Genomic DNA, 114087 nt, shown 5'->3' with positions numbered 1-114087 from the left:
ATTAGATCTTGTAAGCCATGTGTTTCTCTGATTTTTATATCCTTCATGTTTGTCATAAAAACTCAGAGAATATTATACCTACCTCTGAGGACAGGTTTTCTTTATCTCTTAAATGTCTACATTCATATTTCTCTTACAGCACTTTTGAAAAACATTGCCTTCAGCTATCTGAGAGCTGAAACCTTCTTTGCAGCTACAGCAGAGGAGCAGCTGCAATAGCAGTAATGGAAGTTTGCATTCCAATCCTCCTCATCAGAAAAACCATACACCAAAGCCCCCCACCCTATTCCTTAATTTTTACGTGTCTTCCAAAGATGTTAATGATACTGTTATTTCTGAAACGGTGGTTTTAGACTATGAACACTGTTAATTTGTTTTTACAAACTGTTTTTATCTAATAACAAATTAACTAGTTGCCGAACTGCACTAAATTTGCACTGAGTTCTGATGACAACCGCAAAGCATCTAAGGTGATGCTCACATGACTCTAAGTCTCTGTCCTTAAAAGAAAAAGGTAATGTTGTCTAAGTTCTGGCTTAAGCATGTGTGTTGGTGGCAGATGTTCTTGGCAATTGTTAAATGAGCTCCAGATGGCAGCTTAGAAGTTTGACCTTAAACATTTTCTAACCTTCAGCTGTAATTTTTAAATGAAGAAATGTGTAGACGCATAACTTGTTCAGTTTTTCTCCTGGATTCACAGAGAAGATAAGATGATGAGGTTCATCAAGAAGATGGATGATGATATTATCTTGTCCTGAATTCATCACAAGTGAAGTTTGAAGGAATCATCTGTTCACCATTACTTAAAAAAAAAGAAAAAAGTTTTTATGGGGAAAGAAACAGTCCAGTAATTTTGTTCTTTTTAGTTCCCATAAAAAATAAAGCAAAACAACCTTCTGTTTGAATCTTTTTCTTACTGTCTGATGAAATATTATCTACTTATGCAGATTGCTTTCTTTCACGCTGTCCAGAGTAAACCCTAACTCAGTGTGTTTATCCTAAAAGGTAACAAACCATTCAGCTTTCAGGTTTCAGTAACTCTTTTAATTTGCTTTCTCCTTCAAGAGATGATGTACATATCTTTAGATCATTTACTACTCTTGGTAGAGAGCAGTAAATTTACTACTCTATCAGACAGTTTGCCAGAGACCATAAGTAAGTTCATCTTCATGGAAAGCTTTATAATTTAGAAAATAACATACAGAATCATCTTTCTTGCCTACTGGAATTTTCTCTACAAATGCAGAGAAAAAGAAGGATAACTCATTATTCACTTCCCAATTGGAAAAGAAAATGACCTGTTGTTGCAGTAAAACTTAGGCATGCCACTTCCAGAATGGATATTTGTGCTAAGTGGATGATTTTGAATGCACAGTAGAAATGTGCAGTGAAATCATGGTTCATTTTTTTCTCCATTTCTTTCTTTTTGTTCATGTACACCCACCACTGTACCATTTACTCTGAAAATTATACTGTGAAGGTGCATTCCTTTCACCAGAGAGCAGGTACAAGCTTGCCTCGAAGGCCCAGCAGTACAGGGCAGGAGCCAGGCACCTTTGCAGCATGGGGTGAGGACACAGGACATTGCAGCTAGTCTCCGCACATCCTGCTTCCCTCTCATGGCAGAGAAGGTGGGAGAGGACAGGACCATGCCCATGTCTCACCCTGACACCAGCCTGAAACTACTGTGTCCAGAAATTTAGATATAGTCACAACAATAAAAGCAACACATGATCTGCACCTCTAGAAACCTTGTCACTTCAACCAAATTTAGCACCAGAACTGCTGCACCCAAAGCAATGAACTTTAGATGAAAGACAATGAAACCTAAAGAAGGTCTGCAAGTAGAGCTTGAGCTTTCAGTTGTAAAAGCTTCTTTTGAATGAAAAGATCTCAAAAAATATTATTACGGGAATATTTGAAGGTTGTCATTGATCATATACTTGATCTATTGATAATTCAAGAAAATAAGATCTAATAACATATCTTATTAAAGCTGATGAATGTAATCAACAGCTTTCAGCCTGACTGGATATTGAATGCTCCTTTATATAGCAATAACTCAAAGGAGTAGGAAGCCATTTCTCAGGGGAAATGCAAATAAAATGGAGATTCCTTAGAGCTAATTGTAAACCAGTTGGGCCACGATATTGATTTATGCAGATGCCTATATCTGTATGAGGCAGAAAGAATGACAAATAGAGCAACCCTGAGAACAGGCAGGAAGGCTTGGTGACAGTCAAGACGTTGTCTCACTGGGCAGCACTGCTATATGGAGCATCACTGAATGTGAGGGGGATTCTGCTCCATTTTGCTGGTTGGTATAAGCAGTACTAATCTGACTTCGCATGTATTACATATATTTTGGAGAGGGCAGATGCAAGATTTTCTTGACTTTGGTGTAGAATCACAGAAGTGATTGAATTTCTGCTTGAAAATACTAACTTCTGTAATTTGAACAATGCTTGCAGGCACAGGGTTTGGTTAGATGGTCCTGTGTGGAGCCAGGAGTTGGACTCGATGATCCCTTTGGGTCTCTTCCAACTTGGGATATCCTATGATTCTATGATTCTAATGGATTTAATCACAGTTTGCTGCAGATATATTCACAACTGAGTTTAAACAAACTAAACCAACTGACCTTTTCTTCCTGTTCTCCAAGAACTATCATGAAGCAGAATCCATGGCCAGCTGCTTGCTGTGGGTGAGTGCAATAGGAGCTGAGGGCAAGCACTGCCTGTGCAGTAGGAAGAAAGAAGTTTCTTTCTATTTCAGTATGCTGTAGGATGGAAATTTTTGTATTGATAGTCATGATGAATTCATTAAGTGTAATTTGAAACCAGCCTGGTACAAAATTGTCCATAAGTCTGTTAAAATCGATGTAATTATGAAGTGAGTAATTAGAATTCAATCAGCGGGGAAAGCTGCTGATTCCTAAGGCAGAGAAATCAATATATAGGTTGGTAGAAATCATAAATTGTGATGGTTACATTCTGTAAAATTAGAAGGCAACTTGTTTTATACTTTCAAGATTACCAATTAATTACATCTTTCACTTACATTCCCTCTTTGCGTCTACCCAGTAACACAGATCTCCATAGCTATAATCGTTTTGAGGTTTTTTATATGTTGACCATGGAAATTTGGATCACGTAAGCAATTTTTATGCTTTGATCAATTTGGGAAAAATGTCAATTTAAAACAAAGAGGTAGAGATGGAGGCAAATTTCTTCATGCAAACTGAAAATTCAGGCACTAGTGGTGTGGAGGCAGTATCTAAAATAATTACCACCCCATGGTAGGAAATAGAGTGAAAGAAAGGCATTCAAAATTAAGTACAAAGTATGCAACTTGCAAATGGCCATCTGAGGTTTCAGAGAGACTGTGTTGAGAAACATATAACAGAGTAAAGTTTTGGCACAACATTTCTTTTTTTTTTTTTTTTAATAATATTTTTTTAAATAATATTTAAATAATAACTCTACTTAAAAGCAAAGAAAAAATATGAAATTATAAGCAAATATATCGTACTGCCTGCCTTGAGCCACCTCATCAAAAATGAGCATTAACAACTATAATGAAAGTATTAAAGAAAACATGAAGTAATGTGCAGACAATTTGTGCTACCTATCTTAAGCCATTTCATCAAAGAAGAGTGTTAATAATTTGAGAAGACATTCTGAATAAGGCCTACCAATTTTAGCTTCTGAAATTCAGCTCTTGAGCATTACAGAAAACAAGCAAGCAAACAACTTTCTGGAAAAAATAAGCAGAAAAGAGATGGGAAAAGAGAGAGACAAGCTGCATGTTGACCTAAAAAAAAAAAAAAACAACACTAAATAATAGATTTTATTTCTGTGATCCAAAGGCGATCCTCAGTTCATCTGCACACAGTCTTGGTGATAGAGCAAAATATCCATTTCTCAATTCTGCAAGCTGAGTTTAGTGGCTTCTCCATCTATTGAGCTATAGAAGCAGGCAGAGGCCATGCATGCTCTGCTACTGAGCATTACTCCCATCCCAAGTAGAGTGCAAAGTTGCAATTGCAAGCAGTAATTCATTTTCAGCTGCCTGCCTGGAGATTTGTAGCAGGGACCCCCAGAGCAAGGCAATATTTTGTAGCTGGGCACTGCCATCACTGCACACAAGAAACAGGGGAAGAAAGCAATGGGTGACAAGTGGGTTCTATGTTTCTGTCTTGGGCAGGCCCAAGTCTTGCTTTTCTTTACGCTAGAGTATTGAGCATCACTTTGCAGTTCATCAGTCTCCTGTTCAGGTCGACTGGGTGACTAGGTGCTGCTCTGGGGAATCAAGGGAAGTTATTGCTGATCCCAGGGTGCTCTGACTTGGCATTAAGAGTAAAGCATTTTAATAATCTAGTGTAAGTCTCAGTCTTACACATTTCTTCAACTCTGCAGAGAAGCTCTTAAACACTTTATGAGTCTCTGCCATTTAATATTATGCTAGATAGGCTCAGCTTGCAAAAGAGAAGGTACATTGGCACCAGACTTTCTTTTCTTTATCACTGCTAAATATCAGTCTGACAAGACTGATCATCTTCCCTGATTGCTTCCTTCATGTTTTATTAGAACATGTTCCTGCATTCATTCAGATATTTAATTTCACTATTGATGGTTGCTTCCTAACACATAAACAATTCTGTCTTGGGTTGAAAAAAGTTTATACGATGTCCAATAATTGCCTTAAGTGAAAGCAACCACAGTTACTAGCTCAATGCATTCCTCGAGGTTACTGGACTCAAGAGCATTTTCAACTACTAATTGTTTTTCTGCTTGTTCCTTTGTTTTTCCCTTGGTCTGATAATTAATTTCTTCAATCCTTCCTCAGGTTTTCATGTTCACACACTAATTTTCTTCCTCAAGCTCCTGAAATGCTTTTATGTACCTTGGCCTCAGGATAGAACCACTACCCTCCTGAGCATACATCAGCCTCTTAGGTGGGGCTCTACTAAATGACCCGACCCTGGAGCTGCCCTATCAGCTTCAGCAGAGTCCTGTCAGAGATATACAGATGTGGGGTTGGCTCTCTCACTATTTACAGATAAAATATCCTTTCCCCACACATTACTTGATCAAGGTCTGATACATGTAATGGAAACTCTAGACTCCTCACACCATCTTCCAGACAGCTTCTGCTCCTTCAGAAACAGCCTGAGGAACTGCTTTTTTTTTTTTTTTTTTTTTTTTTGCTTTTTTTTTTTTTTTTTTCTGTTTGAACAAGGGACTGACAACAGCCAAAGGGTATTTCTAAATAATCATAGCATCACCAGGACTTACACTCCTCCTGAGAAACAGTCCTGGAAGAAACAGATAAAGATCTAGATGTGCTCAAAGAAAATAGTGGCCTGTTGGATGCTCTGTGAAAACAATGTGACCCAGCTTCTATGAATATGGAGTAGGATGCTGGCTGGGGTGGTGAGTGTGAGCCACAGCCATCATTGCCTCCACGACTCTCAGTCCAAAGTTTTTGGCAGTATGACCATGAGAGTTACTCATGCTCATGCAGGAGAACATGGACATGCCAGAACAAAACCTACTACTGACGTATGATTACCCAGTCATCTCTCACTCTCCCAGTAAACTTCTACTACTGCTGTCATGTTCCCCACGTTTCACAACAGTTGTATGTAAATACTCGATTTACAGTGGAAATCACAATTGTGACATTTGTTGATCCACGTTAGTATAAGATTAATATCTCAAATTCAAGTGTGCATATTGGTTTTCCTGGAAAACAGGTTATTTCTTATCTCTTTTAGAGCAAATTTCATGTTCTGAAGCACCAGTCTTCATGGGCCTGTTGACAAGAAGAGAGCAATCCTGTGTGAATATTCAATTTGCCCATATACCCAGAGCTACTGTACATGAAATGGATGGAGAACTAATTTTGTCTATATACTTGGAGATAAATGCCTGTAGTTCATATTGCAGATTTCCTGTTAAATTACTCCATCTCCTGGTGATGGAAATGCTAGAGGTAATGGCGGCAGTTCTGGCTTACTAGGACTGGGTAAAAAAAAAAAAAAAAAAAAAAAAAGAGCTTCCTGAAGCAGAAAGTGTGATTGTAACAACGCAGAAGTGAAAAAAGGATGCTCAGGAACAAGTGTAATACCTGAAAGGTGTTGTAATTCACTCACTACAAATGACCAGGTTTCATACTACCAACATCTTCTTAAAGGATTGCATTTAGTCTTCTTTGACAGCTTAAGGTCTCTTTTTCTATATAATGTAATCTTTACAGGCAGCTGCCAGATAATGCAGGATAATGAAGGCAGGTGCTGAATACAAGATACATTTCTGCCATAAGGTGAATTCCATACATATTTTTGAAGTTGATTCAACCTTTGCAAAACATGATCTGATGTAGCTAAATGAGAAGCCCCATTTTGCTGGTAGGGTGGCGGAAAGGAAACTTAATCTATAGCCTGCAGCCGCAGCATTGTATTGGAGCATGTGCATACACTTGCTGGGGACATGGTGACCTGAGCAAATGCTGGTAAGTCTTTTGCTCCAGTCTTCAGTGGGGGACATATTACCATATATTCAAAACCATATGCTAGAATTATGTTTCCATGCAGTCAGAAAGAAAAGACGAACTGAAATCAAACTACCCTGATTCATTTGGTAACTCACTAATTTCTTTAAAAAAAAACTTCTGTTCCCTAAACAAACTCACACACACCACATAAATCGGCAGTTGGTGTGAGTAAGACTGGCGATTCAGTGGAAGCCTGAATTGTTCTCTCTTCTTAGTCCCTGCTGATGATTTTGGGAGAGTTCTCTGTAAAATCTGTTGTCTCACAGCTGGCACTTGGCTGGCTACTCCACTGGGACAAAAGGACGTAATAGTTATTTTTCTTGAAGTCCTATGGTGCAGAAGGAGCAATCACAGGTGCAAACTCCAGAGTGGCCCAGGCTGTGGATACAACAGGAGCCAAGTTTCATGTTGTGGAGCTCTGGGCTTTTAGGTTAATAAATCCAAACTGCAAACAGAGAATGTTTTTGGTTCTGAAACTTAAAATGAATGGACCCTCTGACAGCAAGGTACCAATGGGATTTGCCAATAAAGCTTTCCCTGTGAGCTACTTATCAAATGGGATTTTTTACAACTGATTATTTCCATTTGTTTTGTTTTGAACTCACAGCTTGGCAGTCAGTCTTATGACATTGACAGAAGCAGCAAGTGGATACCTAACATGAGTTTGAAGTTAGTGAAAGAGAGTAGGGAAAATAAAGAAAAATTCCTGATACTTTTAATTCACTCCTATAAGTTTAAATTGTTGATGTAATCTCAGTTCTCTTTGGTTGACCTTCAAATTCAAAACAGATTCACAGACAAACACAAATAAGTAGAAAGTGTATGCAACATCATGTATGCATGTAGAAAACATGTTGATCTTAATATGTATGATTAAAAATAGGTGTAAGGTAGGTGTACTTGGAAAACATGTACAGTGGTAATCTACAAATCTCAGAATGGCTTGGGCTGGAAGGGATCTTAAAGATCATCTGGTTCCAACTCCCAGATATTTGGTTAAAGATGCTACATGTGTGTGGGGCCCACATTTCTTGTGGTTTCTTCTCTTGTCTAACATTCAAATAAAAAATCTTCAACCTCTACTCAACAGAAACTTTGCAGTTTATAAACAATACAATAAATTATTGCATCTAGTTTAGTTCTACATGTACTATCAAATATTTGCCACTATGAATGTAAAGCTTTCTTAAACAGTGTGATTTGTACCTAAGCATTTAGCTTTAAAGGGATAATTATGAAGCAGAGCATTTGTTTATAAAACAAACAAAAGAAAACAGGCTGCTTTGTTTATTCTTTAGCTGTTTTCTCATAGTAATTATGATAATCCTGAAAATAACAAACTCACAAAAATACTTACGCTTTTCCGTTTCCAAAATCAATGAAATTTCCAAGCATGTTTTATAAAATAACTAAAATAAACAAAACCAATAATTGCTTTTCAGATCTGGTGTCTACTAGGAAAGTCAGTCAAGAACATGCTACAATTCCACTGATAGCTAGCAAATGTTTAATTGTGCACATGGGTATTTTTCCTTCATAAAGATGAATGCTAAAATTATTTTAGATTGTCTTGTGAATAGGATTATAAATCATGTTCTCCTTTCCAGATGTGGCACAACAGTCTGTAGCAATGGAAACACTGCATGAATGCTCCTGTGGAAGGTCATGATGTTTCAAGTTAATTATCACGTATTCTTAAATTTTTTTCCAAAGACATTAGAAATGAAATCTTATGATATTGTCTGGAAAAGGTAAGCTCAGTAGTCATAAGTCTGAAGAAAAGCTAGACTAGGAGAATGGGTCATTGAAAACATCCTTGGCAAAACCACATTTATTCAGTAGGTGACAATGGGACAAAATCAGAAAGACAGTAGCTTGCACTGAATTCATTAATAAGACAAATCCATTGCAGGATTCAAACATAGGCTAAAGGATGATTGCTTCCCCATTAGAGAAACAATCTGGTCTATGCAGTGGTTTCCTTGTTAAGAAGCAGTATTTCAACATGCAGTAGATTACCACAAAGAAGCTAATGTGCTTTCTGCACTCTTTGGAGACAGAATGAGAAGAAAAGGGCATGAAATCAGTATGGGAAAACTAAGTTAGTTGCAAAGAAAATTTTCCTTTTTAGGAAAAGCCTTTCTCAAGAACTTAATTAGTAGAGAGAGAGATAAGCTACAACCTGGAGAGCATTATTTATATACAGCTGATCTGAACTGAGCCAAGGGAAATTACCAGGAAACCTGTGAGATCTACTAAGATTTTATGATCCTTGAGCATCAGCGTGTTGTTCACTTGTGCTTTCTTTCACAGCATTCTGCAGCAGTGGAGCCCGGAGGCAGGAAATATGGCTGTGTATACATGTCAGGAGGGAAACTCTTGAGGTTAGAGAACTTTCTGCCATCATCCCAGCTTCCAGAATAGCTCCAATCCAGTTCCCAATCTGAGCTGAAACAGCTCATTCCAGATCTCCTCCACTTCTAAGAGCGCAATTAGAGGCATATTTAGTTCTCTCTGGCTTCTCTTCCTTAGAATGCACAAAGTTATGGAAGGCTTGATTAAACTACTGTGAAGCTACAGAGCTTAATTGCCCATGCATGCTGCTGACACTCTAATCCATCTAGTCTCCCACTCTTAACTAAAAGGTTTTAATATGTGAAAGTATTCACAGAACACGTAATTCCAAACAACGATTCAGCTAGGAGGAGAGATAAGAATACGAGACACACAGCTTTATTCAGCACCACATGGTGGTCAACTCCACCAAATACTGCCAACAGACCGAGCAACGTTAGCATAGTAATTAGTCCAAAAGATTATAGCTATAAGAAAATGGCCTACCAGAGCAATCACTTGTCTCAGAGTAATATCTCTGTCTAACAAAGCCAGCTGTGAGAATATTTTTGGCAGAATTCAGACAACAATAGGTCCCTCTAGGTTATACCCTCTCAAAACCATTTTTTCTGTTTGTTTGTTTAATACTTATCCCAATTTAGAGCTAAGAGGTAGCCTGTGATGAGTAATTACGTTGCTTCCAAATCTCAGGCTAGCATGTATCCTACTCTGGTACAGTATATTTGCTCTAGTTTTCCACAAGTAGCTCCTCTTTGAGAAGGTGCAAAAACATAGGACGATACTGACACTTGATCATATATGATTCAGTATATTATATACATATACACATATATATTTTTAATATACATACTATATATATATATAAAACCTATAGTTCTCTTTCTGTCCCTCTCCTACTATACAGTGTCTGGTTGTCAATCTACCTAGTCTTTGTTCTACTTTCCAACCTCATTTGCACCAGAATTTCTCAGTGACTTCTTTCCCTGACACATGAATAGTGCAATGTCATAGTTTGTGCAGTGCTTGAATCCAGGCTGTCAGAATGAGTTCAGAATCTGTCCACTGGTCCTAATAAGCAATGCAAACCTTCATCATATGATACAATGCCAACACTGGCTAAGCAAGTTATATAGTGTTTTATTTCATTCAATCTTCCTTTATCTAGGCTTCAGCTGCCAGACTGTCATGTCACTGCATTTCTGCTTATTATTCCAGGTATTCTAGGAGGTTTAGGATGAAAAAGGGACATGGGAATTACATGTCTGATGTCGTGGTGTCCTGTTTCAACAGACTGTGAATCACTTTGGAGACATATTTAGCTGCATGTATCAGTTTGCTTCTCTGTCGATTTATGTAGACAGCTTGTCAACAGATGTTGAATCAGTGCAGAACTTTCTAATACCAAAAGTGCTGTTGGGAGATAGAGAATTTTGTTTGTTTCACATTTAGGGCATGTCAAGTGACCAAAGCATAATATTTAGATTTTACTTCTCTGATGTTAGGTAATTACGGAGAAGATAATGAAATAGTCCTAAGAAGGTTTTTTAAAAATCTGCGTAATGCCTAAGAGCAGCCACTTGTAGCTGAGAAATACAGATTCCACAGTGAAGATGGTGAGTAACTGTTACTGTTCCATCAGCCAAAATTTAAAGAAAAGCATGAAGAATATATATTTTAAAATCTGTACAAAGGCACTTAAATCAAACATTTTAAAAATTCCCTATTAATTATGTGTGAACACCACAATACCAATAACTGAAACACCAGTGTTCAGTCACTGTCCAAAAGGCCTGGAAAAACAGCTGTCTCTTGGAATCTTCTCACAATGAGAAGCGATGCTTTTCAGAGGAGCTTCCTCCTTTTACAAACCTCATTTAAACAGAAAACCTTCTGATGCTTGATTAAGGACTTCATTCCTTCATTTGTGGTTCAATAGTAGGGAGAAGTAATTTTTACTGAAACCTGACCTCCTGATTTTCAGATGGGATATCCAACAATACCGCATAAAATAGCTCAAGTAGGATGGGATCACAGGAAGTTTGTAATTCAACCTCCAGCACAAGGCTGGGTCAGTTATGGGGTCAAGCCAGACTGCTCAGGGGTTTATCTAGTCTTGACTTGAAAACTTGCTAGGATACAGCCTGCAAAACTGAATATACTTTGATCTGTATTGTAAATGTATCATATAACACAAAAACATACATACACCCTGCTCACCAGTGCTAGCACGAGGGGAGTAAAAAAATGGGAGCTACTCTTAACCTTCCTAGACACGCCTGTAACTGGAAGCCTTCAATAGGTTTTTAAACACAGAACACATTTCCTTTTTATTAATAAATAAATAAATCAATCAATTTTCAGGACATCCCGAGGCATTTTTCAGTTGTGCAGCACTTGGCAGGATAGTAGCTGCCATTTGAAGAACATTTTAGAATTAGGGTAAGGTAATGGACTAACCTTCAATAAAAAGATTGCAACTACTGTTTTCTTTTGGTCTTTGAGGCAGGAGCCCATCAGACTTAAAGAGCTTCTCCAGTAACTCACTGAAGTGTTTACGTAGAGACGTTTTTGGTTTCCAGAGACTTCATAAAAATCAAACTTTTTTAATAGCTGAAAAACAGGCCAGTTGAATTGCCTAATATTTTTGAATGAGCACACAACTTGCTTTGAAAGGCTTTATTAATTGCCCCATATAGCAGTTATGAGCAAATTAATTTTATAACAAGCTGCTAGCAGGTTTTTGGGTTTTTTTTAAAGAAACAAGTAAATGCCCCATAGTAATGCTTTGCAGAGGCAAATTTTAGCCTCATAACCAAGAAATAGAGAATGTTGTAGGTGGTATATTTCTAGCTAATTAGTTGAAAATTAAAACAGCTCAAAGAATTAAAATAGAACTACTTGCTGGACGGCTTGTGCCCCAGAGCAAAAGACACCTTCATTATGATAAAATGCTTTTAATCTTCAAACGTTTCTCTAATCAGCTCAATGTTGATGTACAGCCCACACCACTGAAACAGACAGTGCTGACGTGGCCTATTCTGAAATTCACTGTGTTAAGTGATAGTGGTACTTGGAACGAATTTGCCTAATCTAGAAATCTCCAAAGGTCTAATCCTTCCCCTTAGGAAAATGATCAGGCCAAACAGGCACAATTTTTTTCACATCTGCTGCCTAAGTAATGGATTTTATATTAAAGTCTTCTTAAAAATAAGAATCAGTTACTTCTGACTCTTTGAAATTTGTATATCTAGGCAGGAGGCTGAATTAGCTTTGCTAAAAACTTTGAAAAATGTCAACCAGAAACCTGGGCTGCATGGAAGGCTGAGTTAGAGTGAGGGTTTGCTCAGTAGCACACAGCAGTGGCACACCTGGTTTCTGTTCCACATGGCAGTGGAATATGTCCCAAATACCCACAGGGGATTTGGGGGAGCTATTGAAGTGTGGGGAGGATGCATAACTGTAACCTGACCCCACACCAAGCTTTCTTCCATGGCTGTCACTGCTGACCTGAAAACATGGAAAATGTGCTTAAAGAGCCTAAATTGGTCTTACTGTAAAGATGCTTTTATTTCAGCAACATGACTTGTAATTTTCAGCAGGTTTCATTTTCAGTTCAGGACCTGTTATTTCTCTTCTGTAACCACGCTGACTACTCATGTTACTGTAAGTAAGCACCACCACCCCGCCATCTCACTGCTATCAAAAGATGACTTTGCTACTTTAACCACTGAGTTCCTGTCTGCAGGAAACGTGCCTAGAAGAAGCATGCAGAAGCCTGACAAGAGTAAGTTTTCTGATGCAGGTACTGGCTCTGTACCAGCTAAACTGACTCAGACAGACAGCCGCCACCCTTTCGTGATTCCTTTCTTTTTTGCTATGCGTCAGGCTTCAGAAGGTGCCGATTACATTTATGTAGTTAATGAGTTTCCTAATCCAGTGTCTAATTTCACCTGCATGTTGAATTTTTAATCTTGTAAAAATGCTTCAATCCACAGTTGGAATATGCTCTCTGTACTGGAAGAACCTGTAGTGGAACAAGTCATATATAAACTAAACATACTTTTTTTTTTTTTTTTACTGAGTTGTAAAATGAGATGTGGATTTATCCCAAGGCATTAATTTATTCCTTTAACTGAAAAAAAAAAAAACACAAAAACACCACCGAGACATCTGATATTTTCAGTGTTATATATAACTTTAATCAGTTGATGGGTACAGCCAATGAGTAGATCAACCTGAAGAAATATGCTTTCAGTGTGTATTTATTGAGTGAAATTAAATCTACAACACTCAGAAGACTAATCTGTATATCCTTATTAGAAGCTTCAGTGACCTTTATTGCAACCTTCGGAGCATATTACCTCAGGAAACTAAAATTCAGGAGGCATGTTGTTTTTCTCTAAAATCTTGCTGGCCACAAGGGACTAACAAGTGTAGAATTTTAATCCGAGGTTGTATTTTTTGTTAGGGCATGTGCTTGTCGTGTTGCATTCCTGCTAGGTTGTCTAAAAAGGGAAATGTGCTCTCTTTTTGGAATTAGCAAGAAATGAACTTTTTATGCCATTAAATTAATTTCCATTCCTTCTTCTCTGTTTATCTGTGCCAGGGAGAGAGGCAAGCTGCAGGTGCAGCAGTGTAAGGGACTGTCTTTACTCAACACAACTTTAATACTGGATCCATGGCTGCCTTTAAAGAATAAGAAGGAAACATCGTTGCTCTCTGGGTTTGCTCTCAGCTGCTAACCTCTATAATGAACCCAAACTGGGCAGATCCTTAAGTTAAATTAAAATGTACAGTATCTCAAGTGAGGCTATATGTAATCACACCATCTAGACCAAGCAAAAGCAGGCTGGTTTACTGTCTGGATTGGAAACCCGTAAGGAACAACTCACTACACAGGTCTTGGCTGCCTTTGGCTGCTTCAGATCCTGGAGCACTTTTCTATGAACATGTGTTATCCCCAGTGCCTGAGCTCTGGTTTTTGGTAATTACACTCTGCTTAGTTTAGTGCCTCCTGGAAACAAGAGTAGCACGCAGCTCTTTCTTTACTGCCTGTTCTGAACCACTGTCTTGAGCCGGTTGGCAAAGTTCAGCTTCACACCAAAGGTTGTGCTTGGCTGGTTAGAAAAGTGATTACAAGGTGGTTTGCTATCTGTTAGGATAAAAGGTGCTGTGTAAAAATGTGAAGTTATGTGACTGTTAAACCAAGAAAGGGCTTATGCCATAAGAAAATGGTGGGGCAGTAACTTAAGGAGCATTCCAGAGGCAAATGCTGGAGTAATTCTAGACAGCACTGCAGCAAAAAGCGTGGAAGAGAGAGAGATGGATAAAAGTGGTTCGAGAACCACTTTTTGGAAAGCCAGAGCTCCTCTGTGCTTACCCAATTGCTAGCAGGAACTAGAGAATGTCCTTAAAGAAACATAAGCAAAGCAGTGCGTCTGTTAAACACACAACATTATTGATCTACACGTCTGGACTACTGCAACAATAAGCTGATAATGTTTGCATAGCACAAAGTGTTAGTAAACTCAATTATTTTTCTCTGTCACCCTCTTTCCCATAGATGACAGTAAAGTTTGTATGTTGGAATCCTACCTGCTTCAGTAGCTAATTCCAGCTTGCCTCTGCCTGGCAGTGTATTTGCTGGCACTGGGAGAGCCTACCTCTGGATGTGTAACAGCAAACAAAACCTGTTAGCAAAGAGCTTAATCTCATAGGCGTTCTGAGGCAGGAAAGACGAGAAGCTCTCCGCGTAATGACACGGGCTTTGCAGATACTGGCAGCAGGGCAGGCGGACGAGCAAACGCTAAATTTACCTGCCCCCGCACGGATCAACCGCAAAGCGCTTTTGAGTTTCCCCTTTAGGCGAGGACCGCAGCCCACCCAGCCCCAAAGTTTGGCGGTGAAACTTCACGCCTCGCTGCGGTCACACCTCCAAGAACTCCCGTCCCGCGGCACCGCTGAGGTGGGCAGGTAAGGAGTTGCCGCGGGGGCGGGCGGGCCGGCCGGGGAGTGGCGGGGCGGGGCGGGCGGCGGCCTCCGCCCCGGGCGGCAGCGCGAGTGGACTTGTTGGGGGTTTTACTCCCACCCCAGCGAGCGGTGGCTGTTCCCTCGTGGCGCTTTCGCTGCCGCCCAGCCCTGGGGTGTTGGGCGTTTACCGACGGGTGCGGGAGGAGCGCAGCGGTCGGAGCTCGGTATGTTTTCACTCGGGGGGATTGCGGTGGCCTGGGGCAGACGGCTTGTTTCATCCGCTCCTGGTTTTTCGTGGTGCGCCGTCTTTCCGTAGCGAGGGCTTCTCGCTCGCGGGACCAGCCGCCGTGGGCTGTCTGCCGACGGGGAGAGGGAGGGTTGTGGATCGCTGGATCGCTGTAGGAGCCCGAAGCTCTGGAGTGTACCCAGAAGTTTAGCGGAAACCTATTACTCTGCAACGGAACGCTCTGCAGAAGAAGCAACTTTTCTGCTGACTCCTTTTCCTCCCCGCAGTGGTCACACAACAAAAAATAGGGAATTCGGGGCATATCTGTTACATTAAAAAAAAAAAAAAAAAAAGTCTGTTATGTTGTCTGTGCGTTTTCAAGGAGTGAATTGAGTGATTGGGACAGACAGGCTGCAAGTCTGTTTGGCACGCTGGTAACGCTTTGGTTCACTGCAGTCAGTCAATAAGATCTCATAATTTCATTACATGAGAATGGGGAGAAAAAATGAAAGAAAAAAGGGAAAAAAAAAAAAAAAGAAAGATTGTTGAAACAAGATCGCTTTTATCTTCCCCATCTTAAGAGGAGAGGGAAAATACCATCTTGAGCCCTTCTAGAATACCTGGAGTCATCAAGTTGTTGCCTTACGAACCCTGATTCTGTTTTACTTTCCAGGTGACTTTCATGGGTCTGTGCACTGACTTCAGGCTGTACAGGTAAGAGGTAAGTGTGCCAAACTTGTTTTTGTGTGCTCAGGAATAGTTGTGTCCTCCAGTCTTGACTGGGAGCTGTTAGAAAAAACAAGCTGTCATTTTTCTTTTTCTTTTTTTTTTTTTTTTTTTTTTTTTGCAATGAGAAAGTATCTGGTCTATAGAATGAAACCATTGACAGTGAATGTTTGGTGAACTGGTAAAATTCCAAACTCACTGTTATCAGCACTACTGGAGTATCTTCTCTGTTCTTCTTAAGCAAACAAAATGTTTCATGAAGCCAGTGGGTTAATCTACACGCTCACAGGTAGGACAGGTTATGCATTTATCTGTTATTAACACAAACAAAGCTTTTTGTTTGTTTCCTGTATAAAGAAAATTAATACAACTGCAGTAAAATAACCTGTAAAGGAGCTATCTGCATAGTTACTTTGTGGGTTAAATTGATATGGTCTGAAGTTCAAGAGGTCTTATGGTTGATGAGTAGGACCAGTAAGTAACTGTATTGCTATATGATCTCAGAAGTAGTGTGAGTATAATAGACTGCTTTCAGTCACCTGATGTTATTACTGTGGAGCAATTTAATGGCTTCAGAAACCAATATATGCTCTGGTAGTTAAAATGAGACATGTTTCATGCACTGCTTTGTTAAGAGATAATGAGAAACTGATTTAAATAAATAAAAATGGCCAAATCAAATGCAGAGCTTATTTACCGTGCCATGTTCCTCATTTTGTATAACATTCTATTCTATAAATTGCATTAATAAAATGTAATTACTATAACAGCACTAAGTTTGCTGTGTAACAAGGGAGAATGAAGTAGAAAAATGTTAAATATGTGTGGCTTGAGTGGTGGGAAGTTGCTCTGGTGATGCTGATTTTTGGAATTGCTGATTGTTTTTGAAACTTCAGTTGTAAAGGTTTCCTTTCTGTTTTTTAGAAGGGCTTTATTGTTTCAGGATTTTCAGTGGGTGAAGGAAGGATGCACACTTTAAGCAGTTTTCATCTTTGATAAGAAGTCCCTATGCATCCTTATGCAGCAGATTTCATTATATACATTTCAGATGCATATTTTATATGACAGATTCCATTATTTTTCTTGTGGCACTCGATAACAAAATTATTTTAACCTGATTTGTGAGGTTGCTAGGTAGTAATCTTCTGTTATTGCTAGTTGTAAAGTCATGCAGGCCAGATGGCGTCTTCAGTTACGCTTAGGCACAGCCTTCCTATAAGTGGCTCTGGAAGTTAAGAGGTTGCTGAAGTGTCAGCAGTACCAGTGGGCCTAGATAGAGCATCTCCCTCTGCAGTGCCAGTCACTGAAATGCTGGCTGCTATGAGGCGAGAGGAAAAACTCATTGCAGCACTGCCCCTCTGCTTAGACCCTATAATGAGGCCTGCTGGATATTTAACCTTTTTCTGTTTCCCAGCGGATTCCTATGGATCAGAAGGGCAACATTATGGATTTTTTTCATTCCTGCACATTTGCCCAGTAGCACTGAGTTTTATTGTCTTGATCTGGTTACACAGTTAATCCAAGCTTCTGTAAGGACTTCGACTTTAACCAGCTATAACAAGTTACACTCTGTGTAACTTGTTGGAGAGAGAGAAGAGCAAATGCTGAATATTTATTCCTAGTAGCCTCTCAGATAAACTAGGATGAGGAGTAGCAGTGCCTGATACAAGGAACTATGCAAGCGCTGTTAAGAGCTGAGGCTGTACCTTGTGTTTGTTGTTGTGAAGACAGATGAATGGGGTGTGGGGAGTGGAAAGGTGATCCTAGAGGATGTGTGTGTAGTACATGCACAAGTTAACTTGAGAAGTGAGGGAGAAGGGAGAGCAGTGAAGTGAGAAGATACCCTCATCTCCTTTTGCTGACTGTGCTGAAAGCAGCCTGGGCGGGTGTCCAGTAGGACGTTCCTTGGTGCAAAATTTTCCTGTCACTATGCTCTATGAAAAAGTGTTGCTGCTTGGGGGTGGAAAGGAAAGAGGGAAGAAGAAAATGTGGGTGGGCTGTGAAGGGTTGTGCCTTTGTGTGCTCTTTCTTGTTTTCCTTTTATTAATTCAGGTGTGCCTAAGGAGATGCTGAGTGGGTGGGAATTTGTGGTAACCCACAGTAGAATGAATGCTTTGACCATTAAAAGGAGCGTCTAGCTTTTTACCAGTTTTTGGGTGGTTAACCAACCACTGATTTGATGATCTTTTTCAGGTAAAGGAAAAAAAAAATGGAGGGGAATTAAAACAGATAAATCATCTGTGAGGCAATCTATTATTTCTGTGTCTCTGATTTCAGAACCATGTGATGGTGGGTGGAATAGTGGCAAGAAAGTTCTAAGTTAGCCAAATGTATTGTGATCAATGCTGCTGGCATTGATCTGGAACATTAGAGAGGTACTTGAGTGCTGGAGATGCCTCACTTCATCTGCATGTGTTTCCTTGCCAGGTGGAGCAAAGTGGATGATGTAAGAAGCATGCCAAAACAGGGAAATGAATTCTTCCTCTTTTTTGAGTGTTTGTGCTCTTTCATTTGTTTGTGTTGGCCACATACAGGAATTTGTACCTTTCAGCTGGTCTTGAAACATGAAAGGGAAAAATGCAGGGATTTTACATTAAGGGTTTAAGGAATCCAAATTCCGTTAAATTTGACAATAGAACTAAGAAATTTAGCCTCAGAAGTGGTTGCCTATAAGCTTACCAGTTTGTTTTTTTGTTTTCTCTGTGGCAAAATTAAAAAAAAAAAAAAAAAAAACACTCTGTGTTGCCAACAGAGATGTGTAGTGTTTTTTGTCTGCTGCCTTCCCTGTCTCTGTACAGCAATTAAGAAGAGTATGTATCAAGTTATCTCAAACAGTCAGAACATCCGTAAGATGTTGCCCTGTGGAAGTCCAAGTTAAAAGAGGTAGTACATTGGGGTCCACACTTCCAAAAGACGTAGGAAGTGGCTAAGCTAAAGTAAGAGTCAATCTTAGCATAGGAGAAAAGGACACAGCAGTTTCTTAGGCTGTGTTAACTTCCCTGGAGTAAGCATCCTACCCAGCAGGTCAAGCTGTCATCAAGTAGAGCCAGGACTAGGAGCGAAGGAAGTAAGATCTACAGCCTAACTGGGATGCTGGAGCTTCGTGTGGATAGGACTAATCTCTTTTGAAAATACTTACGTTGAAAGTAATTACTTGTTTGTTGCTCTCTCTCAGCCACAGGGGAGCATTCATCTTGATGAAAGAATATTTGCAGATATTCTCTCTTTGCCAGGATGCTAGGGAGTGTTATCCAGGACCGTGATTTTTTAATGCTGAAGGAGCAAATCTGTCAGAGTTCTGTGATCATTTTTCAAGTTCTACAAGTAGACTTTTAGATACAGCCTTCTTTAATGCTGCTATCATTTTTTCATATATGAGTCACAAATCACTGTATTAAATAAATTAAACTGCTTTTCAAGCTGAAAGGCCTTCAAAATACTGTAAGGTAGCAGAATAGCTTTAAATTGTGTGGATTTGATATGTTTCTAACCAATGCTGAAATAAGTATTCTTATTTAAAGATAGTTTTAAAACTCAATGCATAAACAAATTCTACAGTTTTATATAAATTAAATAAATTGAACTAATTGCAAATAGCATGAAAATTTGGTATAAAGATAATTGTAATGACTGGTGGAGTAAATTGTCTACAGAGTGATTTCTTTTTCTTTCTGTGCTTACCTTTCCTTTGTAGTGTGTATGTGTGTATACACAATACATAGAGATAGTTACATATAAAAGTGTGTCTTACAAATTTTTACCCTCTCAAAACAGAAACTACCCTAGAAGAAAAACATCTATTTTTATTTTTAACAGATCAATTGTTGAGCAGGTACTGCTCCTGATTTTCAGTGTGCATCCAAATGTTAATAATGCATGTTTTGCAGGTGGTGCTGCATTCAGCTGTGATTGTAGTGGATTTCCACTTTTAGGTACCTGCAGTCTATTTTTTCTTTCAAAGATGCTCATTCAGACCTACAGGTGCTACTTTCTTTTTTTTTTTTTTTCCCCCCCTCTAATCCAGATGCTGTCAATGTCCTGTTACAGGAACAGCACAGTTTTTGTCTATAGAAAAACAGAAGGATTTTGTATTCCTTGTTCCTTTAACTGAAGGCTCTTAAAGCATTGCTTATTGCTGGGAAGTCACTTCCTCATCAGCAGTGATTTCTGAAGGTGTGTAAGCAGTATAGTTGCTACAGGACTGATGCCAGGTGCAAAGGTTGGGAGTGGAGACCTGGGTAAACCTAAATGAGAATGATTGCAGGTCTGAGAATGCTGAGGGTGCTATAGGAAGAGATCAGAGTGGTACCAGTTAAAGAAAAGTGGGTTGGAAGGAGGCTCCACTACTAACACTTTTTCCAAAGGCATTTGACAAATAATTCCCTAAAGAATTTTCTTTGCTTTTGCCCAGTTTTCACTACTTCCTTCAAATACTGTGTATTGTAATAGTTGCAAACAGGTATATTATGTGGAGAAATTTGCATCTCTGCAGAAGGAAGGTGGAAAGAACTGTATGGAATAAAGCAACTATTAACTTGCCTACAATGTCCTGGGTTAAAACAAAGTACTTTGACCATACAAAAAAAAAAAAAAAAAAGAGACTTCATACAAAGCATTTATGTTCTCTTAATGTCTAGCTATCTGTCTTATACAGAAAAATTGCATGTAAAATGATATATACTTGGAGCTTTGATTTACTTTCTGCAGGCAGACTTGTGCTTCACAAAGTACTGTATAATTTTAATGGCAGAACTGGAAGGAGAGGAAATGCTCTGTGAAGTCATGAATGCTGTTTTGCTCTTTCTGAAATCCTTTGTCTCTAAGAAAACATAGTTAACTCTCTTTATTCAGCAGCCATTTTTAATATGAGGCCCAGCCATTACAGATGTGGCAGCGCTGAGTTATTTAGAAATAAGAACTTTTCTTGTGGAATGCACCATACTCTTACATTTCAGAATAACTATTAAGTGCCCATATTTTATTTTTCTGTTTATTTGAATGTACATGTGCTTCAGTTCAGTTCTTTTAATATCTGTCTATTTCCAGTATTTTTTTCAGTATCTCATCTTCATTTAGAAGCTCAAGCTTTTTCATTACATTATTTGCTGTTTACCGCATACTTCTATCAGATATTTACATTACAAGAGTGTCCTATTGTGTGAATTTCAATTTATTTTTACTTCCTGCTTTGCAGCCTGATTTTAACAACTGCTCTCGAGCTTCTAGTAACCTGCTTTCAAACTGAACATGTTCTGAATCAAGTTAATGAGTTGCTTCTGATATTCTGCAGTGCCTTCTATATTCTATTATAAACTGAGTTTATGGCCCTTTTGTATCAGGCATATAGGACTAGCTAAATTACTTCTTGGCAAGATCATGTTTCCAATGAAGTTAGTGGCAAGAATGAGGTACCTGAGTCTTCCCATGTCACATAATATAGCTGGGTGAAAAGCTAATCAATTAATTTCCCAGGCATCTCATCAGGGCATTAATTCCCTCCATTACAGCAGCAGATGATGACGAGCAGTGTGGAGGTGGAGTGGTGGCCGCAGGCATTTTAAGAATTCTGTTTGAATCTCATATGGGATAGAAATATTTTCAGGAACATCAACAAAAACCTACATGTTGGAAATAATAGCTTGTAAGAGCTGCAGTTTGTACACAGTATGCTGTTTACAGAGTCTTTGGTGGAGAATGACGGTGTAATGTAAGAACTGACTGCATCTGTTATTATTCCAGGTCAGAGTCTGGAGAAGGCACTGAAGAAGATGCAAGCACACTGAGGACTTCAAAAAAACAAAACGAAACAAAAAACAAAACAAAACAAAAAAAACAAAAACAAAAAAAAAAACATGCATTTTTCTGAAAGCTGAGAAGTAGCCCTCTGTTAGGGTCATGAACCTAAGACAAGTCTTTGTGTCGCTACTGATATTTGGAGTAGCTGGTCTACTCCTCTTCATGTATCTGCAGGCCTGGACTGAAGAACAGAATACAGGTACAGTAGGCTTCTGGGTTGTGGGTTTCTTGTGGTGGTTTTTTTTTGTTTTTGATAAAGTGATTGCATCCATGGCTTAAAAGATGTTTGGGATGTCCGTTAAGTAAGTGTGGACAACTCAAAGAAGTCCCCCTGTGTGGCAGTAGAATGACGTTGACAGATTTGTTTCAATAACTGTTTCGTATGTACATGAGAAGAGGCCCCTAGGAACCTAATCATATCTCCTTCATTCGCAAAAATAAATGTTATGAAAGCATATTGTATGTATTTGAAGCCAAGCAAGTCCACTTCTGAAATAGTTTTATTTTATTACTTTGTGGGTGTGTGCTTCTTCTACATTTATGTTGTGTGGAAAAGCACTATTCTAATCTGAACAAAAATGGTAACAACACTCATAAGGAATCATCCCATCCCAGTGTTGTTATTGCTAGAGATAGTTGGATACTGGATTTGTGAACTTTTGTCATATGTCACATCAGAGTCATGTTGCAACTTCAGCTAAATGTGTATTGGTACTGGCTCTAGGTTACGTTACTCAGTTGACTTTGTCAGCTTTCTCCTCAGTCCCCAGTACATGCTCAGCTAATCTAAAGTAAGCACCCTTGAAGTGTGTATGGGGTGGATATTTGTAACATCTTCATCACCCACTGTTTTGCTTTGCCAATATACCTCTGTTGTAGCACAGTGTGTCATGATGTACTTGTTTTTCTTTCTTCTCCCTCCTTAAAAAAATAGTCTGTTCCCAGCTTGTTAAGAAGTACTGCCTATTATGTCCTCTTGCTTCTATTGCTTAACATCTATTTCCCCTGTAAAAAAAAAAATAAATATATATATATATATATATCTTTCTTTAAAATATACTGATAATATTGTGAAGAGAGATGTTCATAGAACCACATTAGTCGTTTGGTTTCATTGATCTGTGTTTTTATTCAGCATGAGCTGGTAGGCTGTGGTAAGGTAATTCTGCTTTAGTTCAGGGAAGGATAGCTGGGGATTTCTAGTGCATTATTCCTGCAATTACTTGATGTTGATTTTGAGCGTTTCAACTAAGTGCAGTGGTCACAATTTTGTTTGCTTCTTAATGTTTCTGGGCTGATCATAAAACCATTAAATATCCTGAGTTGGAGGGAATCCCCATAAATCATTGAGTCTGTGCAGGACCACCCAAAATTCAAACCCTATGTCTGAGAGCACTGTCCAAGCACTTAAACTCTGGTGCTGTGACTACAGCCCTCAGGAGCCTGGTTCCATGCCCACCACCCTGTTGGTGAAGAAACTTTTTCTAACCCCCATTCTAAACCTCCCCTGACACAGCTCCATGCCATTCCCTTGTGTTCAATTGCTGTCACCAGAGAGCAGAGCTGCCCTCCCATTCCGCTCATGAGGATCAGCAGGTTGCCAAGAGTCTTCTCCTCAGCCTCCTCTTCTCCAGGCTGAACAAAAAAGTCTCCACTTGTCTTGCCCTCCAGACCCTTCAGTGTCTTTGTGCCTTCCTTCAGATGTTATCTAATAGTTTTATGTCCTTATATTGTGAAATGCTGACCTGTACCCAGTGCTTGAGGTGAGGCCACACAGCACAGAGCAGAACAATGCTTCCCCACTGCTACCCACTTGCAGTGCTGGGCCTAATTCACCCCAAGATGTGGTTGACGCTTTGGGCTACTTGGGCACACTGCTGACTTGGGCTCAGCTTGCCATCAGCCAGAACTCCTAGATCCCGTTCCATGCGGATGATCACCAACCTCTCACCCCCCAATCTGTATGTAAATCCAGGATTGCCATATCCCAGGCATAGAATCCAGCACTTCCTCTTACTGAACTTCATGCAGTTGGTGATTGCCCAACTCCCAAATCTGTCAAGTGCAGGGCCTCGTTACTCTAAGGAGAGTCTACATCTCCCAGTTCAATGTTATCCGCAAACTTACTTAGTATGCGTGTTAGTCCTGCGTCAAAGTCATTGATGAAAACGTTAAAGAGATTTGGACCCAGAAAAGAACTCTGTAAAACCCACTAGTGTATTTACAAGCTTATTTTAACAAACTGTTAGAAGTAGTATGGAATCCCTTTGGAAAGGCTCCTGTGTAATCAAGTGTTGACAAGAGTGTGTTGACAGAGGCAGACCTTACAGAGCGAGTCTTCCTTGAAAAATCTGTGCTGTTCTTGAGAATGTTAATGGCAGACATCTTTGCTTTCAAGGTAGTTCAGGAATGTAGATGTCTGTAGATTATTGATTTATTTACTTGCCGACATTCTTTACATTCCTTCCATCTTTTGTCCTGTAGTTAACCTTTCTTTCTGTGCTGTGCTTGCTATTACTATTTCTGTTCTCCTCCCGCACAAACTCACTTTCCTTTTCTCTGTATGTATGGACTGTTAAGAAGAAATAGGAGAATAAAGGGGAAATTAGAAGATACTGTGTTCTTTGGGGCAAACAGATGCCTTCTTTGAGAGTTTTCTCTTTGATTATATTGCCATAATTTTCATAGAGAGGCTCTTTCTTGTTTTCAATAATAAAATAGAAACTATCAGAAAATAACACAATCATTCACGAGCTTAAAATATGATTGCAGTCTTGTGCCCTTTTGTGTCAATGGACTGACAGCACTTCATCACAATCCAAACAATGAATTTTGGCATTCTTTGCAGTGGACAGGTCGAGCAGATCGGAAAGTACACGAAAAAAAAAGTCGTTCTTTGGTGTCTGCTCTTGCTTGTTTCTCTTCCAGTTTAGAATGTAGAGAGCTATTCTGTTTTATTTCAAACACCTGTATCTCTTCTAAGCATTCTACAGCACAATTCTCTAATGATTTTCTCCTCCTTTCCTTGGTGCTGCATAAATTTGCAATGAAATGAAACTTATTTCTGTATTCACATTATGACTTGGTTTATGGGTACTTTCCACTCTTTTCTGTTGTGTTTTCATATTGATGTTTTTTGTGCACTGTGGCATTTTTGGGGATGAGCTGTCTGGAGAAGCACAAATTGACAAGTATCTATATAAGAATTTTATATTGTCTTCTAACTGTCATTAGTTGCACAGCTGTAAGATAGCTAGAGTTTTAATCTGCAAGTATTTGATTTGATATTCTACTGAGAAATGGAAAATGTTCCTTGTGCTTCTCAGTTGTTATGCCATGAGTCTGTAAAGACAAATTTTTGTTGTAGTTGGAACTGTTTTCCACTTTTGTGGTGCCCTGCTCAAGGCAGATAACAATTGTGTTTGCATTTGGTGAAGCAGAAAGTAGTTAAGGTTTGACTCAGCACAGGAATGCCATGTCTTTTGCTCCTTTCTGCGATGCTTGTGCTCCTCGGATTAATTCTAATCATGGTTATAATCTCTATCCCTTTTAAAAAAAGAAAAAAATTCATTCTGAAAAGCAGCTCCTAGCTCTGTAATGGTCCTTTCTGGCTTTTTGGGGAGACATTAGTGAACTGTGATAAGAGACAAGTATCTTGTTTTGTCTTTGTACATGGAGTGCGTAGAGACAGAATAATAAATCCATACTTGGATGTCAGAGCCCATTCTGCTGGATGTCATCAGTTCACCTCCTTGTATGGTAGGAAACAGACATGTCAAGGGCAATTAGGGATATGGATATCAACACCTACATATTTTACCAGGCTAACATCACTGGCATCAACATTGATAGTGTAAATTGTACTCGTGTTCTGCCTACAACATAAATGCAAATATTTATATAATATATGTTCATAGTCAGAAATGAAATTGGTATGAAATCAACTAAGTGCTACTGCTTTACTGGCCAGTTCTCCATACTGTCTTATGCTCTTCACTAGAGGCATTAAATACTGTGTCACTGATTTAAAAAGAAGAAAAAAAAAAAAAAAAAAAAAGCAAGTACTACTTATTATATTAATACTTTCCAGCAGTGTAATCTCAAATAGGGGAAGAAAACTAATGGGTCTTCCAGAACTAGTATTGAGTTTTATATTATGAATCTCTTTAATTAGGATGTGTGAGTGTGCATAAGACATTTGCGTTTTAACCCAGCTATGGTATAGGTGTGAATTATACTTTTAAGATAGAGTTTCTGATATCGTACTTTGAAAGCTTATGTTTTTGGAGGCTAGTATGATTTACTGTGATTGGCTAGTACAAAATTATCATTGAATATTTTTGTGGGTAGACTTGTGTGATGAGTGCTTTGTTTTCTTTCTTTTTTCAGTAAATGTATTGGAATTCATTGTTGTGGAGTGTGCTTATTAACTTCATGCTTGTCTGGAACTATTTCAGTGTTTCATGAGGTGCAGTATGACTGGTAACTATCTGGAGAAATGCTGCACTGTCCTTATCCTCCCATAGGTATCTAGCTCCTGAGGGTAGGAAAGTCTGCCTCTTCTTTTTCTCAGCAGCTGTTTCACCTTAGATATGGGTTTACTTGTACATGCTTTCTTCTTCCTTTGCAGGGCATAAGTGTTGCTACGTTTCTTTTGAATTTGCCTACAATTTTTTGCAGTACTATATGAGTGACTAAGCAGTTTTCAGCAGCCTGCTTACTTTTCTGATGCTGGAACATTTTGCTTTTTGAGCTACCGAGTAGGCTCATCACTTTAACTGCATTCTCATTTCTTAGGCTGATGCATTCATTTCTATGAAGAATCTGAAGAAGCTTTGCTCAAATTGTCATTAACAATCTCATTTTAAGAAAAATTTGACATCTCACAAAACAGCATGAATTGTGTCAGTTCAGTCTGCACTTGGTAGCTGTTGAGACCGTATCTGTGCTACTCAGCATGAAGGTGGGCTTTTTTTCCTTGCTTTCCTTCCTAGCCTTGGTAGCTCAAGATCTCTTGGATCATTTGGTAACTTGTTGAGATGCTTTGAGTCTATGAAACTTCTTCCTTGTCTTGACATACTAAGTAGCAGTTGAGTGTGTGTGAATGTGTGCAATACATGGTACCATTTAGTCTCTGTGCAGCTGATTTTTTTTTTTAATCTTTTTATTTAAACTTCACCCAAATGGAACAAGATTGTGGCTGAAGGGATAGTTCGTATGTAATGACTTACAGAGGCAAGCATTTACAGAAAAATCAAAAGTTTTGTTGGAGAGTCTGACCGTAAATGAGAAAGTGCTCAATAACAGGTATTAATCATGGATAATCTAGTTGGTTTAGTACCTTTGAAATATTTGTTGTAGAAACCTTGGGTAGTTTGCATGAGACATTAACAGCAGGAGAATGTCGCCAGTATGACAAAGCAAATTTTCCTTGTTTACAGTACTTAGCGATCAGTGAGACAGCGTGTTCAGTATTTACCCTTCTTATTAGAATATACTGTTTTCTCTATATATTTTCCTCATTACTGGCTTGAAGAAAAAAATAAGGATGATTGATTAGGTTCAGTAAATGCTGGTTGGTGAGTGATTTTATTGTTCTTGAAGTTTCTCATAAGAAAGTGGGAAGGGAGGACCTGGGCAACTACGGGCTGGTGAGCCTCACCTCTGCACCTGGGAAGGTCCAGGAATAGATCCTCCTGGAAGACATGTTAAGGCACATGAAGTGGGTTATCCAAGACAGCCTGGCTTCACCAAGAGAAGATTGTGCCTGACCAAGCTGGTGGCTTTCTGTGATGGACTGATGGTATCGATGGATAAAAGGAAGGCAGCTGATGTCATCTACTTGGACTTCTGCAAAGTCAGGTCTTTGACATGGACCCTCACCACATCCTTCAGTTGAGAAACTGGAGAGAGATGGATTTGAAAGATAGACCATTTGGTGGATAAGGAATTGGTTAGATGGTCGCAGCCACAGGGCTATGGTCAGTGTCACCAGTCTTCACCTGGATATAAAGGCAGATGGTGTCCACCAGGTGTCTGTCTTGGGACTGGTAATCTAACATCTTCATTGACAACATAGTTGATGAGATTTGGTGCATCCTCAGCAAGTTTGCTGGTGGCACCAAGCTGAGTGGTGCAGTTGCTACAACAGAAGGAAGGGATGCCATCCAGAAGGACCTTGATAAACTTGAAAGGTAGGCCCTTGTGAACCTAATGAGGTTCACCAAAGCAAAGGCCAATGTTTTGCACTTGGGTTGGGGTAATTCCAGACACATACAGAACTTTGTGAGAGTAGCCCTGCTGAGGAGGACTAAAGGGTCCTGGTAGATGAAAAAACTAATATGAGCCAGCAGTGCGTCCTTGTATGCTGAAAGGCCAATGGTATCCTAGGTTCTATTAGAAGAGGGATGGCCAGCAGGGTGGGGGAGGGGATTGTCTATCTCTACTCTGCCTGCATGAGGCCCCATCTGGAGTACTGCATCTGGGTCTGGGGCCCCCAGCACGGGAAAGACGAGCTTCTGGAGAGGGTTCAGAGGAGGGCCATGAAGATGATTGGAAGGCTGGAGGAGCAGGGCTTGTCCTGTCTGGAGAAGAGAAGGCTGTGGGTAGACCTCATTATGACCTTTCTGTATTTAAAGGGAGTTTATATAAACATGACAGCTTTTTTTCACATGGGTATATAGTGATAGGACAAGGGAAAATGGTCTTAAAGTAAAGCAGAGAAGATTTAGATTAGATATTGGGGGAAGTTTTTCACTGAGAGGGTGGTGAGATGCTGGAACAGATTGCCCAGAGAGGTTTTGGATGTCTCATCTCTGGAGGTGTTCAAAACCAGGTTGGATGGGGCACTAGGCAACCTGATCTAGTACTTGATCTAGTGATTGGCAATCCTGCTTATGGCATGGTGTATAGGAACCTGATGATCCTTGAGATCCCTTCCAACCCAAACTATTATATGACTCTGATACTATGATAAGTCCAGAAATAAAACCAACCCCAAAACTCTGAAGTGCATTCTTTTCTATAGAAAATCAGTGTTAGAGAGCTAATCAGCTTAAAGGCTCTAACACTGGAAATACTCATTAATTAAAGATTGCAGAATGTGCTGTATTTAAAGTGTTGCTCTGTATAAAGATTGTTATTTTCAGGCACTCATCAGCTTAACTTCATAGAGGGTAAAATATCAGGCACATCATTTAGTATGGATTTTGACTGATTTGATCCTGATTTAGTGAAGATGTGCAGTAGCAACCTTCCTGGCAGCAAGCGGCTATAGTGTTTTTCAGCTTGGAAAATATGATCCTCTCAGTTGGTCTTTAAGAACTTTTACTCCTTCCAGTACAACTTGTATCAATAAAAATGATTTTTCTTCACCATACTTCCCCATGATAACAAAGTCAAGACCATTATTGACATCTAGCAAAACTATGTGATACCTGGAAGCAAATAGAATTTGTCCCTCACTGCTTTGTTGTTTCAGATGATTTTGTGTTGATATTGACCGTGCAGCTTTCCATAGCACGATCCTGGCTGAAATCCACAGCGAAGTTCACAGCTCTAGCAAGTTCAGGCTGAGTAAGCACAGTTGTCTCTTAATCCTCTAGTTTCCTATGAGCCCACAATGATATGACAGTTATCAGCACTGCCGGGAGATGGTAAAAGTTAGTGTGGGGACAGGGAAAAAACTCACTGTCCTTTAGTCCCTGTTTAAAAAAGAAAAAAAAAAAAAAAAACAAAACACTTTCTTGTATGGATGAGTATAATTCTGTGCCTTATTTGCTGATATTTCATCTAATGGCACATAAGGTGAAATTCCCCTTTCCCAGAAGATCTCAACCCTCACCTTTCTTGTTGTAGCTGAGCATTGTCACTCTGTGCCCAGATGTTGCCCAGCTATGGGAGATCCAGCAAGGTTGATTCTTTTGAATTCCGGTAGGCCAGGTGGATGTAAGTGGTGGCTTAAGAAAAATTCAGAGGGATCTTCCAGGCTTTTCTTGGTTCTGGAATTAAATGTTGCATCAGTGTTCTTTTTTTTTTTGCTTTCAAAACTTGCTTTAATGGGCCAGAGACAATGGTTTCGTTCATTTGCATTTTTTTCCCCCAGTCTGAGTAGTCAAACATCAGTCTGGCGCCTCAGGTCTGGCTTCATCTTGTTAGGGGTACTGTGACTTGTTTACTTTTTTCATTATCCAGTTGTTCTTTGGTGTCTTGGAGCTTGGCCCTCAAAGGTGATTCCGAAGTTTTTCCTAGCAATTTTGTCTTTCCTTTGAGTGCTAACATAATTAGAATACTTTGGCTTTTTGCATGTGGTTTCTGATGCCTTACCTATTGCTTTAATTTTTATGTGTACGTTTAAAGGAATCCATGGTTTAGAAAATTGAGTCTCTTCCTGACAAATGGAGATAGCAAGGGGAAATACTTGTCTCTTGGCAAAGACTTTCATTGCTTTAGAATGTAATGCATGTTGGCCTAACAGTCACAAAATTTGACATGCACCTCAGGGGTCTGCTTCTGCATGTCATGGACACTGAGAAACATACAGAAATGTAACTAAAGATAGCAGCCTGAGGTTAACAATCGGAATCAATATTAAATTTTGCTATGAGAAAATGCCAGGTGAAAGAAGAGGAGGTGTTAATTGATTTCATACTTAACGTGATCGGAATGGACCAGGTCATTTCAGTACCAATTAGAATTTAGCAATAGGATAACTCTTACAGCTGTACACGTGTAAGGACATAGATGAATAAGCAGTTAAGGATTTATAATACTTCCTACTACACATGAATTACAATCTTAATTTAGTTTCTCAGCTTGTACTTTGAAATGGCTCAAATGAACTGGGATTATCTGGAGTCATGCAGTTTTGAGCCCTAGGTATGTGCTTATAACTTCTCGATAAATTCGCAGTGAAAAAGGGGGCTTGGGAGCTCTTGCTTTTGATGATGATCAGTCAGGGAGATCTGGTGCATGAGCTACGTTAGCTGCAGCTGGAAGCATTCATGTATATTAATTAGAAAAAGGGAAATATCAGTGTCTGATCACCACTGATCCATGAAATACTTTGGTTAGGGAAAGAAAATGCATTTAATGGGAAATAATAAACATAGTAAATATTGTGTATGAAGACATAATAATATTTTTATTTATTTAAAAGTTTTATCTTTTGACTTTTGGTTGTATTTGATATTCTTGCTTAAACTTTGAAGAGGAGCAGACAGACACAAGGACAGGCACAAATATTCTCGAATGCTTTGTTGCCAAAGCCTTAATTTTTGTTATTCCTACTCACACACAGCTGCTGACCAATTTCAGACATGCTTCTGCCTGGGCTGGCAGCCTGAGTGTGAACAGGGGCATCACATTATTGGGTTAGGGTGGAGACCTTGGGTCTCCTGCTGGGGGACCTGCTTGCTGTGGCACATGAGTGGTGCTCTCCCTGCATAGCTGTGAGTCACAGTGTGATTCCCACTATCCTCAACTATGTGGGAAGCCAGCTTCTTTTGACAGCCTTTCAGGAAGGCTGAAAATAGAGCGCTGTGTGCAGTGCAAGCAGTGTGGGAGGGTCAGTTACTCTGCAGGAAGAGGCACAACATCAGTTCCATGTTCTTGAGAGAGACACAGTGTAGTGCTGTCGAGCTCTTGGTAGTGGGGACTGACTGGGAAAGGCTATTTGCCTTGTAGGTGGCTTTCAGGGCAATGGTGGAGTAAGAAAAGCTGGAGCTCTTAATTAAAGGATGGCTGTTTGGTGGAAGAAAGTAAAAGCTCCCACAGCCGATATCCTAGAGCCCTGTTGCTTCCCAAATTTCTTCCTGAACTCGGCCTCATTATGGTAGCAACTGTAAGAGAAACTTTAATAAAGTGAACTCAATAGAATTTCACTTTTTGCTACACTAATCTAAACAAAGTGATTTTATTATTCTTAAGGGAGAGGAGAACAACACATTTAATGACAAATAGTATGGGGAACCTGTGTTGCAAAAATATTATATTTTTCGGAAACATTACAGTATATTAAAGAAGTACAGTACACTTTTCAAATGAAGCATGGCAAGGTACATGAAAATTCACATTGATGCATTAGTTTTATTTTTGTTTATCCTTATTTCTTGCTCTTCATTGTTCTTTAAAGACTTGCTGATACACAGTATGCTCTGTCCACTACTGAGAGCTAATGTCAACGAACTGTTGACATTAGTCATGACACTTAAATTGTGTGTGAAAATGCAGCCTGGCAGTTCAACCATATCCTGTGCATAATTCATTAAATGTCATTGTTTTAAGATGATTCTGTAATTGTGGTCAAGAATTATGATGCATTTACCAGGAAGTGCTGCTCCTCTGTTCTTGATGTAGGGTCAAAGAACTGAGATTCTCCATGAACTTATGCTTGATTTATAAGCCACTTAGACACACTCACACTGAGTAGCTCTGCGGAACAGTTCTTAACAAAAGCAAGAGAAAGTAGTTTTCCTTTAAAAACTGAACTTTCCTTAGAAGTTTAAGATTCTCAAGATGTCTAACCTCTTCTGCCTACTAGCAGTCCTCTAAGAGATCACTGAATGCGTAAAATACTGGTGCTGGAGAAGAAACAATTGTCATATTCTGTGATGGTTGGGTGAAGGGGTGGGGGAGAGGAAGAGGGGAAAACAGGCAGGTTGGCAGAGAGACCAGAATTTAATTCTTGGCCTTTTTTTTTTTTTTTTAACTGTTCCTTTGGGAACTGCTGAATAATTGATGCAATAATAGAAGCCCATTTGATATGAACAGAGTCCTAATCACTAAAGAAATTACTTGTAGGAGCAAATTCATTAGAGTGAGAGTTGGCTGACTGGCCCCCAATTAAGTAATACCCAGTGAAGTACAAAAACATTTAGTTTATATTTTATTGCAACAATTTTTGTTGTTTCCTTTTTCTTTCTATTTGATCTCATTGTCAGTTTTGAAAATGAGATGATACATGTCTCAATCACTGTTTTTGCCCCCAACTTTCATGTTAATTTCATTGCTGAGGTGAAAGGGATTGCACAAAGTGTATGTGAAATGTAAAAATGAATGGACAGTATCTTATTTTTATTTGTCTTGCTCTTGCAGATGGCAAAATTAATTTTGCTCTATTTTTCTCCTAATTTTGCACTTCATTGTGTCTGTTTTGAAGATGAACAGGCAGATAAGACTGAACTTATGAAGGCTTAAGTAGTTGCAGTGAAGTATAAATACTTCATGATTTATTTAACCTTTCAGCAGAAATTCCTTTCTGGTAGAATTAATCTGCAAATAGCTGAGGTGTGCTACCTTTTAAGTTATGATTGATCATGCAGTATAATGAAGCTCCATTGGCATCAGGTTTAGGAGTGATGTGTATATATAAATATAGCACAGATAAAGCTGCCAGATGCTGTGACTGATGGGTTGCATCAAGGTACTCCAGGCAAGTCGAGTCATCCTTGTCTCTCCAGCTATCAAATGCCACATACTGTGTGACTGGCGTTAATATGCTGTAAATAAAACTTAGTTTATGCCACAGTTGGAGTTCAATTTAAGAAAAAAAAAAAAAAAAAAACCCAACCTGTTCTATAATGACCCTGCTGCAAATGCTTGCCTTTCTTGAATGCTAGAGGTTTATCTTGGTATTTAAAGTGGAGTGTTCTGTGTAGGCTGGTATCCACATAACACATTCCTATTAATTACTAGGGCAGTCATTTGTTTTGAAACTTTTGCTATCCTTTCAGCGTTGTTTTCTTCCTGAAGACTAGATATTTCTTCTAGATAAGAGGACTCAGGATATCTTACTCCAGAGCTTGAGAACATCTCTTCTCCCTTACCTTTTCTTTCAAGATTGTCTTACAATCTTCTGCTGGTGTTGTGTATCCCGAGAAAGAAGAATAAAAACCTGCAAGGATCAAAGATCCATGGGGGAAAAAAGATCAAAAAAGAATTGCTCATCTTGTTCAATAATAAGTTTTGTTAGCAAATATGTCAAATTAAATTTTTTATTTTTTTCTACCGTATGTGGTAAACAATAAGGAAAATGAGAGATTTCAAAAATGGCAGAGAAAAATATATGAATGGTTTCTTACTCTTCAACGATTGGAAATGAGGGCAAGCCAGGTAATATGGTTGCTTTATTCTAACTTCTGCTATGACTACTATCAAGAGAGATGCACTAAACTTGTTTTATGCAATTGTATCTTATTGTACCTGTTAATCTTTTTCATGACTATATATTATTTTCATCTGACTATTTCTTGGCAGTTCCTATCAGTAAAATATTTTTGGCATTGGTTGTTTCTGACACATCAGTTATTAGTTAAATTTGCTATTATTAAATCATATTTCAGTGACTGAAGGCTGTCATTGCACGGGTAGCCATTCTGAGGGGTGGGAAATGCAGAATGGATGTTAATCATGCATATGACTAACCTGGTCAAAACTCTAGTGTTTTTTTTTTTTTCCTTGACAAAACTTGTGATATTGCAGTTTTCTTCCAGGTTTTTCCTGCCTTGCAGATACCTGGAAAAAACTAATGCAAGAAACAATGTTTGCCCAATTACGAGCACTTTAGTGTACGCTCTTGCAAATCCCCAACTTACTTTCTAGGTAGTCTTATTCTTTGACCCTTGTTTCATTGGATTTGATAGTACAGTTGTGCAACAAGTGTTCATGACATGGAGTCAATGTTTTGGGGTATTTATATTGTTACAGTTAGTCATGTTTTGATCTTAAATAACAATAAAACAGCAAATAAACATGTTTCTATTTCATATAATGCTAAATTATGTATATATATATATATATAGCATTCATATGTTCTTTTGAAACTGTGCTATCTGAATGCTTTCTAGCTACTAATACAATATTTGTTGTGCAGGAAGGAGATCCAATCTGACACCAAATCATCTAATACTAATAAACTAATGGTATGGATTTCTGTATGAAGTACATTACCTTGTAATGGTACTATGATCAGGGGAAATAAAGGAATGGTGGAAGAGAGGAAAAGCAGGCCCTGAAAAGGTGAAATACATTTGATGGTGTGTAACTCAGCCCTTGGGAGATAATGACAAACTAGAAAGGTCAAAGATGAGCAAAAAAGACTCCTAAACAGAACAGTGTAATCAGGGGGTTCATAAGTAAGCTTTTGAATGAAGAATGTATGTCACTTTTGGCTTCAAGTACCTCAACTAGCATTATGATGAAACTAACTTTACTTGACAGATGTGGGGGGAAAAAAAAAACTAAACTAGGTGAAGCCTTAAAGATGCTCTTAGCTAAGTGTATAGTTCCTGCTTCAGTGCCTAAAATAGTCTATATACATAAAGCAAGTTTTACAGTGGTAATTCAGAATTTTCTTTGCCCTTTGTGATTTAGTAATTGGAGGCTTCCTGAACTGGAGATATGTTAAGTAGCGCTGGATTATTCCTTCTTCAGTGAATTTGGGCAGTGATGTCTTGACTGATGCCTTTTCCCTGTGATTCCTGTGCTGAGGACCGCCCTGCTTGAGTGTCTTGGAGATTCTTCATAGTGTTTTTCATTTGATGCTGTGTAATCCTATAGAAGTAGTCACCAATGCGTGATATCACTGGATTGCTAACAGATTTTCTGCCTTCTGTCTCGTTATGAATGTGGTTTACCAATCTTGAAATGTTAAGGTGACTCGAGAGTGACTGACTCAGCAGAAAATTCCAGTTACTTTGTTACTTCCCTTATATATTTTTTATGCTATTCTCTAGCAAAAGCAGCAGGTCAGGAATGATAGACTGTTTCATGTTGGAATTGTACCTATCGAGGAATTAATAGGTAATGTACGGAATGTTGTTCTCACAGCTGTTCTGGAATTGAGTTCCCACCAGTGCCAATAAACTGTAGAAGAGATTTATATAAGAAAAGGTCAGATCTGATGGACGTTTGGGCAGGGAGGGAGCTGAGTGTTAGGCACTTCTTCCAAAGGAAGATGATTAGCATTCTTAAGATATGAATAACAGAATCACATTTCTCTGCCAATGGGATCAGTAGCAGGACTGAAATAATGATTAGTTTTTGATTAGATGGATTTTTCCATGATTTTGACAAACTATGCATATTTAATGTGTAAGATTGAGAGGGAAAGAAATATGTGAGAATTTTTTTAAATATAAAACACGAAGTGTTCTGAATGCCACATCTGCTAAATGTTACTCATACAGTAATTAGAAATGAAGCTGACAGTCTAAATTAGGCAAAACATTTACGGGGTCTGGTAGTAGCATAACTTTTTTTTATTCATCATCTAGAATGAAATTCTAGCGTTATCAATCAGCTGCAACACCTTTGGGAACAGAATAATGATTAAAAAGTGTTTGTGAACCTCCTGCCATCACAGTTTGCACTGCTTCAGGAAAGAAACCTACTGCCATTTCATCTCTGAAGAGCTGTCTGTCATTAGTGGGTATAGGTATGACAACTCACTTCGTCATGGAGAAACTGAGCATCTGAGAATAGCAAAAATGTTTGTAGAATGGAACTAATGCCTAAACTTCAGCAGCTGAAAACTGAGTTTTCCTGTCTTATCCAACAGTCAACAAGGAAAAATGGCAATAGGTCAAATGGTCAGTGTTGAATGCGATTTTGAGACCTGAAGGTGTGTGAACAGAAAGAAGTAGCTTTAATAATCTGAGGCAATGTAGCATACTATCGATAACCACAGACTTAAAGACAGAAAAACACAAGCCTGTGTAGGGCAGAGGAAGTCTCAAAGACATGATAGTTAAGAGGCAAGAGACTCATTTGCATAGACATTTTCACTTCTCTGTTTGTTTCTGTTTGTTGTTTTCCCCAAAGTATAAACACTTAAATTACATACTTCTAGAATTTTTAAGCCTATGTTTTTCTTTGTTTCCCCAAATAATACTAAGTGTATTAGTGTTTCCATTAGGATTTTTTTGCTGGAAAAGACCATTTAATTAAAGTACAAACTAAAATAAATAAGATTATTTATCATCTTAATTCAAGGAAAAATGTAATACAAACTTGATTTTTTTTAATCCAAGTTTACCTTTTTATGAAACCTTTTGATTCAGAGCAAAACGTGATGTGTAGCTGAATGCCAAGTCCTGTTAAATATGAGGGGGGAAAAAAAAAATTGCTATGTCAGTGCTCCTTCAAAAGAGTACTTGAGATTTTTACTGGCTGTAACGAAGATCCCTGAAACCTATGTTGATTCACGGGAGATCTTTATCATTTGAATTTAAGGGTGAGAAGGCAAGTGATAATGTATCATGTAATTTATTTGACAAACTTGATTAGCTGTTTCAGAGGCTACTAGCAAATGTTTTGCAGACTGTCCTTTGTCATATAATTTCTTGTAAGGAGTCCTTGAGACAGCATTCTATTCAGTTTTCATTTAAGATGAAGACGGCTCAGAATTCTGTGAGTAAAATGTGTAGAGTCTATTGAGGCATAAGTTGGAAACTCTGATATTACAGATTCTTTTTGTTAATACTTAAATTCTTTCTTTTGTTTTTAATTTTATTCTACAAAGTTGCATTTTCTGATAGAAACTATACTGTGTATGTTGTTTGAACGGTAAGATAGAGACTGAAGTATTTTTTAACTCAGTTCCTGAAAGTAAGAAAAATGCATTGTTCAGTCACTGATAACTTAATCAGCAAAGCTGATAAGTATTCTGAAGCTTTTAGAAAGTAATATAAAACCTTATGTAGTTTTGATTTGAAGCAGTCTTTTACTTGTAATAAAATATATCCTTCTTTGAAAATTAATTTTTTTTGGAAGAAGTCCTTGAAGTCTATTTTTAGTAACTGTCTGATTAAGAGATGCAAGAGAGTGTATATGATTGCCGAAAGTCTTGAAGGAGCTCAAGCACTTTGTTTAGTGTAAATATATCTCTGTATATGTGTGTATAAATATACATATTTATATCTGTAAAAAATAAGTGTGTGCATGGGTGTATACGTATACAATAATCTAACCTTTCTCATAGCACAGGCAGTTGTTTTGTGGATCAATTCTAAGCTAATAGACCAGCTGGTAGAAATTATCTCGTGGGTTCATAGTGAAACAATAATGGCTCACCATTGAATATAAAGTAGCTTTTCAGAAGACACTCGTGTGTAATGCAAATGAATAAGTGACACATGCAACTTGCTTTTCATTGATACAGTGACAAGCAGTAGATGGGACTACAGTTCTATGTATGTTTAGTACTTTTCTTGCCTGACAGTAGAAATGCCAGTATAAATTTGACTCCTCTCCCCCTTAAATTGCAAAATGTCTGTCAGTAGCTGCAGTGGTTTATGGAAATGAGGGTAATGTCAGCTTACTTCAGTATTACACTTTTCATGCTTTCAGCAAATAAGACCACTTTCAAAGCTCATTTGTGGTCAGAAAAATTTGAGGTATTTTGGATGTGAGTGATAAAGCACTGTAACAGATGCTCAGCACCATGCAGGGCATGACGTGGCTGTTTCACTAAAAGACAATCAAGGCATTTGGGTGTAGACCTGTAATGGTTGGTTTTGTTTGCCTGCACCTGCTCTGGTATGTACTGTTACTCTTACAAGCCCAATCATAAAAAAAAAATATATATATAAGGAGTTTTTCTGTATTTCTTATAGTCTGAAACTGCCTGTTGTGGTTGGGGGACAGGGGTACAGTTCCCTTTGCCCCACAAGACAACTTCAGGTCTTGGGCTCTTCTGCAGTGAAGTGCCAGTGAGGTTAGTGTTGTGTAATGGTTTAGGCTAGGGCTGGGCCAGAGTTGGTAGTTCTTGGCATGCGTTAACTGTGAGGACTGAGAACATCTGTCTGAGTGAGGCTGAAAATGAGTTGAGAGCAGGCAATTAGTTTAAAGTTTCAAAATAAGTGTTTCGCTTTTTTCTCCTGTTGGATTGCTGTCTGCAATGACAAATCCAGCTTAATTATCCTCTCCTGACCGTCTCATTTGGAGCTGCTGATTTTCCATTGGCTTGAGAGAGTCTGGAAAGAGGCTGTTTTCCTCTGCCTAAAATTAGCTCTGTGAGTACCCCCCAGAGATACTACGGTTTGCATGCTATGTAAACATTTTAAAGAGGGTGTGCAAAGGAAATCTATCCAAGAATAGAAGGAAGGTTTCATGTTGCTAGGTTATATTGAACTGCAAAGGTTTGCTAGGTTCTTCCATGGTTACTCAGCTTACTTAACTCTTTCTATAGTCTGTAGTTAATGATTTTTAAGATCATTTTCATACGCCAGCTCAAGTACTGAAGCAATGAAGTATAAATGCTCTTCTGTGAACAGTGAGGAAAAATAATGCATAATAAGTTTGCAATACAAAATGCTGTGGTGAGGGATATATAGAATGCCTGATCCTCTTTCAGCTGTTATACATTCAGGAAGCTTCTTCATGTTTTATGAGGGCATGTGACTTTCCTCCGATGGGAGAGCTTACCTGGTAAACAGCAAATTGAGAGATTTATGACCATACTATTTTTGCCTCCCCTTCCTTTGGGAGAGAAGAAGGCTTCTTAGCCAAGATCCTAGATGAAGTGAGTGATAATACATTCTGTCTGACTTACCCTAGATCTTTTAGAAAACCTTCAAAAAAAAAAAAAAATAGAACTTCTGTGCCCCAATCCCCTGTCTACACACTGGGGCTTAATACCAATTCCTACTTTATGGGGTTCCTATGATATTTGAATCCTATATTACAAGGGGCATACCTTCTTAGGTATGTCCTGAGTGGGAATTTCTTTGTTTGGTGTTCTTGGCAACACTTGCTTACAAAGGGAGAACTTTCCTCATAGACAGATTAAATTCTGTTTATTATATTTCTTCGTGGTGATTCAGTATTTTTGAAATTATTTTGAATGAGCTTCTGAGATATGATATTTCCATTTATCAAGATTTAAACTATGCTTTGTTTTCATTGTTTACAAGGTTCTAACAACCAATTTGTTTATCTTATCAAAATGTCTAGTCAGATAAAATTACTTCTGCGCAGTGGTAATTATCACTTACAAGTACCTTGGGTTGAAAACTGATAGGTGGTGCGTAAATGTGACTTGTATGTATCCTTTTCTTATTTATCCTACTTGAAGAACTGCCAGTCACCAGTAAGTCAGCATGAATATTTAGTTTACTGCATTTAGAAGCCAATTTTTTTTACCATCTCAGATTTCCTGGCTCAATATGTTCTTGCACATTTAACCAAATTAAAAAAAAACTCAAATTTTGCATTGCTCAATTATTAAACAGAAAAAAACTTGTCTAATATATTCTCAAACAGACTTTCAAAAATCAGTATGTCATTGTCTTTAAGGCCCTTATTTATAACTGGAGTATTCACATATTTAACTATCAAAAGGAGAAAAATACAATTGTTTGTTTCCTCAACCATTTAAACTGGAGACATAGGCAAAAGTTATAGTCTTGTATTCCAATATCATATCCTGTCCCTCTAACAGTGGTTTTGAGAGAGCGGTGTAATATTAATCAACCTGATCCAAACTGCTTAAATATTAAGTCCTAACAGTGTATGAGTACTTATTCGTATAACAAGTTTTTGTTCTGTTCCATTTCCTTTTTTGTTCCTAAAAAGCAAAGTAGAGGTATTTTTGATGATCTGAAAACCTGATGTAGAAAAATGTATGAGCTTGTTTGTCTTTTGCATACATAAGGCATAAACTGATAACTTGAATGAAGGATTGTTCTAAGGGGATGAAGAGCAGAGCGAAGATATTGAAAAATGTATATTGTTTCTGATTACCAAGAATATACTTTCTCAAGACAAAGCTCCTAAATTCTTCATGCAATATCCAAAGTCTCACCCATAATCTTATCTGTGTTTGACAGATTCACTCCTTCTTTTCATTCTCCCATTCTTCTTTCAATCCCTCAGGCAGAATGGTGGGTTTCTTTCTTTTTTTTTTTTTTATAATTTTCATTCCAGAAGCTATATATAATAAGGTATATTAAAGTAGGAGAAGAAAAATATTCAGAACCCAGAGACATCAATAAATAAAGAAGAGCAAGTTTGCTTAAGTGCATTCTAACTTCCTTTGCTTCTCTTATCTGCACCCACGAGCCTCAAACTAGCTCTTGCTTTTACATAAGTGTAGTAATATTTTACTACTAGGATATTGCTTTCTACCAGAAATGCTTTACAAGCAAGTATTCACCATACAAGCTAAAGTGAAAAAGGAGTCTAGCTATACCAATAATAAGACTAGGGAAAAAAACAGATACCAAAAATACAAAGCACAGCTATTTGTATGTGCCTTCTTTTGTTACCCTTTCGAAGTACTGTAGTCAAAAAGACCATGCTTATTGCAACAGCAATTATGTTTGAATGGGACATCTCTTTAGCTCTGCATTTTCTGTACATTATCCTTGCACCTCTCAGACAGAGTGACCCCACGGAATGAGTCCCAGCCTTTTCTGAAGTCTTGCACGTACTGTGTCTACAACAGGAAGCAAAAGGGAAGCTAACTGTCCTAACTCAGAAAATGGACAAACAACTAATTTTGGCTAAGAGAAGAATTCCGTCAGCTGTTTGAAACAGCTGGACTGTGCTTTGCTGCTCTAACTCCCTGGTATCAATGCAGCTATGTGAAAATATGTATGCACGTGTGCGCTATTTTTGTATACAATTTGTTGTCCCTTTAGCCGGTAAACATAGTAAGATCTTAAGGCACTGGAAGTACATGGGATATTGGTAACACTTGTTCCTTTTCGTTTTTTTTTTTTTTTAATTTTTCTTTCCAAATCTCCATGAGTTTAGCACGCAATGTTTGTGGTTTATTTTATTTCTTGCTTGGTTGGTGTAGCTCACTGTGTTGTCATGCTTAGTGATGTGGAATGTGTATTCTTTATCAGAAGTTCCAGTCACGCTTTTGACTCTCACAAAACTTTAACTTCCGAAGTATTACAACAGTATCGTGAAACTGCAATGCTGTAGAAAGTTGGGGGGGAGGCAGTAGAAGTTAAATAACAGTGATAATATAACAATAAATTAGTGATCTGTGCTACTTTAATAAAATCTTGAAAACTTATAGGCTATACCATGATCTTCATGTTTGCAATAAACAGTAATTGAATCTAAAGCATGATTCAAGTATACCCTAATACTTCTGTGTTTGTACTGTACTCTAGAGATAATTAAAATTTTTTTTGTATTTATTTTACTATTTTTTTAATGGGGAAGAAATCTGTTACGGTCTTCTGCTTCTTAGTAACAAATATATTTGTAGCTCAAATTAAAATAGTTGGTTCGGACTTCAGTTATTCTGTTATCAACAGTACATGGACATCAGAGGCCAAATACAGTATCTTGAGGCCAGATTCCAGTAGCAAGGAGAACAGTGAACAAAAAAAAGTACAGAGCGATGCTGTCAGTTGGAACCAGAGTGGAATTCAAGTGGAGTGAGTTTTCTAAATGAAGAAAAGCATGAATGTTACAAAGACTGAGAAGGACAAGCTATCTAGGAAAAACCATTTTCAGTTAAGATAGAGGAAAAGCACATCTTTTCACATTTAGATTATATCAAGATCTGGATTTTGTTGTAAAATGGATATGGACTAGTTATGGAAAATACACTGGTGTTATTAGCTGAAATCTTATTCCTGTCTGCAGGAACATGGAACTTCTTGAGATACATCAAGTTGCATACAGAACTGGTATGACAGGGACACTTTGAAGCCCCTCTTTATGCTCAGCAGACAGTGGAGGGAATGGACTGGAAGGCCGTTATAGGAGAACCAAGAATCTTGTAGGCGAAGCCTGTATACAAAGAAAGAGCTTCACTGCATCTGTTATTATAGGAAACAGATCTTGTTTAATGTGTGAGAAAGTTATGTAGCTGGAGAGGAGATGATCTTTCTTCTGTTGTATCTGAGGATGCTGAGGCTGTGGCAAGCATCCTTTACTGAGCCTTTACTGTTCAGTGAAGTACTGTTTACTTATTCAGCATGCTTTTAGTTAGTGTTCCTTATAACAAAGTGCTAGTCTAAAACTGCTACCACAGTTTGAAATACGAAAAAAGAACCCAAACTACAAAACCTAATGACAGTTGTTACGGATTTTTTTAATGTAGTTGGGGCCTTCAAAAACAGGATAAATTTATTCAGTTGTAAGCCTGTGAAAAATTCCCAGCTGTGAGATTAAACAAGACATATTTCCTCTGAACTGGCTGAATATAATAGAACAGGTAGTAGAAATTAGTTAAGAGTTCTGGGTTGAGACAGCCTTGCAAATTGGTAGGCTTAGTGACAGAGCAGAAAGGAAAGAATCACTACAGAACAACAGAATATTAGCAGACATGTTTAGTAATTTGAAAACCGGTCTTAATATTTATAAAATACCTCTATTGTGGCAGAGTTAACTACAGTGTTGACTCTCAGTACTAAAAATATACTGAGACTTGTATGGTAGTACAGGAAATACAAGAACAGATTTAAAAATCAACATCAGGTCTCTAAAACTAATTTGAATTTGAAATTTATTTTGTGAAACTTACTGTTCTGTTAGAAAGATGCACGTTTTTGCTACTGCCTGTATGTCATATTGCGTTCTTCATTTTAAGTAACAGAAAGTGTTGTAAGGATGTAAGGCTGGAATTTAGAGCACCTTCCTCCAAGACTCTCAGAGCATTCTGGAAAGAGCTAAAGTAATTCTTCAAAAGTCCTTGTTCTAGGACCCAGTTCTTCTTGCAGGGTGGTGTGGGAGGCAGTATCTCTAAAACCCAGTAGTGTATTGACTCTAGCTCTGTTTGGCTGCCTTGCCCCGCTGAGAGGTCTGCTTACTGACAAAGCTGTTCCATCTTGGAAAAGCAGTTTGCGTATCACCTCTTTGAAATCTTCTCAGTCTAAGCCACTCTAATCTCTTACCGATGGGACAGCTACCAGCAAATTTACCAATATTTTAGTAATGAATTAAAGATCTGAATGGGAAACATCAGTGTTCCTTTCTATAAACAAGTGAACCCTTCCCAATGAAAGCTGTATTTAGCTTTTCCTACTCATTTAGCCTGGTGCTACTGAAGTGTCAGGATTGCCACTAACTTACGTTGGAAAAATTTGCGAAGTTATAGCCTGTATCTGAATAAATTGCCCACTGTTCTAGCAAGTAGTCTTGAGTTATTTGGCTTTTCAAGATTCAACTTGACCTATCCACTCAGTCTGTTGGGGTTGATGGGTGAAGTAACTCAGGAAAGGAAGGACAGGGTGAAAAGAGGGATGAGATATCACACTGCCTTTTCTAAAGATGAGGTAACCTAAGGAAACCTGGGAGGTGGTGAAATGAAATGTTCTCTCTACTCTAAGGGTTTCTCATGTTGTGCAGGAGCATGTAGTGCTTGCCTTTTTAAATGGTACTACAACAGGTGTGGTACAGTATCTCAGTTCTCATGTTTCATAGTAGTAATCTCATGAAAAGTTTCTTTTGTTTTTCCTGAATAATGTCAGGCAACACTAGTATGCTACTGCATTATTGCCTGCCTTTCTTATCCTAGAACCTTAATGATACTTTGGCCATCCTGCAACAAGATATATTCACTTATGCTCTTGATTAAGGCACCAGGATGGGTGGTGAGCTACACTTCATGTGGTAAGGGTGGCAGACGTGCCTGCCAGGCCCCGGACAAGGCAAGAATTTATTTTTTCCCCCTACTTTTTGTGAGGTATGATTACCAGAATGCATTTATTACTGGCTTCAAAAATAAAATTAGCTTCTATGTTCACAGCTATTTCCTTTTAACTCTTAGAAATTGGATATTTTGATATAATTTTCCTGTATTACAACCAACTGTCATAAGTTAAAGATGAAAGCTCATGCCTGACTTAATCTCATCTGAAGAATGGTGGTTTCTTTCTTCTCTTCCACCCACCTGCATCTAAAGTAAAAGAGAAAAGTAACTTGAGCTACAGAGTGGAGTAGTGCTACTACAAAACATTAATATCAAAGCAGAACTACCAAACCAGAAAGTGTTCTCCTGTAAACTTAAAGGAGTGCCTGATTTGATCTAGGTGTTTTTCTCTCTGAAGAAATGTTTGATCTTCAAAACAAAACTGAACCTGTCCTTCCCTGAATGGATTTAAAAAAATAATAATAAAATATTGTACTGTCAGTACCAGTTATTTGCAAGACTTCAAATCAAATAGATCTTCATGGATGGAATGGCTATTTCATAAAGTAAGTTACCTTAACCACCAATGCCAGAGGTACAGGTGTTCATAAAATATGACTCTTTGTACAGTGTCAGTGATGAAGTATGTAAAAATGTTTGATTATTAAAGCATTTTGAAGTTAACAATTTCCAGATTTAAAAACACTGAACTTAGGATTTTTTTTTTTACTCTAACTAGTGATAAACTTTATATAATAGTATGTAAAAGAGCTTTTATGTGGGATGAGTGACGTGAGTGAGTTTGTATATGTTTAAATACCTTCCACCTCAAACATTTGAATACATATGAAGGATTGTTTCAATTTAGATACTTGGCAACTGCACTGTGATCTAGATTGTATTTATAAATACGGACTTGATTGTATTGGAGATAACCCAGCCTAGCTCCAAACTAGATGAGTAGCAAATCTTTATGCAGCATTATTATTCCCTTATAATTTAGGGCTCTTGAATATGTCTGACTTTCTTGATCATATGCTAGACATCATTCAGTTCTCTTGTAACCTTTCAGTTCTTTAAAATTTCTGCTCCATCTGTATTAACAAGAACAAAAAAAATTTTAAAAAAGATAACCTGGTTATATATCTGGTTTCCTCCTCTGAATTCTCAGGGCTTTTTTCCTGCTGGGCAGTTAGTCAGCATGAAGGTATGAAGCCTGGAAGAGAAATAGTTCCTTGCTGTGTGTGTAAGGCAGCCAGTCATAGCTTTTTACAGGTCTTGAATGTTTTCATTCAAAATTTGAATGTCAGTATCTAAAGTAAGCATTCTACCTCTTTCTGTCTTTTCTATGCTATTGATATTGGAGAATTTCATGGGATCATAAAAGTTGGAAAATACCACTAAAATCATTTAGTCCAATTATCAACCCATCACTACTATGCCCGCTGTGTTCTTCAGTGCCACATCTCCTCATTTCTTGAACATCTTCAGGAACGATGACCCTTATCACCTTTCTGGGCAGCCTGTTCCAATATATCACCGCTCTTTCAGAGAATAAGTGTTTCCTAATACCCAACCTGAAAATTCCCTGACACGTTTGCTCTCATCCTGTTACTGCTACCTGAGAAAAGTGGCCAATCCCCACCTCACCACAACAACTTTTCAAGTAATTGTAGAGAGTGCAAAGGTCTCCCCTGAGCCACCTCTTCTCCAGACTAAACAACCTCAGTTTCCTCAGTTGCTCCTCAAGTTTGATTGTGCTCCAGACTCCTCACAGCTTCATTGCCCTTCTCTGGACACTTTCCAGAGCCTCAACATTTTCTGATAGTGAGGAGCCTGAAAGTGAACACAGTGCTTGAGATGTAGCTTCACCAGGGCCGAGTATGGAGGGACAATCACCTTCCTGGTCCTCCTGACTACAGTATTTCTGGTACAAGCCAAGATGCTGTTGTCTTCCTTGGTCCTGGGTACACTGCTGGATCATGTTCAGTTGGCTTTTTTACAGATCCTTTTTCTCTGTGCAGCTTTCTAGCCCCAAGCCTCCAGTGATGCTTGAAATTTTTGTTATCAAAGTGCAGGACCCAGCATTTAGTATTGTTGAAGCTCATATGATTAGCCTCAGCTCATCAATCCGGATCCCTCTATAGGGCCTGTCTACTCTCGAGTAGATCGGCACTTCCTCCCATCTCGGTGTCATCTGCAAACTCATTGAGAGTCCATTCAATCCCCTGGTCCAGATCATCCGTAAAGATATTGGAGAATATCACTAATGACTAATTGCCAGCTGAATATAACTTAATTCACCACCACTCTCTGGGCCCGATCTCTAGCCAGTTTTTTATCCAGTGAAGAATGCATTCGTCCAAGTCATAGCCTGTCAGCTTCTCCAGGAGAATGCTATGGGAGACAGAGTCAGACTGTACTAAAGTCTAGGTAGACTGTAACCACAGCTTTTTCCTCATCCAGTAGACAGGTCAGAGAAGAAGGAGATCAGGCTGGTCAAGGACCTGCCTTTCATGAACCCTTATTGGCTAGGCCTGATCCCTTGATTGTCCTGCACGTGCCTTGTGTTTGCACTCAGTATTATTTTCTGTGACATTCCTGGTACTGAGGTCAGGCTGACAGGCCTGAAGTTCCCCAAATCTCATTTGACTGTGAATTGAGGTGAATGCTTCTCTAACTGTAGGCTCTGAACATAATCAAAGTCAGCAGCAAATGAGGTGCTGTGAAAAAGGCTCCAGCCTTGTGCTTTTGATGCTGAATTTTGCTGCCTGTAAGTTAGCTGGAGTTTCTAAAGCTTGAAAGAGGACTTACGCTGTCACGTCCAGAAATGGTTCTGCATAATCTGCAGTCACACCTTGGATCTCTCCAATTACAACTGACAGAAGGATTCTGTTATGCTGAATTCTCAGCAGCTGCACTTAAAGTCATGAAGTCATTTCTCCTTGATCAAACAACAAAATTTTCATGGTGATGTCACTGGCTCTGACTTAGTTCCCAGCATTGCCTATCGGGCTTCATTTCAGGCTTCTTACAGAAAGGCATATCTGCAGTTAGGAATCTTAGACCAGAGGCAGTGCCAGAAATATGCTGATAGGCTTTTTGTTTCTTTGTGATGAACAATGTTTTGGTTTTTTTGTTCGGTTTATTTTTCCTTTAAAAATAATATGTAATTGAATGCTGATGAAAACAGGCTCTGTTTGCTTCAAACAAGTTGGTGGATGGTTCAAAATCCAAAAATGACATGGAGCCCACTTTTTAAAAACCTGCATTCAGGCATTCAGCAATTCAGTGCTTAGCATTTCTGAAAACGCTGAATGCAGATGTCTCTGCCTCTGTAAAAGTAAGGTCAAAATGAAAGTTAATTGGAAATAATGTGTTAAAAAACAAAACAAACAAACAAAAAAACTACAAATCAAAACTGAAAAAAACAGTTAATGTTCCATACTCCAGAAATTTTGGTACTGCTTTTTTGAAGAGAGACGAATGCCATACGGTAATGCCATACTTGCAGAAGCATTCAGAATCTATTTTTTATCATAAAGGACCAAGATGAGAACAGCTTGCACTGTACTCTAGAGGGCACCCAAATTTGAAGTAGGAGGAGTAAGAAAGGGTCTGGTGTCATTGAAGGTCATTTTTTGTTTCTTTATTCTGCACAGTGCAAAGACTACTCTCATACGATTTTGATGGTACTGTTTGCATGCAAGTGTGTTCTAACTCAGGTCTATATAAAAAATGCTGTAGCACTTGTTACTGTCATTTTGTCCAAGTGCTAAATTCTCTTTCATGTCAGAACTCACAGACAAAGGTTTATTTTCCCTAGAAACAGAAGAGTTTTGCAGGCCTGCTCTGACATTCAGAATTTTCTCATTTCAGCACAATGCCAAATTAGGATGCTATGGGTTTGTAATGTTGCACATGTACTGTGGCTCCTTGCCTGATTTTGAGGACTACAGCCCAAATTTCTAGATGTAAATATGTACTAAATATTGATACACTCTAAATTAATCAATTCTATCATTAGCGATGGAAAGAGGTCCTAAAGGGATGGAACATATTCTCATCCAGCTGAATTGCAGTGGGTATCAGAACTCTAAAATTATTAGAAAGTTACATAAGTAGGTCTTTTTTTTTAAGCCAAGCTACTCAGTAGGAGTGGTATATTTTAGCTATGTGCATCAGGTTCACAGTGGAAGTTAAATTTGCCATTAATCCCATGTAGACAAACTGAAGCAGAGAGGAGGGAAATGTGGACTGTTGTTAATTTCATGCAGCAAAAATGAGACCTTTTGTAGTTTTGTAGATGAGGCAGAAGGTCCTATTAAAGACCTTAGGACAACTGAAAAATATCATCCTATTGTCTTGGAGTAAAGCAATGCATTGCCTTGTTTGTGCTATGACTTTTTTTTCATGCTTTTCAGTTCAACTGAGCTACTGATGCTTGTTAAGTAAAAAGAGCCATTTAAGTTACATCTTGTAGGACTTTGTAGCCTGTCACTTAACCCCCCCACTTCAAGCCATTAGTAACTAGGTTGTTAGTTGTCCTAGATGTGACAGATATATGAGTAGGATGTCTTTGATTATGTCTGTGTGGGTGGTTGCAAAGTGGCCAGGTGAGTACTGATCTGTTTTATTTGATAAAGTGTGTGAAATGAATGTCTTGTGGTATGATTGAGTAAAGCTGTAGAATAAGTATAGACTTCTATGTAGAGGTGTAAAGCTAATTTCAGTAAACATAAACTATTCTAATTTTCTTAGACATGTGCAGAATTTTTTTTACAAATGTTAGAAGTTTTAGTTCACTACACTGAAAATTAGCTAATGCTCTCATTGTAAACTGATTCTAATAAAACACACTAGTGTCTTTAAAGCATCCCAGTAGCTATGTGGCTGAACCTTTCACCTTGATTTTAACTCGTATTGTATATCTGTTATCCAAAAGGTACATGTTATGAATGAAGCTGTATTATGCAAACTGTAGACCGTGCTATTCTTATTTTTCTTGTTAATCCATATTCTGTTATGAGAGTCTTGATTTTTTAAAAAAAATTCAGCTATTGCAAGGTGGCTTTCTTGTCTCAAATCTGTGTTCCTCTTGGCACTTTTTAACAAAGGGAAACATTAAGTTTAAATGAACATCTCCAGGTAGCCTAGCAACAGGATATGATTAATAATACCTTTCACCTAACTGTATGCAGATAAATGTCTGGAAGTGAAAGCAAATTTAGAATTGCTTGGTCAGTGCCTGGTAGTGCAGTGAGAGAGAAAAGGTAAAATGGGATAATATCCTGTGATCTTTGGTAACAAAATAAAAGAGAAAGATAAGATATATTTAATGGGCCAGATCTGCCTTAAGAAGTAAAATACAAAGCAAAATAGCTTTTTTATTTTTTCTTCTTAACAATTAAATGGTATACCAAGAGAAAGAATAAATGCCCATGCTTCTCATTATTGGTTATCATCACTAATTTACCAGCCATGTTTTTTCATATGTGAGAGATCAGAAACAATCAGCAGTAATTACTAGGCCATTATGGCTAAAATTAAATGTAGTATAAATGAAATGTTGTATAATTTAATATACAGTTAATGGCTCTGTGGAAACATACCAGTGCTTTTAGGTCTGAAATGATTGTTTGTACTCAGTGCTGTACTTAAGAAAAAAAAAAAAAAGAAAGAAAAGAAAAACTAATAATAATAATTCTGTATCTAGTGATTTGTGTATTTATTTAAGCTTATAATGGAGGTTTTCTAGCTGAGGAATGAAGGAGGAGTTGCTGTAGATGTTGTGCTAAATGTTAGTGCATTACTTTTCTTATTTTGTTTGCAAAAACTCAAATACCTTTTGTATTTATGTGTATGTGTATATAGACACATATATAAAACTGGAAATACTTTTCATGCGCTCGAAATGTGTTGAATCTGAATTGGCCATGCACACCTAATTTTTTCCCGATTTGTATTCATTCTGTATAAAGAAAGGGCACAGTGGGAGCACAGTGAATATGGATTCATTTAAAGCTCGTCTTGTAATAGTGGGGAATCGGTATTTGTGTAGGAGTAAAATGGAGTAATACACTTATTTATATGCTGAATGTAGAAGATCTAGTTATCTTGAGACAATCCCATGGACTGGCATGAAATCATAAACACTTGCCTTTAGAGGAGAAATAACCTATTACAATGCAGAAGCACAAATTGCTGTCCTGCCCTACAAAACCTGCATAACCTGCATTTTCTATTTTCAAATTACCTAATTATAACAATCGTGCACTATCTTCTGTGTAAAATCAGTAGAGGTGTTTTTTCCCATTCATAAGATGGACTGTGTTTGTATTTGCTATTCAATGGCACAGTGTTACAAAAGTTGTATGGAAAATATTTTGTAAAGTTAACTGCTGATAGTACTCCTTGCAGCTATCGTGGTGCATTCATAGGCTGACAACCACCAGCAGTCATTTCAGTTTTCACTTATTTATCAACACTTGATTCTTTACAGTCCAGTGGGATCTCAGGTTATGTTACTGAAACAAGGAAAAGGGTTCCAGCGTTTAACTAGGAATTTCACTTTCTGTTCATTTTTGGTACCTACTGTCAAAGTACAAAAATTGTTTTGAGTTAAGAAGCAGGTCTATTTAATAGAGTTCAGACTATTTTTGAAGGAAGGTTGCTGTCTGTTTCTGCAATAGCTGCCACCATCAGTTACTATGCAAGGCGTAGTTGTGTAACAGTATTTCAGACACGCAGCCTTGTACCTTAGAGGGTTGCCCTAGCCTTTGGTAGCTAAAATGCCCTCCTGCAGGTACCTGTTGCATAGTAAGCATTCATTCTGTTGCCTGATATTCAGAATAGCATAATTAAGAATGAGGGCTGGCAGCACACTGATGACTCAAACATGAGATCAAGTCTTAAGTTTCACTTTCCTCTAAACAGACCACAAATCTGCCATTTTGAGGGATTTCTCTGGCATGTCTCTCTAGAATTGTTGGAGTGAACAATTCCTAATTCTGATTACGAAACAAATATCTTTAATCTTGAAGTCTGAGATTCCTCTTTTTGAAATTACTGTAAGTCAAGCTACTAATTTACCTGAGATAAGATGGTGGCCTATTTTCTTGAGTTCTGTTGAATGAAATCTCTTTGGATCTGCTGGTAACCTAGCCTAGCTATGGTTATGCAAAAAACTTTTGATACTTCTTTGAAACAACATTCGACAAAGGCTTTTCACAGGACTAGTCTGACCTGTATCTCAGTTACTTATTCTCCAAGAGTTACAGCTTCTGCTCAGTGAAAACAATTCATGCAGCAGTTTACCAGCTATATTGACCTTCTAGCTTGAGTCAACTGTTCTTGCTTGTATCTTCTGCCCTTAAATATGTTTGTAAAATTTGGTTGAAAACCATAGAACAAGAAAATAGTGTAACTACAAGCCCCCTTTCTGGGCTGTAGTTTCAGGGAAGCATTTATTTTGCTGGAAAATCACACTTCTAGGTCACGGAGGAGAGGCTTTTATGTAGAATATGTAAACTGAGATGAGATAAAAAGTGCTTGCTTTCAGACAAACTTCATTTTCCAACCAGTCAGTTTTAAGATGGAGTGTAAGTAACAAAACAACTGCATGTACAATTTTGCAAATACATAGTGTTTTGTGGCATACATGAGCAAAACAGTTCTAAAAGGAGAAAATGGTTAATGTTGGGGGTTAAAGAAGAGACACAGCATTAAAGTGACTGCAGCCGGATATGAAAACATTCCTATGGAATTCTTTCCCATAGCTCATTGTATTTGAATTGGTGGATGCAATAGTTCTCAATGAAACAGACAGTAATAAAGTTCTGTGTCCCCTGAGTAATGGCTCATGAAAGAGTAATTATGCATGTCTATTGCACGTTATCTAGTCTAAATTTTCAGAAGTCATTTGTGAACTGGAATGCCTCAGTATATTTTGCAACCAAACTGAGACACCCTGTAGCAGCCTCTTTTTGAAAGTGCTGTAAATCTTCCCTGAATTTGAGGCAAAAGAGGTAAGTATATAATGCTGCAACATTTCTGGCTTTTATGTGGAGTATAGTTTGGGGTCTTTTTTTCTTTCAGAATTCAAAGGGTTGAGGAAATTTGTTTGGCTGAGAAGTTTAGATGCAATTATGAGTACTTCTGGCAATTTTAGAATGGATGTGTCTCTGTCTTTTGCTCCTGCCCTCTACCTCAGCTGCCAAAACACTTTAGCATGCATCTCTGATTTGCAGTAATGTGCTTTGTAATTTCATCAGTGAAACTGGTGTCCCCATATTTCGATTGTGGATTTGGCCACCGTGTTGCAAAATGCCCTTTGGGTTTGATTTTGTTGAGAAGACACCACATCAACTAGGTGATCCAATTTCTAAACTGAGTAGCGTAACTACCATGCTACATGTATCAAGTAACAGGAGGCAAAATGAGAACAGCTTTTTTTACTATCCGTCTGCTAGATCTGTTTGGTGTATTGCTTACAATGCAATCATTAATCTTAATACTTTCATTCTTGTGGAGATCAGTGACATTCACAGAAGTCTGAGCAAATCCATTTTATTCATTGAATTATGTTCAGCATTCCCATAGTCTTGCTGTATGGCCTTGCAGAATTTCCAGTTTATTGGATGTCTGAAATGTTAAATATGTTTCTTTTTCTTGAACTAAGCAGGAGTGGTTTATTTAATACAAGAAAGAGGGGGAAAAAGAGAGAGAGAAAGCAAATACAGTGATTGAAATTGCTTTTGTGTGCAATTCAGGCTGCTGTTCCTGTTTTATCACTACTTGTTCATTAGCTATTCCTTAGTGATCTTTTGTTTCAACTGTTTCTTGCACTGTACTCCCTTTTGTTTGGATGCATTTTCCTCTAGATCAATCTCTTTATCGTGATTTTTAATATTGCAATTTTTTTATTGTCTTAATATTGAGGGTCAAATCTCTTCAGGCTTCTTCATCACTTCAGTCTTTCTCCTCTTCCTCTCTCAGCAGTGTTCATACATTTCTTTTGCTGAACACCTCCAATCATTTGCACTTGGTGCTGACAATTTATTTCTTTGTTGGAGAGCGTACCTGGCAATGACAGCATCATCCTTTCACTACCAACAGAAGAGGATATTTAAATAGTTTCACATGAAACTGAATCAACAGATAAAAATTGATTCATTATCTTTTACTATTCCTTTACCATTTGAGAAACAGCATCACATTACCGAGGTATGATAATAGTGTGTTGATGTTGTCCTTGACTCCTGGCAGTATATGGGGGTTTTTGCAAGGTTTTGGGGGATGGCTGGCTTCTTTTTATAACTGGGGAGAGTTATTTTGACTCAGGGAGAATACATTTAAAGAAAGATGTGCTAACTGTACTCAGTAGTGTAGTGGGACTTTCAGAATGACAGATGAAAAACAGTTCTCAGCTATCAGTCTTATTTGAGTAAGTAAAGATGCTGTGGAAAAATCTGACATACCTATTGAAAACAGACAGAGACCCCCCAGTTCCTGTGCTTTTAATCTTGTTTGATGAAGACCTCCTACCTAGTCTGCAATGTAGAGATAACATCTCCAGTAATTTCTGCCATTTGCAGATGCACCCGGTGGATTATATACCTGTCAGTTTAGTAGTCAGGGCTGAGTATATAAGAGAGGTGCCATGACAGGGTGTCCTCCTAGGGAATGGTAACAACAAAGCTAACCCAGCAAATAATAAAGAGAATGAGGAAAATGAATGAGTGCTGACCAAGAGGGATAACAAAGGCATGAGAAGAACTCACTGATGCAGAGCCAAGTGTAGACCAAGGAGCTCAGTGGCAATGGTGTTCTTGCCTCATCTGTTTAAAGGATGTAGGTTCTCAGAGCTAGTAAATAAGGCTTGTGAATTGCTGTAGTTGATTTTTTTCTTCTGTGACACTTCAGTAGATCTTGAAGGCAAGAGGGATTTTTCATGTGGTTAAAGTTAAAGGAATACTGAAGTGCTTTGGGTGGTTGATTTGTATTTCTTGTTGTAGAATTGAATTTTAGCACATGCAGTGTACTAAGGTCAGAAGAGGCAGATTTAGAACAAAATTTGCTGCACCTTGTCTTCTTTTTCTGGGCTTCTTTCCATAGTCCTTATCCCCACAGTGCAGACATTTTCCATTGCAAAGTCCATTTTTGGGAGTGTCTGGAAGAGTTAGTGAAGGTGGAACCGTAAAAAGCAGGCAAACGGTAAATAAAATGAGAGGTTGAGTAAAGAAGATTATTTTCCTTAGCTTTAATAATGGAATCGTAAGCAAAAAGACAAAAAGGCTTAGAAAGGATAAATATAGCCAGATTGCTTTTTCACTTTTCTGATAAGATTACAAAATAAGCAGATGAAAGGCAAGTGATATAATATGTGCATTTTAGTAAACCTTTTGATACCATCTCGTGAATAACTAATACATGTTGCCTGGGATGTAAACATGGGCATATGGACTCTGGATAAGTTGAAGGACTGTAAATAATGAGCAGTGATGGATTGAGTCAGGATGAATTGTACTAATGAGGCTCTGCAGGAGTTAGGATTTAAGCCCAAGTTTTTATTCTTTAACATCTTTATTACAGCATCTTTTCAGCATGCTATTGATACACCCCTACCCTTGTCAAAAATGCCAGCAAGGCAGAGAAGTAAAATGTTGACACCTACTGAGATGAGTCCTAGGCCAAAGACAAATTCAAGTATATATTAGAAATGCTCAGATCTTAGAAGTGAAGAATAACTTTTTTTTTTTTTTTTTTTTTTTTAGAGGCAGTAGTGAAATTGCTACTAATGTTTATACCCATGAAAAGCTGTAGTGGATAATAGTTTAAATGACTGGATGACTGAGGAGTAGCTGTAGTGTTCAGCTGAGTGCCAGGAATACTTAAATTGAAGGGAGCTTAGTTTTCTATCAGGGATGTTTAGCAAGTTATTGAACACCTTCCTTAAGAAAGTTACTGAATGTCTTGCTGCTTGAGACATCCCATGCTGCTGGCAGAAAGCAATTAAATGTGCTGAGTGCAGGAAGATAATCTGAATAACTTCCATCACTCTAAAGTCTTTGTCTACAGGTCTAGCCCTCTGACAGCTGGCTGGAAGTGTCATACATAGCAAGTGCTACCCAAGCTCCTATCCACAAAACAGTCCTGTCCATCAGCTCCAGGGTCACTATGTGTGCCACCCTACAGCAGAGCCAGACGTCTGGTGGTCTTCCCCATGCGCCTACACCTATTTTCCTGAACAGCTGCAATGAAAGGGGAAGTGTCAGCATGTAGTTAGCATTTTATGCACACTCTCTGCAACACAGTGAAAATGCTCAGCTGTGTTATGAGGAATGACCAGAAAATAGCTTAGGCTGAATAACTGGTTCTGGAGAGCCATTACTCAGAGATGTTAACGATAATAAAGCAGAATATCTGCAGAATGTTCCCATACTAAATGCCATCAGAGCAGGCAGGGATGGATTAGGCTTGCTCAGAAGTCTTTTGTCAGGATATTTTCAGTGAATACTGCTTTTCTTGTTAAAATCTTAACTCCTGGAAGAATGATTTTTTGACAGATTGCCACTTAGTGTTGAAATAATGATTTCAATTCTTCTGGAATTTGTATCTTCAAAATACTGTTAGTCAAATGCTAATAATTCTCTTATAAATCATATAGTGCATAACATGAATTGATTGCATACCATAGCATTACAAGTGGCTTAGAAAAAAAGCCTGTGTGAGTCTGTGATACAATAATCAACACAGAACTGATTTTTTAAAAAATATGTTTTGGGAACATAATTCTGTCACCACTGCTGAAACACACTCACCCACTGCCTTACTGTGCTCATATCCCCTGGTTGGTCTCCAGAAATGTTAAGCAAGCATCAGTGAATGTCAGTGGGTGCCATTTTTTCCACAATCAGGAATTCAGTGACACACCTTTGCTCCATATGTACTTGCATGTCAGATGCCATTCTGTCAGACAGCAACAAAATGTAGCAGGAACGTTCAACCTATAGTGCCATGCCACCAACAACCACCTCTGACACTGTGGGCCAGCTTCATAAAATAGGAGACATTACTTTCCTAGAAGCCCTTGATCATATCAACCTAAATAAAAAATACCACATCCTTCATTCAGACAGTCAGCAATTAATAGCATTTCTATACTGAAAGGGGGAACTGGTTAGCATATGTTAAATGGTATGTATCCTTATTGTTGACTACTCTGTTGGGTATGCTGGAGGACTTGCCTTTTTTGGTGTCAGTGTCCCCAATCTTCACCTATGGCTTGTTTCTGGAGGAACTCATCTCCTCCAACAATTTGGGCAGCACCACAGTACCACATCCTGTCAGCAATTAATAGCATTTCTATACTGAAAGTTTGGCAAACACGGTTAATAATTTTTCTCCATTGAGGAAATGTTGCAAGTTCTTTCTGCCACTTCTAGTAATTAAGCCTGCATGACATGTAATTAAGCCCTATTATATATGTCTCACACTGGTGCTGCTGCTTGTCTTCTTAAATCTAAATCTAAGCCAAAACAAAAGCAAAACTATTTTCTTGCACATCTTTTAGATTGAGCTGTAGCGAATTTAAAACAATAAAGTTAATCCAATGTGAAAATACAGTTCTAGTTTTGTGTGTAGCTTGAATTTAGAAAAAAAAAAAAAGGAAGAAACAGTAAAATATTGGAATTGCTTACAGACTATCCATCATTTTAATGCCACAAGTAAAATAATTAGTTGTAAAGACTTCCAAATAGCTCTTTTCTGTTTGAAGTATATCTAGTAGTAGCATACACTTCTACAATTTCAGTTCTGAAACATAAGATTTGTTTGTGATAGTCTTCATTGGCACCAGCAGAAGCAGTTGTTCAAGGACAATGCAAACAATATGGTGTCTAACCAAGTAACTTAGTGTGAACATTTTCCTTTATTTTTCAGATATTTAAGCCAGTTATCATCCACTGTTGCATCAACAGTAGTGTAACTGATGTGGTCCAGTTCAATATCCAACTCTAGCATACATTTGAATTCTGGAGGAAATTACTGCCATGTCTTATCAATTTGGTACTGCAGTGTGTTGTCTGTGTTGAAGTTCGGATGAAGTTCAGAAAATGTTATGCTTTTCTAACTTCTTAAGAAAGTGATGTATACATTAATGCATGGACTAGTTTTTTATTTCTCTAAGGCTGGAAAGGCTACTGAATGAGACACTAAGATCAAATGGAGTTCTGACATACAGCTGCTGATGGACTGCCATGAAAGTGCTTTGAAAAAAGTTCTTCCTGTTCACTATTAAGTAAAAGGGATTGTTTGTATTCATTTTTGTCATGACTGTTCAATAAGAGTTTGGAACATTGAAGAAAAGAGCAATCGCCCTGCTTGAACTGACACTATGCAAGCAGATAAAGTTTTTTGTTAGTGCAGAGCTGAGCCTAGCCTAGGGCCAGGATCCTAATAAATGCCATGGCTCCCATGTTCTTCTTTCCTCTGATCAGCCCTTGACCAAATGGAAGGTGCTTTACTCCCTGAACATCCTCCACGTGGCTCTTTTCTTGCAGAACCCTGACTAGAGGCAGCATTGCCAGCTCAGCCATGAAAACTGCATTCTCCCATCTAATCATCTCTGGGACTTGGATTGCATGGTGTTGATCTGTCCTTCTGTTTGTCCTTTTCCATCTTCTCTGCTAGTAAATTGGCTTTGGAAATGATTGGTTTACCTAGTGACAAATTGGATTCCCTAAAGCAAAAGAGAGTTTATTGAGGAAAGAATCACTAAAGAAAAATATGTTGTAAGTAAACTACATGTATGGTTATCAAGAGCCATCACTTGTCTTTCACAGTGGGGGAACTGGTTAGCATATGTTAAATGATATGTGTCCTTATTGTCAACTACTCTGTTGGGTATGCTGGAGGACTTGCCTTTTTTGGTGTCAGTGTGCCCAACCTTCACCTATGGCTTGTTTCTGCAGGAACTCATCTCCTCCAACAATTTAGGCAGCACCACAATCATTAGCAAGCCCACATGGATATGTATAACACTTGGAAAATTAGTGTAGTAATCTTCAAATATTTGGTGATTCCATAGCATCTGTCACATAGTGCTTTTAGCCACATTGTATTGTGAAGAGCTTAAAAATAATACTGAAAATCTGTATACCGTTAAGCCATTAGATGTACAGACTTACCGTAATTCATTCCAAGCAATGAAATGTGGATATAGGATGGATCATGCAGTAAAATATGAGAATGATCAGATAAGATTAGACCCTTGATACTTACAAGCATAGAGGAAAAATTATTTGAGGATAATACTAAGCACTGTTTTATTTTTCATATATAGTGTATATCTGCTTTAGCAATGGAAAAGGAATTAAAATTATACAAATGAACAAATACTTTAGATCACAGTTAAGCTTCCATTTCAGTCAATTATCTTTTCTATTTTGTGCATTGCCTTTTTAAATACTCATTAGTTCAAGAAATTGAGGGACGTAAAGAATCAGTTAAGATGCTGCATTTTTTCCCTAGATGCTTACTATCTTGTTCACGTCAGTGTTTTTTCTGTTGCATCCTGTGATGGCAGCCATCCACAGCTCAACCTCTGTCTGCAGTTTTGCCATTCTTATCTTGCACAGCTCTAGCTTGCACGCTTTCTCACATCCTTTTCTCACAACTTAGCAGTTTTCTTAGAAGTTTGAGCCAAGGTAACACAGCTGTGTGATTTCAGTACTGGGCCTAGGATCACAGGCAGCAGGACCCCAAGGAGGAGGGTTACGGTACTTGGGATAGAAAAACATCTTTTCAGGCTTCAGTTCTCCTGTTGCTAAAATACAAGTAAAAACAGAGCCCTAGAGCAAGTCAGGGATCTTTCTGACAGAATATTCTCCTTTGGAAAGAAATGCTGAGCCCGTGCAACCATAAAACTGAGTGTGGAAAAGAAGTTTCATGTGAATTTTCTATTGAAATTCTTTTCTTTGGAGAACTGTGTTGACATTACTGTTTTGACAACTTTTCTGAATAAAAGGATCCTTTTTGTTCTGAATACGTCAGAGTCCACAGCCTATCAAAAATGCCAGAATGTTTTGGAATTACTTGAGAATTTCAACTGCTCAGAATTGCTTTCTTGTTAAAAAATTATTGTAATCTTAATCTCTTCTTTGTATTTTGGAGCAAAAAAATTTGAAAAACCCATAATATTTTCCAGGATACCTGAAGTATTTTCTACTTAGCTCTCAATTCAACTGAAAAGTAGGAAGATTCTTGATAATACATCTGAAATAAACAAAGACAATCTGAATTTTGTCTAGCAGATGGGAAGGCATTTAGAGACAAAATTTTCTGCTACCTTAAGGAGAAAGGAAAAAGTTGAGTCATGTATATGCAAACTCCATGTCCAGAAAGGCAGCAGTCTTTCTACTTCCTATGTTGGAAAGACAAAAAGCCAGCTATGGCTGTGCTCATTTTCATTGTACAGCTTCATCTTGTAGCATTTCTGTCCAACATCTTATTTATTTATTTTCTTAAAGAGTTTGAGTATTTGTTCTCTTTTTGCAAGTTGAGTTATGCTTTTAGACTTACTTACATAAGGAAGAAGAAGAGTACAGGGAAACAGGGACACCACGAGTGTTTGTCATAGAAAGTCTAACTTTTTAGGAGATGGAAACGGGCAAAAAGAATTAGCACATTTGGGTCTGGAGTCAAGTCCTGTATTTTCCATCCAGGATTTTGGAACTGCTTGTGCTAGTCTGACTCAGCAAGGCCATAGGGGTCCAAACTGGTATTTGCAAAAAGAACTGGATTGCCTGTAGTAGAACTGGCGGTGTGCTGGTGAAATCAATTAGAACAATGCCTAAAGCTGACATCTGTTCAGAACAAAAACAAACCTTTTGGGTCTGTGTGAATGTTATGTGATCTATTCTGGATTATGAATCAAGTCAATGTAGGCTGCAGTTGAGATCTTAGGCAGGACTGTGGTAAAGGTAAGGTACCATATACTTTTCCCAGGCAAGCCAAAATAGGTTATTCCAGACATCTTCAAAATCAAGTAATTACATTTTTAGTCTCCAGAAGCTGGAAAGGTGCATGACTTTGATGGAAAAATACACTCAGTTGACTTCTTCTAGAAGTGCTGCCAACCCAGTAGGAATCTAGCCAAGTTTGGAAACTGATTTTAAAGCCATTGTCGTGTTTTTGTAATCCATCTGCATTGAAAGCAACATGTCTTGAAGTCTGCCTCTTTAAGATTGAGGCGTTTTTTTGCTCATTGACTTACATAAAATAGCAAGCATAATTCTTAATTTTTGCTTTTGGTTTAATAGGAGTATTTTCGTGGAAAGCTAGACATTGATGGTCAAGTGCTAGAGCTGATAAAAAACAAACCAGACCACTTGCATTAACTTCAAAGCAGTTTCTTACAGTAACTTTTTTGCTCTTTGCACTCTTTTTGAGGTCAATTACTTGGAAAAGGCATTCACTCCTGCTACTCACACAGCACATTTCTGATCCTGTCCCAACAAATGATATGTTCAGGGTAGTGTTGGAGAACATTAGCTAAGCTCTCAGCCCCTATGGGACAAGCTCTTCTTGCTGAAATTTTCTTCCCCGTCACACAAGCTCTGAGGATGGTTGATGGCTCTTTTTTTGTCTCTTGGCTTTCTGCCATGTAAAAGTTTAGATGTACGTGTGTTTTGGGTTGGCAGTAATGAACAGGGTGAAACTGTCATGTGAGTGTTGCTGGAAGAGGCCCATGACTTTTGTGGCTGCTGTCCTGTCAACAGAGTTCAGGAGGACACAGGCCAACCTGATGGTGAAGCACAGACCTTCAAACTCCTTTGCCTACACTTCTCTTCATCTGGTCTTGGTAATTCAAACACAGTGTTGCTTAGCTGAACAACCCTTCAACCATAACAGGCTCAGTGTCTGGGTAGCCCAACTTGCTTGGAGGTTCTGGGCAGGTCACACAGCCTCTCCTGTCTTGGCTGTGGGGTGTTAAGGATGGATGCCACCCTGTATAACACGTCTTTTCCCTTAGAGAAAATCATGAAACTGTTCAAGCCAGGCTGGAGTTGAGCCCATCAATATTCACTTTAAAAACTCTGTTAGGAAGTTGCTGAGACCATCTGTTTGTTTTTTTGTTTGTTTTGTTTTCTTTCAATTTTATTTATTTTTTATTTTTTGAGTGGTGGTGGTGTTGATTTAATAGCTTCATTTCTTCTTGTCAGAAGGAAAACTTTGTATTGCTTTTCTTTCTTATAGTTGTACAGTGGGCTTATAGAACACTGTGCCTTTAATGGCTAAAACATATGAGTTTGTACATACACTTTTAAGTAACAAAGCTGAGTATATTTAAATATGGCTCTAGAATACCAGATCATACATCAGATCCCCCTTGTTGATGGGCTGTCCCTAGCACCACATTGGAGAAGTGATATCCTAAAACTCTTGCATTGGATGAAGAATTTCTGTATCAGTCTAGCAAAAATGACAGCATTCTTCCCCCTCATCAATTTGACCTCTTTCTTCTGTACCTAAATATAACTCTTGCTTTTTTTGAGTTAAATTATGCACAATTACAGCAAAACACTATTCTGAATTTTGTCATGCATAGTAATTTCATGATTAGTACCTAGGACATCTTAGTACTTGGATATTTACAAGCTGATTAAATACTTTAGCTACCTCCTTGGGTAACAGGTTTTATAAAGTTATAGCATTTTAGGGGAAGAGGGGAAGAGGTGGGGATGGGCTGATGGCTGAACTAGATAATCTTAGTGGTCTTTGCTAATCTAAATGATTGTATGATTTGATGAACATGGAAACCTTGGCTGCAGTGATGTACCAGGAACCAATGCAGCCAAGTGCTTTACTTCTCAGCACTGCAACCTGACACAGCAAATGCCCCCTTTGGACATGGACTGCTTTTCAGTGTCTAGGCTGTAGTTGTGCTGGGCAGTGTTGCTGCTCAGCAGTGTATGTATCTTACTGTAGTATAGATTTGAAGAGTGATATGGTGTTAGTGCTCATTCTTTGCTATGGGATCTCTGGGATGCTGTGGCTCTTTCTTTCATATCACGGTATGGGAAGGTCTGTGTTAGCAGGTGGGAGAATTTAAAAGACTAGTCTAGTCTGCCTGGACTTAGAAAATGTATGGTGCTGTGGCAGTGCCAGGTCAGTTATCTGCCCTGAACTATGGCATCTAGAAGTAAAATCATGGTTTTAGAAACTTCTGCTGTCCTTAACCAGCGGCTGCAATTTAGCTTTGAGAACTTCCCAGCCTTCCTGCCTACCAGCCCCAGGGATTCCACATATGCTTTCTTAGTAAAGTGTCTTGCCTTCCCATAGAAATATCAGTTCTTCCTAAATAGTCGTTGCTGTTTAAAAAGAATATATATTTATATATATATTTAAAATAACAGTCTCAAATATTAGAGATTTTTTTTTGTTGGGTGCTGTATAGGGCTGATCTGTGGCTGTGTACGTGTGCTTCCACATTCTCTTCAAAGACAAATAGCCTTTAAAGATCCTGATTTGTTAAATTTCTGTCTTTCAGTAGAAAAAATGTTCTTTCCACTGCCTACACTGATGAGCTTCAATTTTCTGTACATTATTGCTTTTTTGAATAGTTTGCTGTTGCTGAAGAGGGAAATTCTCGAAGTGTTACTACTCCCCTTGCTGGTGTGTTGTAGTAATAGCACTTATTTCTGGCTTACGAATAGTAAGCTGCTATCTGAATAGATGAGGGTGATTTTAAGGGGCCAAAGAGCAAAACTTCAAAGTTTTTGTCTAATTTCTTATACCACATGAATATTAAATTAATAGAATGACTATCATCTGTTTTTTGTTTTGATGATTGATGCTCGCATGGACCTTGAGTATGTATAACCTTCTCAGTGTTTTTCTTTGGGCTGAAACTATTTGAACGGTGACATGGCAACTGTTTCAACTGGCTTATTTTTCATAAAAATGTATTCTCCTGGGTGAAAAGTCAAAAAGGCTTGTAAAAATGTTGGTAAATATTTCCTGGTGTTGCTGTCTTAGTGTGATAATAGTAGTAATAATTAGTTTTCGAAGGGTTAAGAGATGGAGCTTTTTAACAGAGTAGCAGTATTTTCCTGCTGCCATCTGACTGATGCACATCACCTACAACCCCGCTCTTAGGTAAACTCAATTCTTTGTCATGATAACAATCTGTGCATTCGTTTTGCCTCATTGTGCAAACCATGAAAACGTTACTGTGTAATGATATATAGAGATAAGACTGTATAGAAGTTAGACCAGGTTGTTAGGGAAACTGGGATCTTCAGAAGGAAGTTAATGTTTGTTTATGTTGGGTTTTTTTGTTGTTGTTGTTTTGTTTTGTTTTTAAATACTTTGAAATAACCTAACAGAAATAAAGCAGAATTATATTTCAGGAATTCATCACATACAGCCCAGAATAATGTTCTACTGCTTCATCTGGTGTTGTGCTGGAATAGCTTTCACACGATCTTACATAAGCGGGACATAATTTGGTTGCTTATTTGCCCAACAATAACAAGCAGCATGTGGTCAGACAGAAAATCTGCTGAGTGCAGTTGTCTGCTCTCCAGCAGCCATCCAAAACCGGATGGCAAAGGAACAACAGTTAAATTAAAGAAGAGCATGTGGTCCCATCTCTGAATTCTCAAATAATTTTGTTTTGGTAATGCTGTAAAAAGATTTCAAAATTACTTAAAAAAATTAGTAGTCTTATCTTCGTTTTTTAGAGGGCAAAAATGAGGAGCAGGTCTGTGTGCAAAGCACGTGAAGATGAGAGGTAATGGCATAAAATTGCACCAAGGGAGGTTCAGGTTGGATATTAGGAAAAATTTCTTCTCAGAAAGAGCAGTGAGGAAGTGGCACAGGCTGCACAGGAAGGTGGTGCAGTCACTGTCCTTCCAGGTGTTCATGAAACGTGTGGATGTGGCACTGAGGGACATAGTGGGGGTGGGTTGATGGTTGGACTAGATGATCTTAGAGGTCTCTTCGAACCTTAATGAGTCTGTGATTCGTGTGTGCCCTGGTCAGCTGTACAGCCCATGTAGTAGATTGGGATTCATGGCTCCTAAGTGTAGCCTAGTCTCATAAGATGTGCACATGTGGGGTCTTGCATGTATTGCTGTGAGTTGTCATTTTAAAGGTGGAATTTCTGTTGGGTGAGTCGCTAAAACAGACCAGGAGTAGGGACCTGCACTTTCCCTTCTCTCATTTCTGCAAACAAAACCATTTCACGCTATGTGTAGAGTAACAAGGGGACTTTTACAGAACTTGTGATTATACCTGTGACTTGTGAATATCGAGCCCGTGATGACAGATCTTAATCTGAGTCCTTTCATTTACGATATAATGAAATAATCCATGTTATTAGGAGTGCTCTGTCACCTTCTGTGTAGAATGTCCTGAGACTGGGAGGAGCTGGAACCATGTCAAGGCTGTGAAAGTGCCTGGCAGGGACCCTGTAAAGGGTCAGAGCATGTGATGAAGTTTTTTTGGATAATGATAGGTCTTCCATTTGCCCAGAATGAAGGAGGAGGCACAGTAGGACAGTGCAGGATGGACTGTCACACCCATCCTGTCTCCTTAGCAAAGTATGCTGTGCAGGGTACACTGTGCTTGCCATACTTTTTGCTGCAAGCAAAGCATTTTTCTCTGAGGACCTGTTAGGGGATAGTCTGTTGCCTATTTAATGGAAGGAAGTACATTTTCAAGGCATATGGTTGAAATACAAGTTGTGACTTTTTTTTGTTTGTTTGTTTGCTTGTGGAAAAAAAATGTTTGAAATCTGCCCACAAAGCTATCTGCCCATTCAAAACCCACAACTCCCCTTAACCATGTTTTTTTTTTTTTTTTAATGAAACCCTTCGAGGCTGCATATGGCTAGTAGGAGGCACTGTGGGATTGTAATCCAGAAACACAGGACTAATTTCCTTGTTTTACTTTTAAATTAGTTTATTTCTGTTAACTAAAATTGAAATGTTTCAATTATGAATAACACCAGGAAGAACCTGCACACTTGAGTGGATTTAATGAATTGCATGTGTTCTCACTGCTCTGTGAGTGCGTGCATGGTGGTAGAGCTTCTGAGACCTGTCACTTAATATATACTGAAAGGCATATTTTATTTATGATGTATTAATTTTAACTATCCCAGCTTTTTCTCCTTTAGGTTTTATGAGCAGGGTTTCTGTAGAGCCCTAAGATCATTTTAATATGCTCAGAAGAAATTTTCCTAGCCACTGAGTTGGAGAGCTTTGTCTCATGAAAGAGTAAGAATAGCGTGTTTCTTGTCTGCTTTTATTAGCCTTAAGAAGGCACTGGATTTTCTGGCATGATTGAGAATACTAAAGGGCGATTTATTCCTTTCTTTGGGAAGGCAGCTAGTCTGCATTTGCAACCTGTGATATTACAGTCTATACTATCCATATTAGCCAGTGTTGAATCTGAATGAATAGTAATGTGAGTACTCTGCTAAAATTTGTGATAGGTACTAACAATAAAGGAAACCCTATTTGATGGTAATCTAAGAGGTTACATTGTATTTTACAGCATCATTGTTCTAGTTTCTGTTGTTTTTAATTAGGCACAATTTCCTTAGGAGTTTTGAACTTACTTCAGTGCATTTTTATGTTGTCTGCATTTGAACAATTTGTCTCTTTTGCCATATGTCTTTTTTCTCCATCTATGTTTTATGAGCTGTATTCTGTAAGAAATTGCTTTTTGAAAAGCTGTGTTTTGAAGCTACAATTTAACGTTCTAGAAGAATATAGGAGCTGTGTGTTTTTTGTTTTTTGGGGTTTTTTTTACAAAAACCTCAGTGTTACAGTAACTTGTGAGCGCACAGGAGAACTGCTTTTCTTGCTAACATCATGGGCTAAAGTAACACAAAGACAGTGAGTGCAGCAAACCAAATTAATATGGTAAGGTTATTACCTCATTAGAACAAGAGAAAAATGTATTCCATGGTTTTTTTTTCTTTCTTTTTTTTTTTTTTTTAAAGATATGAAAGCATACCATAAAACAGAATTACTTAAGGCAGTCAATAGAGTTATAGAATGGCTTAGGTTGGAAGGGAACTCAGAGCCCACCCAGTCCCACCCCGTCCTGTGGGCAGGGCTACCATCCAACAATTCAGCTGCCCGGGGCCCCATCCAACCTGGCCTTGAGCCCTCCAGGGATGATGGGGCACCGCAGCTTCTTTGGGCAGCTGTGCCAGCACCTCTCTGCCCTTGGAATGAATAATTTCCTCCTAACATCTAACCTAAATTTCCCTTCTCTTAGTTTTAAGCCATTCCCCCTTGTCCTGCCATTATCAGACCGTGTAGAATGTCAATCTCTCTCCTTGTAAGTTCCCTTCAAGTACTGGAAGGCCACAATGAGGTCTTCCCAGAGCCTTCTCTTCTCCAGGCTGAACAAGCCCAGCTTCCTCTGCCTGTCTTCATAGGAGAGGTGCTTCAGCATTATGATAAACTTTATGTCCCTCCTCTGGACCCAATCCAGCAGCCGTGCATCCCTCCTGTGCTGGGGACAACAGGCCTGGATTCAGTACTCCAAATGGGGCTTCATGAGGGCAAAGTGGAGGGGGACAGTCCTTTCCTTCACTCTGCTGTTGGGGATGGTGATCCGTTCAAAAATTGCTCAGAGCTGTTTTACGAACTGAACTGTAATTATCACTGTGAGAGTCTTTATGTTGAAAAACAAACAAAAAAAAACCAACAACAACAACAAAAAAAACAAACCACCAAACAATGGCAACATTTGAAAAAAAAAAAAATGGGAGAAGTCTTACGTACAGAATAGCAGTGAATAGTTTTGAAGCAGCATCTCCAGATCTGGTTACCTATGTGTCTGAAATGTGTGGGGGTGTGTATGTATTTTAATTTTGCATTAAGCACACTTAATGAACCTTCAACTTCCACCTTCATGAGCAGCAGTACAGAGCAAAGCCCTTGGTGTACATGCACTATGGGCAGCTGTTTTGGGCTGAGGTGTGCCTGGGTGCAGGGTGAAGGATTTGCATCTAGTGCCAAGGCTTGCAGGGCTGGCCCAGAGGTCATTTTTTCTATTGCTTTTGCAGCCTCACCGCTCAGTGGGACAGCACTTAGGAGCAACAGAAGCATATCAGTTCATTGAACATTGAAACTGAGCTCACCACTTAAAATTTTGAGTTGCAGGATTATTTACATTGATATTGATGCTACCCGTGCAGGGAAAGTCTGATTGAACCATTTGGAGTAATGCTTTGGATAAATAAGTTTGTTTTCAGGCTAGCACATTTTTATTTATTTTTGAGACAGGACTGATTTTCTTCATTTTCTGGTTTAAAATAAAATTTGAAACAGTGATCATCAGGACTCTCTAAGGCTTGGAAGTGGCTGAGAGTTATTTGGGATTGGACTTTGTCACTAGGGGGCAGTTAGTCACAAAATTAGCTGTGGGATTTCAGTTTTGGTTTGCAGAAGTTTCTTTCTTCAAAGTATCTTTAAAAATACCTGTTGATTTTTGTGTTGATTCAACAGTGTGAACATATAAATATCTGTGGCTGCCAATACAGCTGAGTTTCAGGGCAGGGATCTGCAGTTAAACATTTCCTCCTGGTTGGGGAATAAAGGGTAAGGCTAAGGAGAGACTGCAGTGTGCAGGATTTAGCACACACATAATAAACTCAGGCTAAAAATACACCAAAAGGCTGCTCAATTAGTATTAATTTAATTATTAAAAACTGAAGTGGAGCTAATAATCATATTTAGCAGCAGGGGAGAAAATAATCACAAATGCAGTTACATTTCTTGTGAGCACCAAAATCTTTTTGCTTTGAGATGCAAAACCTCCTCTTGTTGAAAACAAAGAAAATCAAAGCTCTTATTTTTTACACATACCCATCGGGAAGCATCTGGGATGCCAGCTGGAGTGCACAGGGGTTTACAGTACTTAGTGCTTCATGCTACTGCCCAGGTTCACCCTACCCCCACGGCTTCTGATGGGATGCTCAATACGTGTGCTGGCAACCTAGCCACACAGGAGCACTTCAGCAGCTCCACGTATGCCAAAAAGCTGGGTTTGTGTCAAGAAATGACACGTTTTACCTACCAGTTGCATGCCTGTATGAATTTGCCGTGGGACTGCTTTTCCCCATTCCCCTCTGATAGATAAACAATCACAGAGAGCTGGAAAGTACTCTGAGGGGTGTTCCAAGCTGATGGGCTTTGCTGTACTTTTCTGGCTGTCACTGCCAATCACAGAGAATGAAGAACTCAGGAACCACATTGGCCAGGCATTGCAATGCTGAGGCGTGCAGAATGCAAGGATTGGTTTACACATGCTTTCAGCAGGCATGGCATGCAGTCCTATTGCTGTGCTGTAGGGCTTGTTTGTCAATGTTGTCCTCAGCTTCTGACTGCAGCTCACCATAGAAGGCCTCAGTTGGGTGTTACTTGCTCTTGCTTTAGCTGCTGTTGGCAATCTAAGAAGTCAGTTATGTAATGAATCTGTAGTAGTGAGAGGGTGGAGCCAGAGGTGCATATTACAGGTGGGAACCTGAGTGGGACTGGAATCAGGAGGGGACAGAAATGGAAGACTGTTGGTGACAGAGCTCTGGAAAGGGGAGGAAGCAATGACGAAGACCTACCATGGTGGAAGCGTGACTTATTAATTCGCTTTGTTTATTTTAAACTGAATTGCCTCAAATGAAGTCTCTGGAAACATGCTTTCAGTAAAACATGGAGATGTAGGTGGTTTCAAAAGTTTCAAAAATACTTTGCTAAATATCTGTGTGGGTATTTCCCTGCATCTCCTATCTCCTTTGAGGCAATGCTCTTGTGGTACATTTTTTAGACTTGTAGGTGGGATATTAAAATTACAACAGACAGAAAAGAGAGAGGAAATAATGATAATCTATTTTAGAACCATTTCTTACAATTAAAGGACATGAATCCTGATTGAGGATTATAATTAAGGGACACCTTGTGCATTGCCTTCTGCACACATGGACTCGAGATCAGGTCTTTCTGCGTGGGTTTCGTCCCTTCACATACTCGCACCTTCTGTTTCATAGCTCAGAGGGAAGCAGCATTAAAACCCAGTGGTTAGCATGTAAAAAGAAAAAGAAGAGATTTCATATAGATTCTGTACAGTTAAGGAATTTAAAACGATTATCTTGAGCATGGTTTAGAATTAAAAAGCCAAGTCAGCCATGGTAATTACGAATTATGATAACATTGCTTCGGCTGAATGATAGGTCAAGGCTACCCAGACGAATTTTTCCCAAGTATCCATTCATGGTGCTGGATGTCTGCTCACTGAAACTTTGTCTTTTATGGTGCCGACTTATCTGTGCAGACATCAAGATCTGCCCGTCTGTAATATATGCCAGGTGCTCAGATGACCATATAAGTGTTTCAACGCAGGGTTTAGATTACAGGACCAGGATTTATGAGCTGAAATTCTTTTTTCTCTGCCTGTCATGATGAACTTCACTGCAGCATGGCTTCTGCTACCTTTCCTGGAAAGATAAGGTGGGCATCTGAATTCACAGTCACAGTGATTGAATGTTATTAGGGAAAGCTTAAAACTAGGTTTTACAAAAACAAGATAAAAGTATTCAAGAAAAAAAAATATCAGCACCTTTTGAAATGGCATTCTTTTGTGTAGCTTGCAGTCTAATAGGGAATAGCATTTCTGACTCTAGTAATTTACAAAATAGACTATGGTCAGTTTAATTATGAGGCTGAAAGAATTTTGAACAATTGCAAAGTGAAGTTTTCTGGTTTTGCTTCTCATGCATTTTAAGTGAAGCAGGTAGAGGGCACTAGGTTCTAACATTCAGGGTACTGCTCTATTGTGCGGATTCTTGGCAAATTCCATGGCTGGTCTTCAGCTGCAATAGCAGGGTACCTGTACTTTACATTAGAATAGTCTCGTAGCACTCACACAATCCATTAATACAACTCAGCAGTTGGACTTGTAACATCTTAAACTGCTAAAAGTGGGCCTCCTTAACAATCAGCATGTAAATAATACAGGCATTGATATGGAAACTTCCCATGCAGGTCAAGTTTAGAGCTGACATTGCTGACTTTGCATAAGACAACTGAGATATTTAGTGTTTTGTGTGTATTGTGTTTTTCACTTTTTTTAATAAATGGAGAGGCATTATTTGCCATGAAAATGAAACTCTACAGGAAAAAAACTCAATTTCTCTTCTAGACAGAGGAAAACCATTAGAGCAGTACTGTAGGAACAGCTTAATTAAGATATATTTGTATTTAATCAATGCTGTATAATTAGAAGCAGTGTTTAAGAGTTTGTTACACTGACTGTTGAGCTATTTGCAATCTTTAAATGGATGTCTGTTTTATGAACAAAAAAACAACACCTCTTAGTTCTCAAAAAGGCTCATTTGTTTTTCTTTGTTTATTTTAGTCCACTTCCAGGATAGCAAAACCAGAAAAACAGCAATTTGACAAGTGGTAAATATAAATATTCCTGTAATACTTCCTGAACACTCAACATCTCTAGAATGTAACCTAGAAGAATGATCTGATGTATGCGTGTGGTTTAGGGTACTGCAGTTCAACCCCTTGCTCTCAATAACTTTCTATGTAATTCTGGAAATTGCTGTGTATTGCTAAGCTTTGCACACAGATCATAATGCTTTTAATACTCAGTCTGTCTTTTCTTCTTTTCTGTTGGAAACTTGTCTTTGGAACTTTGCTGTTACCAGGCTTTCCCATTGCTTAGCACTACTAGAGTTTTGGTGTGCAGAAGACAATTTGTACAAGTGCAGAGAATCTAAGTGGTGGAAAGCAGCACAATAATTATTTCAGTGGTTCTCTGATGTGCCCCCACTGTGAGCTGTGTGAGATAAGGAGCATCACTTCCCCCTCCTGTTACCAGGTTGACACCGCCTGCGCATGCGGTGGGCCCTACCAACCATGTTTTGGAGGTTGGAGATCTTTACTGGGGTCTTTACAATTATTATTTTTTTTAATTTTCTGTTGTATACATAAATACAGCAATACTAGATCAGACCTGAGCTCCACCTTGCTCAATTTCCTAGCAGCAGATTGAAATCTCTCCACGTTGCCTTCCCAAACTCTGGCAGTTTGTGTTTCAGGGACTTCCTGTGCCAGAGGTGGGTTCAGTTTGCTTATCAACCCTCAAAGGATTTCTCATCTCTCAGCTTGTTCAGTCATCCCCTGAATCCATGTAAAGTTTCAGCAGCCACAACATCCCCGGGTGAAGAGTTCCTGAGTTTCCTTTCCTGGTTGAGTGGAGAGCTGCTTCCTTGTGTTTGTTCTGAACCTGCCATCTGCCTGCTGCAATGGGTGCCCCCAGCCCTGTGTTTAGAAGAGGAAGTAAACAGTCAGCTCTGATTTCACCCCTCCCATGTCACTTACGATTTTATAGGTCTCTATCATATCTCCTCTGGTTTGCTGCTTTTCCAGGTTTTGTAGTATTGCTCCTTGTAACCCAGCCTGTCCTTTTAATCCACTGACCTTCTTTTTTTCTTCTCCATTTCTGTTGCATCCTTCTTCACATGAGTGGAAGAATCAGAATTGCTGAAACTACTTAAGCTCCAGCTGTGTATGTGTATATACACTGTAACACAACACTTCCTTTTTGTTTTTCCTGTAGTCTTCAATTTGGGAACAGGAATTATCCAATCTGGAGAACAGGAAGCTCAGGGGAGACCTTAACTGCTCTCTACAACTCTCTGAAAGGAGGTTGTGGCAAGGTGGGGGTCAGCCTCTTCCTTCAGGTAACAGCGATAGGATGAGACGGAATGGCCTCAAGTTGTCCGGGAGAGGTTCAGGTTGGATATTAGGAAACATTTCTTCTCAGAAAGAGTAGTGGTGTATTGGAACAGGCTCCCTAAGGAGTTGGTGGAGTTGTTGTCCCTGGAGGTGTTCAAGAACCATGTGGATGTGGCACTGAGGGACGTGGTCAGTGGGCATGATGGGCATTGGCTGATGGTTGGACTGGATGATCTTAGTCGTTTTTTCCAACCTTAATGATTCTTTGAACTTGCTATCTAACTTTTGAGCATCACAGAATCACAGAATATCAGGGATCGGAAGGGACCTTGAAAGATCATCTAGTCCAATCCCTCTGCTGGAGCAGAAACACCTAGATCAGGTCACATAGGAATGCATGGATCTGATGTTTATATAGGAGTCTCGCCACCCCAATATCTTGTTCCTGAGTAGCAGAGTTCCAAGCTCAGTTCAGTACCCACTACTTTTAAGTAAAAATGTTTTTCTCTACTTAGCATCACTTTTCAGAAATTTTATTTCATATGAAACCTGACTACCTGCTTACATTTGTCCAAAGTTCTTTAGTCTCCATTGTTTCTACCCCTTATTTAAGGGTGGAATTAATATCGTCAGCAAATGTTGTCATCTCCCCTCCTCAGATGATTTTAAGAACATACTGAATAGTTTTATTCCTTTCTTAGCTGCCTGTAGGACTCTGTTGGTGCCTTTCTTTCACAGTGAGATGGTTATTAATGTCCGTGCTCTGTTTCCTATCTTTCTAAATCCACGCAAAGATGTTCTCTCTAATTCCATGCCTGTTAGGTTTCCGTAAGAAATCTTATGCGAGAGATTATCAAGTACCTTTTGGAAATCCAAATAGACAGTGTGTCTGAGTAGGAGAAAAAAGATATGGAGTCCCATACAATGCAGTGCCTGAAGGAAAATAGCAGGCAGTCAAGAGGCTTGTTATTGTTGCTCATCTGAACTGTTCAGTCATTTGTGACAAATATCAGTATTCCGGATGATTCAGTAGCAGCTGAACAGATGAGGGCTTTGAGGATGTGGATTTACAGTGGATTTATGCTGATCCATGCGTAAGCTTCCTCAGGAGGGGACTTCTCCTTGCCCCCTCTGCTATCCCTAGCCACGCATTTCCATCCCTACAGCTGATGGGGTTAATCATAGCTGATATGATGGAAAATCAACCGATTAAGCAAGATGAGGGTTTTAGCTGATGTCTTTACCACATGAAGTGAGGCACTAGTGCTGTCACAGTGGAGCAGGAGAAGCACACCGCGGCACTCTCCATTCTTGGCAGAGTTTGAGCAGCTAACGCTAGTCATGGAACCAAACCTTGAGCAAAGCTGTGGGTCTGTAGCTTGTCTGGAGTGGTAATTTTTACTAAGATCATTTGAATGTTGAGTGTGAGGAGGTAGTGGTGTGTTACTATTTGATTTTCTTTTTCCAGCAGTGAGGACACAATGTGTTAATGGAATTGATTGATTTGCAGAAATGGAAAAAAAAATTGAGGGGTTACTTCATGACTGGCTCCATTTGTGTCTGTGTGGCGTTTTCCCATGATCAGTATGCCCAGCTTCCAGTATTCCAGTGATCTTTTTTATTTTTATTTTTACTATATTTAACTTAACTTTCATGCTATGCAATAGGAACCATAGGTGTTTCCTTTTTTTTTTTTTTTTTTCTTCTTTCCCCTCTCTCCTCCTCCAGTGACTTCTGTAGCTCGTTATGTGTAATTCAAGGAGATTAAAAATACTTATAGGAATAAAGACATTACTGATATGTTTACATGCACAGAAGAAATCTGAAACTCTTGAGTTGTTTGCAGCTCTGTTATTCCAGAGTCTCCAGCTATACATCTAATTAACTATCTATTTAAAAATGCTGTTCACTGGTTTCACTCCCTGCCAGCAACGTACGGATGCAAAATTAATATGTTCCTCATTACACTTGCAGTACTTGAACCTAGTCTTAATATTGTAAACAATCCAAAGTACACAAATCACTTTAATTATAGCAAAAGGTTAATGCGTTCACAATACCCAAAAGTTGAGTGTGGGTATGTGGGTGTGGATGCTCAATTATCACATTTTCTTTTTTAGATCCCTTAGAAGGCAGGAAATTCAGTCCTGTCAAATTGAGTATTTTACTCTTCACTAATTATTTAAGTAATTACAATTTGAGTGGCTTTAGTCCAGTGTATTTTCTAATACGAAGAGAATTTTTCCACATGGCCTTTGTTTTTACATTCTTTATTTAGGTATTATAGAATCATAGAATATCCTGAGTTGCTAAGGACCCATGGTTATAATAAACTAAATAGAAATATGCCTTTTTCCCCTCATCCTTGGAAATACATGAAGACCTTGCCCCTGCAGTTAGCAATAAGCCAGTAACATACTAGGTTTTGTTAATAATAAAATGCAATGTTGGCTGTATTCTTGAGCCAGAAGGAAAGAGAAATGTCTCATCCTGAGTGCTCAGTTCAATAGAAATTAGTAATTTATATGTGAATAATGGCATTGTCTTATAAATATGTCACTTAGTACTTGCTTGTCAGTAATTCATGTGTTGATTCGTGTCAGGCACAAAGGATTGTTTTATAAAGCCTGAAGAAGAATAGAGTCCTTTGGGGAAAATAGACATGGGAAATTTTTCATTCATAAAAATTCATTTTAGTTTAGTTATGTGGTATAAAGAACTTTTTTGTAATTCCTTTCTCACCCTTGCAGAAGATGCATTAATGTTGCGCTCAGATTTGGGCTGTCATCTTCACTATCCATATTAATGCACACCCAGGATGGATTACACTTAAATTAGTCTGTCAGCCATTGTGATTTCAGTTCTGCCTCTCTTGATTGTGCCTGGAATGTTGCATCCTACAGTGACAAACAGGAAAACTTGATAGTTTGTTTTCTGAGATCATGTTGGCCCATGATGTCAGAGGTGGATGTTGGTGGTACAGCAGTAGAGGTTGAACCTTCCCACCAGTCATTTCATTACACATGGTCACCATGTGACAGATGGCAGCAAAGGGGTAGTCTAACAAAATGGCGTCTGATATGGAAGTGTGTGTGAAGCGTCACTGAATTCCTACGCATGGGAAGATGATACCTACTGACATTCATTGATGTTTGCTGTACATTTCTGGAGACCAACCAGCAAGTGTGAGTGCAGTGGGACAATGGGTGTTGCGTTTCAGGAGTGGTGGCAGAGACATGAAAGACAAATCATGTTCCAGATGGCCATGAGAATTTTTACAAGTGCGGCATGCAGGCTTTTGGTCATTGCAGATGAAAATGCATAGCTAGTCGTGGTCACTATGTTGAAAAACAGTGTTTTGTAAATGAGAATTTCCTCTATCAAATGATATTATTGTACTCTTTGTATCCGATGTAGTCTCCGTGTGAATAAACAGGAGGTGCTACTTTTGGAGTGATTGCATGAATAGCAGCGTGCTTTATGTTCATGTTCTACTTGTAGGTCTCCATAAAACTGCACCTGCACGTTTTATTGATGTGAATTGTACCTAGGTACTAGCTTTTGGGTATGTACATATGTTCCTTTGCAAGCAGCAGTAATACATTCTGAGGGCAGAAAATGTTTGTGTGTGCAAAACCTGCAGGTGTGGTTTTTAAAGCCTGCCTAACGATTTACCTTCTGTGTGTGAAAAAGGTAGGCTCTGCCTTAGAACACCTCCTTAGCCTCTTCCTGAGTGATGGAGTTGATAGAGTGCATCATTTGGGCTTTTGCCATCAGGGTACTTGCAGTTTTCAGGATAGTGGATGCCACCATTCTGCCATTATTTTAGTTTGTTTAATTAACCATGTTTTCAGTGACATACATGAGATCAGTTCTCATAATTACTTTTCCAGCTGAACTTGCTTCATCACCCCTGCTGCTACCTGCTTCTGAGCGCTGCCAATACCAGAGTTGGCAGAGCAAGGATGGCACACAGAAGGGAGTTCAGTAAGGATTTCTGAAGCAAGCAAAAGGCTCCTGCCAAGCCAGGCTTGGAGAATCAGGGTGCTGCACCTGCGGGTACGTAGGCAGTTGCAATTAACACCAGTACATGCAATATACACTCCATTGCTGCTCAGTTAGCAAAAGTTAGTGGTGGATTGAATTACAATCCTGAGCTGCAGATTTGTCTTTAAAGGCAGTAAACATAGAGGATTTATTTATTTATTTATTTACTTGTTCAAAAGCTTAAATGTGCTGTCGTAGCTCTACTGTACCCTTTGCAGTCTGGCCTTTGAAGTTTATTTGGGATTTTTAGGGCAGTCATCTCATAAAATCCATAAGATAAGTAATTGCTGTCAGGTCTCTCACAATTTTTCTTCAAATTCTACCCATGGATTATTATTATTTATTCCCTAGTCTGGTGTCTTTCCAATATGGAGGGGTACAGTTTGAATTTCCATATTTGAAGAATATGTCCAGAGAGCATGGCTGAAATGTTCTTATAGAATTCTTCTCATTGAGGATTATTTGTATGTTGCTATGGTCTTCCTTCCAGGAGCACCTTAAAATATTACCATCCAAAATGATTAAAGCTGTCCATTGCAGAAAGACAGAAATAGGTGTTTAATTTGGCTCTGAAACCCTATCTTAATCTGAGGACCTTATTTCTTAATAATAAAAATTGAGCTAGCTTGATCTCTTTGTAGGATGGAGAAAGTGGGAAGAAGAGATTTTACAGTGCTCGTCATCAACAATTGATTCAAATTGCAGTAAGCAATAAGTGGTATTATTTGTTAATATAATCTTATTTGGTAATGTTTCTTGTAGCAGAGTTATGAGTGGCAAGCGCTAAACCTGTGCATCTCTAATAATTCACGTATGAGAAATCAACTACATTGATTAAACTGTTTTCAAGCTGTCCAGATCCATCTGAGAACCAAATCTGCAGCAGTGGTTGAGCTTCCTGCTCTCTCCCCAACTTCTTCTGACTAGCACTAACCCGAATCTGTGTGCATCCTGGATTCTTATTATATGCTCAGTCATGGGTGACCTTTAACAAATGACTTTCAATAACTATAGCTAAATTCAAGCACTAGAGTTGGTCGCAAAAGGTCATACTCTAGTTATACAAAACATAGATAAATTTGTACTCCCTGCAGCAACTGATTGCTGTAGGTTTTTGTTTTGTATCTGACCGTGCATTTGGAAAGGTTATATTCAAGCTTTGTTTCTCTTTGCCTTTTTCCTCCTAGTTTTCTTTCATTCTAGAATTATCTTGTAAAGAATATTTTTTGTTCTCCAGTTGTTCAGGTTCTGTTTCAAAGGGTTCCTCTTTCACCTTTTTTTCTGAGTTCGTCACTCATTAATTGCTAGTTCTCATGCATGTAATCCTTCTTGCAAATGTGAGCACTTTCTGTGAGTGTTAGATTCTCATCGTGGAATGTTTTACTTTGAAATGGAATGATTTCAGTGAAGTTATTTAGGGCCAGGGTACTAAAAGCATGCCTTATGGTGGCACATTTAGACCTTAAACAAAAAAAGTGGCATATTCTAACAATTACAGTTTATTTATGTAGGCATAACTTAGAATGGGTAATAAATTGAAGCAATATTTGCTCTCAGCACCACTGGTCACTTCCTGGCCTTATGTTGCATAGACAATTCATCTGTTTTTTATTCCTAAAATACAGAAACTGTAGACTAGGGCTTCCCATTGAGACTTTGCTGTAGGATTCTACTTTGTAATTAGTGCCAAAGAGCTGGATTTTCCCATCCCTGTTTGGGCTTACTCATCTTGCTTGCCGCTGCTTCTGATTCAGATCAGGGAAGCTCTGTAGCTCTGTTTATGGTACAGTTGTCCTAGAAGGTGAGTCAAAAAAAAAAAAAAAAAAAAAAAAAAAAAGACTGTGTATATAATCCTATGGGAGCTTGTGTTCATCTTTGGTACTGATGCTCTCATCTTCATATGCCATTTCCAGGCCATTCTAATTAAGATTAGGTGGGCAGCATGAGCTTCACAGCTGGATATCCACTCATTTTCACTACAACTGAAAAAGCAGCAGCTGATCTTCTCTAGGGTATGCCACAATGGATTTCATGAGGCCTCATGTCTTTGCCGCAAAATAGTTAATCTGACTGCAAATTCCAGCTTCAATCACATTCCTCATCTGGGTGGGGATTGCCATATGTTCTTAATGTGGACAAAAATGAAACAGGACTCAAAACCAATGCTAGCCTAATGTCTCAGCCCACTGTCAGTGCAGTGCAAAGCTTCAGCTGTCTAGCATTGAAACAGGGTTTATTAGAGACTAAGATGTCTATGGCTCTTACTTCTGTATGGGGACCATGAGTACACAGATGCATGCACTAGTTGCTCTCCATGATCTTTTCCTTTTGACAGCTCCTACCTTCCTGCTCACATAGTAAACGTCAGATAGTTTCCCTTCAGTGGGAAGAAGTCACCTATCCCTCATTTAACACAAAGAGCCTTAACATAGGAAACTGGAAAAGCACAGGCTGACAGGAGGAAGTGGCTTCTTTTCTGTCAAAGCCCAGGGGCCTACTTTGTGGAAGGTAATCACAGCAGCAGTTGAGCTCAACACTGCAGCATAGTCGGAGACATTTTGACAGATTGTGATCTATACTTCAGATAATCACTGTATAAAAAAGCTCTGTGTGTAGCTAGCAACATGGAAGTAAAGGCTGGTGGTCCATCCAATTCGAAACAGGAGTACAGCAGCCCTTGCAGTGTGAGAACTGAGGCAGTTTCTACCTTAGGATGTGGAACATGTTGTGATGAAGTTTGAGGAAATGTGCTTGCTAAGCCATAATTAACTGATCTTTGCCTGCATAATTGCAGATGAGTAGGAATCTACGATTTGCTCCATTTGGTTTCTTAGGAGAGCAGGAATCTGACTAACTCATGAAGTGGCTAGATAAAAGAGAAAATATTTCAAAGCAATTGCACAATAAGCTGTGAAACAAAACTGAAAGCAACTATTCCTATTGTTAGATACAAGATGAATGCCTAATAGGCAATGAAAATATACACAGCATTGACTTGGAAACCATCCAAAGTGTGATATCAATACTTTGTCAATGGTAAAAACAAATATGCTGTCTGGCATGTTTCCATCATGTCAAATCTTCCATCCTTAAAGGAAAAATGTGTCAAATGTTCATTTTCTCATTTCTTAGAAATATAGAATATAATCAGCTAGAAGAACACTGATAAATATGCCTGCCTCCTAATTACATTGGTGACCATACTGACAATTTTGTATCATTTGAAATTTTTTGTCAGTGTTGATGAGATAAACGGTGGGTAAAACTCACATTTTTTATTAACTTACATTCTAACATCTCCATCTCCTTGCTGTAAGTACAGTTACACGATGTTACCTAATGCAGAATTTGGCTGAAGAATAGGTTTGGATTGCACCTCTCCCTCTTTTTTATGCACAACAGAACTAATGAATTAAGGCCCTCAATGCTATTAACGTTAATGTTTCTTAGCCAGGCCAGGAACATTTTTTTCCCCTTTAGGTTTCTTTTTGATAGGACTTTTTTAGGTGGAAACTGAACGGTGTATGTTAATAAGCATAAGACATTGGACTGCTGGGGCTTTCGTAAATGTTTAGTTTCCTGAGGTCCTCTGAACCTCCCAGAGAACAGTTCTGCATCCTTTTTAGAGACTGACAAAGATCTGTTTTTATATCAAAAGGAGTAATGAAAAATGACCTTGGTAAACCTCGGACTGCTATGAGAATTTCCGTGTTTTGAAATGGCCACCTTTCCTTTATTTGCGTCAATCAGTATCAACTTGAATTTCACAGAATCAAGAATCACAGAATGGCTCGGGTTGGAAGGGACCTCAAGGATCATGAATCTCCAACCTCCCTGCCACAGGCAGGGCCACCAACCTCCACATTTAATACTAGACCAGGCTGCCCAGGGCCCCATCCAACAACCTGGCCTCGAACACCTCCAGGGACGGGGCATCCACAACTTCTCTGGGCAGCCTGTTCCAGCACCTCACCACTCTCGCTGTAAAGAACTTCCCCCTGACATCCAACCTAAATCTCCCCTCCCTCAACTTAAAACCATTTCCCCTTGTCCTGCTGTTATCAACTCTTTCAAAGAGTTGATTCCCCTCCTGCTGGTAGGCTCCCTTTAGGTATTGAAATGCTGCAATGAGGTCACCCTGCAGCCTTCTTTTCTCCAGGCTGAACAAGCCCAGCTCCCTCAGCCTGTCTTCGTAGGGGAGGTCCTCCAGCCCCCTTATCGTCTTTGTTGCTCTCCTCTGGAATTTCTTTTTATGTTTCTCGCTGCCAGGGCAACTTATGAGTTGGCCTTGTGACAGCTGAGAAAGGATTACGCAATACCATGAAGATGTGATTAATACATTTTAGGGCACTGTAACCATAATCAGTTGCATAATTATCACAGGTGCAAGACTAAGCTAACCAGTGTTTTGAAGGCAGTGCTGTAACAGAACAGTTTTGCATTTCTGAATTCTGTATTAGGAGGAAAATGTGATGCTTGTCTGAAGGAGCTGTGCAGCTTGCATGTCTTAGAGAACCAACAGTTAAATTATAGGAAAATGCATGTTTCTGTCCTGAATATTTTAATCTTTGTGTGCCAAGTTACAGGCATGTTCAGAATCTGTTAGGGTCACGTCTTCTCAGTTACAAGTCTGAAAAATAAATCCAAGTATTTCTTTCTCGGGCTCTGGTACTATTGGAAGTTTTCTTCAAAAGTTTTGCAAATGCATCGTTTGGTTTCCTTTTATTGTTCTAGCAGGTTAAGAAACCAGTAAAGGAAGTGGAGAGAATCATAACCAAATACACTGCATATGTGTTTATTTAAATCTATAAAAATAAAGTAAAATCCAAAGCTGCTAGTGTGTCTATCATGAGCTGGGAAAAAAAAAATATATATATATATTAGGATATTGAATTATCTCTTTAAAACTGATTTCCTTTAGTGCCGTTCCCCTCCCCGCTAAGTGAATATGGCTGTTCTAGATTATGAATGTGGCTGTTTCAGGGCAAGGCTGAGGGTCCCCTCTTGTTTAAAGAATAAATTTGATTTTGGGGGGGGGAGAAAAGAAAAGAAACTATATCCTTTGTTGCCAGGACTTGCAGCGGTGACATCATATAAATTGGCAGATCTGTGTATTTCAGGGATTTTGCACTAATTAAATGCAGTAGTATTCTTTTGCCTTTTGAAATGAAACTTTTTTTCCCTTCGCTGTATACTTAGGGAACAAACATGCTGTCAAAATCCTTAATGTATCCAAGTATTTGAACATAAGAAATAGCATCAAGCTGTTATTTGTTCTGTTGGAGTGTACTCATACTTCCAATCAATTTTTTGTACCTGGTGATGTTAATTATATTTGAGCTGGAAGAAGTTTAACATTGAAAGGAATTACAGCAGATTAATCTGTAAACCTGCACAAATATCACATTCCTTTGTATGAAGGTAAGCATGGCACAGTGTGCATAATTATGTATTGTTCCTTGTTTAGATTGGGCACGTAAAGCTGAGGAGTCCGTGTTGCAGTTCCTCATGGCAGCATCAGTTAGGACATGCTCCTGTGTCTAGAAGTGGTCGCTTAAATTACAAAATGTACATTGTTCCTTTCTGTAAGATACCATTCTGTTTAAGAACAAGTAAGAAAAAAAAAAAAAAAAGCAGAAAAACCCAACTTGCCCTGGAAACAGGAATTAGTGTACTAATTAGTGGTTGAAAATACACAGAAATCTTTTAAAGAATGTTTGCTGTAATTTTTTTTTTTTCCTGAAGTGATACAGCTTGAGGTTAGCCCAAGAAAGCCATTTATCTCAATTACCCCAAACCATGTAAAGGTACTGTTTTGTGCTTTTTGTGATTAGTGAGACAAAAGAAAATCACTAGAAATGAATTTAGGGAGATTTGTTTCTCCACTTCCAGGTTTCAACAAGTGTTTTGTCTCAGTTGCACCAGTTTCACCTCAGTGTGACAGGAGAGCAGAACCTCAGCAAATAAGATCTGCAGTTTGTACTGGGGAACATAGATCATTTGACTCAGTGCAACAGTGGAGTGCAGTCATCTGTGATGGAGGCCATTGGATTTGCTTACATTGTCAAATCTGGTCACATAGCTCTACTAAGCTGAGTTAGGAGCAGTTTGCTAGAAAAAAAAAAAAAGTTTCAGGAGAAACATGGGAGAATGATAACCCATTTGTGCTGCAGAAGATGTGTCTCTATAGACTACGTGGACTGTCTGCTGGACAACTTTTGTATAAATTTCCAAATAGCTGTAAATCCCCCAGTTAGCTGATGTTTGCAGTGACTGTAGAAAAGCTGTTGTAAATTTTGAACTTATCATCTGAAAGCCTATAGGTAATGAAATGTCTGGCAAGTCTCAAGAATTATAAGTACGTCATGACAGTAATGCAGGTATTGCCTCTGGGACTGATTGGCATGTTCTGATGGTTCTGGTTCTATCAGTGTGTGATTGCACTGTCCTTTTAATTTGGACCTCGTTCTCTAATGGAACTTGCTGAATCATTCAAGTGGATAACGGCCATCACCGCAAGTGGTCACAAGGCACCTGAACAGAAACATCCTTGTAAAAGTTGAGGGTGCCATAAGTAAAACCCATGTTGGTGTGACTAGTCATCCTAAAGAAATCTGTGGACTTGAAAAAATGAAAAAGAAAATAAAAAGTGGGACAGACAAAATGCTGGTTATTTCAATGGCAGAACTTCCTCCTGCCCTGCTGTTAGTTGTCAGCTAAAAGCTTTGTTCTTTTGCTTTGTAAAAAACTTATTTTTTAAAAAAAGTTGAATAGTCAATGGCCTTTTCTATTTAATAGTTGTTCTTTAAAGACTATCTCTTAAGCTTAGCAATCATCTATTACAGTGAGGAAGAGGGGAATAAGAGATTATTCATGCTAAGTGAAATAAAGACAGTGTTTATTGCATTTGTGTTTGGTTGTTGTTTTTTTTTTTAATTTTAGATTATCTCCTTAAAACAAAAGTACAGTACACAGCAAGACTTTGCAGGCTTCCTGAAATAATGGTGCCAATGTACTTCCATCCCAGTTTGCAGTATCTCTGTTACTACAGATCTTAGCCTCTTCTAAGTGTAACTGCTGACTGTTCCAAATTCACAGTTGTTCCTGTTGACGACAGGGATCATCTAGTGAATAAATGGGGAACACAATATTCAGTTTGTTGGTGACCTTGAATTTGATCTCTCTGTTGTCCTTAGCAGCCTAGTCAATCTCTGTCCTGTTTATCCCAAGTCATTATTGCTATTGTATCATATAGAGATATTGGCAACTTTCTTCTCCTTGTAACTGTGGTATTTAAATTGGTGAAAAAGAGAGCTAAGAATGAATAAAGAACTGCATAAATTCTTCTTCGCTTTTTCTTTAGCCGTGTCAAAAGTGGCCACAGAGGGCTTCCCCGTCTTTCTGTTCATTTTTGTATCTGTTTGAGGTAGAAACCACAAGTTTGATTGAAAATGCAATTTGCATCTTGAGGCATCACTGGCAATAATGCAGTGGCATGAAAGGCTACTCTTCGCGGAACGCACTTTTCCCTCTGGGCTGACTTTAGAAACTCATTGATGTCACTTCCTTCCTCACTCAGCAAGTGAATTTTCACTAATTCTCAAGACCAGCTGTCCATGTTGTCAATAGAAAGTTATTAAAATTCCTTTAAAGTGAATCAAAATAGCCTAAAAACAAATGTACTGGGAAACAGGAAAGCATCAGTATTCAAAGTCCACAAACCTTTGAGCAAAATAGTGTTGATCTAACCAGAGATTTCAAGCACTGTGCTTTCTTAGCAACTTGTATATCATTACAGAATGCTAAAAACAAATATTCCTATTACCAACAATCTATTTGGTTAAAAATGAATTACAAGAATCAATTTTGTTACTTCCAGAGATGAAAATACATTTGGGGAATTCTCCCCAAAACAGTAGTTTTTTGGGTGGTATTTTTTGTTTGATGAGGAAAAAAAATGCATTGTTTTTATATTTAGCAAACAAAAGCAGAACAGAAGCATGCAGGAAATAATTATCATGACAATCTTACAACATAGCCTGAAGTAATTATTTCTATCTGAGTTATCTGTATTGCTTTCCTTGAAAATAGGAGAATTCTCAGCAAGCGGTAGTGAAGAACGTTTTCCTTTAGATATGAGTGTGTTTTAATACTTTAAATATTTTCATTTCATTTTAAAGCTTCTGTCTTGTGCCAGACACATCAGCGCAAGGAAATTCTGTTGAAATGGAACATCGTTTCTCGTGCTGAAGGAGGCAGCCATCCGAGTTAGGCGGAAACAGACTCCTCTGGCAGTTAATTGTGTTACTAATGTGTTGTAAACAGTGTCCTGTCATTATTACTTAAAAACAAACAAAAACTACTCTGGTGGGTACATGTGACTTAGCTGGATGGGTCAGTGTGAAATTCCTGACTTTTCCCAATTCATGTGGATGGTCTCCTATAGCAGAGGGAAAGTAATTGATACCAGCTGCCTTTTTGACAGCTAGTGCATGGGAACAGTAAATTAAGCAAAATCACTGTCCCTTTTGACCTGAAAGGAAAGAATAGGTCTGAGATGTCATTGCTGCTGGGGTCACAGATGGCTGTAGGAGAGCAATGTTCTGTCTTCTGTTTGCTCACATCTTCAGGAGCACACTGAAGAATGTTGCAGAAGGCCAGCATAAGTGGGCAAGAACATAATTCAGCTCACTGCTTTGTGGATATTATCAGAAGAGGATTTCTCCCTTCAGCCAGCTGGTGCCTAACCTCAGTCATGACACAGGCACGTAATTTTATCTTAGGTTAACAACAGAAGCTGCTTTTCTCCTCTGATGCTCAAATCCTGAGCTGGATGCTGCCAGTCTCTCAGACATGTATACGTGCAGTAGTGCATCTCACAGTGTTAATTAAGATATTTCATAGCATGTGTTTGGAATTTATTGTCTTCACTTTGTATGTTGTAATTCCATGTAGGGTACAGGATTAGCAAAATTGGATACCTGCATCAGTCTCATTTTTATGACATTTTGATCACGAGGAGCTTGTTTTTTCCTTTGACTTAAGATGGATTTCCATTTAGAAGTTACAAGTTGTTTGTACATGTTAAACTCTATTTCTTAATTATAACATTCAATTTTTTTTCCTTTGTTGTTTCTGACTACAGTGTTTCTTGCGTGAGTATGTTATCATATTCATTAAAATATGTCAGACTAATTATTTTCTTTGTCTTTCAGTGTCTGGAGAAAAATTGCAGCAACAGATAACTATGCAGGTACTTTGACACTTCTGTATTTTTTGTCACTTAATTTTTTTCATGTGGAAGAATTGTAGGAATTACAAAGAGGAGAACTTCACAGGACAGTCTGATATTAACTACATAGGTATGTTAGGGATTATGGATCAGACAATTTCCTGACTGCAGAGATGTCACATTCATAAGAGTAGCAATCTTTTCTTATTTAAACCTAAGCGTTACCATTTAAGCAGTTCACTGCATCTACTTATTGTATTAATGGTGAGCTCAGAGGCGATAGATAATTTGTCCACTATTGTCAAATTTTGTAGCACACTTTTTTTTGTTTTGTTTTGTTTTTTTTCAAATAAGCAATAGTTTGCTAATGTTCCTTAAAAAAAAAAAAAAAAAAAAGCCAGAAAACTATTGGTATGAAATTTGTTGCATGTAAATGGTGTCTTTGTTCAGGTTTTCATTTCTGCTGTGAATTTGCCTGAGGCCTCACTAAACTGTGAAAGTATTTGGGGAGGTGGTTTTTATCTTGTCCTTCTTATTGCATCAGACGGGACTAACTGTTTAGAAGATCATTATTATATATCATTTAGTGTCTCAGCATCATGAAAAGGATATAAGAAACTATACTGAAGTTAAATTTCCCTGCACCATGTTGAGAGTAGGGAAGATAGCTTTCCTAAAGAATATGCTCTTGGAAGGACTTGACTTGTAAAGAAAGGACGTGTTACAATTTCACAGGTCCATGTCCTTTTAATGAATGCTGTTATCTGAATGCTATATAAATGGGTATTTGTATTGTTTGCGAGATTTATTTATAAGTCCCTTAAAAAGCAATCACTAAAACGTTGGTATATGTGCAATAGCCCTCCGTTAAGTAATCTTCCTTCCGAGCCATCAGTTGAGGCATTGGCATCATGCCTGGCTATTATCTGATGATCTAGGTGGAGGACTAGCCCATTAGGTGACTGACCATCCAAGGTAGCTGTGCACATCTTCGCTTTGACAGTGCTCCCCCGCCATGGCACAGCACTGAGCAAATGTTACTCACTTGCAGTGTCTTGAGCTGGCATGGCTCCTGACCCAGTAAGGACCTGCCAATCTGGAAGCCTGTGGGAAGCCTAGTCCTGCAACATCAAATAATAACCATAGTTTTGTTCCATCAGAGCTGTTGGAAGCTGCCTGTTGTCTCAAATAATTAAAGAGTGAACATACTTAGCCCCAAACTTAGCATTCCATCAGGAAGAGAGTAATCTTTGTTTTTTTTCCCCAAATAAATGTAAAAATGTTCTGAAAGTTAATGGAAGTTGTGTGCTTTGGCTGGGAGTTTATATCCTAAAACAAGTCTAATTAACGTTCATAAACTAAATTGCATTTGAAAATTAGCCTGAAATGCCTTGTGAAAACACTTTGGGATGTCCTTATTGGCCAGAAGGGGGGGCAGTTGTATTTTTAAAACACAACTTGAGGCAACGTTGACAGGGTTGTGGTTGGCTGTCTGGAGATCTAACTCTGTACTATTTGTGACAGAATCAGCTTAGTTAAGGGCATTGACCTTCCCTGAGGAAGAGTGGATTGTGATAAAAAGGATGGTTGTTGAAGTTGCAAAAGGTGGACTAGGTCCCATGCTTTGTGTACCTGATCTCAGTCTTCTTCTGCATGCCACTGCCTTCTCCTCAAACTGCTGAGCCACTCTGTGCAGTTTGCAAACAAACATCTAATTTTTCAGTAAAATTCCATTACTGTCATATGTGAAGACTATACCCAAATAAAGATATAAAAAGTTGATCTGTGGACAAATGGTAGACGTTAATTTTTAAATGGATACCAGTGGAGTTGGTGATGCTTAATTCCAAACTTCCTTTGAACTTCCAGGAAATGGAAGAATGTTTTAGAAAACCATTTTATTTCCACGTCTCTAACTTTGAATGCCATTGCAGAAGCACTGCATGTATGATTTGAATTAATATTGTTTCAATAAAAAGGTTTAAATTAAAGTTGATCTTAATGGAGTACCTCCCCTGAGAAGGTTCTTTTTATTCCCTGCACTGAACTAGATATTTCATATGCAGATAAGGTACTTTCCCAGCTTAAAGTTTTGTAGTTGTCTTTCATGCCAGTAAAGCAGCACTGAGTTAAACTGGCTGCCAGAAATCTCAGTGAGGTTCTGCAAAAGATGAATGATGTTACAACTCAACAGAGCAGGAGTGCGAAGGGGCAAGTGGTGGGAGATGTCTTGTTGAGAACTGAGTGAAACAGGGTAAGGATGGAAATGGATAAAGATGGGGGTTTGGGACTTCAGACATCTTAAAGACCACTGCTTTTTCTTCGTGGTTCTTAGCTCCTTCTATAAACAAGTTTGGAAAAATACTCTATAAACATATTATGATGACAGTATCTGCTTCCAAACCCCACTGTCCACAATTACCAGTTTTACTGTCTTCTGTTTGCTTTCATCTTGAGCTATTTGTTGGTTTTCCATGAGCACCCTTTTGTGGTTTAAATGTTGCATGTTCGTGTAACAGCAGTAGTCACTTACTGCCCTACCTGAGCAGGGTCATCCAGTCTTTGTAACTACCTTTGCAACTTCAGGGTAAATCCTGGCAGCAATCTACAGCCAGATTAACTGTAACATGTTAACTACTGCTACAGGAAATGCAAGGAAGCAAGAACAGGCTTCTAACTGTGTGAGCATCTCAGCTATAAAAGGCATTGCAGACTGCCAGTCAAAGTGTGTCTGAAGGCAGCGCTTTGTTTCATCCTTACCGCTCAGATCGCTCTGCGTTGTGGTCTTCCTTTATACTTCTACGTGTGGTTTTGCCTAGTGCTTCCTAGAAGCTCTGGAGTACTATCAGTATTCATACTTGCATTTTGAAGCTGAAGTTGTTTGTGTGGTCAGACTTCTGGGTAAAAATTTCAGCTGTTTGTCTCTTTTGTGGTGAAATTGTTGGTTGGGTCAGGAGGCTGTTGGAAGAGCTTCATAATATGTCCTATCATTTTTGTCCCTTAAGAGCTCTTTCCTCAAAGCGAACTGTCTTGCATGTTGTATCATTCTCTTAATCTTTGAACATCTCTGTCACAGAGAATTTCCCATTCTATACATGGGGAGATACAATATCACAGAAAGTGCTGTAATGTAGCAGTGTACCTGATAGACCTAGGCTTGAATGAGGAGTAACTGTACATCTGCCAAAGTAAAAAACAAAAAAACAAAAAAACAAAAAAACTTCTCTTAAATGTCAGTATAAGATTATTGTGCAGATCATGTTGGAGAATGACGTGTGCATTCTTCAGGTCTCAGGTAGCAATGTGGTGTAATAAACTCCTGTCAAGATGGAAAAAGACAGTTCACTCCAGTTTCTTTTCCTTATTCAGTGCTGTGGTCTACTGTGGTACTCTTCCGTCTCTTCTTCACCCCCTTAGATGACCTAGCTAGGATAAGCTTAATCTATGTACAGTGGCTTCCAAGTACAGGTTCTCTCCTGCTTTGACATCGTATTCCTCATTGTTACTTTGTTCCTCCAAAATTAGGATGTTGAAAGGATTCAAAAGAACTACGGCATTTTATCCCACTAAACAAGGGGAATGCTTCCATATTCTTTATAGAATTTCATAATAGTTGAGGCTGGAAGGTATCTCTGGTGGTCATCTGATCCAACCCCCCCTTACTCAAAGCAGGGTTAGCACGAGCAGGTTGCCCAGAACAATGTCTGTGTTTTGAGTATTTCCAAGAATGGAGACTGCACAGCCTCTTTGAGAATCTGTCTGTGTTCAGTACCCTTGCAGAGGAAAAGCATTTTTTTTTAAATGCAAGTGAAATTTCCTGTGCTATAATCACTGCCCACTGACTTGTTTCTTGTCCACCTTGTGTTTTCCTCATCAGTGGGAGGAGCCTGGCTCCATCTTGATTATATCCTTGTTTCTTTTTTACTGAGGAGCACAGAACTGAACCCTATACTCCAGATGTCTTTCCAGGGTTGAGCAAAATGGAAGAATCGCCTCCCCCAGTCTGCTTGCAATGCACTGCCTAATGCTGCGCAGGATGCTGTTGACATTCTTTGCCATGAAGGCACACTGCTGGCTCATAATCAGGACCAAAACCCCCAGGTCCTATTCCAGGCAGTCAGCCTCCAGCCTGTAATAGGGCACAGAGTTCATAAAATCATAGAATTGCTTAGGTTGGAAAAAACCTTAAGGATCATCAAGTCCAGCCACAACCTAACCAAACTACCCTAACTCTAACAACCCTCTGCTAAATCATGTCCCTGAGCACCACATCCAAACGGTTTTTAAACACATCCAGGGATGGTGACTCAACCACCTCCCTGGAGAGCCTATTCCAGTGCTTAACAACCCTTTCTGTAAGGAAATTTTTCTTGATATTCAACCTAAACCTCTCCTGGTGCTTAAGGCCATTTCCCCTCATCCTGTTCCCAGTGGGAAGAGACCAACCCTGCCCTCGCTGCAATCACCTTTCAGGTATTTGAAGAGAGCAGCAAGGTCTCCTCCTCAGCCTCCTCTTCCCCAAACTAAACAGCCCTGGGGTTGTTCTCCCCAGGAGGTGCACTTTGTGTTTCCTATTGCTGAATTTCATGAGGTTCTATTTAACCACTTTCACAAGTATGTTGAGGTCTCCATGAATGGCAGCACAACCCTCTGGTGATACCTAGTATGTGATCAGATACAAAAGCTGAATAGGGAAAGTTGTTCAGGTTTGCAGTGCACTTAATGCTTTTTTTCTTCCAAGCTGATTGGATCTGATTCTGATACCAGTATCTTCAAGTTCAGATAACACAATAATCATTCAGTTATGAAGTATTGCGTAGTACTGAAATGGTGAATCTCAGAAAAATAAGAGAAGAATGTAACTCAAACAAGAACAGCAGATACTTTTATTTGAGAACGTTTTCAGTATACTTTTAGAGGAAAACATTCTATGACTCTTGGGCTGTATAAACAGGAATATATATGCAGCATGTGTAGATAAGAATATATTTTATTGAGGATGATTCTTGTGATAAAAGCAAGGATTAGACTATGCAGCAGGCTAAGACTTTGAACACTGAGCACAAGTAATGAACAAAGTGACATGAGATTTGAGGAATGAAAGGCAGAACGGCTGAGAAGTTGGGTTGCAATCCTGACTCTCAGCTTTCTGGCAGTCCCCTCTCACTCTGTAAAATGGCATGTTTTTTTTTTTACCAGTGTTAATCAGAAATTGGAAATCACAATATTCACATGGGGTAGGCAATTATTATCTTTCCTTGTTTTGCAGACATTGAAAAATGAAGTGTGAAGGTCAAAAACTTTCTCCAAGTTACAAACCAAACACTGTGGTTCTGGCCCATGCATCTGCCCTTAATTGCAGCACAGTCCTTTCTAATCATTCTTCTGCTTGAAAGAAGGACAGTGGTTGAACTAGTTAGTGTTTTGATGATCTGTAACACTGCTGACACGCATACCAAGAGGACAGCTAGACCAAAAAACTTCCACAGAATAAACAAGAGTATTTTCTCTTACCTGTGATAAACACAAATTTGTTCCTGTGAAAATAGGAACTTTAGTGTCAAGAGGGAGTATGCAGCAAATAATTCCCTTTGTAAATTCATAGCCTATTTTGTTCCACAGTAATTTATGATTGTAATCAATTCTCAAGTATTAATGGTTATTTTTGTAAAATTGAACACATGAATTTATTTAAAAGTGTATGAATGTAGACAAATACAGATTTGAGATATCTGTCAATGTAGAGTGCTATACACATTTATATTTATTTTTTGTTTACCAATAAAGTCATCTAATTTGAATAAAATGATAATTGTGATTGAATAGAGAGTGTTTTAAGACCTCTAGAGATCTTACCATCTTTTTCAAAGCAATTTTGGGGAAATTGAATTCTTCATGCCTGAATATACATTAATATTCTTTGACTGAACCTAGTTTCATTTGAAACCTTTCTTACTGTTTCTAAAAGAGCACAATGTCTTGTTTATGTTGGAAGATAAGTGTGTTTACCTGCAGACAAGATGGAAATGGATTCTGTTTACCAGCAAAAAAATCCCTGTGGATCTTACCACAGCCACTAATGTGAGAAATATTGCCATGTATGCAGAAGTAAAGCACTACATTACAGGCTTTTTTTTTCTTCTTTTTTTTTTTCTTCTTTTTTCTTCTTTTTTTTTTTTTTTTTTTTTTTGGTCTGTGGTGAAGGAGTACACTTGTTTATTCATCTTCATTTTTACATGTCTCTGCTTGTAAATGCCCCTAGTTCCATGGGGAGACCTCTCCAATCACACTGCCAGGCTTTCTCCTTGTCAATCCTCCTGAGATAAGGCTTGAAAACAAGGCCAATTTTAGCTAACTTTGACATAGTAACAAAAGAAGAGGGGAAAATTTGTCCTTTCTGAAGGAAAGACAGAAGGCCGTATCCCATATCTGTTTCTTGAGAGGGCAGAGGGTTGGCCAGCAAGCAGGAATACAGCTGGTGAACCACTGTATTCACACTGACCACTTCTACCAGTTGGAAATAGGCAGAAAGTGCAAGTGTTGGCCTGGGAGAGAAATGTGACTGAAACCCCTGCAGAACTAGGCCACTGCTTGTCTTGCTGCTTATGAGAATGGCTTGGTGAGCAGCTTGCTTGTAGCTTGATGTCTGCAGCTAAAGTAATTCCCTTAAGTAATTGGGGGAAATGATTTGGTTCCCAACTTGAAGCCTTTTGGGCTTACAGTCACATTGTTTCACAGTATACGCTCCCTTTATTGTTCCAAATATCTCAATAGGCATCCAAACTCTGCATTTGGCTACTCAAAACAAACATCTAAGCAACTCTTAGTAAGTAGCTGTCTTCACAGTAGCTGGTGGGGGGCAGGTTAAGAAGGAAACTGATGTACTGAAATTGTACCATCAAGTCCAGGTCTTCAGTAACTTCTGCTCATTCATCACCTTACAGGTAGCTGTGCCCTGTAGGATTGTTGCTCTGTGGGTGCAGATGTGCCCCAGTGTTGGCAGCACTGAGCCAGCCTGTTCACGTATATTAGTGTGGTGGGAACCCAGAAATGACCAACTTGTTGGGAAAACTCACACCTGCCAGATTGTACTGCATGAGGTATGAGTATACTGAGAGATCTTAAAATGCTGTTGGGATATCTGTGAAAACTGAGTCAGTGATGCTGGAGATAAGGAAGTCCATGCTCTGTCTTCTGTTTAAAGCACAGAACTTCTGCTACCTTTAAGACCTCCATTGTATCCCTCCTGTAGATAAAAGTAAACTATAGAGGGAAGCTTACCTACCTGATGATTACTGCACTTCTTGGAGCCGATATTTTGGTCTGATCTTGCAGATTTAATAAACCTCTGCAGTTAATGCCCAGCAGTTAGATCAGCTTCTGGAGAATTACGTAGTGAATCTGTTCATAGAGGTGGTGCCCAGGAAAATCAGATTTTCCTGATGCAGTGTTGGTGCTGGTCACCAAGTGCCAGGACAAGGACCCTAATTCCTCTGGATTAACAGATGTTGATATCTAGCCTCCAGTGTTAACTCCTTTATTTTAAACAACAGATACTGTTTAAAATATCAAGTGTACTCAAAATTCCTATCTGACTTGAGCTGTGAATGAGCAAGAGACATTATTTATTTTTCTCTTTGTAAAATGACTCTATATATGAGTTATCTTGTACTTGGAAGTAATGACTTTTAGGATTACATGTCAACAGAGGATACTGTTTAGATTACTTGTCTTGCTTCTGTGCTTTAAATTATGAGAAACTAGGTACAGTAATATTATTTAATGAACTTAAATAAGAGACCCATATGTAATATTTTGTGATTACCTGAAAGCGTCGTCGTCAAATTTAAACTTTCCATATGCTAATATTAAACCTTCCAGCCAGTGAAACCCTAAAGTATTTTTTATAATGTTCTTCTTCATTGAACAAGTATTATTTTAGTCTGAGTCAATTCTGAATTTCAGGTTATTTAAGCTGCTTTAGCACAACATCGTTCTTTCTGGTCACTGACTGCAGTGGCTGATTTAGGTTTTATTAAGAGGACACACAGGAGGAGGACTGAGCTAAGAATTAAATACTGGTTGAACACACTGAACAACCTGTTCCCAAAGTGAATGTGACTGCATAGGAATGTGTTAAGGCTAAATATGGTGATGGAAATGGTCTGTGATCTGAAATTTGTCTTTTAATAGCAGTGCATTTTAGCTACACAACTAGAGAGAAGCACTCCATGCAAATTAAGTGCAGCCCCTGTCTAAATACAGGCAGTCTGGGTTTTAACATCTTTACTTATTTACAAGTCTGTAAATTACTCTGTGAAGGACAAGTCCCATTAAACTGTTGTCAGAAAGCTAGTGGAGTAGCATCAGCATTGCATTATCCAGAAAACAATTTATCATCGCCATTGATCAACCTTGACAGTGGTTTCTTTGTTATTAATAAGGTAGGGCATTTGTTTTTGTTTTCAGTACTTCTTCCAACTGTCCTGGTAAATTTTTAATCTATCACTCAAACTGTGTTAGTTTCTGATAACTATGGCATCTTAATTGGAACTTTTTCTATTAACAGTGCCTTGATCTTTCTTATCCCATTTTGAACATGTTTTAGAAAAATCACGTTTTGAATGTTAGGGTGGAAACTGGGGGGAATTAATTCCAGATTTGAACAAGAATTGGCAAGTCAAATTAGAGATTAATTTCCTTCATCCAGGCTGCTGACTATATAAATCAGCTTGTTGAAGTGGCTGGTGCAGACTGTCTTGCCTCATTAGCACAGGTGACTTTGTGCTTTCTGCACTTTGAGGCAGGGAGAGGAGGGGAGCCCAGTGCCAAGCCTGCAGTATCTCGTAGGCTTCTTCGACACAGACAAATGGGTTCCTTCTGTCCCCTTACTAAGAAGGGAAAGAATTACTACTGTTGCCCTGATAATGCTGCTGTTTATCTTGCCTTTCTAGGCCTCTCTTCTTTCCCAATGACCCATGGGTCTGGGTTGTTTTCCAAAACTAGCTCTAGGCTAGTGGTTCTCTCCACATTTTTTCCACACCAACTCAGTATAAGGAAGATGGTCAAGATGCAGGATGATGTCCAGAGAAAGGCAAGGAAGCTGAACACATGCCTTATGAGGAGCGACTGAAGGAACTGGGATAGGTCAGTTTGGAGAAGTGAAGACTTGAGGGAGACCTTATCGCTCTTTACAGTTTCCTGAAATTAGGCTGTAGTGTTGTTAGGGTCTATCTCTTCTCCCATGTGACAGCAGTAGGATGAGAGGGAGTGAGCTCAAGTTGTGCAGGGGAAGTTCAAGTTGGATATTTGGAAAAATTTCTTCTCAGAAAGGGTGGTGAGGTGTTGGAACAGGCTGCCCAAGAAGTCACCGTCCCTGGAGGTATTCAAGAACAGGATAGATGTGACACTGAGGGACATGGCTAGTGGTCGTGGTGGTGATGGGCTGATGGATGAAGTAGATGATCTTAGAGGTCTTTTCCAGCCTTAGCGATTCTGTGATTCAGCAACATTGGGCCATACTACATTTAAAACTAAAGCAAAACAAACAATCAACAGTAACAAAACACAACCGAACAGAACCAAACACAAAGTAATTAAGAAAGAAAGAAAAAAAAAGCCTCTTTCCCTCTTACCTTTTCTTTCTCACTCACTTTGTCTGTGCCCTTGGCATAACTCTCAGTCACGCTGCAGTGAGATGCCTAGCTTTCTGCTGATAGATTCAAGGGGCAATAGTCACTGATTCACAAAACTGTTCTGTAGAGCAGCACTCAAAATGTCTGGTATCTGTTAATTAAAACTTACCTGCAGTATTTTTTTTTTCTTACTTTAATAAGCTTTTCTTGTTTGTGTCTGGTGTTGTGTTCACAAGTACCTCCCTTGAACCTGATTGTGTTTCATCTACAAAATACAAAGTTTGCCTCTCCATTAGTCTCTGCAGGAAACTCTGAGCACCTCATGTATTCATTTTTTTAATTTATTTTCCCCCAAGCTAATTTAGTAATATCAATGGTGTTTTGTACAAGTAAGTTTAGGAGTATATATCTCTTAGGAATATGTTGTATCTACTGTTATTGACTGCCAGGCTTGCAACTAGTGACTCTACATAAGAAATATTCCTAGACCATAACCCAGGGGAAACATTAAGCCTGCTGCTACTTTTTTTGATCTTTTGAGAATTTCAGGGGTGGAAAGAACTGTGAAAAGTTCAAAGTACAGTTGTTTCATTCCATAATGGAATTGCATATAAACCACATAGCAACATTATACATCTCTGACAGAAGTACTTCCACTGTACTTGCACTGTTCACAAGGAATACCTCTGGTTGCGAGGAATGTAGTGAACTGCCTGAAATGAGTAAGACAAAAACATGCAGTGGAGTAACTGCAAAGAGAGAAGTTACTGGTGCCTGTCTCCGGAGCAGCTGTTTTAAGCATAAGTGATGAATCCTAGGGTTTATCTGCATTGCACAGAAGGTAAAACACCTCATCAGAGTTACCTATCACTATGGCCAGTGTCTTCATTGGGAAATCATGTAGGACTTTGTTTACAATGTTAAACTATGCAGCTTCTACGATATGAGAAAGTTGTAAGCATATTTACTTATTAGCTGTGTTAGCATTGCAGCAGAGGAATCTGATCGCTCTGAATTATGCTTTGCAAATCCTTTTCTAACACACACCAAAAAAAAAGCTGAGAATGTTCCATTCTTCTGGCAAGCTTAAGGAGACTTGCACGTACATGAGTATAGCAAATATATACTTATACACGTTTTTACACATAAAGTATTAATGGTTCCGGGCTTCACTGGCATACTGGAGATTGAATCATTCCAAATTTTTACAGAATCACAGAATTGCAGGGGTTAGAATGGATCTCAAGAAATCATCGAGGCCAAACCCCCTGCTAAAGTCAGTACCCTACAGCAGGTTGCATAGGTAGGTGTCCAAATGGGTCTTGAATATCTCCATAGAAGGAGACTCCACAACCTCTCTGGGCAGCCTGTTCCAGTGCTCTATCACCCTTACTGTGAAGAAGATCTTCCATATGTTGTACAGAAATTCCTATATTCAAGTTTTAGGCCATTACTCCTTCTCCCATCCCTATGCAACACTGAGAAGAGTCTGACCTCATCCATTTGCCTCCCATCTCCCTCTAGGCATTTATAAACATTTATCAGATCCTCTCTCGGTCTTCTTTTCCCCAGGCTGAACAGACACTCATGTTTTCCTTATATTTCAAATAGAATTTGAATCATCTGTTATAATTCTGGAAAAATCCTTCCTAACTGTTCAATTAGGTGGAAGGTTTGTTAGTTTAAACCTTAATCTAATTTACTTAAAATATGTATGACCTTTTCAAAGACTCACACCCACCTCCAATCCAAGTAAGAGGATATTTCTTTGAAGTCCTTTGGTACTGAAGCTGCCTGCATCTAAAGACCTAGATCAAGAAGGTGTTCTCCCTGTGCTCACTTATCAGGGAATCACAGAGTAAATTTAAAAAAAATGAGATGTCTCAGACAAGACTCTTTCTGCATCTGCTTTCTACATAGAAAGAAACACAATAGAATAGATTCTTCCTTTGTTCTCTGTCTTATGTTTTCTGTTAGGATCACTTAATTTTATTACTCTTGTTAGTAAAAATAAGATCCAGCACTAAAACGTTTAGGAAACACTGCATTGTCTGCACTACAGGCCATTAAATCTTTGCAAATCAGCCCTGGAATATCATCCTTTTCAATACATTATTATCTTTTTTGCATGGCAGGATGCTCTAATTGCGAACTGTCTAGATGAGATCCCACAAGTGCATTGTAAAACCACTACAAAGCGTAATTGGATGAGTCTTAAGCATTCTTGGCAGTAGTCAGTCTTTTCTACCTCAGTGGCTTGTGAAGGTATTAAAGGAAAGGACAATTTTGATGTGTGTAAGAGAAAGAATTGGCTACTTATTTTTACAGCGAGGAAAATCATTTTGTTGATAGAGGAGAGGAAGGGAATCTTTAGCAACAAAAATGGCAGAACAAATCCATTAATGACCTAAAAAAATGCCTTATGTTTCAGCAGCTTCACTAGTTTGCCTGCCAGTAGCCAAGCATTAAACTAACACTCTTAATAAATTCCTTTTTTCTTTGTATTCGAAAGAATACAAATTTTAAATCTATCTTCTGCTTCTGCCCAACTAAAGCGAGACAGATGTCATGTGCATACTCATCTAAATTAGACTCCTGGCCATTTCTTAACTTTCTTCTAAATGTGTTAATGCAAACAAAGGAGGCAGCACTCCTTTGTCAAGGGTGCACTGGATTTTAATTCTTGGATGAAATATGTGCAGCTTGCTGCACAAAATGTCAAATGTCTCAAGTCAAACACGCTTCTATCCAAGGTGACCATTGTGTTCATTTCCCATGCCAAGTAATTGGTTCCCAAGCTTAGCTTTTCTTTAGAAAGCCATGAGTGGCCATCCCTGCATTTGAACACGTGGCTGGAAGAGTTTGGTAGGACCATTTGTATTGGAAGGTCTGGAGCCAGATTTAGTAACTGCTAGAGGATTATCTGATTGTTGCCTGTTGGTTCACGCGGGTTTCAAAATGGTGATGCCCATCAGTTGTGGGCTGCTGCACTGCTGCACTGTTAAGAAGGTAAATATAATAGCCATATTTTCTTTTTTTTTTTTTTTTTAATGGTTATTGGTTTGGAATTTTCTTATGTTCACATTCCTTCTTCAAAATAAAGTCAGCACAGCATGGGGAAGTTCAGATCTCTACAGTGTCAGAAAATGAGCGCTGAAAAAACCACTGGTGCCAGGAGTAAGACAAAGAAAGCACCTAACTTCATGTAAGCCTGGTATTACAAAACATTAAAATCCTTTCCCAGCATTTTAGAGCTGTATTAGGTAGTTTTGCTTATTCAACATCTAGCTGAACAGGTAGTTTCCCAAAAAACTTTCTATTTAGATGTCTCTCATCAAATGCAAAGCCTTATCCAACTCTTCATTCATCTTACCCTTGCAGGTTACTAGCCTAGTTACTCAGGCAAATGTATAAACAGTTCTTGTTTTTTTTTATTTTTCAGTTGTAACAATTGGCAGTGGAACAGCTATGCATGCCTTTGAAAATTACCATTATCTGCTATCTGTTCCCATTCTTAAATATAGCAAGTTAGAGTTGGCATTTACTGCAAGCACACAACCCTTATGAAGCTTATAAAAACATTTATTAGTCACTACTGTTGTATTCACTTTGGGAAATGTATCTGAATGAGAAGGGAAAGTGGAGAGGGGAAGCAAATAACAGTATTTTACCTACTTAGTTTTTTCCCCCCTCAGAACTTCCATTGGTTTTCCCCAGGTCCTTTTTTTTCCATCTGTTTGGGGCTTTTTTTTCCCCGATTCTTCTTTTGCCTCATCTTGCTGAGAGGGAGCCCCTTTCAAGTGACTCCCACTGTGCACGTTGTCCCTTTAGGGTGTTTCCCGAGTTTTCTCTGAATAGTTTTGCCCATCTTTCTATGAAGTCTTCTAATCCTTTGAAAAATCCTTCAGTAGAGGTTCCTACAGCTGCATTCACAGTTTCTGAGGCTGAAATACAGTCCTCTTTTGATATCTCCTCAGGTTGTTCTCTGAGGTTGGTCCTGCACCATAGGTGGGCTGTTTGAAATGGAATGAAGTCATGCCACCCACCTTTCAGTCTTTACCCTTCTATCCTGGCCTAGTGGAACCAAAGCATCTTTCATTGGCTTTGGATGACAGACTTAATTCAGGAAGCTGAACTCTCCCTTTGAAGAGTTGGGCTCATTTTAGCAACTTTAGTTTGAAATTCTGATTGTTAAGTGTCTTTGTACTGACATGTCCTCAGAAATAGACTGCTAAACTAGGATTACATAGCATAGGAAGTCATGATGTACTTCTGCCTTCTCCTGAATTTTCTCTGCATTGGGGTACCACAGTCCAGTCACAGTTTTAGAGGACTGTCTTCTGTTTTATAAAATACCCTAGATCTGCACTGATTAATTTAAGACCTTTGATTACTTCGTTCCTGTCTCTGCTGAGCCCAGTATTGAGTGCTAGATTTCTCTGTAGCACATATTTTTCATTTTCATCTTTTAAAGTTACTTATAAGGTTAAAAAATTCAAATAGTTTGTAGGTCTCTGGTTCTACAGTAGCATTTGTAAGTTATCATTGTCATCTCCTCTCTTAGTACCAGCACTACCTTCTGTTATTATACATCAACCGCACACCTGAACTCTTTCTATCCTAGAGCAGAAGGGATAGATCTCTAGGTACACGTGTTTCTTCTGTTTAAATAATGAAATATTAGATCACAAAAATTAGACGATATGAGAAAAATCAGATCAGGCCAAACTGAAAAAACTGTTATCCTTTTGCAAGTTTGAAAACACTGACACAGGAGAGCTCCCTTAGATGTACAGGTCCTTCATGACTCTCTTTTTTTATTGCTTTCACCAGTACAAAAATCATTTTACTCCATTCAATGAAAGCAAAGTCTGCTGGTCTGTGGCTTGTGGCAGTACCCAATGGCCTTACCCCCCAGATTAGTTTTTCTCATTGGAAATTAATATGTGTTAAGATAGGCTAACTTTTCTTCAAACTGACAGTTTTTTCTATAGGCTTTATCTCAAACTGGAATTCAAGTTGTGTTCGATGCATTACCATTTCTTACATTATTTCTCTGAATTGTTAACAGCTTTATTTGAGTTGGTCGGTGAACTTTCCTATCCTCCAATGCTCCATGCTTAGAGTCTGCTAGTCCGCAAATCAACTTTCCAGTAAATGTTTAATCACTTTATGGCATAAGAATCTTTCTGTGTGGATTTCCAAAAAAGTTAGGCCTATGAAATCACATGGTCTGTGTATGGGTGTCCATCTGGCTACCTGGTGTTTGCCATGGGATATTTAAAAATATGTTGACCAGTATCCTCCCTTTCAGAAGTGCAAAGAAACAGGCAGTTTATTGATGTCCCAGTGCTGCAGGCTTCCCTGCAGAAAGGAGGCAAAAGTGTACAAGCTATAGTAAACACAATAGAATCCACTCAAGAAGAGAGAACAAGAATAGTTAAGATGCAAAAATGTCTTCAGTCGACTTGCATGATAATTTGTAGAATTTGACCGCAAAACATAGACTTGAGCTTTGCTGTTCCTGCAGCTTGTGGATTTCATGGAAGCTGGCGACACTAGAAGAAATGTTTGGGAGGAAAGTCTCATCTTCTTACATTCTTTGCAGGGTCACTAGTTGATGTTTAGTTAGTTGGTGACATTAATGTTGATGTTTAAATAAGTCAGATGGAATAAGCTTTGAAAACACTTATTTTTTGGCTGTGACTGCAGCTAGCGGAGGTTCTGTATGTAACACTTTATCTATAAGCATGCAGTCCAATGCTTCCATGACCTATCCATAGGGATCAGGAAGAGGAACTGTTTGGAGAGTGGGTCAGCTGTCACTCTTCCCTATCCAAAGGCACTGATGTCATCTATTCAGGAGCCTTCATGTGGTTCCCCACTACCAGCACTGGCTCTGCAGCCACTGGGGGACAGAGATTCCAGCTCACACTGGTAAAAGCAGGTTCACTCAACATTTGGCTCAGTTGGCTCAGCTTAGAAAGCTGTTAGCAGCACTGTAATTCAACCAGTGCTGTCATGGAGGGTAAAGGTAATAGGCATGGAGTAGGCGGCCATCCCTGCTGGGAACATTGGCATCCCTCCATGTCTTGAAAGATTTGGTATAGGCTATTTGTTTTTGTAGGAAGACGTGCTGTGCACTGCCAAGTATGTATGTGTTCCAGTAATTACCACAGCCTGTTGCTAAACTAGATGTATTGATCAAGTGGTTCAAAATAGGGTTTGTAGTACTTAAGGCACCTTGCTTGCGCACCACTGTCTGTGCCGCTGTTGGAATGTGATAGGGCTTGGCTGTGCTGTGGCTGCATCTTAAGATCTGTTTTTTTCCATGTTTGCAGGATTTTGTGCTCCCACCTCCAGAGACACAGAGGAAAGCGGCGCAGAGCAGGCACATTCCTCCTGGACTTGGTAGGCAGGAGGTGGCCATGATGGGCAGCCGGCAATGGCAGGGTAAGGCCGACCCTTTTGGTGCAGTCGCTGTCTCCTTGGTGAGTGGACTTTCTGACCAGCAGAAGATCAGCAAGTCACCCTTCAGCCAGTTCAAAGAGGTGTATTTGCCCCCTCTGTTGCAGCCTTTGAACAAGACTTTGGTTACGGGTGACCAGTGGAAGGATGTCGATAGCATCCAGGAAAAGCGCAGGTCCTTCCTATATGAGTTCTGCAAGAAATACAACAGTATGAAGAAGTTGAGAACTCACCTGGTGCACATAGTGTCCAGAATTTATGTGGAGGATAGGCACAAGGTCCTGTACTGCGAGGTGCCAAAAGCAGGCTGCTCCAATTGGAAAAGGGTCCTCATGGTACTCAATGGACTGGCCACTTCGGTACGCAATATTTCCCATGATGATGTGCACTATGGAAAGCACCTAAGGAAACTGGACAGTTATGACCTAAGAGGAATATACACACGTTTGAACACGTACACCAAGACTATATTTGTACGTGATCCTTTGGAAAGACTGGTGTCTGCCTTCAGGGATAAGTTTGAACATCCAAATAGCTATTACCATCCAGTGTTTGGGAAGGCAATAATTAAGAAGTATAGACATAATGCAAATGAGGAGGCATTGGAAACAGGATCAGGAGTTAAGTTCAAGGAGTTTATCCAGTATCTGTTAGATTCCCATCGTCCAGTAGGAATGGACATTCACTGGGAGCAAGTCAGTAAGCTCTGCTATCCCTGCCTCATCAACTATGATTTTATAGGAAAGTTTGAAACTCTGGAAGAAGACGCCAATTACTTTTTGCAGCTGGTAGGAGCTCCAGCTGAGCTAAAGTTTCCTAGATTCAAAGACAGACATTCCTCCGATGAGAGAACAAGTGCAGAAGTAGTGAGGCAGTACTTAAAGGAATTGTCTAAGGAGGAGAGACAGCTGACCTACGACTTCTATTACTTGGATTATTTAATGTTCAATTATACATCACCAATTGTATAGCACCGGGATAGCTTCAGGCTTCTATTAGATATTTATCATGTTGGGATTTAGAACAACTACTTTGATGCTACCTCTGAAAGGAAACAGAGTAGCTGCTAAGTGGAGCTGTGTTGACTTAGTGCAGGTTTTATAAACTAAAGTGACATAAAGTTACAATAAAATGCACCAAAAAAGTAAGACCCATAAACAGCATAAATTGCAGTAAAATGCCTGAAAAAGCTGCTTTTACCATTATTGTGGAAGAGGTACCACAGCCAGATGTTACATTAGCTTACCTAAAGTACTTTTAACGGTTTAAGAAAATATCATTCAGAGTAGCAAGATTCTTTTTGGTGTGTCTGCTTCATAAATTGGTTTTGAAACTATTTTTTGAATGTATTTTTTACTTTCTGTCTCTTATTAATAAAGAAGCATTGGCCAATTTTCTAAAGATGTTTGCAGCATTCTCAGTTGTGTGAGTTGGCTGTTTGATTACCATTAGACTGTAGCTGCTTTTAGATCTGTGTGTTTTACATTGAAGGATGGTCATGAGTACAAATGCATAACACTGCAAATGACACAGCAACTCAGCTATTTAGCAGAATAAGTTTGGGTTGCAACCTGAAATCACTGTCCACTACCTTATTTTGACTGATGTACTATAGATGATGCATTACCCTTCTTTCAGAGAACTGATATGTGCATTAAAATTAACATTTTAATTTTACACTGGAGTCAACCGAATGATGAACACTGTGGCACCAGTATTTAAGATAGACTTCATATTGAGCGTTAAGGCAAATTTTTAGAGTGGTGGCTATGGGACATGGCAATGTCTGTATCAAGAAGCAGTTTCATTGCAACTGCTGTGATTGCTCTTGGTCTGCCAGTATCTGATCATCAGCCCAGGCCCTGGCGATTTGTTGCACAAATAGAGCCAGGATGTCCCAAAAAGAAAAAAAATCTCCACAAAATGGACAGAGGGAAATCAGGGGACAAGTAAGTGAAATGTCCTTTTCCTTTGTTCATGACCAGAGCTGTTGCCGTCCTTTCCTTTATCTCGTGTGTATATGGCATTATTCCTTCCACAGGAGTAATTGTGGGTTCCTGTGACCCACAAGGAGAGAGACGATTTTCCTCACTTACCTTCACTGCTTGTTTCTCCCTTAGTTTTCTCCCCAGAAGAGGAGAAAATCTATTTACTACCTTTATGGTGCTGGTGCATAGCCCAGCAGGCTCTTCCCATCTCTTCTTAAGGCAGGATGAACTGCTCTGAGAAGAAAAGATAAGAGCAGACTGGGCAGCCAAAGGCAGAGATGGTACCGGATGGGGCTACTGGCACCATGGCAAAGCCAGCCAATTCCCTGGGCTGTGCAGCAAAGACAAGAATGAAAAAGCCCACAAGCCATCAGCAGCAGGAGGCTTGGAGGGGTGCAGATGTTCAGCATCAACAAGGAGGTACATGGATGCCTTAGGGAAGTACAGTACTACTTTGTGAGCCATCATCGTGCGTAGATAGACCATGGGTGTTAACACCTGAAGTGTTTGGGATGGAACTGTCCAGATGCCTTTCTTCAGGTAAGTGCCTCAAATTCTGGTTGCTTCTCTCTTGCCATGAAGTTAGTTCTTCCGTGTCATCAGGGAAGTTGAAGAAAAAATGAATGTACACCGACCTTTTGATTTCCATATATTTGCTTTGTCTTGTCTGCTGTAGGTGTTTGTTAATTAATTACTAATTTACAGACAAAAAAGGAAAGGCTTATATGCCAATTTGTTCCCCAAACCATATGCAAATGAAAAGTTTAGCATGCTAATAAAGAATGGAGATGAATTAATGCATGTTTTGAATTATTTCTTTAATACAGAGAAATACATACTAATACATTACAAAGCACAAGCTCTTTGGAGACTTAACGTTGAGCTTGCCTCAGTGACAAGCTTTCAGCCTATCTGACCAGAGAATGAAAGAGATTTGGGGGTGGAGAGGGATGTAATTGTATTGAAAAAGCTGTACAGTCTCATAAGATTTCGTCTACTAGCTGTTCTCAGATAAAACCATTGTTTGAGTTGAGAGGGTGAAAGAAGTTATTAGCAAATGTTTGGTTTCTGCAAATGAGAGGGAAAATGACACTGATTTGCAAGCATCCATGGACATAGGCGCCAGGTCCCTGGGCTGTCATCTTGAAAATCTGGTATGGTTTGCATTTGTGATTTAAAAAGGGAGGATGCTACTTAAGACTTTTGAAGTGTGTGTGTGCACAGAAGTGTAATTGTTTCAGCTGCACTGTTGTTCTATGGCTCTAGTGAAAGTAATTCTACTTCTTTGTATGCTCAACTTCAAATTTCATAGCCCCTCACTGCACTTAAAAATTCATTTTTTGAAAATCTAACCCCGACTTTTGCAAAAAAGAGCCTCTCCACAGTCATCTTCAATGACCTAAGGGATTCAGATGATCTCAGTAGCAGAATCTAGATTGTACTTTGCCTCATTAACCACATTTTGAAAATCACCAGCCTGCTTTGCCAGGAATTAAGTTACATGATTTAAAATTAACATAAGAGTTTAGCATAATTGAAGTGGGACTGTGATATCTGACTTGTGGGATTATACAAGATGAAGGCATAATTTGCAGCATAAAAGATAACCTCTATTTTTAAACATAAATTTTAAAAGGTCGAGGTGTGAGAATGAGTTGTAGCTTAGCTTATATTTTGTGCGAATGTGAGGCAAAAAACAAAAGCTGAAGGTCATCCACTGTAACTACATAAAATCCCATCTCCAGTACTATGCACAAATGTTTTACTCAGAAAAAGAATGTACGCAAAAGCAGAATGCGATTACACTCCACAACATTCAGTGCAATTGCATATACAGTAAAGAACTTGTTTTATGGGACTCTATTATGCTAAATGCTTTTTAGTTACAAACATATCTTCATTTGAAGGTCTCGAAGGTCTTCTGTAATGCACATCAGTTGTAAGGATAAGCTGTGTCCTGTAAAGCCATCAGAGTGAGTCTGTGGCAGGGCTCAAGTGGGAGGAGAGCACTCCATTGGCTGTTTGGTCTGTTCTGAACATCACCATTGTGCTTCCCTTTTGAAGAAAAAATGTGGGGAAGATAACGTTCCATATTTGCTTTTCTTCTTGAGTGAATCAGTATTGATATGAAAATAAACTAGATTTTATAGATGCACCTTCTCCTTTTCTTGCTATTTTTGCCCAAATAATGTAACTGCATCTCTCCACGTAGGATTTGGCTTGCAGAGCCATCATTCCTGCCTCTTCCAAAGATGAGCTGTTGCTCACTGGCAGTTGGAGGTGTGCAGACACAGTGCAATCAAATGCGGCACAGCTCCCTGAAATGTCCTCTGGTGCAGCTCCCCCAAAAGGCTGAAATTATTGGAGCTACTCTTGCCTCAGGCTGGTCTATGTCAGTGATGGGTCATTGGAGATCACCACTTTAATTTTAAATGTAGTTTAAATTTAAATGAAAATTACAATATGACACTTTTCAGAAGTCTGAGAAGAAAATATTTTAATAGAGCTCTGTATTGTGTATGTGGGTTATATAAAAAAAGTCTTTGTTGTACATGCCTTCAGGCTAGCAATGCATCAGATAAGTATTTTTAACTGTTATGTTAAAACCAGTTTATCAGCCATGTAACCTGCTGTGATGCTTTCAGAACTAAATGAATCTGGCTTTGGAACCTGATGTCTGAAATCAAGCCATAAATTGTTACACTTCATAAAAAATACAGATGTACTTGTCCTGTATCTAGAAATTCATTTATAGTCCAGAGACAAGGGTTCCCGTTCCTACTAATAGGAAATGTAACTGACTCAGCAAAGGAAAGCTGCCCATAGCCAGATACATGCAACTGATCTGCTGTCTGAAATGTTAGTCTGGGGAACAGGAAGCTCAGCGGGAGACCTTGTCGCTCTCTACAGTTCCCTGAAAGGAGGTTGTAGTGAGATAGGAGTTGGCCTCTTCTTCCAGGTAACAGCAATAGAATGAGAGGTAATGGCCTGAAGTTGCTCCAGGGGAGGTTCAGGTTGGGTATTAGGAGAAATTTCTTTTCACAAATAGCAGTGAGGCAGTGGCACAGGCTGCCCAGGTAGTGGTACAGTCACCATCGCTGGAGGTATTCACAAACTGTGTGGATGTGGCATGGAGGGACATGTGTTAGTGGGTACAGTGGGTGTGGACTGATGTTTGGACTAGGTGATTTTAGAGGTCTTTTCCAACCTTAATGAATCTATGATCATATGATTCTATTTAGTTTATTGAAAATGTTTTCATTAGGTATTCATAAACGTATCTGATTGAGGAGAGAATGGCTAAGCTCTTTGCTCTGTAGCTAATTGCAGGGAGTTCTATAGATAGCTAAGATGTAGCTCTGTTTATATCTACAATGTCAGAGGTGGACTTCAGACACCTGAATTCTTCTCTGAGCTTTGTAACTTCATGTGCTTGTTGAGCAACATGTCCTGCTCTCTGCCTCGGTTTCCCCATTGGCAAAATAGGCCTGTAAAGGACGGTAATTATAAGATATGCTTTCTGCTAAAAGGCTTTGTACTCTGCGCATAAATAGCTGTGTTCTGAAGTAAGGTCTTAGTATGGAACTTATCTCATAGGATGTTCATGCCCTGTCTTTATATTTTATTTCCAATTGAGTGGAAGAAGCCAGGGACTTCCCAGTTTTGTTCCAGCCAAGAACTGCACCATTCAGCTCTGTTCTGTGCAGTTGGCAGCCTTAAGAATGCAAGCTCTGTTTCAAAACACTGTGCATCTGTCAAGCCTGCCCAGGCATTGCCTCAGCATAAAACCAGTGCCAGGTTGTCTGACCTGGGGAAAGTGCCCCTCCGGTTCCTTTGTACAGATGAGAGCAGACTGAGAATCTTGCCTCCGCATTGTATTCCAAGCCCAGCTTTGGTGCCACAGCTCTAAATAAAATGATGATCAACTTGGACACTCTGGGAGAAGCAGGAGGGAGATCTAAGTGACATTAATGGATTCCACTCATGAAGGCAAACCCCTGCCTTCTCTAAGACAGCAGAGCTGCATCACCTGGTGCCCAGGTCCGCATTACTCAGCTCCTCCTGAGGTCCTGGCAATCCTTGAGATAACCTCTGCTTTCCCAGCTCTCTGGATGTAGCTCCCACTAACAGCCAGTTTCTTGATAGCTGTATAGCAGCTACTGATAAAATGGAGACTGCATTGGTATAGAGTATGTATATTCGTCTTTAAATAGAGACACAATTAAAAAACCTGATGGAGAAGAAACAGCCTCCTTTCCTTACTAAAGAAACAAAGAAAAAAACTATCATCACTTATATATATATGCATACATATATGTTTGTATATATAATTATTGTTTCCTTTACTCTGCCTTCTCACAATTTCCTGCTGTCTTAAGTATGTCAGCACAAATAGGTGCAACCAATTGCTGATTCTCTCTCAGCTGTCAAGTGTCAGCCAGCTCCAGCCCAGCACATCTATGTTATCGTGGCACTGAGGCTGCACTAATCAGCCTGCCTGAGAGTATGGTACTGTCAGTCACCATCTGTGCACACATAGTTCTTTTGGCCTTTTCATGTAGAAATTCCTCCTACTTTCTCAAATTCCTTCCAGAAAGCAAAGTTTCCGCAGAACCTCTTGATATTGCTCATTTCCCAAGATTTCCAAATTTGAAGCATCCCATATAATTTGCATTCAAGAAACAACGTTCTGACAAATCATGGGTAGGAGCTGAGCATATTTTTTTCCAGGCATCTCATAGAGCACTCGTTGGACTGTAAATCATAGAATCATAGAATGGCCTGGGTTGAAAAGGACCTCAAAGACCATCTAGTTTTAAGCCCCCTGCTATGTGCAGGGTCACCAACCACCAGACCAGGCTGCCCAGAGCCACATCCAGCCTGGCCTTGAATGCCTCCAGGGATGGGGCATCCATGACCTCCGTGGGCAACCTGTTCCAGTGTGTCACCACCCTCTGTGAGAAAAACGAAATGTATGTGAGTAGGATATTAAATGCTGAAGGTCTAATTTTCCCAAATAGTTACTTGAGTGTAAAACTGAGTGTAGGCTGACCGGCATGTGCCTATTGAATTATCTCTATTTTGATGAAAGCAGACACACGCATAGACAGATCTTTTGGGAATGAGTTATCATTCATCTGAGAAACACTGTGTTAAAGAGCTGAGTTCTGCAACTAAAAACTTCCCTTCCTACAAACTTGCACATGTACATGTATTAATGCATGTGTGCTTTTTATAAATGCTCAATTATGTACATGAACGTTTAGTCAAACGCTGCTCTCTCATGGTAGTGGGAGCTACTCAGCTTAAGTCCTCTATTTGACCCAAACAATCTTAAGTCTGTGCTAGGAGATACGCTCTCTAGTGAAAAAGATTTCTCATCTATTGGCTCGGGATGTGCTGCCACAATCATAGAATCATAAAATCATTAAGATTGGAAAAGATCTTTAGGAACATCCAGTTCAATTGTCAGCCCATCACCACCCTGCCCACTAGCCTATGTCCCTAAGAACTTAATTAATTCTATTCTCGTCTCAAACTATAGCAGGAAATGATCATAATAGTGCTGCATGTGCAACAGTATTATATGCTGTGTAGGCATAGCGAGGGCAACTGCACCTGATTCTTATCATGGGTCAGATTTTGGGGAGAGGTCCTTTGGTGGGGGACTTGAGAGGAGGGGAATTAGACAGTATTATCCACATCTCTGCTTTCAGGAGCATTACGGAGTTACTACCTATAATGCACTCCAAGCAACAGAAACCAGCTGTCACCTTTTCTGCTATTGTTTTAAAAAAAGAGAGACAAAGTAGAGGGACAGAAGGAAAGCCTCTAATGAAAAGGGGGGATGTTAATTGTGGCTGGAGGTGTCAGTGCATGATAAGGAATTGCTGCTGTACTACTGTATCTCTGATGGAAATACCCTAAGACTGCAGTGCATCAAAAGCCCATCCAAGGGAAGATGGCATTTCCAGAAATCATCATGAAATGCAAGCACAGAACTGAGGTTGGACATAACTCTTGTGTCTCAGCCTTGCTGCCAGCAGGTGCTCTTATGTTTCTTCCTGAATCTTTGTGGCTGCCTTCAGATAAGTGTCCATGATGGGTCCAGGGTCCTGCACCACCTCTGCACACAGAGGCTTCTAATGAAGGTGTTGCTACCAGGTAGCAGTAGAGGCTGCTTTGCCAAAGCCATACCTTTCAGAGTAAGCTGTGGAAAAGGAAGGGGAAAAAATCAGGACATTCTGAATTATTCTTTTTAGCATTTTCAGTTTTTCTTTTTTTTTTTCCTATTTTTTTTTCTCCTCCTGCAAGCTCTAAGGCATTTCTTTAATTTATTGCAATTTACCAAAGGAAAACAAGCTCTCCCGCTGACATCTTTATGGCTGAAATCTGTTCTCTGTTCTGTCTTGGTTGCAAAACTGGGCACACACTGAATGGGAGAAGTGAGAGAAGCTGGGAACTCGTTATGTAAAATCTACAGTAACCAAGCTTTTCTAGTGCTATTATGCCCTGACCCCTTATTTTGGAGCAGTAACAAAACCACTGAGACTGCACAATTAGAGGGTTTCCCAGGCTCTTTTTTTTTTTCCTCCTTTCTTTCTTTCTTCCTTTTTTTTTTTTTTTTCCTTCTTTCAGGCCTCATCACAAAATCCAAGGAAACCAGTGATATGCCCAAACTTCTGACATGGTCAAGGACTTTCAGTATCTGCCACACACAAAGGAAAAGTGGGGACATATCTCTATTTTATTTATTATCTATTTAGAATGGTCTCCTGTCTGCAAATTCCTTGCTCTCTATCACTGAAGAAATCTCTGACACATTTTCTAATGGAATTTTCTAACTGCCTTATATTTGGGCTACACTATGATCCCATTGCAGTATGTTTTCAGTATAAGTTCTTCATTTTTTCCAACTAATAACACTCACATGTAACTCAAGTGACTATTCTCCCCTCTAAGACCTGGTATTTTTCCATTTCAGCATCCTCTCTTGAGTAAGAGATAAAAGAGCTTTCTTGACTGTGGGCTACATGCATTTTCTAACTCTTCACGATGTTGGAAACTGAGTCATCTACAATTTCACAGTGACACTATCAGTACTTTGAGACAATGCATTCAGGATCAGGATGAGCCGAAACTTTTAAGGATAAAGTACAATTTTCAGAAACTGGACAGCAAAAATTGCATGGTGAGACTGCGTGGAAGTTCCTCTTGTGCCTTTTGTATCAAATTTGCTCAGTGTACAAGTCTAAAGCGATGTTCCAAGAGCCCGTTCTGCAAAATCCAGCCTGTAGAACTGAGGAATGGGATGTGTCTGTCCCCTTTTCACCCCTAGAAAGTACAGCACAGGAGTCTCACCAATGCCAGTGCTGATGAAGCGTGTAGCTGAAAAGAATCCCTTTCACTGGCATGTTGGTTCTGCTGTGATGCTGGAAGAACAATCTGCTCGGGTCAGTTAAGCATGGCGAAACTGAAAATCCAATGGGTATTGGAGATGTTAAGCTTAAACAAAAAGGAACATGTGAAACCATAAATGGGAAATTTCCCTTCCTCTGAATGCATTCTTATAAAAGTGTATCTATTTTTAACAGAAGTTTTTGATGTGTATCCTTGAAGAGGTAGGATCAGCCATATCTGCCTCCTTTTTAACACTGATTTAATATGATAGATGCCTTCACCAAAACAACTGTCTCCTCAAAACTCACCCAAGTCCACTGTAAACAGTTTGTAGCAGGACTATAAAGGCTACTCAAAGTATGGAAGCAGGAAAAGAGGAGACTGATGATTCTAGAGAAGTAAGCCTTGCAGACCTGTGTCAGATTAGTTGCTCTGTATTAATGTTTGCAAACAAGTCAACAAAATATTTATTATCCCCAAAGTCTACTGAAAAAAATGTATTTTGATATTTTTTTAACAATTCTCACAGCTCACTGCTTTTTTTCCTCAGTTGGCTTTGCAGAAGAGCAGCTTGTCCTTCTCTAAGTGCCCACAGAAGGCAGTAGTGAAGGTTACACTGGAAAATGTTGCTTAGAAAGTAACATGAATTTCTTTCAAAGAAATACAAGCCCCCTTGTGCTTGATTTAATCCAGCTTTTGTAGACTGCATCCACCACTCTCCTCCCACCTGAAACATGCAAATATTGGAGTAGAGGTATGGGTCTCAAAGGACAGTTTCTTATAGCTGCATGAGCTTCCAGAGCACATTCACTGCAATTCAGCAGCTGAAGGCAGAATATTGTTAAGTGATCAATTTTCATATGTTGGCCATCCATCCATTCCGAGTCTCTAAACTGATATCAGTCAAGCTTAAGGGAGCAGCAAGAAGTATTAGGTTTGGTAATCAAACCTAACACGAGAATCTTCAAAAGCTGTACAGCTTCCATCATAAAAGAGATTGAATAACTCCTGTTGCCATTCCTGAGTTTTAAAACCTGTCTATTAGTCTGATAAAAATGCAGCATCTTATCAAAAGTTATTAGGATTCATCTCCTATTTTTTTTTCAAGCTGTAAACGTATAAAACTGTCAGAAATGAAACTAATGTTCTACAAAGGATTTCAAGAAAAACATGCTGTCACATTTTCTTCAGAAGCTTATGGACAAAACTTGAACTTCTAAATATTCATGGTCAGACCCTGCTTCTCATTTTGTTCAGTGATGAATGAAGAACCTTTGCATGGAGGAAAGATCAACATCTTCACTTGGCCCAGAGGGTAGCTTTTAGAAGATATTTGAAGTGTTGAGAGGGAAGGAAAAGAATGTATAAAATACTTAGTATTTTATACAGTTACTATTGTAATCTACAAAGACAGCCTGAATGATCTGAAGCAAAATTGTCTTTTTTCGGGGTATGCTGCATAAACCCATTCATGGCACGTAATTCCAGTGAGTATATAGATGCCGTGAATATCAGAATCATAGAATCATAGAATCATAGACTCACAGAATCATAGAATCATAGAATCATAGAATCATAGAATCATAGAATCATAGAATCATAGAATGGCCTGGGTTGAAAAGGACCTCAAAGACCATCTAGTTTTAAGCCCCCTGCTATGTGCAGGGTCACAAACCACCAGACCAGGCTGCCCAGAGCCACATCCAGCCTGGCCTTGAATGCCTCCAGGGATGGGGCATCCATGACCTCTGTGGGCAACCTGTTCCAGTGTGTCACCACCCTCTGTGAGAAAAACTTCCTTCTGATATCTAACCTAAACCTCCCCTCTCATAGTTTAAAATCATTCCCGCTTGTCCTATCACTATCCACATGCATAAACTGTTGTTCCCCCTCCTGTCTTCAATACTGGAGTATGAAGCTGTATGTATGTGCAGAACATATGTATAAGTACTGGGATATGAAGTTATATGTATATTTTATATATTACTATTACACTACATATGGCAGATAGCTTGGACAATGAACAAATTCCTGGTATTGGAGCACACGTCAACTATCTAATGCCACTGAGACTCAGCCTCACCTCCCAAAAAAGCCAACACAGGACAGACTTCAGTTTTAAAATTACACAATGGTTGACAGTGGTTGCTGCACTGAACACTGTTTATGTGTTTCCAGAGGCTTTACCACAATACTAAGTGACATTTGTTTAAAACATTACTGCTGAACATTAGCCATGGAGCATTAAATGGGTGAACACATGGGTAACAGATCTCTGAAAGTACTTAAAGGACTAATAATGGTGGCTGTTGGTTGGGATCTAAAAGATTGCTGTAGGGCCTTCTGTACTTCTGGGGGCTCCTCAGGAAGTAATTCTGAAGGTAAATATAGAATAATTGCCAATATAGTTTGAACATGCCTTAATTAGTAGGCTGAGAAAAGGATGGCCAAGCAGAGTGGAGAAGATTGTTCTCTGGTGTTTTCCTCGTCACGACAAGATGTTTTCTAATATCAGAAAATGCAAAATTTCATTTCTGAGAGTGAAACAAGCCTTATCTACAGAATGGAGGCTATGTCCTGAGAAGGACTGAGGGGCCTTGAGGAGGGGTAAGGAAGAATGCTTCCTCAGTGCGGTGCTGTGGTAAGACTAGACTAGCTAGAACAATTCCTAGGTGTGCTGCAAGGCATACTTCAGGATATGCCTGCTGGAGTTCACTATTAAAAAAGTACTTCTAAAAGCATGTTGGAAAAGTGGTGAAGGCAAAAACAAAAGCTGAAAAGAATTTCTTTAGGGTGAGAGACTTTGAAAACCCGGCCTATTTAGCTTATCAAAAGGATGATGAAGAGATGAGTTACTTGCATTATGTAAGTATTCTCAGGGGAACAAAGTAGAAGAGGCTTTTTAATCTGGGGAAGAACAGCATAACAAACTTCATACAGACTCATTTTAGAAAGACCATTTTTGGTGATGAAAATGATTAGTCTGGTGAATAAATTACCAATGAATGGGTAGATTTTCTGTCCTGTGAGTTTTCAAATTAAGCAAAGATGCTTTTTGTAAAGCATATTTAACCAAACATAAATTATTGAAACAATGAAATGTGTAATGACATGAAAAGTTTATAAGTTAACTAGAAAATTTTATCTTGTAATCTGGTTTTATACTCCATGATTCTTTGAGCATCGTGAATACAGCCTTTCAGTTGCAGCATCATTAGGTAGAGGTGGAACTAATATAAGAACCACAACAAAATGTACCTTCAGATAAGCCATCCTCTGCTGTTGGCAAGCAAACTTCTCTCCTGGAAACCAAGT

General features: G+C 39.0%; 1 protein-coding gene across 5 annotated transcripts; it reads left to right on the top strand.

Annotated features, from left to right (window-relative positions):
• The first annotated feature begins 14523 nt into the window (after positions 1-14523).
• Positions 14524-102784, top strand: CHST9 (carbohydrate sulfotransferase 9). 5 transcript variants are annotated; one of them, XM_085220934.1, is made up of 6 exons: positions 14524-14886; positions 15783-15823; positions 21575-21830; positions 85264-85301; positions 92225-92380; positions 101257-102784. In XM_085220934.1, the coding sequence occupies exons 3-6, from the start codon at positions 21731-21733 to the stop codon at positions 102352-102354; spliced, it is 1392 nt and encodes a 463-aa protein (XP_085077060.1). In that variant the 5' UTR covers positions 14524-14886; positions 15783-15823; positions 21575-21730; the 3' UTR covers positions 102355-102784. The 5 variants fall into 5 exon arrangements, with proteins under 5 accessions (XP_085077060.1, XP_085077059.1, XP_085077058.1 ...); XM_085220933.1 differs by having other exon boundaries at positions 15783-15830; XM_085220932.1 differs by lacking the exon at positions 14524-14886 and adding an exon at positions 14914-15107.
• The last annotated feature ends 11303 nt before the right edge of the window (positions 102785-114087 follow it).

The sequence above is a fragment of the Meleagris gallopavo genome, chromosome 3 (assembly GCF_905368555.1).
Source record: "Meleagris gallopavo chromosome 3, MGAL_WU_HG_1.1, whole genome shotgun sequence".
Taxonomy (NCBI): Eukaryota; Metazoa; Chordata; class Aves; order Galliformes; family Phasianidae; genus Meleagris; species Meleagris gallopavo.
This window is presented reverse-complemented; position numbering and strand designations above follow the sequence as displayed.

Coding starts and splice junctions, on each gene's coding strand:
- CHST9 (XM_085220934.1), top strand. CDS start 21,731: ATGAACCTAAGACAAGTCTTTGTGTCGCTACTGATATTTGGAGTAGCT. Junction 21,831..85,263: donor GACTGAAGAACAGAATACAG/GTACAGTAGGCT, acceptor TTTGTCTTTCAG/TGTCTGGAGAAAAATTGCAG. Junction 92,381..101,256: donor GCCAGATTGTACTGCATGAG/GTATGAGTATAC, acceptor CCATGTTTGCAG/GATTTTGTGCTCCCACCTCC.